This window comes from Bidens hawaiensis, unplaced genomic scaffold (genome assembly GCF_021521415.1).
Source record: "Bidens hawaiensis isolate Kalapana, Puna unplaced genomic scaffold, B.hawaiensis_p1.1 tig00006677_1, whole genome shotgun sequence".
NCBI lineage: Eukaryota > Viridiplantae > Streptophyta > Magnoliopsida > Asterales > Asteraceae > Bidens > Bidens hawaiensis.
In genome coordinates, this window is record NW_027504968.1 from 1 (window position 1) to 114,045 (window position 114,045).

Genomic DNA, 114,045 nt, shown 5'->3' on the forward strand with positions numbered 1-114,045 from the left:
ACAGACCAAGCAGGGCTCGAAATTGTGAATGCACCAATCTCGGTGTCTCAAACGAAATTATTCACCCCCTAGGTCAGATACAATTCGAACTAACTATGGGGGATGAGAAACACAAGCGAGCTGAAATTGTCAACTTCTTGGTCTTGCCCACCACTTCATGCCATAATATGATCTTGGGTAGAGGTACGATTGCCCAATTCAACGCTATAAACCGTCACCAACGCACGGCGCGTTGGGGTTCCCAACACAACAGAAGTAACATTTGTATACCGAGATCATTTGTGCGCAGTAACAAGTATACCGCGAGAAGGGAGAATGAAGCTTCCAATGGCAAACAACGCGCCAGAGGAATGGATTCTCAACCCAAAATTCCCAGAACAAACAATCACAATTGGAGCTACGATATCAGATGACACAAGGGTGAGAATGAAAAGATTGCTCACAAACGTATATATCGGTCTTCGCGTGGCAACATTCTGATATGACTGGGGTTCCGCGAGACCTGGCGCAGCATTCTCTCAAACACATTCAAGTCTGTAGAGCCAATTGCTCAAAAGAAAAGAGTCATGGGGGATGAGAAGGCAAAGGCCATGAATGAGCAAGTAGAAGATCTACTGCGCGCAAATATCATCCGCCCAATACGATACCAAACTGGGTAGCCAATCCTGTGATGGTAAAGAAGAGCAATGGGTCATGGAGAATGTGCATTGATTTCAAGGACCTCAACAAAGCGTGTCCAAAAGATTGTTACCCCCCTCCCAAACATTGACGCGAAGGTGGACTCTGTGGCGCCATTTAAGCTCAAATGTTTCCTGGATGCCTATAAGGGCTATCACCAAATTCAAATGGCACCACAAGATGAGGACAAGACTGCCTTCAGAACTGACAAGGGTGTTTTTTGTTACACAAAAATGCCCTTTGGTTTGAAGAATGCAGGAGCCACTTACCAAAGACTCATGGATGCGGTTTTCAACGAGCAAATTGGAAGAAACTTAGAAGTCTACGTGGATGATTTGGTGATTAAAAGCAGGGAGGAAAAACAAATGCTCAAAGACATCGAAGAAACCCTTTGGCGCCTAAAGGAAGTAAACATGAAGCTCAACCCGAGCAAATGCACATTCGGCGTAGAAGAAGGGAAATTTCTCGGTGTAATGGTCACCAAGGATGGTTTCAAGGTGAACTCAGAGAAGGTGAAGGCTATCCTTGACATGCCCTCACCATCCACCATGAAGGAAGTTCAAAAGTTGAATGGCAGATTGGTATCAATTAACAGGTTCCTAGCAAACCATGCAAGCAAATCTACCCCATTCGTTAACACATTGAGAAATTGCTTAAAGAAAAGCCAATTCAAGTGGACGCCTGAGGCCGAGCAAGCTTTCAATGAGATAAAAGAATGTCTGATAAATCTGCCTGCGCTCACAGCTCCACTTCCTGGGGAAACTTTAACGTTGTACCTGTCAGCAGGAGAGCGCGCCATTGGCGCAGTATTACTGGTGGATCGCAAAGGAATCCAAACACCAATTTATTATGTAAGTCGGGTGCTGACAGATCCTGAGACGCGCTACACCATCATAGAAAAGTTAGTTTTATCACTAACGCATGCGTCGCGCAAGCTTCACAGATATTTCAATGGTCATCCTATTGAAGTCCTGACTGGTTACAACATCTAGCAAGTCTTGCGGCGTCCCGCGCTCTCAGGAAGGCTGACAAAATGGGCGCTGGAATTAGGAGAGCACACGATCGCCTATAAGCCTCGTCCAGAAATCAAGGGACAAGTCTTAGCTGATTTCATCGCAGAAATCCCTGAAGGAAAAGTTGAAGAGGCTCAGCGCGAATTAGACCCTCCGCAAGCCAATAATGAAGAAAACGTTTGGAGATTATTCACTGACGGAGCTTCAAACAACGAAGGGTCCGGCGCAGGCCTCAAGCTGGTGGATCCAGAAAATCATGAGTATACTTACGCAATCAGGTTGGATTTCAAGAGCACCAACAATGAAGCTGAGTATGAAGCCCTGCTGGCTGGTTTGCGCATCGCGCACAAGTTCGGAGTCAAAAAGCTAGAGGCTCATGTAGATTCATACCTGGTATCGGCGCAAGTCAATGGCCTTTATGATGCCAAGGAGAACACCATGCCTCTGTATCTAGAGCAGGCGAAAAAACTCATCGAACAATTTGAATCTTTCAGAATCATACACATTCCGCGCAGTGAAAATAAGTCTGCCGACGCGCTGAGCAAGATGGCATCAACCAGCTTCGATCACTTTGGCAAAGATGTCAGGGTGGAAGTAATGAGCAACCCGTCGGTGGGAGCGAAGTCTGTCCTTGTAATTCATACAACACCTTCATCATGGATAACTCCAATAATGGAATTCTTGAAGGAGGGAAAGGTACCGGACGATCGCGCACAGGCGAGGAAGATAAGACACAAGTCGCAGAACTACGAACTGCTTGATGGTACGTTATATCGACGCTCTTATCTTGGACCGCTCATGAAATGCCTGGATGCTGAGGAAGCAAGCTATGTGATCAGAGAGATACACGAAGGAATCTGTGGAATACATGTTGGCCCGCGCATGGTGGTTGCCAAGGCAATGAACGCAGGTTACTATTGGCCAGGCATGTACTTGGACGCGTTAAAAGAGATCCAAAAATGCAAAGCGTGTCAGAGCTATGCGCCAAACACCATGCGGCCAAAGAACAACTTGATTCCGGTGACCTCTGCATGGCCTTTCCACAAGTGGGCAATCGATATTGTGGGTCCCTTACCACAAGCGCTGGGGCGAGTAAAGTTTTTGGTAGTGGCAGTAGACTATTTCACAAAATGGGTTGAAGCCAAGCCACTAGCAAAAATCACCGCCGAGGCAATGAAGCAATTTATTTGGAGCCACATCATATGCCGTTTTGGCCTGCCAATGGAAATTGTGAGCGACAATGGCAAACAATTCACTGACAGGAAGATATCCAGTTGGCTCAAGGAATTGCGCATCAACCAAGTCTTCACTTCAGTATACCACCCTCAAGGGAATGGCCAAGTGGAGCGCGCGAACCAAAGCTTGCTGAATGGGCTGAAGAAAAGGTTGGAGGGAGAATCCCATGCATGGGTCGAGGAGTTACCTAATGTCCTGTGGGCGCACAGGACATTAAGCAAAACCAGCAATGGCGAGTCCCCGTTCAGCCTAACCTATGGAACGGAGGCTATGATTCCAGCAGAGATTGGATGCCCATCCTATTGAGTGCTCATGATGAGTAAAAAAGACAACGAGCAAGAAAGGAGGTTGGATCTCAACTTACTTGAAGGGCGCAGAGAGGCGGCTATCATCAGTGAAGCCAAATACAAGAAAAAACTAGAAAAATATTACAATCAGCGCGTGAAAGAATGCCACTTCAAGAAGAATGATTTTGTCCTTCGGAACAATGAAGCTAGTCGCGCAATACTCTCGGGAAAGATGTCTCCCAACTGGGAGGGACCTTATCAAGTCTCGGAAGAATTGGGAAAAGGCGCATACGCTTTAAAAGATTTGAATGGAAAGAAAATCCCGAGCACATGGAACGCAGCACAGCTTAGAAAATGTTTCATGTAAAAGTTGTCAAGTTTGTAATCAAGGCCCTTTAAGCCATTATGAATAATGATGCGCGCTATTTTCTCTTAATGTGTGTTCTATTACCTTTTGCATACATGTTTCACACTTCCCTTTATTAATTTTGAGCAATATGACAACATTGTATTGACATCAAACTAAAAATAAAACGAAGTAAAACATACATGCTCGAGCTTCAAGCTCAAACGCGTTAACGAGTTTTAACTCTAAAACGTCGGGGCCTTAGCCCAATAATATGAGCCTTAGCTCAAATCACCCACAACATCCATCCTACATGCTGCGCAGCTAGACCATAAAAGTACCTAAGCACAACTAAGGCAAAGCACATGCCAAAACATAGTTGTTAAGGTCTTAGGTCGAGGTCGCACATGGGATTATAATGGATATCAGAGTAACACATACTGACACGTAAAGGCTAAAAAACTCATTCATAATTCCCTATAATAAATGCGCGATAACGTCGCGCAAAGGAGGAATAATGAAGTGCCAAGGCACGTGTCAGCATATTCAGAATATTGCAAAATAACTTGAAATGTGACAACTGTTAAGGATTAAATAAAATAATTTCCTTACAGCCTTGTCCAAGTTTCAATGTGTAAGCATACCTTATATTCAACGAGCACAAACATGCAATATAAAGAGATGAATTGGGAATGCGCAAGATGCGAATAAGGGAAAAACAAAATTTCATTCCAAGACATAGAAGTTTACAAATTTACAAAATGATGAGATAAAAACTACAAACAAAAAAAAAACATGAAGGGCTTTTCAAGTCTCTATATCAACATCAACCTCTTCATCGTCCTCATCATTACCTCCTCCCTCAGCATCTGGCGCAGCCCGCTCCTTGTCATCTCCAAACTCACCATAATCAAGCTGTTCGTCTTGAATGGAGTCGTCTTCTATCACGATAGTGTCAGGAGTAGGTCCTTTGGCCACGCCAGAGCCGCTAGCAGAGGCAGCATTGCCCGCGCCATCATTGCTGCCACCAGTCCCTTCACATTCGTCAAGTAATTTCTTTAGCGCACCAAGATCGGGCTGGTCAGCAAGCGCGGCTATCTGCAAGTCACAAGGAAAAGTATGAGTACAAAAGATTAGGAAAATAAGTCAAGGTAAACTCATTAAGGTTAAAATACCTGCTCAAGGATGGGAATTGGAGTATTCAAGTACTTCTTTCCCACCTCGGCCATGTCAGCGCAGACAACGTCGAGCTGATAAGGGTAGTCGGATGGATTCTTCTTCAGCATGCCATATTCATAGCCATCCTTAAACCCTTCAGCTCGACCCACCAAGCGCGACGCAGCATTGCAATCCATCACAAGGGTCTGAAACTCGTCTGAGTATTTCATCGCATAAGCGCAACGAGTCACACCCTTTGAAACTAGCCATTGACGATCCTGCGCGAGAGAAGAAACAGACGTCTCAAGAGCAGGAATCTGAGAGTTTAACAACTCAACAGTTTCGTTGGTTTGTTTTAGCTCTTCTCTGTCAGACGCTGCTGCCGCCAAGGCTTCATTCTTTTCTGCTCGCGCAGCATCGAGCTTTTCTCTGTCAGACGCTGCTGCCGCCAAGGCTTCATTCTTTTCTGCTCGCGCAGCATCGAGCTCTTTCTTCAGGCGCGCAACCTCACTCTCTAATAAAGATTTGTCAGTGTTAGCCTGCGCAAGAGTTTGATCACGCGCCTCTGCCTCCAACTCCAAGTCACGCGCTCGACGCGCGTACCTGGCCTCATCCGCTTCTGCCGCTTGCAGCTTCTCCCGCGAAGCTGCAGCTCATGCCGCGCTTCACAAAGGCAGCGTTGGCACTTGCTCGGTTCTCGCTAAGTTCTGCTTGGAATTTCTCAGCTCTCTCTCGAGCGTCAGAAAGATTCCAAGCAGAAATCTTAGCCTCTTGCTTGGCCTCCACAAGGGCATCACGCACTTTTACATAATCATTGCGAAGCTCTTGGGAGGCAGCAAAGAACGCAGACCCAGCAAAAAGGTGGTCGTTGAGCAAGTCCACGCGAGCGCGGCCCTCCTGAAACCTCCTTTCAGCCGGAGGAACAGAGTGAGCCCAGAAGTCTTCACACACGCCCATGGATTGAAATGAGCTATCTTTAGTAATATTCCAGCTCGGGCGGTATATGTGATCGGCTTCCTGCAAACACAAAGCAACGCAAAAGAAACGTTTTAGTTATCTAGACACTAATCTGGAAGTCCGCACAGCGGAGCAAAACAAACTTATACCTGCGGAGAGCCGGCAGAAAAGTCAGCGCCAGCCCCACGAGAAGAAGGCTGCGCCACGAAATCTCGTGGCGCTACAGGGCTTGCGCGGCCACCATCAGAGCCTTCAGAATTGACTTCCTCATCATCCTCTGTAACAGGTCTCTTCTCCTGCGACTTGGAAAAATCAAAAACAGTCTCACGAGGGCTGCACGCAGGAAGAGGTGAGGGAGGTCTTGACGCCGTTAGATCAGCACGTAAAATAGTCTCCTGCTCCTTAGTAATCCCAATGAGAGGAGATTCAGTGGTTGTTGGAGCAGGAGCAGAACTAACGGCGCCGGCGCCGGCGCCAGCAGTGCCACCAGCAGCTTGTGTGCCAGCTATAATTCCTATGAAAAACTAACAAGGAGAAATGATTCATAACTTGAACTAAAAGGAAAAATCAGAAAATCAAAGCGCAATAAATACCTTGGCGCACCGCCGTCCGCGAATTGAGCATCGCCATGAAGTCCATTTTCCCCCTTTTCGAGGGTAAAACAGGGGACTTCAAAGCAACCTTCGGCGCAGCCTCGGTACCTTGCTGCGCCTGAGGTTGAGCCACCAAAGTCGCCGGCTCTACAAACATTTGAGTGAGCAAAGCTTCATTAATAACTCTATCGGAATCACGCTCATAAAACCACAAAATATAAACAAAGTATACCTGTTGGAGAAGATGAAACAGCAGGCGCAGCGTCGCTTCCCTTGTCCGTCGCGCGAAGAGATGAGGTGGCAGCACCATACCTCGTGTGGACGGGAGGATTGCCCATACCTCGAGGCAAAGAAGACGAGGAAAACTTGGAGGTAAATCCCTTGGTTTTCTCAAGTCCCTTCGCTTGGGTAGGAGGAGGATTCTGGGCAACAAGGGCATCATTTTTCTTCTGTTTTTTACTGGCCCCTGCGCCAGTTTTGCCTTTAGCTTTGCGCTTGAGTTGTGGCGCCTCAGCTTCTTCCTCCTCCGCCTCCTCTTCCGCAAGCTCCAACTCATAATTCTCGAGCGCATCTACAATACGTGCAACAGAAATGTTAACCAAATTTGGTATTCTAAAGGCCTAAGCATAAGTACAAAGGATTACCAGGCGCATCGCTGTCAAAGCAAAATTCTAAATCGACAGGGATGAACATATCATCGAAGCGATCGGGGAAAGCAACTTCCCCAGCACTCAGCGCGACAGAGCCACCCTCCATATGCTCGTCATAGGCGGCGTGGACGTATTCCTTGCTTACTGCATAATACAAGACAAATGATATCAGCAAAACGAATTATATTCGCGCAGATATAATGCAATGAGCAAATAACTCACCCAAGCCATCAACATGGATGACAGGCTCAGTCGCGCTGTCGGTCCACCTCTTGCTCATACCAACCCCCACCAGCGCCTCCTCGCAAATATTCTTGGCGGGGGATGGTTCAGCAGTTAACTTGTTAACCCATGTGCCCGTTGGGTTCTTAAGAACATTCTCATCCGCGGGCGCAGAAGTGATCGCGCGCATGGTCATGCGGATGGGAATCACACCAGCCTTAATGTAAAAAAAATTTTCAGACCCGTCATGAAGGCTTTTGAAGGAAACAGTGCAGCACTTAACCTTCTGATTGCGCGGTGTGAATGAGAACCAAGAATCTTGGATTTTTGGCTTGTAAAAATGTTGAAAGCGCCGAGGGGTGGGCTCCTCGCGCTGAGCTTTGCACATGAACTCAAAATGAGTCATGCGCACTAGTCCACAAGGATGGACTTGGGATATGTGAATCCCATAAAACTGAAGGAGCGCACCTATAAACCTTGTCATCGGAAGACGAAGGTTACAGTGAGTGAAAAAGTGAGAGTATAAAGAGATATAGCCGGTGGGCGGATCTGCCGCCGTTTGCCCGGTCGCCGGGAGCAGACAGCTGTACTCAGGGAGAAAACCCTGAGAGGCGACGAGATTATCGAAGTCAGACTGTTTCAATTTGCAGGGAATCTAATCCCATCTCTTCACCGTTTTGTTCTTCCCCACCTCCTCTGACGAGGCCTCGGCAGCCCGTTTACCCTTGACGGTCTTCTTCAAAGTGGACATAACTAACGATTTTACACGGCGTTTGCTGGGGGAAATTGTGGTGTCTGGGTTATCAGACATACAATTGGGAATCAAACAGCGGTTACTTTAAGCGCGGAAATCTGGAAGCAAAAGATAAAGGCTCTTAATCGGAATGAAAATTGAAGGAGAAAGAGCTCTGAAAATAACAATGAAGATGAAGAAAAAACCACTCAAAAGGCTTGCTTTTATAGGCCCAGGAGAGAGAGAAAGAAACAGGTAATGATCAGAGTTACGCTCACGCGCCCCCACTCGCAGGTGCAGGCCAACATGAGCGCGACACGTGTTCCTGACACTGTATGAGGAGACATGAAAGGTCACTGTAGCACCTCGAGCACACGAAAAGTCTGACACATAACGTCTCCATCTCTGACGCATGTCAGCACCAACCAACCACGTACATGGATGATTCATTTCAACCAAAAGGATAGAATTTCGCGCAACGCACATATGAGAAATAAAAAGAAAAGACAAACCCTATTAAAAGAGCAAACTATTAAGTCTAATATCTATCTTACCTCGCTCGCGCGAGACAAGACACACATTAGACTGGGGGGCTTGAAGAGGTATGCACCCGCCTTAACATCGAGCGGGGCGGGTCAACCCACAAGATATAGACAAGAGGCTTGAAATCAGGATGTCATGAAGACACAAAGCCAAAACCTATGCGCGTGGCGCATATCACATATGCTCACGCATATCACATATGTTCACGCATCACATATGCTCACGCGTATCACATATGCTCACGCATCATATATGCTCACGCATATCACATCTGCGCGTGGCGCATATCACATATGCTCACGCATATTACATATGCTTGCGCATATCACATCTGCGCATGAAACATCTGCGCGTGAGAATAAAGAGAAGACCTCGCGCATCCCCAGGATAGGCGCATATCACACATGCACATAATCAACCACGTCCTTATCCAAATCAGGATAAATACAACCATGATTGTGCTCATCAGGCAACCTTCCAGAAGGTATCCTTTAAGGAATAAAGAATATGCTGATGTTGACAGCTGCCAATGAAGGGTGGACAACTCAGCAAAACCCATGTGCTACCACGTGATTGCACATGGGTCAGGTGAGATACCTTGGTCAGAGAATAATCAATGAAAAGCACCATGTGTCCTAAGGACACATGGCGCGAAGCAATAGGAGGAGGCCAAAAAGGCCCTAATTGGGTCTGAGCCCAATCATTGGAAACCCTAATACTATAAATACCACACCACCTCCACAAGGGGAGGTAAGCAAGAAAATATATTCTAAGTCCTTACTCACTTTCACATTCTTATCATCTTCTCCTACAATATCTTATTCTCACACCGGAGGGTTACCCCAAAGAGGACCCCTCTGTCCCTTTCTGAGGGGTAAGTTCACGGTGCTGCTCATTTTGTAGGTGGAAGAACTCATATTCCGGAAAACCATCGGTGACACAGCACACTCATACCCGAGGAAAGTTGATCGTATACTAGTAAGTCGATCCACGTTTCTTCACCAACCAAATCACTGGAAGTTGAAGACGTTGGTGGTGGCCAACAGGCCGTGGATCACTGGTGAGCCAAGAGAGAGGGTAGGTCGGTAGGATATTCGGTTTCAATTTAAAGCAAATGAAAGCAGAAATTAAAAAGAATAATCAGTTTAAAAACTGACAAATACTGTAGTAATTAAATGATTTATGATCCTACTTAATCTACAACATACGGTCATGCACAAAGCATATAAAAAGTATAAAAATATGTCACATTAACCTGTCAAGTGATAACGGAGTTTCATAATAGCAATGTTGTTGCATATGAAAAGAAAAGGCGATCAGTTTATACGAAACTTGTTAAGAAGCATTTCATCGAACATCTAGCAGAACTAAAGTTTTCCCAAATCATGACAGTTGTTGCAAATGACAACCACAGGTGATGAATTTATACCAAACTGGATAAGAAGCATTTCATCGAACACCTTGTAAGCATAACCAAAAAATAACTGTTCCTCTCATTCTACAATCCAATTACAAAGACAAAAAAATCGGCAACAATGATGGAACTTACCTTCGATGATGATGGGGTGTTCTGTACTTTAAAACACAAAAAGCAGAGCCAAATACATGCGTTTTTACCTCTGTAAAAACAATCGATCACAATCTAAATCAAACAATCGATAAAACCCTAACCTGAAATGACCATCGCCGTGGTGGTTGTTTCCATGTGTCGCAGATGTCTCCATCTCTCTCTGGAATCAATTTGTGTTTAAACTTTAAAGACATTATCGACAGAAGAAAGACATGAGAGGGTAACACGTAAGAATACACGTGTGGCTGCAAAAATACGTGGAGCTTCAAGGGTAAGTGTTTGATAAGCACAATAAACAGAACATAATGCACAGCAGCTTAATGCGGAAAAAGAAAGAAACAGTAAATTAGTGTCTTGATATATATAATAACTCGGTTAGTTACCCTTGTTTTAAGAAATTTTATTTTATAATTCTAAAAACATTTGAAATATTTGAAGAAACAATGTGGTATTAAATATTAAAGGTAGAAACATACATTTAATTTACTAACACATTAATCTTAAAACATCTAAAATATTATATGGTTGGACACAATATAAATGGTAATATAAATGATCGATTTATTCATGTAGAGTGAAAAAAGACACAAAAACTGATAAATTGTTGAAACTAAGGAATAAAGTAAGTTACAATCAAATTTGACAAAGTGAAACATAAATCAAAAATCTCGAAATATCTCTTTGTAAACAACATTAGATGTCTTATTTGTAAGTTTGCCATCTGCGTCCAATATTAAAAATTTGACTCCGTCTCTACTCTTCACTCTTGATAGTGCCACATACAACTGTCCATGGCTGAAAACAGGATGCTTTAAATACAAACCAACTTTTGATAGTGACTGTCCTTGACTTTTGTTAATCGTCATTGCAAAACATACTGAAATTGAAAATTGTCTTCTCTAGAAACTTGAAAAGAATCTTGTTATCTGTAGGTATCATATTTACTCTGTGAATATATGTGCGAGTACCAATATTACCTCCAGATATTGTTTCAGCTACTACGACATGTTTTTAAAGAGATATGACTCGCAGCCTAGTACCATTACACAAACCAATTTGATGGTCAATGTTTCGGAGTAACATAACAGGAACACCCACCTTTAAGACCAATCTATGATTTGGCAATCCGGAAATTTTAAGACCGTTTAACACGTCGGGCGAGTATAAATTTGCTTGCAACGGATCAACGAAGTCTTCTGTTGGACAGATACTATCTGAGCTAAGGTACTCCTTTTCATCTCCGGGAAAAAGTGAGATCAACCGATCATTAATGTCTTGGACATCTTCATTGGTAGGTGCAAGTATTGCTCTTTCACGAAAGAATTCAATATTTTTGATATTTTGTAGAATTGAAGGATAAACAAAATCAATTAAACTTTGAATCGGATCATACGAGTCATTGATCAAATAAAGAGAGCTGGACAATAACATTGATCCAAATAAAGCACGAAGATAATAACCAGAACCGGATGCACTCGCCTCCTTAATTGCTTCGATATATTCCATGTCTTCATCGAGTAGTCCACGTGCATAGCAAGCATCTCTAAATGTAGGATATGTCTGGCCATCTACCGTCCGAATATCATCAAAAGATTTTGGTCCTTTGACTTTGTTTAGAAGAATTCTTAAGAAATACGCCTCACCGAGAGACGGAGAAACTTGATGATTCTTCCAATTGAAAAACCCTGCTTTCGTCGTTCCCATTTTCGTTGTTCAAGTTTCCAAACAAACTTAGTAGGAAATTCAACATAAGTAAGGTTTCGTGCTTCGTCATTAATTTGGTTACACAACATCCAAGCTGAAAACATTGATGAAGAAACTGATGGTTTGTTAAGGACATCATCAATATCATCATCGGGCCCGTACGTAACCTGTTGTTGACCAGGGAGATGGAAAGGAAGCCTAATTACTGAAGGCGAGTTGTAATGTACTTCAAATGCAAATATCCTCCATGCTGCTTCACACGCAGAAAGGTATCGACAATCATAATATTCTCTAATTTCATCTCTTGCTTTATCTTGATCATCTTGATTGTCAGCGTCTACAACAGCAACTGTAGCCCTGTCAGGACCTTTGTTAATGTATTTGAATAAATACTTTATGGATGCATCCTGATTACACCACTCAACGTTAATATGTGCTTGATATCTTTTCAGAAGCGTTTTATTATATGGCACGACACTTCTATTGTCTAAGTCCACAGCAGACTTTTTAACTGTGCGTCCAGAATCTCTTCTTCTGTATATAGGATAACCATTTGAATCAATAGAATTGTGAGGTGTAAACTTTTTAGGGAACTTTTTAGAACACCTTCTATTAATCATGCATGAACAGTTCATGTTATCATAACCACAAGGACCATACATCATGAATTCACTCACAAGGGAATATAATTCATGATCTTCCTTCTTGTCTGGAATCTCGGCCGAAATAAACGGGTCAATATGATCAACGGTAGGAAGCTTGTGATCAGCATTCATGAATAAACATATATGGGCATGAGGCAACCCACGCTTTTGAAACTCTACGGTATAAACAACTACATAAAAAATGAATATTATTAATGTTCGATATAAATTGAAAGTTGCTAAAAAGAAGACTATGTTTAACAAATACTATTATATTAAGTAAATAATAAAGTAAATCACCTGCTTGAACCTTTCCCAGAACTTCGTCCTTTTTTAAGTCTTTGATGATTGCATCAAGCTTAACTTTAAATAATCTACACATGATGTCAGGCCTGTCTTCAGGATTAATGGTGGTACTATTCAGGAATCTTTTAACTTCAGGCCATTTAGGATTGCATGTTATAGTTATGAAAAATTCTGGATATCCATACCACCTATAAATAGCCATGGCATCTAGGTAGTTTTGCATCATGTACCGAGAACCTCCGGTAAAAGATGAAGGTAATATCACACGTTGACCAACGCGGGACATGTCTTGGTTTTTGGTGTTTTTTAAGTTATGAATATTCTCATATGACTCACATCTAAGAACCTTTTGTTTTTTACGTATGTAGTTGATTCTTTCGGTTTCAATCATTGTGTATATATCAACTAACTGTTGTTGAAAAAGTCTTCTTCCATTCAGAGGCAATGAGAAAATATTTGGCCTATCTTGAATTCTGTAGGCAAAAAATTCTCTCATGGTGCAGTTTGGCCGTTTACTTTTTTGTAAGCTTCTAAAATCTCTATGAGGGATGTCAACCCTGTAACAATCATCACCGTAAATATAGAAAAGTGGATATTGAAGAGGAACGTATGAAGGATGCAATTCACTTATATGCTTTAGACTTCCCGTTTTAGTTTCAACAATAATGTCTCGAGGCTCAATATTACCAATATCACCAACAATCAGCGCAGCAACTTCAGAAGAACTCGGCAAGTTGTATGTTCTTCCATCTTGTTATCTTCTTCCAATAAGACGCAACTTAAGGTTAGCATGAGGATTTTCTTGAAAACGATCTCTTGCCATCCTATAAGATTTCACCAGCTCATTATGAGAATCTAACATACGCTGTAGATCCTTTATTATCTCAAGATCTAGCAAGTTGGAACCTCTTGTAGATTGTTTTTTTGATTCACTGGTAGGAATAAGAATATTTGTTTGTCATTATTTGAAAAAATGACATGAGGTCAAATGTGTAAAAATAGTTAATTAATTGAGTTAATACATACCTAAATAAGCATTGTCTATTTGAGACTTTATTTTCCGTGTCATATATGTATAGTTGCGAAAAATTTGGTTTTGATCCATTCTCTGGCAAAAGACTTCCAATAGAATGATAATTCTGACCGCTAATCCTAAACACGAATTGAGCGTTACCTCTATTAATGGAGGAATCAACCTTTCCGCCCATTGATGTAAACGCGAACATAGAATTGTAGCGCGTCTAATGTTCTTTAAGAAAAACTTGCTTTTAGGACCAACATTGCTAAATAGATCTTTGTAAGCTGGCGGAGCATCTTTAAATTCAGGTAGCTCGACCTTACCGTAACCACAACATAGGAAATAATTTGTTTTTCCTTCTTTTTTTTTTCCTATTCCACCCTCATTTTTCCACAATTTTGCATGGCATAATTCACATATAAGATTCTGATCACCATGACCCAAGTAATCTGTTAAATTAACTGGTGGTCAAAAAATGTATGTGCATTATTAATTGGAATTGTTGTATTATAAGTACCTGTTGAGATTCCTTTGAATGGGTCTTTAACCAAAACTTCGACATCAACTTCTTCATCTGACGTCAAGTCAAGCATAGGTATAGGATTTGTAATCCGGGAGTTACTTATTAATTTACGCTTTCCTGATGATAACTTTGTTAAAGAAGTAGATGCACAATTGCTGGATGCCATGATAGGTGAAGAAATATAAACTCGACGAGTATCACATAATGAGGTAGACCTGTTGTTTTTGGAAGTAGATGCCCCTGGGGAAAAAATTAAGATTTAAAATATGGTAACATGAGCAAGTTGATAATAATTGATATTATCGTTTATGTTTAAATTATGAAAAATAACCAGTAAACGGGTATCTTACCACTATTGATATCACCTAATGAAGTTGGATTCTTTATATTTTCATGAAAAGTATGCAAACTTCTTTGATTTGTAATCATTGTATTTGGTGTCACATTTTTTTTGCCCTGTGTAATTGATCTAGAATTTATTGATGACGAAAAAGGTTTATTAGACTTTTGGGTGTTAGGAGCAATATTAGATCTCCTGCTATCCAGAAGTAGCTTTCTTGATTTCCTGGCCTCTGAAGCATTTAACTTACGAACGTCGGCTGAAGATATAGCGGTTCTTTGCATGTCCCCTACATAAAGAAAATAATTGTAGAAATGTTGTTCTACACGGACAAATTTAAATTTTCTGAATTACAAAAATGAACGTAATATAATACAAATTGAAATCTTACAATTTGAAGCATGAACGTTGACAGGCGCTTTAGAGGATGATGCACTTTCAGGGGTGTTGCTTTTAGACATTTCCTTGTATAATAGAGTGCAAATAGAAGTATAAGAAATAGATTTACAAAGTAAAAAACAACTGTTTAATGTTATCTATTGATTTTATAATATCGATAAATTAAAATGTTTTTGTAATATGACTTCGTGTTTTAAAATTACATATACAATTTTATTGAGCATTTACAGTTGAAAACTTGAAATTCATGCTAATGACGTAAAGACAAGGAAAATAGTTTGTAGATATTACAAAGTACAAAAGTTTTTTATCTAATACGAAACTAAAATAATTGTTATATATATATATATATGTATATATATATATATTAAAAATTAAACTTGTATTTGTGTTTTAAATCTATTGTAGTCAAGGATAGATTGTATATTCTTTTAAAGGTAAAACGTGTATAAATGACTTGAAAAAAATCGATGCTAAAAACTAAACACATTCCCAGTTTAGGCGGATTGAAACTTATAGCAGTGGGAGCAAGGAATTATTTACTTGAACAATATTGGATTATTGATATGTAGATCTACTTTCCTGAATTTTACCGCATCTGAAGCATTTGCATAACGAACGTTGTTTACATAAGCTGTAAGGAATAAAAAAAATAAAATAAACATATTATTAGATGATGAGTTAAGTTTAACATAAGTAACAAATAAATTTATTTACCATTAGAAATGTCAGATAAAGTAGTTCTTTGCATGTCCCCTACAAAAGAAAAGAAAAGAAAAAAAAAGATAAAAAGTTGTTGTAAGGGTTATATAATACAAAATGGAAATCTTACCATTTGAAGAATCGCCGGTGTGTGACGCTTTAGAGGAAGATGAAATTTGAGGGGTTTTCCTTTTAGCCATGTCCTTGTATATCTATAAGGTGCAAATATAATTAAAGTTAACAGTATGCAGTCAAAGACTTCATATTTAGAGGTGATGGGATTCCACCGTTTGTATTACACGATTGAGCTTAATTAGAATACAAAACCTTAAAAGTTATAAAATCGAAAAAGGATTTATTAGTACTATATTTTTAACAGTTTAGATAGTATTGGTTAATAAATGCCACTAAAAAAGGTATTTATTTAATTTTTATTATTGTTAATTAATCTTTGTTTTGTTATAGCATATGCATGCAATCATACGGAAGCATAAAATCAATAAAAAACCTTTTTTTATATAGGTAACATATGGTGTTTTAGTGACATGAGGACTTAAATATTTCATCTTCTAATTTAGGTCTAGAGTGTTATTTGTGCAAAAACACTACGTACACGAGATATGTAGGAATGCGTGTTTGTTTTATAACTTTTATTTTTAGATATCAGATATATGATCAAAGAAAAGAAATAGAATATTATTATTAACATGTATCAATTAGAAAAAATATAATAAAATTCTAATTTGTCTTGTAACATATTAAATTTGTTATGTGAAATTGCAAATATTTATAGGATTATTAGTCCGAATAGACTCACATCATTAACCACTTACAACGATGAAAAGTTATCACAACTCTAAATGCCTAACAAATAATTATATGCATATATACGACAACTGAATATAGTTGTTTTTGAAGCATAACGTAGTGTTATAATGGTCTATGGTGTGCCCTTGATTGGTGTAAAAGCCAAGAAAATAAGAGCAACCAAGATTACAACCGGAATCAAGAGGAGCAGTTGCGGTGGCAATACCAACGGTAGAACAACCAACATGAATGCCTAACTTATTTAATGTATAAAGTATTTATTATGAAATATAACATTTTACTAAATAAAAATAAAAGAGTAATGAATTAGTTACTTGAAAGACGAACTTTGGTGTAGTACTATGATAAAATATCACACCCGGTAGAGAAGAGCTTTGTGGAACACTCTGTGTAGAGAAGAGCTTTGTGGAACACTTTGTTTATTAAAGAATATAAAGCAAGGGCAAACAGTTTACATATATATGCTATTTAAAGTTGAAATTAGTTAGGTAAACTTTTCCATATAGGCTTACGTTAAGTAACAAAATTATTTGATATGACAAACATATTCTTTTATGTTAACAAAAATAGATTAAATTTAAAAGTTATAAATCAATCTATGCCCATGATTTACGTTAGTAAATTTTGTCCTTAATTAATACAATTATAAATTGGGGTAAATATATATTTATATAAGTCAAAAGTTAACATAGATAATAGATTGAGCATAAATCAGTCAATCTAAAAAAGTATATATTTAAAATAAATTTACCTAATTAAAGAATTATTGAATGGGCGTTTATTAGTCCGAATCTTTAGCTGCAGGAGTATTGAATTTTTGTCATCATAAATTTAAATTTAATGTCTATACGAAAAAAATTCTATATTATATTGTTTTTGAATGTCTATTTTTTTTTAAGTTTTTCGTGTCTCATGTTATAAAAAAAATTCTCTTTTTAAAAGTCCAGACTTAACAGAGTAATTTGATTGAGCATAAAAATAGAATTTTTGTCATCATAAATATAAATTTGATGACTTCAATGAAAAAGGAATATCCATGTAGGTAGTTTTTTGTAGAAATATAAATTTTGTTAAAGTTTTTCGTATTTTATCTTAATTTTGCATGTAGGTACTTTAAAGTCATACATATAACTACTAATGTAGAATTGTATTTTAATGAAAAAATTAATTAATAGTAATTGAAATATTTTTTGTAGTAATTATACTTTAAGAAAGTGAAATATTATTTGTCTATAATATTAATTTGAAGTTTTGCAAAACATATGTACCACATAAAAACATAGCAATAAGCAATCATAAAATTTTATCAAAAAAAGGAATCTCCATGTAATCAAACAAAAAGAAAAATCCCCAACACAATCAAAACAGAAAATATAAAGAAACATAGTCTCAGCAAACCATGCAAAAAAAGACAATAAAAAGGAAAGTTTTTTAAATTAAATAGGAACCGACTACTACTTCTCGGTTTTAGGAATCAACAGCGTCTCATTCCAATTTGCATCACGCAAATCCTTTGTGTGAATCTTCTGTTGTTTAGTTGATGACAGAGCGGATGACTCATCAACGTCGTATACATCTTCAAGATTACGCTTCAAATCAACACTGGCAGCCGTGCCCATACTTTCATTGCTATTGGAAATCGGGGTCCCATTGTCAGCGGTACATGAAATAGAATCCAATATAATAAAAAAAAGTAAGGTATTATAAGTTCAATATAGTTAGTTTGATTTAAGTAGATAGCGAAAACATAAGTAAAAATAGTAGATAACCTTCAAAGAAACATCCGTCTGTAATGGCAACTCTGAGTTACTTGGGTTCACTGAATCAGAATCTTCAGCCTTCATTTTGTATGTAAACTCACATGCTTTACGTGTACAGTTTTGACCGGTTTATTATATAAATGAAGAAATTAACAAATTACCTGATTATTATAGAAATTCTTTTCGAGCTCTGAAATAATGTTCGGATCTTTAGTCAGTTTTGTAATGGAAAAATAATCAGCATTGTTATCAAGATTATAGTTCTTGATCTCGATCCTAAAGGCGAACTTTCTTTCTAATAAAACGTTGAAGGCAGCAGGAAGAGTTAAAATAAAAATTCAGCCGACTGTGAAAAGCATCAAATGTTTTAATTTCAAATATAAAAAGTTATAGAATTTCACTATTATAGTAATGTTATTATAAAACGATTCAAAAAAGACAAAAAGTTTACTTGTTCCTGTTCGTCCAGCACGTCTTTAGCAATTCGTCCTATAAGCTTGTTAGCCTCCCGCTCAAACATTGTAAGAGTCACAGTCCATGTGCAATCCTAGACTCGTATGGGGATCTTGTATCTTAAAAATATGATTAAAATAAATTAAAAAGATAAAGCATGGTTAATATTGTAAAAAAAAGGTTAAAAGATTTGAGAACCTAATCATAGAAGATGATACAATAGTCTGAGTGCAATTGTCATTGAGACATTTGTACTGCTTCGCCATGTAAGGCCCCGTTACCGGTAGCCCTACTTTCGTGTTGGATTTACTCATAAACACAGTTCTAAATATCAGAGTTAATTAAAACATTTACGCGGAATATAAAACTTTCATAAAACTTTACATAATTCATAACTTGTCTCAAAACATCCTTTGCCTTTCAACATTAAAGCATTAAAATTAAAACATCATAAGTCTTCAGATGCCAGATTCTTGTTCAGTGCCATGTGTCTCCTCAAGCGAGCTGCCTCATCCTACTCACCTGCGTGCATACTAAAAGTCAGCTACGTTGAGTGAGTTCTAGTTAATCACATAATCATACAATACATTCTTACGCTTCATACTTAATCTCTTAACTTTCTTTCCTATACACCTAAGTGCTTTTACTTTCATTTTTACTTTCATACTGTCTTTACATTCATAATCAAACGTTCATTTTTACCTTCATGCTTTCCTTACATACAAAATCATACTTTTTAAAGAGCCTTTCGCCCTATAACCTCACAGATATTATAAGGGTCTGGTCCCTAGTTTTCGAATATTAGAAGGGTTCGATTCCCTAACATCACAGATATTATAAGGGTCTGGTCCCTATCATCACAGATATTATAAGGGTCTGGTCCCTAGTTTTCGAATATTAGAAGGGTTCGATTCCCTAACATCACAGATATTATAAGGGTCTGGTCCCTATCATCACAGATATTATAAGGGTCTGGTCCCTAGTTTTCGAATATTAGAAGGGTTCGATTCCCTAACATCACAGATATTATAAGGGTCTGGTCCCTATCATCACAGATATTATAAGGGTCTGGTCCCTAGTTTTCGAATATTAGAAGGGTTCGATTCCCTCTTCGTTACCATACAACCATACATCATACCTCGAGTATTAGTAGGGCTCGGTACCCTTTTCGTAACCATACAACCATACATCATACCTCGAGTATTATTAGGGCTCGGTACCCTTTTCGTAACCATACATTATCATTTCTTTCTTCTATTATCTCTATCATGTTCATACACATAAACATACATAACATACTTACCTTATACATAGCGTTACAACCTGACAGTACGTGCAATATCCGAAGATCGTTCACGTACTATCAAGCAATCATTCATACATTTCACATTATCCACATAAGGCATACACTTATCTCTTAGGATAAGTGTATTAACAAACATATTGAGTATGCACACAGCCCCGAAAACGTAACACATAAATGGGGCTAGAAACTCACCTGAACACGGTTACGTTCTCCGTTGATCGTAATCCCTCTCTTCAGTTGTGCACGGCTGACTGTATAACAAGTATACATATCAATTTAACTATCACTACTTATAACAACTTTCTAGTCTTAATTACTACCCACAACGAACGGGGGTCCGGGGGCAGCGGGGTCTAGGGGCGGCAGCCCCTAGCAGGGTCCATGGGGCAGAGCCCCTGGCTGGGGTCGAGCTGCCAGGTCAGCTTGGAAAAATTTTATTTCCATTAACTGTCTTAACATATTTTTCATTAGATTTTTAATTTATTTTCTAATCGAACTTGACTTTAGGCGAAGTTAACCTTAGGCGAACTTAGCTTTAGGCGAAGTTACCAGCTAGGCGAACTTAGCTTTACAGCGAAGTTGCCATCAGGCGAACTTGGCTTCAGGCGAAGTTGTCATCAGGCGAACTTGGCCTCAGGCGAAGTTACCAGTTAGGCGAACTTAACTTTACAGCGAAGTTGCCATCAGGCGAACTTAGCTTGCAGGCGAAGTTCATCAGGCGAACTTAGCTTGCAGGCGAAGTTCGTCGCTTTGAAGGCGAAGTTGCCCAGATGAAGGCGAAGTTGCCCAGACAGCCGATGTTTTAGTTTCTGATCGGCATTTCGAGCGATTTTAACACCCTTGCTATGGTTTAATATCACCCACTACGCTACCCGACCATTTTTGGTCGTTTATACACTAAAAAGCTTGGATCTTTAAACTTCAAAGATCAAGAATCATACCTTTTTGGGCTTGTTTGGATCTCGTTTACTTGCTTATCACCACTAATCGCTCTCTCTCTCTCACTCGGGTCTGCCGGATCTGCCCGGATCTGCCTTCGGTCCGGCGGCGAAGTTAGTGTGGTATGTGTGTGTTTTTGGAGTGTTAGGGAGTTTGGTGAAAAATGAAGATATTTTGGGATTTTGGGGGTATTTATATCCCTGAAATCTCATTCTCATTTAACCACTCTCAATTAATCCAAGTCCAAGACCCGCTCCTTACCCGATATTAATTAATTACGCGAAATCACTAAACATAACTTCCTTTATTCATCATTAAAATTTTAGGATATTACATGCCACTTCAAAATCGGCTGGATTCTCTCCCTTATCAATTCTGACGGTTGTGGTTTCAACTCCATTTTTACATAAATCACAACTACGATAATTCCATGATTTCTCAATGCATAGAGCTTTGATCTTACCAACAACAATAAGGGATTTAACCTATCCAGAAATAAGAGAATTTTAATAATGATGTTTCAATGAATCTAAAAACAAAAAATTTAAAAAACAATGACATACCTCTTTGATTTCGTTAATTTCACGAATGTTGATGAAATCAATATCATTAAGAAATTCGTCTTCCAGTGACGAGACCATAGAGGTAACAACGGACCGATGAGAGGATGTTTCTTCACCAATGTTAGACAGGAAGCTGGTGTGATGAAACATTATTTGTTATAATGAGTAGGTAACTTTTAATAAAAAAAATCAAGACTTATGGATGGTCTGTTTTCATGTGTTACCGTGTTTTGATAATAGCTTTTATCAAAACAGAATCAATTTTTAAATAATACTATTACAATTGTACGATCACAAATTTGGTATGGAAGAATGGGCTGTACAGATTATATTTTTAAATTATAGCATTACAATAATAGTATTACCTTTAGAAAGTAAAGGTAAATATAAATGGTAATTATTTTAAACATATATAATAACAATGTACCTTTTCTTAAATTCTAGGATTTCATCAATTGGTGAATTTATAAACAACCGCGTCGCATCATAAACATTAGAAACAGTCCTGTTATATGTAATAACGCGAATTCGTTAGTTATTTAAAGTACAATGAAATAATGACATGATTTGTTACTTACGTCCGTATATATGCAGATTTCCGAATTGAAGAATTAGGAAAACATGAGCATTTTGCTTATTTTGCATGTAGTTCAACATTTGCTGACAATATTCCTCCCACGAGGTTAATATGATGTGTCTACCTCTGTAAGATTGTTGATATGGATAACATAAATATAGTTAAGTGCAAATGAATAAAAAAAAAGTAAAATTTGAGTTGCTTACTCCAGATCTTCTAATTTGATCTCCATCTTGATTGCTTCTTTGCCACCTCTTACCGGTTTCTTCTCCACCTCATAGCATTTGTAAACATATCCAATAATATCTAGTGTGAAATAAAGTTAGAGCGTTAAGAGTTTTAATGTGTGTTAAACAATTAAGAGTAAAAAATAAATAAAATAATACGGTATCTAACCGAGTCTAGTGTACTGAGGTAGAGGGTCTTTTGAAATGGAACCAAAATTGGTGAATTCAAAACCATACTTGGAGCCTTTGAAGGTGGTGCTTTTTTTAGGTCTGTTTGCCAACGGAAAGAAGTTTTCTGGCCATTGTCCACATGCTTGATTTTTGCGTCGTTGTCGGCCAGTGTGGGCTTAAAAATGAAGTAGCACTCATTCTCTCGGAGATGTTCTTCAAACTTAGGAAAGTAAGTTTTGAACACGCTTGCCTGCATCTTTGTTCCCTGAAAATTTATGTAGTTGAGAGTGCTGAATATTATAAAAAGAAAAAAAAATTGGTAAATATTTACCTCCTCATCCATTATAATCATTTCAATCGACCAAATTTCGTTAGGGTTCTTGTTGTTTGGTTTTCTCCATAGTCTAACAACTCGAACTTTGATTGTATAGTTTGTCTTGGTAGCATCAAGTTCCCTAAGTTTGGTCAAATTTTTTGGCTCCATGTTTCTTTGTATTAGAGACATTGTTAAAAAAAGGTGTTGTGTTTCGTAAGTAATAAGATATAACAAACTATATAAATTAAAGGGAGAGAACAATTGAATTACCGTGGCAGTTAGATCGACTTCGATGGTGATGAGGGTGGATTGTTATTAAAGAATATATAGCAAATGCAAACAGAATAATTTGATATATATGGCAAACATATTATTTTTATGTTAACAAAAATAGAAGAAATATAAAAGTTAATAACCAATCTGGGGCCTTGATTTTCGTTAGTTATTATTTTCCGTAATTAAAAGTATTAGAAATGTGTTAAATACAAAGCATAGTCAAATAGAATATTTTCATATATATGCCAAACAGTTAACATATATATGTTATTTAAAGTTGAAATTAGTTAGTTAAACGTTTTCATATAGGCTTACATAAGGTATCAAAATTACTCTGTCCCATAATTTTATTTAGTTATTCCTTTTATGTTAACAAAAATACATTAAATTTAAAAGTTATAAATTAATCTATGCTTATGATTTACGTTAGTAAATTTTGACCTTAATTAAAGCAATTATAAATTGGGGTAAATATATATTTATATAAGTCAAAAGTTAACATAGATAATGGATTGAGCATAAATCAGTCAACCTAAAAAATTATATATTTAATATAAATTTACCTAATTAAAGAATTATTGAATGGGCGTATATTAGTCCGAATTTTAAGCTGCATAAGTATTCAATTTTCGTCATGATTAATAGAAATTTAATGTCTTTACGAAAAAAAAATCTGTATTATAATTTATTTGAATGTCTATTTTTTTTATAAATTTTTCGTATCTCATGTTACAAAAAAAGATTCTCTTTTTAAAAGTCTTTAACATAGTAATTTGATTGAGCATAAATCAATCAAGTTAACAAATTGTATATATAAAATAAATTTAACGAACAACGAACGTAATCGAGTTGATGACAGAGTAATATAACTTGATCTAACTTAATTATATAAATAACTAACGAACACCGAAGATGACGCTTATTAATCAATTAATGCCTAAGTACATAATGAAATCGATTTAGTGTTTATATAAATAATTAACGAATACCGAATCAAATGAGAAAGCAACAACTATAACATACCGGCGGTCCGAACATGCTGCTGCAAGACCGGAGAAGTGGAATCGATTAATGCCTAAATACATAATCAAATCGATTTAGGGTTTATATTAATAGTTAAAGAACAACGAATCAAATCAGAAAGCAAAAACTATAGCATACCGGCGGTGGCGGTGGCTGGTGTGGTGGTGGTGGCGGGTGCTGCAACACCGGAGAAGTGGAATCCGGTGAGAAAACGGGGGTGGCGATGGCGGTGGCGGGTGTGGGTGCGGCTGCAACACAGGAGAGGAGACGAACGGAGATGAAGGCATTCTACAGCCTCATTACACCAGTGATGAGGACATGAAGGATGAATTAGGGTTTGTTTGAAAGATCTGGTGGTAACAACTAGAATCGGGCCGGGTTAATGGTTTCTAAATGGATTGTGGACATAGGCTAGAATGGATGAGTGAGGGTGGGCTAAATGAATGACACGTGGCTAGAGGAAAGCTTTATTTATTTAATAGTACATATATAAACACTTTTTTTATAAACAACTCATTTTAGCGGGCAATACACTGTATCGCGACCTCTTTTTAAATATAATAACAAGTTTTGGTGATGATTTCTGTATCCTAAACGCGTGTTAGACCACCGAACAGTTTGATCGACTGGTGTATCTATATCTCTATCGACCCGTTGCATGTCCGTTTCTACCGTTTAATTTCAAATTCTATACGCTTCACATCCTTTACCAGCTAATTTTTCCTATTAAATATGGATATATAATTGAACATTAAATACAATTAACGTAACAAATTATAAAAGTTAAAGGTAAACATGAGAGAATTGTGATCGAATCTATTATTTTCATGACTTTGTGGCCTATCTTGAGCTCGCAACAAAGAAATAGTAGGGCATCAAGAAGGTAATAAAGATAATTTACTCAATTCCATTATCTCTACGTCGTTATGGTTTTGTAGTCGTAATGGTAAGTTTAACGTTGGGTTGGACTAAGTGCTAAATGAAACACAATAGTTTATCATAATGTTGGGTTGGACTAAGCTCCCGAAAATCAAAATAAACCAAACTTGACCTTAGCCGAGCACAGGCTCGATTCGCCTCGTTTGTCCCTACCTAAAAACCTTTATTTAATGTGTGTGTATACATATATATTATAATAATACTTATTATATATATAATTATGATAAAAATATTTAAAAATGAGCTCCCCGGGTTTTCGTCTCCCTGTGTGTTACGTCGGAGAGTTATGCTCTTGTGGTGGCACAATGACTGTCAAGTGACAGTCGGCGGTATGGTTTACTGGAGGAACGTCCAAGCCAAACTCTGAAGCCAGTGTGAGCCCGGTTAAAACAACATAGTCTAGCCGCCAGAGTGGGACATCAGGACTTTGCAAATTTGAAAGGTGCAGTAGCCTAAATACACCTAAGACGTTTTAAAAAAATAAAGATGATTATTCGTATAATAACATAATATATCATAAATTATTAGAATTTAGAACCATCAAGAAGTTTAAAAATCGAATATATTAAGTTGAAGGGGTTTAAAATGGTTTTTTTTTAAATAATAAAATATCCTAATGATATTATTCTCCAGGGGTTTAGGGTTTTTGCCGAACTATTTCTTGATTAGGGTTTATCAATTCAACCCCTAATCCACCATAAACACCAAATCAACTCAAACCCATTTCAATTCATGCTCTGATTCATCTAATTACTGCACCCGGATCAATACCCATTTCAATTTTCAATCCAATTTTTCAAGAATGGTTCAATGACTCTGTTTTCAGTCCCACTGAAAAGATTTTGCATAAAGCTCAAATTTTTACATCAATTATTACCATTTGCTTCATCACCCGGTCTTCGATCACTCGATGCGGCACCGGATTATATCGAATTAAGAACCGGTATGCAGAATTCAGCTTCATCTGGTGATATTAACCAGTCTTTACAGTATATGCATTTTATGAGTGATAGTATCCCTGATAAGCCAACTATATATGACTATAATGCCATGTTGAACTGTTACTTGAAGTCGAATAATGTCGGGTTAAATGTCGGGCTAAATGGGATTTTCGCGTTGCAGATGGGAATGATAAGACTTGGGTTACAACCGAATTTGCCGACTTTTAATACCCTTTTGAAGGGGTTGAATATTGTAGGGGAGGTAAAGGTTGCATTTTGGGTTGTTTTAAGTATGCGTAAGTACGGGTTCGTCCCGTCGTTTCATGTTTTGTCGACGTTGTTTAAGGGATGTTTTGGATTCGGTGGATTCGGTGGAGTTGGGAGATGCAATCGGTGTGTTGGAACTAATGTTGGAATTTGGTTACGTCCCGACTGAACCGAAAGCGATATTGTTGGTTAACCGGTTGAGTCAGCACGAGATGGTTAAAGACGCGTGGCTAGTGTTTTTTAAGCTTTTGGGAAAAGGGTGTTTTGATTACTTTCAAAGCTCGTATTTTTATAATCCGATATTGTGGGGTTTATGTAAATCGGATCGAGTTACAGAGGCGTTAGGCTTATTTTGTTTTGTGACAAAAATAGGTCTTGTACATAATGTATGTTCATACACGGCGCTCGTTCATGGTTTTAGTGCAAAAGGATTGTTTCGTGATGCTTTTCGGTGTTTAAAGATAATGGAAGCGGATTCGGGTTGTTACCCGAATGTTAGAACATACACAACAATCATTAAAAGTTTGTGTGACAATGGAAGGGTAAAAGAGTCATTAAGTTTGCTAGGAGAAATGGAAAAAAAGGGATGTGTTCCGGATATTGTTACATACAACATAATTATTCGCGCACTTTCTCCAGAAAATATGGTTGATCAGCTTTGCAATCTTTATGAAACTTTATACGAAAAGGGTATTCCACCGGATCGTTATACGGCTACTGCTTTATCGGGTTTAGTCAAGAAGGGTAGTTTGGAAACTGCACTTAATCGTATTCGGGATATTGTTTCAAGTGGTGTTAGTATCGATGCTGCGGTTTATAATGTGTACTTACATTGTTTGTGTTATGCGCGTGAACCGGATGAGTTATTAGTTTGGTTAGAAGTATGATACAAGACGGAATCGAGCCGAATAATATTACGTGTAACACGATCTTGAAATGTTTTTGTGAGGAGAAGACGTTGGATGCAGCCATGGAGTTTTTCGAGTGGGTTGATTGGCCCGAAAAGGGGCCCGATTTGGTGTCTTTCAACACGATATTATCTAAAGCGTGTAAACTCGGTGATTCTTTAACGGTTCAAAAGGTCGTCGACTTAATGGAGCATGAAGGGGTTAAGTTGAATGTTGTTGGTTTTACTTGTTTAATGCAGTATTTTGGTAATGTGGGAAATGTTAGTGATTGTTTAAAGGTTTTTGAGCATATGGTTGTTGACGGCCCGCGCCCCTCTGTAGTGACGGTTAATGTGCTTATGGTTTGTCTTTGCAAGAACGGTGAAGTTGAAGCGGGCTGTCGGTTTTTAATAATTTGAAGATGTATGGATTGTGGCCTGATTCAAGAAGTTATGATGTTCTTATGCGGGCTGCTAGGAATCAAAAGAAAGATTTTTTGGTGGTTGATTTGTCGAGGAAATTTAGTTTGGAGAGTAGAAGTTGGATAATGAATCGAGCGTAAACATGGTTGGTTTAAAGGATTATGTTTAGACGATCTCGACTGTTCATCTAAAATCTTGGATGATGGATTAACATATAATGACTGCAAAAGAAACCTGTTTGATAGTTTTCTTGAAAATCTGAAAAAGGTACGAGTTTATTCATGGGCGGGTTGGGTAACGGGTATTTTGAGCTCGGCTCGTTTCGAGCTCTTTTTCTAAAGCTCGAGCTCGGCTCATGAATTGTTTTTTAAAGCTTGGTTCGGGCTCGACTCGTTTATTAATTTATTTATTTACATTTTTTTTTATTTTTATGTATTTTGAGAAAAACCTTAAATGAGCCTCAAATCGGATCGAGCTTGTTTAATACCTTAAACAAGCCAAATATCGGCTCAAGCTCCGCTGTGAAGTGTAAACTTTAATACATGGAAGTCCAAAAGAGGTAAAACTTAATAATGCACAAGGCTTGGTAAGGCTCAACGAGCCTAAACGAGCTTCGCATACAAGACTCAAGCTCGGGCTCGATAACTAAACGAGCTTTATTTGAGGCTCGGGCTCGAAAAAGCTTGGCTCGTTTCGAGCTTTTTATCGATCCTAGCTCGAGTAGCTCGGCTCATTTGCACCCCTAGAAACGGCCTGGGTTGACTTGTTTGACTAAAGGTAGTGAAATAAGTAAGATGGGTTGGGTAGGTTACGAGTCAAACGGTTTTGGGTCAAAATGGGATTCATTTTCGTAAGGGTCTGGTGGGTTGGATCGATCCAAAACATCTTTCTTTGTAAAAGTTTTTGCATTTACTAAATAATTAGTGTGTCCAATATGATTACAAAGTTATATTTCATATTTTTTTAAAAGGGTATACACTCTGAGCTCCTTTTAACCGTTTGCTGGAAATACTAATCTTTGTGTTTCGTTTGCCAGATTGTTGACTTTCGAGGTCAGACACCAGTTTCAACACATTTTCTCACAAAATGGTATGATTCTTTGCATGAAATTTCACTTTTTTTGACAATTAAAAGCCAAGATTTAAAATAGTAATAAAAATTAGATCTGTCAAAAAAATCTTGCCTTTAAATTTTTAAAAAAGTTATGTCTAACTTCAAAACTGACAATTATTTTGTTCATAAAAAATATTACTATACATAAAAAACACTAAGTAGTTAACGCACGCAGAAAAATATCTGATATTAGTCAGTATCAGTTATCGGTGTGGGATATCGGTAATTTTAATGTCATGCAGAATTTATATATATAGCTGTTTAACAATTATAGCAACTAGCAAGTATGAACTGATTAAGACTCAAAACACTAATATTAAACACTAAAAGTTGAAAATTAAGACTTAAAACAGATATCGCGAATATCGGTGAAATATCGGTCAAATCACTGATATTATCGGCACCAATATTATCGGCACCGATATTTTATCCGATGTTTCACATGAGGACAGATAACCGCACGGATATTGACTGAATAGAGAAAAATGCTTAAAGTTAAAATTCAGTCTGAATTTGGAAGCTGGTAAGTCATGAAAAAGTGGATCCATTTATCAAAAAATCCTATATTTTTTCACATTATAAAAAACTGCAAAAAATATTTGAAGTATTAGAATTGATTATTGGGATAAATGTAAGAACTTTTTATGCAGGAAACAGTTTTATGGATATTTGAAGATAAAATGAGGCAATGTGCAACGGGTCGTTGCTTAATCTATAAAAGTCTAAATCTTTTCTGATATTTGAAGGTAAATCCCTCAACTGCTAATTTGTTAGTGTCTATGTTTTTTGCAAACCATAATTTCTTTAAAAAAGAATTGTACTTTTTAAAAAAAAAAAATCGAAATGGGCTCACACTTGCGGCCCGACCACTATCGACTATCGCATAGTTGTAATCTTTGTTGCAGTTTAAACACGAATTCAAAGTTAAATGCTTATTTTATGTTGATACAGGGCGCGCATAAAAGATAAAATCTGGGTGAAGATTTTAGAAGTTGAAGATTAAAGTAGAGGCGCTCATATTTGTAAAAAACACTACATATTATTTTGTGTCATATTTCATACACAAACTATATTGATGTAAATTTAACAATGATATATATGATGTCATACTATAAATTTTCACAAAAATTCCCGGTCCTCGTTCCACCACTGAATTTCGGTACGTGTATTTCTATATTTTGGGTGTGTTTGGCAAGAAGCTTTTAGGGGTTTCAAGCTTTTAAGAAAAAGCTCCTACCTAACAAAAAGCTTTGTTTCTTTCAATGGGCTTGAAGCTTTTTTATTAGGAGAAAAAGCTCTTTTTCTAAATGCTAATACTACTAGCATTTGAGAAAAAGCTATAAGTTTTTACAATTGAATTTACAATTTTAGTATTTGAACTTTCATCAAGTTTTGTTAATTTATATAATAGTTACATATTTTACCCTTATTTAAAACTAACTACCCCATGACTCTTTAAAAGTCCATAACTTTTTTACACGTTAATATTTTTTTAAACACATTACATCATAAAAAAGAGCATTTTATTCTCTTTAATTTGAGTATGATATTGATATACTTCTTTACCGGTTACGATTGGCAACAAGTCGAGTCAGAAGAGCTCGGGTTATGTGTAAAACCAAATTAGGGTCGGAACGAGTCGATAAAAAAGGGTTAATTTAGTTTAGTTCGTGTCGGTACGGTTTTGGGTCAAAAGGGGTCAGGCCAGAACATGTTTCAGATTAAAAACGGTGTCGGGTCGGAAAGGGTTTCAAATCAAAAGAGGTTGTTTTAAAAAACTATCTATTTGAAATTACTGTATATTTTAGTTTTGTTTCTTGATTTTCGCCACGATTACACGCTTGCTGTCTTTGCACGAAGTAGACGTCTGCATTCAGGTTATGCGTGCACTAATATCAAGTGAATCACGTACTAACACTGATTATGGGTTGATCTCAAGTTGCGCGCGCACTCCGCCGCACCGCGCTGGCACCCAATTAATTTTATTAAAAGCTCCAGCTACTGTGCCAAATACCTAAATATATCTAAAAAGCTCCAGCTACTTTGCAAACACCTAAATATATCTAAAAAGCTACAGCTACCAGCTTCTAGCTACCAGCTTTCAGCTTCCAGCTACTTTTGCCAAACATACCCTTTGTATCTGTTTGGAATGTGTAGAGGTTTTGCTAGAAACTTTTATATTTATTTCTAAGAAATAGGTTCAGCGGATTATCAAGCGAAACCCGTATCAATCAAACTGAGATGATTGAGATATGCAGCTAGTAAATTAAGCGTCAAAGTTTGGCGACGGCATTTACTTACATTATACTTTGTATCAACATTTCATTACAAAATAAAGTGTTCAAAGTTGAGTGTTTTAACATGTAACATCTTTCACTATAGACCAAAAGATTAACATAAACATTCATTGTTCTTTATAAAAAATAAAATATTTTCCTTAACATGGTTACATATGTTTGTTTCTTGCCTGTCTTTGCCATAAAATGTCCTTCCTTTCATTGTTCCAAAACGTGTTGTTCCAAACACGCAAACCGTCCCAGGGCCATCACGTGAGAGGTAAATCAGCCTCACTCAGCGGCAAGACGATTGGCGCTTAGGATCAGTTTCTCGGGTTGTTCATTGACAATTTTTCCCAAGATATTGTTAAAAGGTTTGTGCATCCATTTTTAATTGCATCTTTTGGGACTTCATTTTCTTGTTTGAAGTATCCTTGTCTGTTAAGGCATTAAAAGCGGTTAGTATGAGTAGTGCTGTAAACGTACCGAAAGTTTGGCGGAAGGTTCGTTTATGTTCATTCGTTTAATAGTGAATGTCGTCTGTTTGTGTTCATTAAGGTTCGTTTGTTTATGTTTTTCATTTAAAGGTTTTTATATGACTTTTCTAATCTTATCATAAAGATTTAAACAAAATTAATAACTGAAACACACACCCACGCATATATATATATATATGATTGGGATCATGTGAGAACCATTTTGGACAAGAAAAAACTTTGTTAAAGAAAAATAAAAATAATTATAAAACAAAAAAAACGCGAAAATAAAAAAAGTAAAAAAAAAAAAAAATTATCTTTCATCCCGGTTTCATAAAAAAAATATCGGTTTAGCAAAATTATAGATATATGTATAATACTTATTTTTTAATTTTATACATGTTATTCTTTATACACATATGTACAATTAAGATAAACGATAATGTACATATGTGTACATTATATAAATGGAGATTAAATTAAAATATACATATGTGTATAATTACGTTTTTTTAAATGAAACTGGGATTAAAAATAAAAAAAATTGGTTTTTTTACTTTTCTATTTTTACGTTTTATATTTTTTTTAAATATTTTTTAAGGGGTTTTTTGTGGCCCAAAATATATGTAATTAACATATGAATATGAATGATAAAAAAACACCAACACAAACTTGGTAGCCGGGCCAAACCTTTGACACTGACCTTTCTCGGTAGGCAAATCAAATAAAACATTGTGTGCATTTGTGTTCGTTTGTTTGTGCCCGTGAACCGTTCACGAACTATTCATTTCCTTAACGAACAAACACGAACAAGAAATTTCGTTCAGTAGGTGTTCGTGAACCGTCCGTTTGTCCGATAAAAGCTTTAGCGGGTGAACATGAACAAGACCTCATTCAGTTCGGTTCAATTCGGTTCGGTTCGGTTCGTTTACAGCCCTAAGTATAAGAGTATTTATTTTTGTGATAAACAGTTTTTGGGAATTATGTTTTCATACCCGGGGATTCTTCTGGCTGTCGTCTTCGAGTTATGTTGCCTTCTTTTATGACCACATCTTCACATGTTTTGTCGAGGAGCACGAGCAAAACCACAATGACCTATAATATGCAGAACCAGAATATCAAGTGATCACAATATTTTGCCCGTTGACCTGGTCAACTGTTTCTGAAACCGGTTCTGTTTCTTTTGTGCTTTAAAACGTTCAATTTCTTCAAGGCAACGATAAAACTATACGCCATATCTTGAGTGACCTCGCCTTCGGATAACAAACCCCTTTCACATAAATCATTTAAAATCATTTCTCCATCTGGGAAATCATTTTTATTGCAGAAAGACTCTATTATAACGCAAAACGTGTTGACCATGGGACAAATGCCGCTTTTCTTCATCTCCTTATACAGCTTCAATGCTTCAACCAAGTCACCATTTTCACAAAAACCAGTTATTAAAACATTATAAGTCACAACATCAACTCTTACATTATGGATTTGCATAATGTGTTTTAGCTTCAACGCCTCTTCAAACTCGTGTTTTTTGCATAAAGAATGAATTAAAGTAGTAAAAGTACCGGTTGTTGGAACCATCTTCGATCTAAGCATACAATCAAGAACCAAAATTGCTTCTTCAAGTTTTCCTCTTTTCGCAAGCCCACGAACCATAGCACTCTCGGCTACATCACTTGATATCACACCAAACGACTTAACATCATTTTTAAGCTTAGACGCCCCCTTAACGTCTCCCTTTTTACACATATCAGTAATCAACCGAACAACTCGTTTTTCACTAGGAATAAAACCATTTTCCAGTATCTCAATGAGAAAAAGATTAGACGGCTTGCAACCATACGTTTCTTTGATTCCTTTAAGAATAACATTAAACGTATCTTGATCGGGAAAAAAGCTTAGCACGTTCATAATATCCAAAAATTCAAAAGCCTTCGCAATCTTTCGTCTTTCACTGCATTTCAAGATAATCATATCGAACGTGTACTTATCAGGAAGCATACATTTCAAGATCATATTTTTAAACATTTTGGAAGCAAAATCGAGCATACCCGTGTTACAAATTCCATAAATTAACGCGTGACACGTCCTTTTATCGGGAACAAAACCGTTTCTCAAAATGGCACTATATACTCTAAAGCATCTTGATATATCGCCTTGTTTTGAGTACCCGTGTAAGAGAATATTATATGTCGCCAAATTAGGTGTCAAAATTCCACCTTTCATCTTAGAATATAAACTATAAACCATAGACATGTTCCCCATCCTTGAATAACCATCCATCAGTACATTGTGTAAAACCGTATCAACCGACAAGCCTGCTGACATCATCTTTTGGTGGTAAAAAGCAGCGGTCTTTGGTTGACCCGCTCGAAAAAGACCGTGAATTAAGCTCGTGTAAGTTATCATATTCAGCAAAAGAACACCTTTTTGCATCCAATTTTCAGAAAGAAGAATAGAAATGACCATTTTACCCTTCTTACACAAACTAGCAAGTAGACATGTATATGTATAACTATTGGGAATCACGTTGTTATGGACCATGTCTTTCAACAAGAAAATAGCAACTTGTAAATTACCTGATTTACAAGCTTCCGCCATTAACATATTGTACGGAACAACGTCTAACGCGTATGGAATAGATCGGATTTTGTTTAAGAATTTTCTCGCCTCGTCAAAATTCCCATCATGGAAAAGTGCTTTTAGTAAACTGCCATACGTACGAGAACTAGGGTGTTGACCAAGTTTGACCATTTCTTCGAAACAGTCGTATGCTTTTAATCCGTCTCCTACGCGTACATAACCATCAATAATGAAGTTGAAAGTTAAGGTATTAGGTGAAATACCAATTCTACCCATGTGCTTCATGAACTCCGCCGCCTCTTCCACTCTTTGACTTTTACAAAGCGAGTCAACTAACTTATTACACACGAAAAGATCCAGGTCAACTCCGCTAAAACTCATAATCTTGTAAACCTGCAAAGCTTCATTTACCATTCTATGGTTGCAATAATCATTAACCAATGTTGAATACATCACTTTGTTCGGTGTCACACCCGATCTATACATTTTACTCATCAACTCCTTTGCGGTTTTAAACTTCCCTTCTTTACAAAATCCGTTTATGAGTACCGCATACGTGATGACATCAGCATCGTGGCCATTTTCGATCAATTTATCAAGAACTTGCACGCTTTCTCTAAATCTTCCGCTTTTGATAAACCCTTTGGCCAACATTGTATACGAAATATGGTCAACACGAATCCCGTTCATTCTCATACTTTCTAAAAACCTATAAGCCAAATCCAACTCTCCAATCTTACATAATCCATTCAAAATAACACCATAACTAACTTCATTAGGTTTTAATCCATTTTCTTCCATTTCATTCAAAAGCTCCATAGCTTCTTTAAAACTATTCTCTCGACAATATCCATCGATCAATGAATTATACGTTATAACATTCGGCAAAACCCTAAATTTCAACATTTCGTTAAAAACATAAACCGCAACACTCATTTTCCCTTCTTTAACAAACCCTTTTATGAGAGTATTATAACTAACCTCATTTGGCGAAAGCATCTTTTTTCTCATTTTCTTCAACAACAAGTAACCTTTTGCAGTCTTATTATTTTGACATAAATTATCTATAAACATATTATATGTGCATACATCCGCTTCAAGACCTTTACAACACATGTGATCAATCAACTCTAAAGCCGCCTTGTATCTTCCCTTTTTGAAATACCAATTAAGCAAAGTGTTATAGGTAACCGAATTCGGGACACAACCGCTTTCTTCCATTTTCTTAACAAGATGCCGAGCTTTTGTAACATTCCCGTTAACGCAAAGAATGTTTATAAGTATATTAAAAGTAGCAACATTCGGGCATATGTTCAACGAAACCATTTCTTTAAAAAACAACCAAGATGTTGTGCGATCATGATTATGATTATCTTTTCCAATTGCAGATAAAATCATGTTGCAAGTGTAAATAGACGGTTTAAACCCTCGAATCGCCATCAAACGAAAAATCTCCAAACCATTTTGAACCAAAGATTCTTGCAAGTAAACCCGAATCAAAAGGTCAAAAACCGCGGGATTCGAGTTGCAAAGAGGGTAAGTGTCCATTAAAACCGAGAAAATGGTGTTTGGGTCCATACCCATGTCGGATAACCGGGTTAAAATCGATTTTGCAGAGGTATGCATTCTTGATTTCACTAATATATGAACGGTTATACAGGAAATGTAAGTAAAGTTTTTCAATTCTTGAAAAGGCGGTTGCTTGATTACCCAATTGAGAAACTTTAAAGCCAGCCTTCCATGAACTTGCCTCAGTGAAACCCTTTTGTAATTCATTTGATTTAAAGATTCCCATCTGCTAATTGTCATGATTGCATATATACTGTTCTCCAGTTCCAAACCTAATTTTACATAATTACAAAAACTCATAAACAATACAGATTATTATTAATTAATCAACCCAAATTTTTATTTTTTTTTAAATTAAAGGCTCTACCAGGGTTTTTGTTATTTTACCCAATTACTGAAACTTGTAAACAATTGAGATAATCAATCAACCAAAATACATTTTTTAAAAAAAAGAACCTAAGATTTTACCAGGGTTTTTGTTGTTTTAGCCAGTTACAAAAAGTGGGGTGAGCAAAAACCGAACCGGTAACCGAAATAAAACATAACCGAACAAAACCGCTGGTTATGGTTAAGTGAATATGATTAACCGGCCATTTGGTTATGGTTACGGCTATTGTGTGTATCCGTTAACCGCCTTTAACATAACCGAACTAAACCTTGTATGTTTATGTTTTTCCAAAATTTATAGTTTTATGCATACATTTCAATCCACTAACCGACTTATCCAAACCTTTGAACATTAAAATTTATGTTGCAACGATCTATAACATAACTTGGAACACCATAATGTAGCTTGAAACCGGCTTATTTTAACTTCAAAACTTCATAATTGAGCTTGGAACACCATAACCAAACCGATTTCAACCAAAACAAAGAAATAAATACATTGGACAATTAACCGAAACCGACCCATAACCAACAGTCAACTGACCTATGGTTAACCGACCATTCGGTTATGGTTAAGCCCCCATAACCTAACCTTACCGACTTTGCACACCCTTAACAAAACCCATGAACAGTTGAGATAATTAATTAAATAAAAAACAAAAAAAAATAAAGATTTTACCAGGGTTTTTGTTGTTTCACCTAACTACATAAAACCCATAAACAAATTGAGATAATATCAACCCAAAATAATAAAAATAAAATTAAAAATTTTACCAGGGTTTTTGTTATTTTACCCAATGACAAAAACCCATAAACAGTTTAACTAATCAACCAAAAATAAAAATTAAAGATTTAACCAGGGTTTTTGTTGTTTTACCAAATTACATAAAACCCATACACAATTGAGCTAATTAATCAACAAAAAGAAAAAAAAATTAAAGATTTTACCAGGGTTTTTGTTATTTCACCTAATTACAAAAACCCATGAACAACTGAGATAATTAATCAAATAAAGATTAAAGATTTACCTGGGTTTTTGTTCTCCATCAAAGATTTGCTTGGATTACCATCTTTGAGCGCCAATTTTGAATTTTTGAGGAAGCCCATGTGGGAGAAGTGCCTAAAGGTTATTAATTTCTTGAAGATTTTTGAAGGGTTTAACATTATTGGGGTTTCTTGCTGTTGAGTTCAACATGTGAGTGTGATTCTTGAGAAGAAATTGATTATTATTGTTTTTACTTGCCTTATGTTTGTGAAGATAAAAGTTTGTTTTCACATAAGGAGTTCGTGGGATTTTATGTTTGGTTTGTGCCGATAATAATCTTTATTTATTTTATCATCATCAGCGGATTCAGATTAGAAAACGTTGGCCCCTTATTAAAAAGGATTTTAGAGCTTTTAACCGAAAAGGAGATACGAGTTGATTGATCTAAATTTTCGTTCGAAACGATAAAACAATGCTTCAATTCAAGTGTTTGAGGTTACAATTAACACCAATCAAGTCGTTTCTAGATATATTATTAGAAAAATGGTTAATTATTGTGAGTTCTAAAGAAAATGTAATTTAAGGTAGGGGTCCTAACAGGTCGAGCCGCTCGCGAGCTACTTGAGCTCGGATGGATATAAAACTTGAAACGAGTCAAGCTTTTTTATACTCGAACTGAGTCTGAGCCTCAAATGAGCTCGTTTAATTATCGAGCTCAAGCTCGAGCCTTGTATGAGGGGCTCATTTAGAATCATCAAGTCTTAACAAGCCTTGTGTTATTTTGAGTTTTACGTCACTGCATAGCCGAGCTTTGGCTAAGCGTTACATGAGCTCGAGCCAAAAATATGTAAACATAATTAAAAACGTATATAAATTGGTTAATAAATAGCGAACCGAGCCTAAGCTAACTCGAACTTAAAAAAAAACTCCCGCCATGGTACCTTTGTGGGTAGGATACCATTTAAGCTTTTGTGGAGCCAATGTATCAATATTGTAGATAACCATAATAAGATGACCTGATGGTAAGGTATATATTGTAGATAACCATCAAAATGGTTCTTGGTTTAAACCTCGTTAGGTAAACATCTTGGATGGTCATCGACGTTAAAAATCCCTATATTGTAACGATTTTACGCAATTTGCGTTATACAAGTGTGTGTTATATTTATTTTGACGATTGAATAACCAACTTTATCAAACAAAAACCAAATTACATTCTCTCTTTACTTCTAAAGAAACCATATATTAACTGTCTAATTAACTTTATTAATATAACTTGTGACATTTGTGCTGATATTTACTAGTTATTACTTATTAATAACACAATTATAAAAAAATAGGTTTTGTTATTAGCTGTAATAAGTTCTATCACAAGCTCAACAACAATATTTGAAGAACAAAAAAGGCAATTACATTACACTTTAATAGATCTAAAACAATGAAAGTAAAGAGTATGCTTTCCCACTTCTAATAAGTTCTTCAACTCATAACAACAATTTAAATCATTATCACAAACAAAAATCATATAACTTAAGTTAAAATAAAAATAACAACCCATGCTTTGTGTAGTTTCCTTTTTTGTATTACACTTGCAAAATATATTAGCTTCCTTACACCTTCTCATCGGTCTCCGAAGCTTCTAGAAGCGAGTCCTTTTTCGGTTGGCTCGTTTTAGGAAGCGAGTAAGACCGACGCTCTTTACCACCCGGTTTCGATGAGGCGTTACCGTACCAAATCATACCTAGAATTGCTATAATCATCCCGAGAACCACGTGTAGGTTGAGTCCTTCTCGGCCGAAGAACACGAACCCGAGTGTGAGCACGAGTATGGTTTTCATGTGACCGAGGACTTGGAATGTGACTGCGGTGAACCGCCCGATGCAGATGAATTGGCTCAAGTTGGTTCCGATTGCAATGGTGCATGAAAGGAATAAGAACAACTGCAAATAGAAGGTCATTGGTAATGGTAATGATAGTCAAAAAAGGCTGTAAAAGTCGCTAGGCGGCCAACTGGGGAGTTGCGTGTACTTGGAGAGTACTCGGAAATGGAAAATACAAAGAAAAATAATTTTTGGATATTATATATATGTCAAATATCATAAAGTTTACTAATATTTATAACAAAATAAGTGAATATCAATATAAATAAGAAAAATATTTTTATAAATACTAAATCATTCTGAAAATTGCTAATAATTAATTTAAAAAATGATATTCTTTCGTTAATATTATAGATATACGAATTATGTTTTATTTTTTAAGCCAAAACAGACCCAAATTGACCGACTAGATGTGATTTTGGCTATTGTTGACCACCTTTGATCGATTCTTAGTAACTAGGCGGAGTTAAAGAAACTCGCCTCTACGCCATACCTTTTAGCGAGTACTCAAGGAGTACTTGGCCTTGTGGACCTACTTTTACAACATTGGTCAAAACTAAAAAGTCAAAGTCAAAAAGTCAAAGTCAAAGTCAAAGTCAAAGGCTGCTTACCAGAGATGATGTATCATACGTAAAAGCATCCACACGCTTGTTGGTCAACCAGTAGTCAACAAAAGGGCCCGTTAGTAGCAGGGATCCAGCTTGGATCGGTGCGGTATGTCCTAACAGATTGAAAGAACTTAACTGGTATTTCCTTTGAAGATGATGCACATACTGTAAATAAACTTGGAGTTAGCATACGAAACAGAACGTGCAGAAGCTATGAAATGATAAACGCGGGCCTGTAAACGAACCGAACGCTCAGTGAACAATTCGTGAAACATTCGGCCGGAAGTTCGTTTATTTAATAAACGAACGAATGAACATCAACAAAAACTGTGTTCCTTTAGTTAAACGAACGAACATATACATGTCTCGTTCGTGCAATTAAATTCGTTTATGTTTGCTCATTGTTCATTTATGTTGGTTAGTTTACGTTTGTTCAAGTTTGTCTGTTTATGTTCATTAATATATTCATTTGAACTTTTTAGGCCCATTACAATTTAGTCTAGTTTTAATAACTTTTTAGGCCCAACACATCATTCACATTTACTTTTACTTGGTTTTAGCTCAGTTATGTTCGTTCATATATATTCAGTTATGTTCGTTCGTTTACGTTTGTAAGCCGTCCGTTTATACTGTCAACGAACGAACATAAACAAAAACAGACATATTCATTTTCTTAACAAACAAGAAAGCCATGTTCATTTAATTGTTCAAGCTCGATCGTTTGTTTGGTTAAAGTTAAACGAGCAAACACAAACACGCTCCGCTCGTGTTCGTTTGGTTCATTTACGAGCCCTGAATTTTGTCTGCAGGTCCAAATGTGTTCGTGTTCAGTTATGTTCGTTCATTTATTTTTGTGAGCCGTTCGTTTATACCATTAACAAACGAACATAAACGAATACGATTTACAAGCGAACACGAACATATTCATTTTCTTAGCAAGCGATCATAAACATATTCATTTTCTTAATGAACGAATACGAACAAGAAATGCAGAAAGGTTCATTTATGTTCAGGTATGTTCGTTTACACTCCGATCGTGTTCGTTTGGTTCATTTACAGGCCTAACTTTGTCTGCAGGTCCAAACGGGTCAACTTTAATGCAGAATGCAGAACTTACATATTGTTGAAGAGCTGTACTCCATACAGCAATAACAGCAGCAACAAAACCTTTAGTATTAACACTCACATCAGTAACCGTGCAAACCGCAACACCGAGAAGAACAATCAAAATACTGAGTTTCGTGTCTCGTGAATATCGTATCTTATCAAAAACAACTTCCAACAAGCAGGATACCGGGATCATACTCAGTTTTGCTATCTGACAAAAATTGTAAAACATCAATAGACATAAGTATAAATAATTTGGATTATATTATAAATTTTAGAGTGAACTGCGAGTTTCGTCACTGTGTTTTGTCCAAATCTGCGGTTTTAGTCCAACAGTTTCAAATTTGCGATATTCGTCCCTGTGGCTTCATTTCACTTGCAATTAAACCCGAATTCACTAAACCCGTTAAGTCTGGCCGTTAAACCCATCATTGTGTCCTTCACGTGATGGCAGTTTTGTCCTTTTTTTTTCCCAAAATACACCCAAGCCCCACACGTGAGGGGGCTTGCAAATTAGCACTGGGGTTTATTTGGGGAGAAAAGGGACAAAACTGCCCCTCACGTGAAGGACACGCTGATGGGTTTAACGACCAGACTTAACAGGATTAGTGATTTCGGGTTTAATTGCAAGTGAAATGAAACCATAGGGACGAAAATCGCAAATTTGAAACCATTGGACTAAAACCGCAGACTTGGACAAACCACAAGGACGAAAACCGCAGTTTACTCTAAATTTTATAATAATATTATTACCTGGTAAAATCCCACAGAGTTCCACATCAGACTAACATTCATTCCAACAATGGAGAAGTTAGCAAACAACACAAATTTCAGAAGATCTGAAACGGGAAGATGAGACGGTTGGATATAACCGAGCCACCTAAGAACAATCGTCATCAAGGTAGTGGTAACAAAATGCAATCCCGTTAATGTCGTTGCTGCATACAAATAAAACATTAAGTATGATATCGAGGGCGATGAACAAGGTTTAAATATAGAGCTTACCAAACGTGAAACCGTATGTTTGCATTAAAGCTTTGTTCACAATGATAATCCCAACAGAAGTGATGATGTTGAACGACCATGCAGCAATGTCGATCACTGCCTTTTTATCAGCTTTACTTGAAGGAGTCATTTTCTTTAGCAATACTTTTAGCATTATTCGACTGAAGAATGTTTACTCCTTGTGAATGATGAATCGGTTTCTGCAATTCCGCATTACCCAAGGACGTTTTCTTGTTTTGTCACTTGTATCTTATGAAATTGATCAAAGATTAATAATAAGCAAAATATAGCACAACAAGCATTGACTGAAACTAAATAAAATATCAAGGAAGATGTTACAAATGTTAAATACTTAATAATACTTCAAGTGGAGTAAAATTATCAGAAAATGTTTTTTTTTAATAATAATCTCATAATTTTAGAAAGTTTTAGGGGAAACTCTAGAAAATAATAAATATAATAGCAATAACAATAATAATAATAATAGGCTTGGGTCCGAGCTCGATTAAGCTTGAGCTCGGGTTGTTTTGACTTACGAGAGCTTAAGCTAGGATCGTTTATTATTTATAAATTAATTTATATGCGTTTTTAATTATGTTATATATTTTAAGAAAACCTTAAGCGGATCCTAAGCTTGGATCGAGCTTGTAAAGTGCCTTAAGGGAGCCAAAGCTCAGCTCGAGCTCGTATAGTACCTTAAGGGAGCCAAAGCTCAGCTCGAGCTCGTATAGTACCTTAAGGGAGCCAAAGCTCGGCTCGAGCTTAGCTGTGAAGTGTGAAAGTAATACATAGAGATCCAAAAGAGATAAAACTTAAAAATGCACAAGACTCGTTAAGGCTCGACAACTAGTAGACTAACTTGGATTAATACATACGTCAACTTCTAAATCCAGTTGAAGTTTGTAGATCTAAAATTACTTCAACATCACGGGCGATTATTGTGATTTAACCTTGATTTATGAAATTTGGACCGAGAATAACGTTAATTGTTGATTAGTTTGATTTCAAGTGTTAGTTACAGTTTCCAATCTGGTTATTGGCGCATCTACGTTTTGATTAACTTCAGGTTGCTTATGTTTATTGATCTGTTTGCTATGAGGTTTAAGTAATTGAGTTGAAACAGATCGAATACTTTATAGATTTGTAGTTGAGGAGTTTAGTGCTAATGAAGTTGAAAGTGTATATTGAATGCTTTGATTTATGTTTGTTTAGTTAAGTTAGTTCGTTTATGTGTCTTTATTTATATTTGTTTATTGATGTTTGCATGTTTATGTCCGTTTAAACTTCATAAAATGCATTTGTCGTCAAATTAATATAAATTATAAATTAATAATATGTATGTATATATATATGTATATTACATTTATTTTATTTATTAATTTATATAAATATGACGACATATGTATTTAATAAAGTTTAAACGAACATAAACAAGCAAACATAAATGAACAAACATAAATAAACAAACATAACCGAACGAACGTAAACAAACAGACAAACATAAATGAAACTACTCGCTATACACTTTCAATTTCACCACAACTCAACTCCGCAACTCCAAATCTAGCGTAACCGATCCGTTTCTACTCCACTACTTAACCTCACACCAAACAAATCAATAAACACAAACATTCACTCAATCAAAATGCAGATCCACAACTAACCAGATCGGAAACCGTAACTTAACACTTGATAATCAAACAAACTAAATAAACAATTAATCGAAGTTAGATCGCAATAACCGCTGTGGTGTTAAACTAATTTCAGATCTGTAAAGTAACAAACGTGAATTTGTAACGAATTTGCAACTGATGTAACGAAGTAACGGAAAACGGTTAGCGTACCTCGATGAATTGAGTTGAATGAATTTATACATACATAATAAATAAAATGAAGGTGTGGTTATGTTTTTGTGGTGGTTTGAGAATATGAAGGAAAGACTTTGACTGAAATATAACGGAATGAATGGGAGTATCAAACAAGAGGTGAGTTGCCTTCCGGTACTTATGATTTATGAATATTATTTTTATATTGAATTTATGTTTATACTATATAATATTTTATTATTTTTAAATAAAGTTATTTTATAAGGATGTAAAATGGTCACCGGTGATACTAATGCATTCCTTTATTTATGTTTAAAGATATGTCTTTCTATATGCATCAGTGACCGTATCTAGAATTTTTCTATAATTTTTTTGTAAGTAGGTGTTAAAAATGTTCAACCTAGAATGTGTATAGTCAAACTAAATCGGGTTAAGTCAAAATTGCTCGGGTCAAAAGAAATTGCATTAAATAAGCCACGTATAGACATGTAAGCAATAAATTTATTAAAGCACAGTAAACAAAATACATATTACAACTGATAAAAACTTTTTCATAGTTGTCATAGCTCAAAGCTCTTATGTACAAATTAACAAAACTATAAAGTTAAATGGCGTAGAATTATAAAAAAAAAAAAAGAAATGATTCTCTGAATATTATCATATTTTGGTCTAATTTTTATAACGCTTCACTTAAACTCAAGATATATCATTATATTAATAAATAATGTTTGATGAAGTGGTTAGACAAATACACCGTTTAATGGTGTATATTAGAGTGTTTCATATTATATGGATAGTATGATGTTATATAAGTTTTATGATGTCAAATAAACTATTGAACTCTACAATGCACGCTAGAGCTTTTCATATCATTGGCAAAACATGGACATAAAAGTTGTATGTTTTTGTCAATGTTATATCAGTCAAAAAAAACTATATATTATGTATGAGTTGTCTCTTATACAGCTCGTATGACCATTAATCTCTATGCATCTCTCTTATACGGCCCGTATTGCCATTTTTTGCCTGTTATACCACCAATATGGGCCATACGGCACCGCATGACTATATTCTGTGTATTTTAGTTTTTTTAATTTGTTAACATTCCAAATTGATATAAAATAAAACAATATCATGGCATACGGGTACCACTTGTATGATTTACCCCTCATACAACTTGAATGACCACGTTTTTTCATGACATACGACTAGTATAACCATTTTATCTTATATGACCATTTTCTCCTTGTCAACCTATCAATACGGGCCATACAGATCCGTATGACTATATTTTGTTTATTTGAGTTTATATATAGTTAACATTCCAAATTGATACAACATAAAGGAATTTCATAATTTATTTTAAATTAGGTACACATGTATAATATCTTAAACTATTTATGATGTTATTCGGTTTTTAAATTAGTTATACATATATAATATATTAAATTATTTATGATGTTATTCGGTTTTTAAAACGGGTACAACTAGGAGGATAGGAGTATACAATTTCGTACCAAGGCATGCTAACACTTGAAAAGCATACTGCTGTTTATAGAGAACAAGCCATGTGTTACTGTCTCAAACTTACATGTAGTACAATTGATAGATGTTAGTGGTTTGAGATGTTGGTAGAGGACATCATAGGGAAATAAAGAAGAATATGGGTTGCAAGGTACATGTCATTAACTTTATGTCTTGTAAACGTGACTACCCTGAAGACGGGTAGGGCGAGTTATTTATTGAATCTTGATGTATGTTTACAATCGCAAATAGACGAGATTATTGTATAATTAATCATATAGTTTAATTCTCATACACGCTATGTTAATATTAAGTAATTTCAATACATTTCGTTGGCCACAGTGTATGTCAAGGTTGTCTAGTGTAGTTGATTTATACCTTTATAGGTTTGCATATGACATATAACATGTAACCATTGTTAGATATAGTTGAACTCAAGAATGTAACTATAACTAGATTGATTAGTTACTTAGGTTTACATACTAATAATCAGTCTTATAGTGCTTATTGTTTAACACTTGATAATTTTAAGCTTTGAGAACAATTGCTTGAATGGAACTTGGGAAGTAGGGTATCTTGATGGTCTAAGATGCGTTTTCTACAAGTATAATATCCTAGGGTTTTCTTTGGGTGTACGCTTTTAGTACAAATTCACATAAATGTTACGATACAATCGGTAATCAAGCGATGATCGATAAAGAGAAGAAGAAACTAAGAGAAGAAGAAGTAATCTCAATTCATTGATGGTTCATTCTTAATGATCTTGAAGAGGTAGGTCCCAGCAGAGCCCAGTTGGACCCGCAAGACTCACCTTGAACAGGGACGTCTGCGCGATGACCAACTGCTCCAGCAGGACCCACAATGCTCAAAGAACCTTACGCGCAGTACGCCAGCTGTACCCGCAGGGAAAGCCTCCCAATGGTGAAGTACCCCGCCTGTTCCCGCAGCTGCGGATACAAGCCATCAGGGAAGGCTACCCGCACTAACAGCAAGGCTACACGCACAAGGCATTCGTTACTTCAGTTGTCACATGAAGGAATGAGCAAGGCGGGAACACTCCCGCCTAAATGAGCCAGTCCGTATGCTTCTGGAAGGTCTTTCGTACTATACCTACTAAGGTATGGACGGAACAGACAGTTTGACCAGAGCAGCCCATGAACTAATCACAGGGTGACAGCTCACCGACAACAATACGAGGAGGAGCACCCTCTAGTACTGTTTGTCACTATTAGCCGCTGCCTACTCACCAACCCTTATGATGGGACGTGCGCAGCCTACAGTTGGTGGAACAGTATACAGCCGACCTTATTACTGTTGGCCGTAACCTATCCACCAACCAGCATGGCCTGTGCATAGTCCACTGTTGGTAGAACAGGAATACTATTCAGCCGGCTATACCTGCTTGGAAACCTACCTTCGGCTATAAATACTCCAACACCTTGGAATGGTAAGGACATCATCTGATATCTCAATCTTATCTAGCAATCTCTTAATATACACATATTCAGAGCAATATAGTTTGATTCTCACGCCGGAGGGTGGTCACAAGGAGGAACCCCCCCTTCTCAGTGACGAGCTTACGGTGTCTGTTTTGCAGGTCTCTAGAAGAACAACCTTCTCTGCTAGACCTCATCCGTGGGAAACATTACTTAACCCCCAGATTATCTATAATCTGCCTGTGGGTTCACCTAGTGTTTCTTCAGATCTGATTGTTTAAGTACAATCAGGTTAACCCAATGCCACACAATAGACCCTTAACTATTCAACTATTACAATCCCAATCCCTCTACTATTTAGTATGTAACAATGAAGTTGTCCAATATACTAATCCTTTTTGCCTTGTGCGTAACATATGGTGAGTTTCTGATTGTAAGTGTAAGACGTGAGAAATACTTTGTGAAACATAACTTTCACGATATGTTAGTTATCCTCTGCTTATATGCAGTGGTGAAGCAAACTTCATAAGTGATGATAAATATTGTTACATGAGGTTGACTTCTTCTACAAGGCAAGCGTCGTTGGTAGCTTCCCGACCTAGTGACATGCACAATAGGTTGGTTTAGATAACCAAATTTGTAATTTAAGTAAGAAAACTTTAATATCAATATATAAGGCCATATGTGTAATGCTTGGATGTATGCAAAGTAAATGTGGTTTTAAGAAGAGTATTATGAAAGAAACTTAGGATTAAAAGAAATGGTACAAAATTATGAATAACTTTAGACATTGGAAAAGTTAGGTTTTGATTATTTGACTTTGACTTTGACTTTGACTTTTGAGATTGTGAGGTGAATGTGTTGATAATAAAGTACACGTTTGAGTATTTTTCAAACATAAATCTAACTCAAAAAGTGGATCTTGGGAATTTTATAATGCAATATTAAATTGTTAGGCCAAAATGCAATCAATAACATATTTACATGTATATACACTATTTCTTTATGATGTATGTACTAATGTACATGTATTTTTTATACAAAAATTACAATGAATGATTATTTTCTTACATATGTAAGCCACATACTATTTTCATAGGTAAATATTTTGTAAAGTCAATCGACGTTTAAAAAAAAAGTTATCAACAGTTACTAAATTAAACGTGTATGAAGATCCAGTCTAAAATCGGATATAAAATTACACAAAGAATCAAAGATTGGGATTTCTAAATTTTAGGGGTTTATACTTAACACATATAATTATATAAATTAACATAGGTTTACTCCACATGTAATATGGGTTTGTTTCCTCACTAAACTCTTCATACAATGATACAAAATAGCATATATTTTTTTGTCTTATTTTCTAAATCTTATATTTGTCTTATTTGTTTTGAGAGCTTGTTTTTATTAAATATATTATAGTGTTGTGTTATATAATAGAAGTCCACAATAGTTGTATAAGAATATAATGACTCTACGGAGTGTACAAGAATTTTGTGTGGTTTCATCTAGACAATGTTTGTGAGACTTTATAGTCATGTACAATGCATAATACATATATATGTCTTAATTTATTATAATTATTAAGAAGTTAATATTTTAAATTTGTTTAGGTTTGTATTCATATGATATAAAATTAGAATATTGGTTCTATTTCAACTATGTCTTATTGTCAATAACAATTTCAACTTCATTATTGGCGGGTCACGGTCCCAACTAAAGGTGCATTGTTAATAACAGTCTATTACTAACAGATGACTAATTCCGTTAGTTGTAGGTCACTGAAAACTTTTTTTTTTTTGGCTGGAAACTCAATCTGAGCACCACCACCACCAACTAACTTACCACCAACCAACCACCACCCTTGAGCACCACCAACCTATTCTGGCGGTGGTTCTAGAGTTTCAGTGACCTCGATAACTGGGGCTTTTACTAACAAATATTCATAAAGATCATATCTAAGGTTACAAATATGTTTGGGTCAAAAAGGCTGAGTTTTCTCGAAAAACGATGAGTGTTCCGACAAAAGATGTTTTTTCGACGACCTGCAGCTAACGGAGTTAGTCCTTTGTTAGTCGTGGACCGTTATAAACAATGCACCTTTAGTTGAGACTAACACCAGCAAAGAGTGAAGTTGAGACTGTTATTTACCAATAAGACATAATTATAATTATTTAAAACCAATATTCTTATAATCCTGCATAATTCACTCATACTTTTTTCTTTAAATATGATGTATAACAGGGTTATGCAATCATACACGTTGGTTTACTTTTAACAATTATCTATCTAACTATTATATTAAAAAAAACATGCTTTTCGTATGGCTTTTAATTAAGCTATCCACATAAGATCCCACCTCAGCAATTTCCAAAATTATAATTTACACCTAATAATCTATTTAATTTTAATCTACTTATTTATATTATTAAAACAAAATCATTCTTCCATAATGTATGTTATTATAAATCCATAAGATAAAAATATGTTATATTAAACATATTTTTAGACATATAAATATATTTTAATATGCTTTTGAAACGACAATGTATGTTATTATAAATCCATAAGATAAAAATATGTTATATTAAACATATTTTTAGACATATAAATATATTTTAATATGCTTTTGAAACGACAATGTATGTTATTATAAATCCATAAGATAAAAATATGTTATATTAAACATATTTTTAGACATATAAATATATTTTAATATGCTTTTGAGACGACAATGTATGTTATTACGTATATTATTAAATCTAACTTTTTTGTTGTATTTTTTTAACCATTCGTGTATTACATGGACTATATCCTAGTTAACCATTCAAGCATTACATACGACTGTATTATATGCTCGTATGCTTAAAATAATTTTGTAATAAACATATAGTGTGATAGGTTGATTAAAACAATTTGAAGAATATAATTTAATTCCTTTATGTGACTGATACGTCAACAAGGGGGATGCTTGCCTCTAATTACACTTTTGACTATCGTCCATTTTATTTAATTATTTACTGATTTTCTATAAAAAATACATAAATTGCTACAACACATAAACTTATCTCGAAACGGGATCTAAACGACGAAACAATATTTCAATTCAGGCATTTGAATTTCTGATTAACAAAAATCAGGCTATTTGAATTACCATTTCGAGAAAAGTTTTACATCAGTTGACTTGTTTCAAAAGTCCTAAAACATCGGATTGAAATTCCGAAAAATATTTAACAACGCAAAGTGTTTTTTATAACAGAAGTTCATTGAAACAAAAATATTTGAAAGGGTTGGATCATTGGTAGTGATTTTTAAAGATGAAATTATTATCAGCCAATATACAAAAGATGAGATTATTTATTTACAATTTGCCTTGTTTAGAAGTGTAGGCTTCCAAATAAGTAAAAGTTATATCATACATCATAATACACAATAAAGTTGAATGAGAAATGAGCTAAGTATAACGACAGACAAGTTAAATGAAGGTTGACTTGACGCAATAATTGTGAGCGTCATCTGGAGTGGAAAGAAAAGAGAACAGTCGTATGCCAAGGGCCGTGAGGTCCAAATGTGTATACAACATACACTTTATTCTAAAATGTATTTGCTACGTGTTTGAGAGGATTTCTTGTATAATATACACAAAATCATTGCCCATTTAACTTTTGTGTTTATTTATCTTTATGAACGATTTTCATCCTAGTGTGACTAACCTCGTATATATGCATGATATGTGTGCTACTTTGCTGAAGTCCGAGCTTGAATTTACAACTCGAAAAACCTTCAAAATGTAAACTTAAGTTCGACTCTCGAAGACTAACTTCGGGTTAAGCTTCGCTCAAATTCCCATATACACATAAATCTTTATTTGATAACTAAAATTTATTTTCTCAAATTGTTAAAAAATTCTATATTTTATATAAAAAACCTGATAAGAGCTTGGATTCGTTTGAATCCTCAATTCCTCAGTAATATAAATTTATTTAGAGGTGCACAAAATACCAGGTTCCGAATCTGACCCGCAGGTACGACCTGGTATTAGGTTTCACCTAAACCTGTATCCGGAGACGAACCCTGCCCGGGCCCGTCAAAACCGATTCCATCTTTACCCGGTCAAAATCCGCCCGACCCTGCCCGAAACCCGAAAAAAATCCCAGGAAACCTGGTCAAAAACCCTCAAATACCTGACTATATCCGGAACCGGTTCCTACCCGCCCCGGTCTTGACTTTTATTGACCATCCACGGAATCGGTTCCTAAAAATACCCGTGTTATGCACCTCTACATGTATTGACGTTTGTGAATGAAAACTAGCAAAAATTATTTGGGCCTTAAACAGTTCGAAAAAATAGGCTTGGCCCAGTTTGTTTTAATATGCATTAACAGGCTTTTAACCCAATACTAGACACACATTTGGGCCCAAATAAAACAAAGTAAAGTTTAAGGCAGAGGGGCACCTAAAACCCGAACCTGACCCGAAGAAAACCCAGAACCGGTTTTTATACCCGACCCTACCCGTAGGGTACGGATAGGGTATGTATTTCAATATCAAAACCCGTACTGGACTCGATTTGTACCCGGTAATACCCGAAAACAAGAACCAGTTCCATACCCAAACTGGGTTTTTCCAATACCCAAAAACGGGTTTTTCAGATACCCGGTCTATATCCGAAATTACCCGATAAATACATAAAATAACCGAAAATGCCCCTAAAAAGTGTAACCCCTTAAAAAATCCAATTTATATCCGAAAAAAACCCAAAAATATGATTTTTTTTGTTCAATACCTGGAAATAGGATATTCAAATACCTGGTTTTAGAATACCCGGTTCTATACCTGACCCGAACTCGATACATAGAGTATGGTTTTAGAGACAATACCCGGACCTGAACCCGACCCGGGTGTTGTCAATACTTGATTTCCAATACCATATCATACCCAAACTCGATTCCATACCCAAACCAGGTATTTGAAAAACCCCAATTGTGCACCTCTAGTTTAAGGTTTAAGGAATAATTAGAATTTAGAAACATATGAGCATAGATCACGAGGTTGAATATTATAGTCAATAACACAACACGAAACCGAACTAGATAAGTAACAAGAAGTGATAATTAGGTATGAGTGAACACAAAAACCAAATAATTGAGTTGATTTGACAAATTAATGGTTGGTTATGAATTATTATTTTTACATAATTGATTTTTTATTGGTTGGGCATCAAAGCCAATATTTATATATGGTTTAATATAAGGTATGTCATCTTAAATTTTTTGTTTTTAATTCTTTAAAAATCATATTAGTTGTCACTTATATTCTTATACAAAGTACGAAAACCGAATCAAATAGTTACAGAATTAAGTGAAACGATCAATTATAAAAATTTGAAAACGAAACATCCGTTGTAGGTTCAATATTAGCCCATAATAACCCAGACTGACCATCCCGCCCTTATTTATATGCTATGATTATAACAAAACATTAGGGATATGGCCATAAATGAACCAGATGTTCAATGAACAACTCTACATGAAGTTAATTTATTTAAAGAACAAACTAACATGAACACAACTTTTTGTTCATTTATTTAAACGAACGTACAAGAACACATGTCTCGTTGGTTCATTGAGGTTCTTGAACGCTCGTTCATTTAAATTCGTTTATGTTTATTAGTTTACGTTTGTTCATACATGCTCTAAGCTCTTTTCATGTTCATTCGATATGTTTTACGTTTGAATAGGTGAACTCCGAACTTAACCCTTATACTTATTCGCAGTGTTGTAGAAATCGCTTAGTTGGGCGGTGAGGTGGGACTAGCGATTAATCGGATCGAACTTTAATGTGTAAGTTTTCAGTTTAAAATATACATGCACACATTTTTATATTTAATTTTCAATTTTATATATACAAAAACAAATTTGGCCAGAAATTGACTAGAATCTCGTTGAAAATCATTGATTACAGTCGGAATCTCACCGAAACCATCGGTTTTGTCCAGAGCCTCGTATGAAAAGTCCGCATACGCATACGTCCGATTAATCATAATTATGGCTGGATTTGACCAGCGACCAATTAATTGACCGTCTATCCCCAAATTAATCTGTGAAGTGGGGACTTACGATTAATCGATTAATCAAGAATTGATTGACGCATAGTCAAGATTTTTAAAACACTGCTTATTCGTGTCGACCCGACCCGACCCGACCCGACCCGACCCGACCCGACGTAAAAGTATACAATGGAAAAGAGAACATAACGCCTAAAAATATCTTTCCCACCACCGATTCCTTATAAATTAGAAACAACCGTCACCGGCTACTTCTCGCCGGAATAATAATAATTCGCCGGAAACATAATAATAATGGCGAAGAAGAGGAAATCGGTGGCGACAAGCCTAGACGAAGTCGATCGGACGATGTATTCGAGTTTCTGTAACGCTGCCAATTCGCTATCGCAGCTTTACTCGCAGGCGATGAGTCAACAGAAGCTTTCATTTCTATCCGGTGAACGCAATGGATTGGTATATTATATTATAATATTAATTGATTCATTGATTGATTGTTATTATTATTATTATTATTATTATTATTATATGTTCGAAAACCCTAGGTTTTGTTACAGATTGATTGAGTTAGGTTTTCTAGGGCAGTTACTAGGCTCGAGCTTGGCTCGTTTTGGTTCACGAGAGCTAGAGCTTGGCTCGTTAATCGTTTTAAAAAGCTCGAGCCTGGTTTAGGCTCGGCTCAGCTCGTTTACTATTTATTGATTAGTTTATGTACATTTTTAATTAAAATAAGAGAAAAACCTTAACGAGGCTAAGCACGGCTGGAGCTCGTGTGAGTTACTTAAATGAGCAGAAGCTCAACACATTTTAATCAATTTGCTTTTCTAGGGAAGTTACTAGGCTCAAGCTCGGCTCGTTTTGACTCACTAGGCTTGTGAATTGTTTTTTCTAGCTTGAGGTTGGCTCGTTTCGAGCTCTTTCTTTTTTTTAAGGCTCGTGAATTGTCTTTTGGAGTTAGAGGTCGAGTTGTTTAATGTTTAGTGATTAGTTTATATACGTTGGTACTTGGTACTAACAATGTTTATATAGTTTTAGAAAAACTCTAACGAGTACCTTAAACGAGCCAAAGGTTGTTTTTTTTGACTCACGAGAGATAGAGCTCTGCTTGTTTTGACTCACTAGGATTGTGAATCGTTTTTTCTAGCTTGAGGTTCGCTTGTTTCGAGCTTCTTTTGTAAGGCTCATGAATTGTTTTTTAAGCTAGAACTCGACTTGTTTACTGTTTAGTAATTAATGTATATTTTCTGGTTGAGGTTGGCTCATTTCAAGTTTTTTTGAGGCTCGTGAATTGATTTTTAGAGCTAGAGCTCGGGTTGTTTTCTGTTTAGTAATTTGTTTATATACATTGGTAACAATTTTTATATAATTTGGGAAAACCTTAACGAGTACCTTAAACGAGCCAAAGTTCGGCTTTTCTCACAATCGATGAATAAACAGAAGCTCTCATTTATGTCTGGTGAATGTCATGGATTGGTATATTAATTGATTGATTGATTGTTGATTATTATTATTATTTGATTATTATATGTTTGAAAATCCTAGGTTTTCTTCATTTTTGATTGAATTAGGTTTTATGTTACTGATTGGCTGTTTTGGTGTGGTGATTGTGAATTCGTTAGGATTTTAATAAATAATAGGCTTGAGCTCGGTTCGTTTTGACTCACGAGAGCTAGAGCTCTGTTTCTAAGGCTCGTGAGTAGTTTTTTTAAAGCTTGAGCTTAGGCTCGGCTCGCTTACTATTTTTAGTTAGTTTATGTACATTTTTTAATTATGTTTTTATAATGTGAGAAAAACCTTAACTAGCCTAAGCTAGGCTGGAGATCGTGTGCAGTACCTTAAACGAGCCAAAGCTTGGCTCATCTTGACTTGCTAGAGCTAGAGCTTGAGCTCGACTCTTTTGGAGTTCTTTTTCTAAGGTTCGTGAATCGTTTTTTTAAGCTGGAGCTCAGCTACTATTTATTAATTAATTTATGCACGTTTTAATTGTTTTTAAATAATTTGAGAAAAAGCTTAGCGAGCCTAAGCTCTGCTGGAGCTCATGTGCAATAACTTAAACGGGCCAAAGCTTAGTTCGATCTTGACTTTGCAATGTGAAATTAATACATAGAAGCTCGAAAGAGTTAAAAGTAGGGGTGCAAAAAAGCCGAACTGAGCACTAGGTTGAATAGGCTTGGCTCGGCTCGTTTTACTTATGAAAGCTCGGACTCAAGCGCGACCTGTGGTCATTATATCAAGCTCAGGCTCGGCTCGTTTATCATTTATTGGTTAGTTTATATACGCTTTTAATTTTTTTATATAATTTGAGAAACACCTTAAACTAGCCTTAGCTCGGCTCGAGCTCAACTTTGCAGTGTGAAATTAATACATTGAAGACCAAAAGTTTTAAAATTTAAAAACACAACAGGCTCGACAAGCCTAAACAATCTTCTTATACAAGGCTCGAGCTCCGTCTCGATAACTAAACGAGCTTTATTTGAGGCTTGGGCTCGGACCGGGCTCAAAAAAGGCTCGAGCTTTATCTGTTTTTAAAAGCCCTTTGGCACATGCCTAGCACTTCAGCCGAGGAAAGGCGTAGGGAAAGCGCCTTGCTGCCATCCAGGCAATCTGGCGACCTTCGGGAAAGATCCCAGCCAGATTATGGTCTGATTCCGGTGAAAATGCAAACAGATTCTGAAAATCCCGGCAAAATTGGTCAAACTCCAGGCAAACTGGTGTGTAGCATCCAAAAATGGCCTAGACCGGCCTAAACTAGCCCTAAGCAAGCCTACAACTGTCTGAAACCCCAAAAATTGATACGCTTATGCTATGCATCTTGCTTATATCGGTCCCTTGCTTTTTAAGCGCCTTGCTCCTAGGCCCAAGGTTCACTTTTTAGGGCCTTGAGCAGCTTGGCTCGTTTGCACCTCTATTTGTATTTGCTAAATAGGGCACATAGGTGCTGGGAAAAAAAGGTTTGATGTGAATAGCATAGCCTGTTGCTAGATGCGAGTTTTCTTTTCTTGATTATACATCTCTTTGTAAATGTTGAAAGGGCAAAGTTATAAACTGGTTGAACATAAATTGAATACATTTTTCTCGATCTTTGGCTTTGTTTGTTTGATGGTGAGATGACTTGTCTATCTGCAGATTTTTGCATAGTTAAAAGAAGTAATTTATTGATGTTACATGTGGAAAACTTTGCTTTATAACAGTTACAATATTAATTTTTTTGCTCTTTAATTTTGTGGTGTTGTGACTTATGTTAATAGCAATTCTTTTGCTCTTTACCTGCTAGTAATGCTCAATTTTGCTTCATTCTCAATGCACCCGAGCGAGTTTACTGAATTAAGAACTCTAGAAATTGATACTAATCTTATTGATCTTCTTTTTGCCTGCTTAATGATGCTGTTAATCATCTGTACATAGGGAATTCATTAATAATAATAATAATAATAATAATAATAATAATAATAATAATAATAATAATTTGCAGGAAAAGCTATATCAATGGATTTCTAAGCAAGATGCTGAAGGTTTGAGAGTGACCTCAGAAGACATACTTGCCTATATTGAGGTACCATTTAGTCTATTTTACACATGCAACATGCGAATATCAATCACATCTTCGTTTCATTTTTAACTTTCTAATGCGTATGCAGATTGAATACATAACTGTGCACTTGTGCAGGCTGAGCTAGATTTATCTGTGGAGGATCCACCAATGGCTCCAAGAACTTCACAACCAAACCAGCAAGTGACCAACCCGTTTATAACTTCCGGGTCATCTAGTGGTCCCTACAATGATCAACAATCCAAAAACTACATTTTCTCAAATGCATTATCGAGCCCAGTTCGCCGAAGCCTTCAAAACTATCATATCTCTCAAGAAGCATACGGTGTCAAGAATAATGATCATCAAGATTCTTCAATGGACATGCATGCAGATAGCACAGGTCATGATTCTACTCATTAACAATCCTTTGTGTATTTGTAACTAACGAGAGTGCGCTTGAAAGTCAAAAAATGTTTTTTTTCGAAGTTAAATTAGCGGTGAAGGTTGTAATTGCATATGGTGAAAAAAAAGCGAGTGTTTTCGAGGGGATGGAAAGGTGTGTGGATCTTTTCATGCTATCTATAAAATATTTTTACTTGTATGCAACTTTTGAGATTTTGGGTTTGATAATGTTTTATCTTTTATGAATCTATCTTTGTCGATATTTTGTTTGTGAAGTTGAAGAGATAGAAACTACACATGAATATGTAGGGGTGTGCAAAGGTCGGTTTTGGGTTTGCTTCGGTTTTGGGTTTTGCATTTGGGCCTTAAAACTTTTGATTTTAAATTTTTTGTTAACCACTTGTTAATGAATTTGGATCAGAAACGTTGGCCCAAAATAATGAATTTGAGCCGTATAGGCGTATAGCGATCAACACATAGTCAAAAGAAGTTTTGTTTCGTTTGGTTCCAATATTTGGTGCAGTTTTGTCGTTCTGATTTGGAACAAGGTATAGCTGAAACCGAACCATGATTTTGGTCCAGCATTTCAGTTAATTTGGTTTGGCATTACTCTCGAATCGAGATTTTGAGTTGATAGCCTGATAATTAAACACACACAATCACATACACGATAACATCGAATTGAGTATTGCACATGGTGAAAAAAAAAGCAAGTGCTTTGAACCGAATTTAGATTTTATGAAACCGAACTGAGAGCCAAATTTGTAATTCATTGCGGTTTGGCTTTTGGTTTAACCGGTTTCAAACCGAATAATGTACACCTATACTCTTTGTATGGATCGGGTTGACCAGGAATGTAGTTTCCCTATGCAAATAATTTTATTGAGTGTATTCATATTATCTATCTATAATATATATAAACCAAAACCCTAAAATCTTATGTGTCGCGATGTGGTCGCTTCCCCCTTTTATGGAAGCAACCATATTGTTTAATTTTTAAATGGAGGGATCTCATTGACTTAACCCAAATTCATGGGTATGGGTCTTACCAAAACCAGATAGCTCTTAAACGGGTTATAACATCTCATTAAATTAAAAATTATTCTTACCAATTATTTGATATGAAAATCCTATAAAATAAAGATATACTAAAATTTAATATCCAATTTAAAAAGAAAAATATATTATTCATAATTAATAAACAATTTTATAGTAAAAAACATAAGCGGGTCATGGGTCACCAAATCCAGATAACTTTTAAGCGGGTTATAACATATCATTTATTTATGAAGCCCTTTCATCATCAAACCTTAAGTATATTATTAACTTTCTTACAATAAAGAAAATTAAAAAAATAAATATTAAAAAACGAAAAATATAAAACAACCATTCTTCCAAACCATCAAATTGCTTTATTTGTAAATGAAGGTTTCTCACGCATTTGACTCGAATTTACAGGTAAAGGTCTCACCAAACCCAGATAGCTCTTAAATGGGTTATAACATCTCATTATATTAAAAATTAAGATATGAAAATCCTATAAAATAGGGATATACTAAAAATTAATATCCTATTTTATTTAAAAAAAGATATTATTTTAATTAAGAAACAATTTTATAATAAATAAAATAAACGGGTAATGGGTATCACCAAACCCAGATAGCTTTTAAACCGGATTATAACACATCATTTATTTGTGAAACCATTTTATCATCAAACCTCAAGTATATTAATTATTAACTTTCTTACAATAAATAAAATTAAAATCCAAATATACATATATAAATATTAAAAACGAATAATGTAAAATAACCCCCCGTAATACGGGGGATAAAATCTAGTATTATATATTATAGGCTTTTATTAATCTCAATTATCATTTTTTGGTCGCTGCTGGTACCAACTAACGAATTGGCTGATAACGATCCTATCTTTTATCATATTTGCTCCCAACGGTCCGCAACTAATAGTATTCTAACGACGTTAGTTGTAAGTCGCCAGAAAAATGTTTTTGGTCGTAAAACTCACTTTTTTTCTAGAAAACTCATCATTTTAGTCCCAAACATCTTTGTAACCTTGATCGGACATTTAAGAACCTTTTTCTAGTAAAAAAATTTATTTATTGAGGTCGCGGGAACTTCAGAACCATCGTCGGGATCGGTTGGTGGTGCTCAAGTGGTGGCGGTTAGTTGGTGGTAAGTCAATTGGTGGTGGCGGCGGTGTTTAAGTTGAGTTTTCCGGCCAAAAGTGTTTTCCCGACGACCTACAAGTAACGTCGTTAAGATTCAGTCAGTCGCGGACCGTTGGAAACAAATATGTTAAAAGATGGGACCATGAGCAGTCAATTCGTTAGTTAGGACCAACATAGACCAAAAGATGATAGTTTGGGTTAATAAAAACCAATATACCCATATTATATCATAGATGGCTAAACTTAACGGACCAATATATGTTTTTATGAGTTGAAAACAAATATATAATTTTAGATAATAATTTGTAACTTTGTACATGATATAAACGTTTGCACTTTGGTGTACTTGCTATAAGCATTCCAAGTAATGATTGTTTTAATGCTTCTTTACAAATTTAAAAACATTAAATTTGAGATAAAGCTCTTTATGAACTATAAAAAAACAAAGCCACCTTCTTGTAAGTTGACAAAGCCATTATAACCTCCATCACACCACCAACATTCTATTATATAAAAACCCATGTCAAAGTCCACTTTAGCTATTTCTTAAAAGATAAATGTATAAAAAGCACCAAAGGATTATAAAAGAGTTTTGTGTTACTTTTAGTTTTGGACCATCCAAATAATACTTTCCAACCAGGTTTTACCATATATACTTTTTGTTAGTGCATCTCTATCCTATCTCCTTACTACTACTACTACTTCATGCGTCGGGTGTACTTGCGTATCTTGTTTTTTCACCTAAACATATATGGCTTACGACTTTAAGTAACATAATATTTTTTTCCAACTCATTAAAATCAGATGTTTTATTAAAAAGATTATAATCGTAACGTTATATTGTTACCACCTTAAGTTTATTCATTACATAAACAATTTAAATATAAAACATTAATAAAATACATAAACAATTGTATTTTTGCCTCAAATATGATACGTAACAAGGTTGTGTAATATACTGTGCACGTTCAATTTCTATCTCTTAGTACATCTAATCATCTCTGTGTACAAGGGGTGTGAATGAACCAAAAAATTCAAAAACAAAAACCGACGGTTTGGTATTATATTTATATTAAAAAAAATAAACTTAAGATTCGGTTTTGGTTTGCATGCTACAAAAACCGGAAAAACAAACCGAACCAAATTTATTGATTTCCATTTATTATTATTATTATTTTTATATTAAGTATTTTATAAGAGTTTAATAAACATATAACTCAAATATTTTAGCCCAAATATATAATAAGTAGTTAGCTAATAATTAACAAAATAGTTTAGACAAAAATTCATTATTTCGAGCCAAACATTTTTTTTCCAGCCAAAATGTTCAATCTTAAATGGTAAAACCGAAACCCAACAGCTCTCAAAAATTCAAAAACTAAAGTTGTGTTTTTTGTTTAGTTTTACCAAAAACCAATTTAAACTAAACTGTTGGTGCGTATAACTGTATAAACGTATCATATGATTCCCGCATTTCTTTATTAAAAAATCATTACTAAATAAACCCATCTAAACATTCTCTTATGAGTTGTAACATAAATCAATCAATCAATTTAGTTTTATTCCAGAAAGAATCATTACATGATTGATATAAAGAAGGCCAAATCTTTGATTTGATTCCATCTTAAAATAAAAAAAATAGCAGTAATTAATTAATTAATTTAGTATTTATATCCTAAATAAAACTTCACATTCTAATAATCTCTCTCACACCGCAGTCTTTCTTCTTTCAAATCATATTCCGGCCACCGGAAACCACCGCGGTACCACCAACTCCGGCGAGTTCAGCCAGACACGTCAGCAGCTGAATCCGTTCGCAGATCCGTTAATTGAAGCATTCGAGTTTTTAGGTATTCTAACGAATTAGGTTTTGGATTGTGATTTATTGAACATGATTTGATTCCGTACAATATTTGCTCGTTAATTGTTATTGATTATGTTATGATGAAATATCTAGGGTTTTGAGATTGATTGATGCTTAATTGCTTATATAGTTAGTTATATATTCTCTGTTATTTAATAAATAAACGAACACAAAGGCCATAGACGTTCGATAATGTGTTCGTTTACGTCGGTTGATGAGAGTTTTTTAATCTTATTATAAAGATTTTAAGCAAATTTATTTAACTATAAAATAAAACTTATATGAGTTAAATTAACATATGAATATGAATGTTAAATAAATTAAAACATCAACTTTCTATTTTTGTGTACATCTGTGTTCGTGTATAGGGGTGCAAACAAGCCAAGTTGCTTGCGAGCTACTTGAGATTGGCTCGTTAAAAAGCTCGATCGAGCCTGAGCTCGAGCCTAAAAGTAAGCTTGTTTAATAAACGAGCCAGAGCTCGAGCGGGCTCGCGAGAGCCTAAACGAGTCTGCCATTTATATAGTTTTTTAAATATATATTTAATAATTGTTAATTAATATATTAAGATATATAATGTATGAAAATATAAATAAAAAAAACTAAATGGCATGTATTTTTTTAATACGTAAAATTATAATAGAAAAAAATATATAAAAATAATTATAATTATATAAAAAAATAATTGATGAATAGTAAACGAGCCGAGCTCGAGCTTGAAAATCTACTAAAGAGCTGAGCTCGAGCTTTGAAAATAGAGCTCGAAACGAGCCGAGCTCGAGCTTGGTCTCGGCTCGGCTCGTTTGCACCCCTATAATTGTGAACCTTCATTTCCTTAATGAACGAACACGAACAAGAAATTTTGTTCGGGTTAGCTGTTCGCGAATTGTTTGGTGTCTGATAAAAGCTTAACAGACGAACATGAACATGGCCTTGTTTATAGCTCTACTAGCATAGACGATCACTAAAGCATTCCTAACATCTCAATCTGGTTTGTATCTTAAATTTTTAAATTTCTGAAAATTTATAACAGAAAATGCCGGTCAATTCTGATATGTAACTGCAATTTTTAATTTTTTATTTAATCACATGCTTCATGGATCCAATTGAATGATTGATTCCATTGCCATGCTTATTGCTATCTGATCTAGGGAGTGCATGAAATCAAAAAGACCGTAAATTCCAAACTGAAAAAACCGAACCGATGGTTCGGTTTATGGTTTTGTAAAAACCGAACTATGGTTCATTTTTGGTTTTGCATCTAATAAAAACCGAAAAAACCGAACCGCACCGAATTCATAGATTTTCGTTTTTTTATTGTTTTATATTAAGTAATTTATAAGAATTTAATAAATATGTAACGTAGATAATTTGGCATAGATTTTCGTTTTTTTATTGTTTTATATTAAGTAATTTATAAGAATTTAATAAATATGTAACGTAGATAATTTGGCCCAAAAAAAATTTTTCGGCCCAAAATGGCAAAACCCAAAAACCCGAAGCTGAACCACCAAACTGAAAAATAGAAACCGAACGATTTTCAAAAGTTCAAAAACCAAAGTTTCGGTTTTTGGGTTTAGCCCCAAACCAAACCGTGCACACCCCTACTTATCCTCTTATTTGTGTTTAACTGTTCTTAATTTCTTATTTAGAATTTGGATAATCCTACAGTATAAGCAGAATGTTTGGATGTGTGTTTCGAAACTAACAATCAATTCTGATAATAGTGAGTGTTTAGCAACTTTCTTGAAGATTTATGGTGTGCTCAAATGAAAAGAACTGATGTTATTAGCAGTGGAAGGAGGAAGGTTCTTCTCTTCCTCGGCTACGGGCTACAGTAACGGGCTAAGCCTGCTTCTTTTGGGCCAGAAAAAAGAGGAAAAACCCATGAGAGTTAACCCGTGGAGCCAATACCATTTGGTGAACCCAGAACCCGCACCTGACCTCCAACTGGCTGCCAATAAGACCCGTTGCGCCTGCGGGTCCTCTTCTTTCACCTGCTTTGGTTGTGCAGCCACAGGACACGAGAGCCCGTCTGTGGGACCCACGCAACACCAGCAGGACGTTGTTAAAAGTTCTCGTTTAGAAAAAGTTGAAGAAAATACTCGGGCCTCAAATTGTGACGGTGATAGTAATGGCATAAGCGTAGTTTCTCTTAAAAGTAGCTTGAAGAAACGGGCCTCGACTGTTTTGGGCCCGGTTGCAGTTAATACTTGTGATGAGGTCAAACCCGAGCCCGTTGACCAAACTGTTAGAAGGAGTGTGCATTGGACAGATGTTACGGGAGGAGAGCTTTGTGAGATTCGGGATTTTGAGCCGAGGTATGATTTTATTATATTATATTATATTATATAAAATGAAATATTACATGTTTATATAAACACTGTTTTCTAATTCATATTTAAACCTGTATTTGCAGTGAACACAGTGATTCGGACAATGAGTTTGAAAACAGTACTGCGAAAACATGTTCGTGCACGATAATGTAGTTTGACGTAGTTTTGGGTGTGTTTTGGTTCTTTTTAAAAGGTATTGAAAGTAGTTTTTTTTTGGTATCATGTGATCATCTTGACACGCGTAATGCAACAGATCTTTTAGATGTGTTGTAAACGACACTGATCTTTGTCGTTTACAACGAATTTAATCGGTTGGTTGTATCGAGTCAACATTTAGCATGGTACTAACGGCCACGGGTGATAACATTTGTTCATATTCCAAATTTTTTTTCTAGATTATGTTATTCTTAATTTGTTTTGTCGTAATTAACACGGTTTTATTCTTCTTTTATTAACTTTTTTGTGATCTTTGTCAGTTTTAGAAATTTGAGACATATTTCTTATTACCAAACTAACCGGTTCTGAAAATCTAGAGTAAACTGTGGTTTTTGTTCCGTGGTTTGTCATAATCTGCGGTTTTAGTCCAAAAGTTTTAAATCTACGATTTTCGTCTTGTGGTCTCATTTCACTTGCAATTAAAACCGACCTCACTAACCCTGTTAAGTTTGACCGATAAACACATCAGCGTGCCCCTCACATGAGGGGCACTCCCTCACGCTGATGGGTTTAACGACTAGACTTAGCGGGGTTGGTGGGGCCGGTTTTAATTGCAAGTGAAATGAAACCAAAGGGACGAAAATCGCAGATTTAAAACTGTTGGACTAAAACCGCAGATTCGGACAAACCACAGGGACGAAAACCGTAGTTTGCTCGAAAATCTAAGACGAAAACATATTCATGCACAACTTTGGGATTACTTTTGAAAATTTTCGTGGATTTTGGATTGGTATGTGATTTATAATATGCTCGATTACTGGACCCGATTACTCGATAACATCCTCTGTGTTGTTCGGAGTTAATGGGCCAACTCTACATGCTACATACGAACCTCCATATGATCATAATAAGCCCACATAGTTGAGACCATTTAATATCCAAATGGCCCAAAGGTAAAAGGTGGATCAAAATTGTGATGGGACTCTAAACTAAGGCTGTTCACGAGCCGAACTGAGCGAAGGCTTCCTTGTTGCTTGGCTCGTTTACAACCGAACTGAATGGCTAGAATTCGAAACGAGCGAAAAACGAAATGAGCCAAAATCGAACCGAGCATTTTTCGATCTAACATCGAGCGATTTCGAGCATTTTTTTATTTCTTTTTCACTTTAAAAATTTCAATAAGAAACAAATTTGAAGGCTATAAATAATACATTTTGTAAACAAATTAGTAGTTTTTAGACAAACGTATAATATGTTGTAAATTTTTAGGAGAAAGAAGTTTGAAGTGAGATATAATGAATATGTAAACGAACTTTTAGCATTCTGAAAACTTGAATCAAACTAATAAAACTATAAAATTAACGGAATAGGAAAACTTATATTTATGTGTGTTGTCTATATATTTATATATTTGTTCATATATAATTATATATAAAATAAATTAAAAATATTCGAGCCGAACAGAGCGTAGCAGACCTTTGCTCGTTGCTTGGCTCGTTTACAAACCGAACCGAGCAGAGCGGCTCGTTTACAATCGAGCGAAAAAACAAGCGAGCATTTTATGAGCAAATTCCGAGCGAGCGTCGAGCAGTTTGGACGACCCTACTACAAATAGAAGCTAAAAGTAACGTTTGTAAAAGTTTTAAAAAGAACTTAATTACATAAAAATATAACTTAATTTCTTTTCTTATTATTTTGTGTAAAAATTAAATAAAAAGATAGGTTTTTCAAGTTCTTACCATTCTCTTTATTAATTTTCCCACTACTTACAATCACTTCGCTCAAATCATTTGCCATCTCACCATTCACTCGCCAAATGCATGCTAAATGCATTGCATTGGTGATGGTAGTGATGGCAATGGGTTGGATTTGGGTCGGGTTTAGGTATTCCCAAACCCATACCCAGTTATAAAATTCCATCCCAAACTCGTCGGGTTTTAATCGGGTAATTACCCGTCAGGTTTCGGGTTTTTTCCCATCGGGTTTTCTATCGGGTTTTGACAAAATACCCGTCTGGTATACCCGATTCAAAACCCGTTGGGTTCTACCGGGGTTTTGACAAAATATAACTAATCGATTACAAAGATGGTTACCATATAGGTAAAACATCTCAAATAATTGACATAAACAAGCTTCGACAAATAATATATTTGGAATATAGTATATATGTAATAACAGTAATATAATAAGCTATATCGGGTACATCAGGTATATAATCGGGTAAATGGGTCTATGTTATTGGGTAATCGGGTATATTAGAAATCTCAAACCCGTCCCAAACCCGCGAAAATTTCAAAACTAATCCCAAACCCGCCCTAAACCCTAACGGGTCGGGCAATACCCGTACCATTTATGTCGGGTTTCGGGTTTTCTCATCAGGTTCGGGTTTCATTGCCATCCCTAGGTGATGGTCGCAAAAAGACAGAAACCACTCAAACTTAAAAGAGGCTTGTATATTAATTTTAGATAAGCTTTGTAAATAATAAATTATAATTTTTGACATTATAAAATCACAACATAACATCATGAAATACAAAAATAAATTTCAGTCTCATTATAAACTTTTTTTTCTCTAATTATAAAACCAACTCTCATGTTTCAATATTATTTTGAAAATCTTCATACCTGATTGCTATTAACTTGGCTACTATTACGTGACATGCTTCTAGTTTATATTAGTCTGGCTATTTACGACCAAAACTTTCTCATTTGCACCAAACGATTGATGTCACCTATTAGCCTTTTTTTTTCTTATTTTCTATTTAGCATATCCTCTTGTTTTTCTTTTATAACTTTTTGTACATATTTACATAACATTTCATATCAAAACTTATAAAATAAAATGAAAATAACATATGCCAAATATGTACAAACACTAGTATTTTAGTTTTTAAGTTTCTACTTCTTTTTGCATAATGCCAATTTGTCTATAATAACTCACATCGAAATAATCACTCAAAAATGTCAAATTTTAATACGACTTTACTTAACAAACCATTATCGTTGCGACAAATTTAAGACAAAAATGATATTATTTTATAACAACCAACGATTTTAGACGAAAAATAGAAGACATGTCATGTCAGACTGTTTTTCTTTTGCCACGTGGAATAATATTATTTTGGATGTATTGTCCCAAAAGGTAATCTTATATCCGGCATTAGCCGGCAACTTTGTCAACTTCTAGTTTAATGAATTAGTTGAAATCAAATTATAAGAAAATGACCAAAATGCCTTTACGGTTTTAGTGGTTAAAGTAAACAAAGTGATTAATTTACCAGCTTTTTCCAAAAAATGTCCACCTCAAATCCAGTCGACCCGCCTATTTAATAATTATCACTCGATTGGATTTTCAAATAAGATTCTGTCACGCGTCAAAAAAACCCTGTCGGAAAAAAAATCATCATAAGAAAGAGAATCTCATCAGGACGTTTGAAAAACCCGTCGGTTCAATGTTTTTTCTTTCAAGAAATTCTTGCGTCTCGATGGGATATTGACATGTGGTGTGAGTGAGTAAGACGGTGGGGTAGAGACCAACAATTAATCAGGATTAATAGAGATTAAACAAATTGAAATTTATATGTAACTTTTTAAATGTACATATGTATTACCGAATTTTATATATAAAATTATGAATTTTGACCAAATAATTAACGATTTATCAGCGATTAGTCGGTGGGTACCGACTATTCGACTAGTGATTAATCCGTGATTAATTGGTCCTTGAGTGTCATTTTTACAATTATGGGCGTAACCTGGTTCGTTGAAAATCTAGTCTGATGATGATTATTAAGTAGACGGGTTGACTGAATTTGAGGTAGGCATTTTGAAAAGAGTAAACTACGGTTTTTGTCTTTATGGTTTGTCTTAATCTGCGGTCTTAGTCCAATAGTTTCAAATTTGCGATTTTCGTCCCTGTGATTTACTTTCACTTGCAATTAAACTCGAATTCACTAATCCTGTTAAGTCTGGCCGTTAAACCCATCAGCGTATCCTTCACGTGAGGGGTGGTTTTGTCATTTTCCTCCCCAAATAAACTTCAGTCCTAATTCGCAAGCCCCCTCACGTGAGGGGCTAGGGTGTATTTTGGGGAAACAAGCACAAAACTGCCCCTCACGTGAATTACACGATGATGGGTTTAACGACCAGACTTAACGGGATTAGTGAATTCGGGTTTGATTGCCAGTGAAATGAAACCACAGTGACGAAAATGGCAAATTTGAAACTGTTGGACTAAAACCGCAAATTTAGACAAAATGTTTATTTTGATTTTTGAATACTCAAATGGACATCATTGGTATTTTCGGTTACAAAAGCCTGCATTTGTTTCATCAACTAAATATTTATTGGTAGTAGTTTTGTTTTCTATAACTCAATTTTCTTGTCAATGTCACCTTCAATCCACCAACAAACAGCCTGTCACACATCACTTACATAGTATCCTCAGACATGGGATGTGCTCCAACAAAGCCATTAATGGACACATCATCCCATCATGGCATTCACAAACTCAAGATGGAAAATGGGTATGTGAGAGGATCAAGAAAGTCGAATTCCGGTGGCCGGAATTTTGGAAATTCCGGCGAAAGTGGCGGCGGCGGTGGCGGCAGTAAGGCGGTGAGCGGTGGTCGTGGTAGTAGTAGTGGTGGGGGCCGTGGTGGTAGTGATGGGGGTGGTGTGATGAGGAGGAGTGGGTCCGGGAGATCGGATGATCTCGAGGAGTTGGTGGATGGGTGGCCGAAGTGGTTGACGGATAATGTACCGAAAGACGCGCTTCATGGGTTGGTCCCCAAGAGCGCGGAAGCTTATGATAAGCTTGATAAGGTCATCACCTAATCGGTCTTATGTTTGCAGTGGCAGACCTACTTTTTTTTATATGGATTATAATTTTTGGCATTCGTGTGTATTAAGAGAGAGATTTTACTAGGTCGGGTCATCGAGCTTTTTGAAATTTTTTCGGTTTCAACTCTTTTTTTTTTTTAATTTATTTGTGTAGACCGTAAAACTTTGTTTTGAAAGAAAGTATTCTTTACACATGTAAACCAATAACTGACGGTTGAAATAACCGAACTTAAATTTCGAGCCCAACCCTAAAACTTACTGTTTGGTTTTATGTTTTTCCAAAAACCGAATTATGTTTTTCCAAAACCCGAATTATTGGTTCCGTTTGATTTGCATGTAAAAAAGCCATAAAATTTGAACCAAACTTTATAGTCCAAAAACATAGGCCCATATTCATTATCTTTGGTACACCGCCTCTCAGGTCCCTCGACTGATTCTACCATAGAGGCCAACGATAGACAATAACTCCCCCCCGAACACAGCTTAGAATTTTTGGAACAATAATTGGTATCTTTATTACATTAGCTAAAACTTATTTGTTTTGTTCATTCCTATCGCAACAAGATGGACGTACGTAAGTCAACATAGCTCCATGTATATGTTCTTTTGAGCTAGAACCAATCAAAAGAATGAAGTTAAATCTAGGGTAGGGCGACGAACATGGCGAAAGAGGGCTGTCTATCCAAAGCCCTTCTCTTCTTCACTCAAAGGGGCAATGCACCAGCCAGCGAGTGTGGTGGCGAACACGCTTTTGGCCCAAAAGTTTCAAGCCCGAATCGCAAAACCAGAAACACTGAGGGCAAGCGGTTTGAAAAACCATATTTTCGGTTTTTAGTTTAGTTTGAGCCCAAGACTAATCAAAACCGACCCACGCACACTTCTACAAAATGCTTTTCCAACTTACGATAATTGTTTGAAGCGGTTTTTTCTGTTACAGATCGGGTCCGGTACCTACAGCAACGTGTACAAGGCCCGAGACCGAAAAACCAAGAAAATCGTAGCACTTAAAAAAGTTCGTTTCGACACTTCTGAGCCTGAAAGTGTCAAGTTCATGGCCCGAGAAATCATGATGTTGCGAAAGCTAGATCATCCCAACATAGTAAAGCTTTTAGGCTTAGCAACGTCTCGAATGCAGTATAGTTTGTACCTCGTATTCGACTACATGCAAACCGACTTAGCGAGGATCATTTCTCGACCGGACGAAAGGCTCACCGAGCCTCAGGTTCGATCTTTTTTTTTTTATCAAAACCGATTTTTTTGGACATATATTCATATTCCTAGCGGTCATATTATGTAACGTGTCGTGTTCAGGTTAAATTTTACATGCAACAATTGCTTTCGGGGCTTCAACATTGTCACGAAAGAGGGATTTTGCATCGAGATATTAAGGGGTCGAATTTACTTATCGACAGAGACGGGAATTTAAAGATAGCTGATTTCGGGCTTGCCAATTTATATGACCCGAAAAAGCCGGTTCAGCTTACAAACCGTGTTGTTACACTTTGGTATCGGTCACCCGAGCTGTTGTTGGGTACCACGGTCTATGGTCCGGGTATCGACCTTTGGAGCGCAGGTTGTCTCTTAGCGGAAATGTTTGCGGGAAGACCCATTTTGCCCGGGAGGACCGAGGTTTACATGATGCAAATCTTTATCATACGTATAGTTTTTTTATCATAGCAGAATCATCAGATTCTACTATGCGTTAGAATTGACCTTAATATTAATATTAATATTAATATTAATATTAATATTAATATAATATTAAGGTCAATTCTACTTTTATTTAGTTGGAAATGACATTTTTGGCCCCTTTGTTAACGGGTCGATTTTAACATGTTTTTTTATCGAATGGGCTAACTCGTGATAAGTTTTTTTGTAATCATATAACATGAGATTATTTGGATCTAGGTTGAGCAACTTCACAAGATTTTCAAGCTATGTGGCTCGCCATCGTCGGATTATTGGAAAAAACTAAAGTTATCGACGACGTTTAGACCACCACATTCGTACAAACCGAATCTTCACGAAGCGTTTAGAGACTATCCACGATCGGCATTGGGACTTTTAATGATTCTTCTGGCTCTAGACCCTGCTTATCGCGGTTCAGCTGGTTCTGCTCTACAACACGAGGTGAGTACTAAACCGAACTCTTTAATATTGACGTCAAAGTTAATATGTTTGAAAGTATAACCGATCGATGTGATGACTGTAGTTTTTTCACACAAACCCGTGGGCGTGTGATCTTAGCGATTTGCCCGTGATTCAAGTAGACGACAATGACTTGGCTCAAACAAACGAGCCAAGGAAGTAAGTTACTCGAAACTTATACATGTTCGATTCACGAACTAACAAATTATCTTTATCTTTTCTTATACCATATTTCGTTCTAGGCATAGAAAGTCGAGGACACGAAAGTCTAGAACACTACGAGAGCAACAAACGAACGACCAAACGACCGAAAACCCAAATCCAGATTCGGGTTTTTTAAAAGAGGTATAATTTAGTGCTTCCACCATCTCGGGTTGTTCAAGAACGACAAACATGCATAATAACGCGCCCATTTATGATGTTTTGCAGGAAGCTGAAAAGAGACTCGAAGTTGTTAGAGAAACCAAAGACCACCTAATAACCAATATAAGCCCGTCTTCATCGGGAGTCGAGCCAAGCCCGACCGATGAAATTGTGGCCCCACAGCCATCACCTACCGGGAACCTATATCAACGGTACCAACGACAAATGAGTGAATCGCACCCAAATGGAAAAATGAACATCAAAAACAGACCTCCGCTACCCGGAACAAAGAGAATAACATCAAGCAAGTATGATAATATGATTGATGATCATACCAATCATACCATCATGACTCATGTTCCAAGATCCTCGTCAACACGAGAGTATCGGAACACGGGTCAGGTAAAATACGATCTGCTTAGCTAGCAGATCGAATTACAAAACCAAGATAATTGTATTTGTTTCATTTTTCACTTTTTCATCAACTTAATATTATTTTTTTTATTTGTCATTTATGTTTTTTTAACTCATAATATAAACTATTTTTGTTGATCCAAATCTTTTATCCATAAACATGTACACAAGTCTTGAATTACATAAAGAATGAAGCAAGTACCATAATATGATTAATATCACACACCATTACACAAATGCATCAATCAACCGAAACCGGAACAAAATGACGGTTTTGCCCCCGCCCGAACATTTACAACATCCACACGCCCGAAATCCAACTAACTAAAACCAGCCCGTAACCGACAGGTTAAACAAACAAACAAACAAACAAATAACCGTCATCATTGATCGTACCCTCGGCTGCGTATATCTGATTCAATTCCTTCGAAGTTATGCCGCTGGGAAATCTTTAATAAATCTCCGCCAATATCCAGGTCATCTTCAACCTTCACGCGACGGTCCTCCGGGCCCTCATCATTGGTGGCGGATTCCCGAGCAGGGGCAGGCGTTGGCGGTTGCACTTCTTGAACAAGATCCCGGAACTTGTTCCTTGACGGTTTGATCTTTGTGCAGAAAACTTCTAGAAAGTTGTTTATACAGCCTCGGTTATAAACGTTGTATCGGTTGTCTGATCTGTACCGGAAGTTTTCGTAGGTTGTCTGTAACAAACAAATATTTTAATAATCTGTTAACCGTTAATGCGTGCACGGGTAAACGTTGAACAACAAATATTTTAATAATCGGTGAGTGTCTGACACGACAAAAAAGCTGTTCGGGTCGAACCCACGAACCCATTCCGCGAAACGGGTTGTGTTCGTTACCCAACGGGTTGACCTGTTTATCCCATTTATTTTTTAAAATATGTTTTAATAAATAAATCTTAAAAAGAAATTTACTTAAGATTTTATCATTAAAATGCAATTGCTTTTAATTCACTTATTTTTTGTTGTAAAAATGTAAATTTTAAAGTATTAATATGCGAAAAGATAAAATAAAATATTCAGGTCAAACGGGCCGTGTTATTGTCAACCTGCAAACCTTCGTATCGTGTTCGACTTCATAGGTCTGTCAAATTTCCTGCCAACCCGTTAACACGCGACCCGTTTAGTGCCCCTAGTTAAACTAAGTAACTACACAATCTATATGCAAAATCAGTAAATAAGGGTTGACTTTACTAACCTGATTAGACCCGATAAGGTAAAGATGAAAACCCGTGAGGCCACCGACAAACCAAAGCGAAATAAAACAGTAAGTCATTAATACAACCGATGCAGGGGATTCTTTCATTGCTTTCCAAACTGTACCAATCTCTTTATCATCCATCAAAACCTTTATATAATAAGCCGACATCGAAAACACATATATGCATAGAAGCATTGATGAAGACACAAACAGAAAAAAGAAAGGATAGTTCCGCTGGATCACAAAACAATCACGGATAAATTAATACATATAAATAAAAGATAACGTTAAAAGTAAAATATGTGTGAACCCTCGGGTGGGCAAAAGTAAAATTGCACTAATTTTAACGTTATTTTACTAATCTCGTGAAAATAACGTTAAAAGTGGCAGAAGGTTAATCAGGCATCATGTGGTGGCGTTGATAGCCGAAAGACAATGGTACATGCACCAATCAGCCGGTGTCCCGATGATTGAGTGCTATGTGCCTTATGTCCAAGGCTTGATGCAAAACTACTATCGAGCCGGGGGTCTCATCGGAAGCAGCCTCTCTATCCCTATGGGGTAGGGGTAAGGCTGTCTACATCTTACCCTCCTCAGACCCTACCATAGCTTGGCTATTGGTGGGATATACTGAGTACGATGATGATGATGATGATGAAATAAAAGATAAGTATTCATAAATTAATAAGCAGGGGTGTAAACGAGCCAAGCTCGAGATCGGCTAGCTAACGCTCGAATCGAGCCGAGCTTAAACAAACTCTAGCCTGAGCTTGAGCCTAAAAACAAAGCTTGTTAAATAAATGAGCCCGAGATGGCTTGCAATTTTAAACAAGCCTATTATTTATATTTTTTTATTTAGCATTAAATATATTTATATAATAGTTATTATAGATATAAGTATGATAAAAATTAATAAATAATATTTATATGTCATACATAAAAAACTAATAATAAATAATTAACGAGGCAAGACCGGGCCAAGCTTAAGCTTGAAAAACTACTCACGAGCCAAGCTCAAGCTATTTATATATATATATATATATATAGGGTAAGGTTAAAATGAAAACCCACTTGAGTTGTGAAAACCCGCGAAAACCCTATGTAACATCGTTTATTTTTTTTTGTTACATGTAATATATGTTGTAACATTTAATACAAAACATCGAAAACAAATGTTTTGCTATTTTTTAACATTTGTTTACTAATTTTTATATATGTTTTTAGGATAGAGAAAAAGTTATATTTATATTTACATTTTTTATTCACTTTAATTGTGGACCACAAGATTTAAACATTAATTAAAAACATGTGGTTGGGAATGGGTTTCTAGAGTTTTCACAACTCAAGTGGGTTTTCATTTTATACTTAGCCTATATATATATATATATATATATATATATATATATAAAGAGAGAGAGAGAGAGAGAGAGAGAGAGAAGTTAAATGAGCAAAGCTTGGCCTGTAAACGAATGGGGCGTTCAGTGAACCGTTCGGTGAGAAGTTCATATATTTAAAAAAATGAACATGAAAACACACACACACACACAAAAAAAAAAAAAAAACTGTTCACTTACTTAAAAAATTAACACAAACACATGACTCATTCTTTCATTTATGTCCATTCCTTAATGTTCATTTATGTTCGTTTGTTTAAGTTTGTTCGTTCACGTCAGTTAAATGAATGAACATGAACACATGACTACCTCGTTCATTTAAACTCATTTATGTTTGTTCGTTAACGTTTGGTTCATTAACAAGCCTAAGCCGAGCTCAGGTATAGTCGTGCTCGAACTCAGCTTGTATACATCCCTGTTGACAAGTTAAGAGAATCGAAACCATACCAGCCCGATGCATTGACCAACCCAAGGACAGTGATGATCGAACCGTTCAACACAATTATTACAAACCGAACAGTGAGAGCAACGAGGAGGGCGATAAAGCATGCACGTGTCACAATATTTGACTCTAACCGAAATCCCGTTAACCATAACTTCTTTGGTTCTCGGGAATGTTACAGACGGTGTTTGTCTTCCCCCGGTTTCATACATGAAATCTTCTTCCGGTGGGTGTAAGTTGCGGGGCACTATCCCGGGATCACGGGCCGAAGTAAGAAGCAGCAGCACCAATACCTACCAAAAATCAGTCAAACAGGTCAAAATTCAGCCATAAAACTTATTAATATAAACAAATAATTTATAAGGCTTACATAGATTGTATAGATGATTGCTGCAACAATGATGGCGTATCCTGCGTTATATGACGGGAATTCATGGCGAAGATGTCGTCCAACAAATATACAAAAAATAATAACGGGAATAACAATTAGTGAAAATGTGGCAAGCAGAGATTTGGCGTCTGGACCGAATATTAATCTTCCTCCAAGAAAAAATTTCTGAAACAAAAAAGTAGAAAATAGTTATACAATAATCAAGTAAGTGCTAAAGAATATTATGCAACATAATCATATACATCATGAAAGATTCAGAAAAGGAGTTAAAACTAGCTGGGCAGATTTGGGCTGGCCCGTAAAGTCGTAAACACATCTTTTGTATCGGATTCTTTTAAATAACAAGTAACCGAGCAAACAATTATTTCAGAATAATAAGCTTAAACTTTGAATAAAAGTGATTCAAGAGTTTGCAAGCGTTATTAACGGTCTTTGGACGACTTTCAAGCCGTTTGACCTACTTGGCTTTATTCAAACCATTTGAGATCAAACACAACCCAAATCAGCCCGCTTCTTGGTGTTTACTCAACAAAATTAAAAAGCTAACTTAAAAAAAAGAGTAAACTGCGGTTTTCGTCCCTATGGTTTGTCCAAATCTGCGGTTTTAGTCCAATAGTTTCAAATTTGCGATTTTCGTCCCTGTGGTTTCATTTCACTTGCAATTAAACCCGATCCCACTAACCCTGTTAAGTATGACCGTTAAACCCATCTGCGCGCTCACGTGAGGGGCATTTTTGTCCTTTTTTTTCCAAATACACCCCAGCCTCTCATGTGAGGGGGCTTGCGAACTAGAATTGGGGTTTATTTGGGGAGAAAAAGATCAAAACTGCCCCTCACGTGAACGGACAGACTTAACGGGGTTAGTGTGATCGGGTTTAATTGCAAGTGAAATGAAACCACGGGGATGAAAAACGCAAATTTGAAACTATTGGACTAAAACCGCAAATTTAGACAAACCAAAGGGATGAAAACTGCAGTTTACTCTTAAAAAAACAAGTAATGTTATTCTACTCGAGTACTCAACCAACGGTGTTCTTCCTTACTTGCAAAACTCTAATATCAAAGTATCATAAATTAATAGTCCAAAAGCCAACAAGGGTTTGCTCTCCATGTACTTATTGCAACAAATAATATTTCACAGGTGTACATGTTCAAGAAAACATGTTTAAGAAACAGTAATAAGATACTCCACGTGTGTTCAAGCTATGTTGTCAAAAGCCCTTCGGGCATGCGCATGAGCCTAGGCCTCGGCAAGGCGAGGCGCAAGGAAATTGCCTTGCTGCCATCCAAGCAATCCCGCCACCTTCGGGCAAGATTCCAGCCAGATTTTGGTCAGATTTACAGTAAGATACCGGACCAATGCTGAAAATTCTGGCAAAAATCTACAAATTCCAGACAAGTTGGTCTAAAACATCCAAAAATATCACGAAACCAAACAAGCCTAAAAGATGGCTAAAACTCCCAAAAATCACACGTTTATGCTATGCGCCTTGCTTATCTCGGGCCCTTGCTTTTTAAGCGCCTTGCACCTAGGCACAAGGCTCACCCTTTGCACCTTGTGCCTTTGACAACTATGAGTTCAAGCATAGTTATTAAAAGCCCTCGCTTCTTGCGCCTAGGCCCATTTTTCAGGTGAGGCTCAATAAATGCGCTTCTAGTTTCTAGGCGAGCGCTTCGGCATTGTCTATGCCAAGAACATGAGAACATAAAAACCAAGCAAAAGAAATGCAAGGGTTGCTATTGAAACTTAGATCTAGGAGAAGTCGAAGGCATTATATTGATACATTTTGTTATTAAAATTTTGGAATCACATTTGAATCTTGACTATTTTAGAACTTTTGGTACTAATTAGATGATATTAACTGTTATATAATAGCTTTTGTTTATATTATTTGAAGAATAGTATTATTTTTCATATACATAATATATTTTAAATGTTTTAATTAAGTGCGCTTATTGTTCCTCAGGCCCTTGCTTTTTGTGCGCCTTGTGCCTAGGCCCTAGGCGAGGCCTATGTGCCTTGAGTGCGCCTAACGCATTTGATAATTATGAGTTCAAGTAGAAACCTTAACCCTTAACCAAATTATCAACAATCGCATCCACGGTCAATCCAAAGATTTCAACTTTTAACTAAAGCATGCACTGCAAAACTCAATAAGAGCATTAAACAAGCCCGCTCGTGAACAAAATAACTTCCAATTGCCAGCCACTAAAAGCCTTCTAAATCTTAATTCCTTTGTTCTACATGTGATGTCCTGCACTTGCTCTATAATAAGGCAACAAATACCATCTCATTTCTACATGTTCAAGACGTTTAAGAAACAATAATCGCATTCTTGGCCAATCCAAAGATTTCAACTTTCAACAGTTCAACTAGTGTATGCACTACAACACAGAATAGTAACATTAAACGAGCCCGGCAATAAACAAATCATTTTCTAAACCCTAATTCCCTTGTATGTAGCATAAGCCCTGGGTGCTTAACTGCTTATATCTTTTGTAAGCCAAGATTACAAATTGATTAATTAAATTGCAAGTTTCAGTCTTACATAGTATACATAAAACCTATTTCAACTTGAAATCATTATCACTAATCCTAGCACAAACAAACTGAAGATTGACATTCAGGGAATATACAGATTACAAACAAAACAACACCACTGAATCATTCAAAGAAAGAAGTATAGAACCATATCGGTAATAATCAGAACATTGAACTACGAAGCTGACCTAGATTACTAAAAATTGAAACTTGATTCGATTTCAAATCATCATCAGTCATCACTAACCACTAACCCTAACATCTAAAAATTGAAACTTGATATACTCCAAACAATAAAAAATATACATTCAATCACAAACAAAACAAAACAAAACTATATAGAATAATAATAATAATAACAACAACTACTTGTTCATGTTTGTTCATTTATTAAACGAACAAACATAAACGAATTCCCCGTCTAACGTTCATGAACGGTTCATCACTAACCACTAACCCTAACATCTAAAAATTGAAACTTGATACACTCCAAACAATAAAAACTATATCTGGAATAATAATAACAACAACAACAACTTGTTCATGTTTGTTCATTTATTAAACGAACAAACATAAACGAATTCCCCGTCTAACAGTTCACGAACGGTTCATTTACCGCTCAGCATAATACAAAGTTAAAAACCCTAAGTGCTTATATCTTTAGTAGTCCTAATTCGCGACATTCGGTAACAAAAGTTTCAATCTTGCATAGTATACATAAACCCTAATTCAATTTCAACTAATCATCACTAACCACTATCCACTAGCCCTAACATCAAAAAATCAAAACTTGGTATATTCCACACGATATACAATATGCATACAATCACAAACAAAAATATATCTTGGAGAATAATAATCAGAACTATGAAGCAGTGACCTAAAAATAAACTAAAACAAAAAATTGGTTAAAAAAAAAACTTACATTTCTTCCTTTCCAAACTTCATAAACCCTTTTGGCCATCTGAAATTAATAATAATAATAATAATATTCAGACTTATCACACCGCATAATTTAATATTTCCCTTTAATATTAACTCTTAAAACACATAACAGGAAATGGGTTTTGGCTATTGGGTTAAGATCTGCAAGAAACAGGTGATCGCCGGCGTAACGACGGCGGCGACGGCGGCGGTGGTGGTGGAGGTTTTGAGTGTACAGAATATTGAGAAGAGGGGTGGATGCTTTATTAAAATATAATAACTTCCTCCACTTTATTCATTTCATTAATAGTGTTCAAAGGACAAGAAGTAGTTTTTACCTAACACCTTGTCCGGACCTTTTATCTTTTTAGAAACAAATGTGGACCCGAGACCCTACCTTATAAACAATAAAAAGGTCGGGTATAAATAAGGGTTTCAAGGGTCCAACCCTTTACCCTTTAGAGTAGTAATCGCAGCTCATTTTCTGCATTTACTAGTTGCATATATCATATATGACTTTAATATATAAATTCTAGAACAATTATACTTTCATTTAATAACACATTAACTCTAACTTCGAAAGTTTATCAACCATTTGAACCGATGCAAATAATATTCACAAATTACATGTAGAGAATAATTAAGTGATTTTCATATATATATATATACATGTGTGTGTGTTTCCAATAAGTAGTATGCCATTTTATTTTTATTTTTCTTAGTAGTTGGGAAATTATGATGAATCATATATAAAATACAAACATTTCCAACATTTCAGATTAATCACGAATCTGATGTATATCTATTTAGAAACTAGTAAACGGTAAAGGGTTTGAAAAAGGGTCGGACCCTTGAAACCCTTTTACCCTTTAAGGTGAAATTAAAATACCCTTTACCCGACCCATATTATATATTCGGATCTAATTAAGGGTTTTACGAGTCAAGTAAAAGGGTTTCAAGGTCTGACCCTTATCTTGCTCACCCCTACATTTCATTAATGATATTAATATTAATATTATATTATATATACATAATATAGTTTATTATAATAAAGATGCTTAAAAATGTCAATAATATTTTTATTCAGTCGATAAAACTCAGAAGCTTTATTTACGATACGCGCATGTAATGTATATATGTGTGGGTTTTTGGATGGGTAAAAGTGAAATTATGTTCATTTTGACATTATTTTACTGATTTCGTGAAAATAGCGTTGAAAGTGGCGGAAGGTTAATCAGGTATCATATGATGACGTTGATAGTTGAAAGAAAATGGTCCATGCACCAATCGACGGGGTACCGATGGTTGAGTGTTATGTGCCTTATGTTCAAGGTTTGATGCAATACCAATATCGAGTCGGGGGGACTCACCGGAAGCAGTCTCTCTATTCCTATGGGGTAGAGCCGTAGAGGTAAGACTGTCTACATTTTACCCTTCTCAGATCTTACCATAGCTTTGCTGTTAGTTTGATTTACTGAGTATGATGATGATGGTGGTGGTGGTGGTGGTGGTCAATAAAACTCAGGCATTGGTAAAACTGACCGTTACGATGGCGAGTCGACGCAAATTTAGTCAGTGTTGGTTACATTTATTGCTGTATCGGAACTAATACAAGAAAATATAAAACTTGCGATAGACCAGTGGGGTGATGTCGGTCGAAAAAATTCGGACATTTGTAAAATTTGAGCGTGTCAAGCCCAGTCATTGAGACGGTGAATCAACACGAATTCGGTCTGTTTGTGTTACATTCGTTACGGTACTCTAAATAAAAAAGACAAATGGTGCGGTCCAATAAGGTGTTGTCACTTGGCGTAATAGGAGCTTACGACACCAAAATCTTTATTTAATCAAACTATGTTGCTTGTGAACATGTTATAGGTTACGTATTACAAACATTCTTTTAAAGCAATATGTCTGTGCTATGTTTCAAATAATATACAATGTACAAGATGAAACGGATCAAATGGGTGCCATTTTAAGGCAGATTGTTATACTTAGAGAGCAGTTAAAAGTCTATTATAGCAAGGGAGGATTCGTCTAAAAAAATGGGGTAATTGGGTAAACACCATGAATGTCAGACCAAACATTACGGTCTCTTGAGAGGCGCCACCAAACGGGCACATAAGCAAGCGAGGCGCCAACAACCTTTACAACTCCATGATGATCAGTCGCTACCCTTCCGTCTCGCCAAAGCATTGGCACCAGCCATTCCCTCATTTCCAAAATATCCAACGGTTGATTGGTTGAGTCAAATGATTAATAACTAACCCATATACATAACAATTTGTTAACCAACCTATATCCATAACACTTGTTATCTATATTGGTTAGTTAATGCAATAATACCCGCTGTCTTTTCATTAACTAACCATAAACCGCAACAAGTGATCTTTCGTGTTGCCATGATTCTGTCATATAATTTATGGATGGACATTTATTGGTGAACTGTGATATGGTGCATGTGTTCAAATGGTCAAATATATATTAAAAATACAAAAGCTCAAATCACTTAATATTTTTTACATATTTATACTCTCTCAACTATTTACTCTTCTAAATAAAAAGAAAATCACTCTATATACTTTCACACAATGGAGCAACCAAACCTCGTTTCTGAACCAGAATTAGGGGAACGTCACATACATGGAGCTACAAAGAAGAAGTAAAGTTGGCAAAGGCTGGGGTCTATATTTTCGAAGACTTGGATCTTGTAAACCAAATAATGTTGGGTTTATGGCAAAGCGTTTTCAACTACTTGTGCAAGAAAGAAGCTTAGGAGACCATAACTTAGACTAAGCCCATTCAAAATGGCAAAATATGATGACATAAATTAACGCTCCTGATAACCATGCTAGAAATGAAAACAAAAGTTAAAAGTCGATGAAATTGGGAATAGTGTTTTTATATATTTAGTAAATAGAATATAATATATTTCTTAAAATTCAAAAGAATACATTTTATTAAGTATAGTTTTTAATGACCTAATATTTGTCTTATGGTGGCAATTGGTGTATTGGCTAGTTTTTAATGCGAATGACACCTCATCTGGATCACGTATATGCCTTTTTTTTTCAAAGAAGAAGTTATTCTTTTTATTATATAATAATAATAATACTTTAAACAGAAATAATAAATTAATAAATAAAAGACCCATAAGTAAAAACACACGACATATAGACATTATTAATCATTTTTAGGATAGATTAGATTATTAAAAGCGTGTAATAATGTAACTTTTAACTTTACATACCATACCATATTAGCTTAATCCTACATCCACAACGATGTTTAGTTAATCTTAACTTTACATAACATGTTAGTTTAATCATACATCCCCGACGATATGTTTAGTTAAATAGAATGTAATTAGGAGCGTACTTCATGTAATTATAGTATAATTTATACTTATACTAGCTTTTATCCCTTGTATTACGGGTGTTGTTTTATATTTTTCGTTTCAAATATTTATATATTTTTTTAGATTTTAATTTTATTTATGGTAAGAAACTTAATAATATACTTAAGGTTTGATGATGAAAATGCTTCACAAATAAATGAGATGTCATGACCCGTTTAAAAGCTATCTGGGTTTGGTGAGACCCATGACCCGTTTATTTTTTTACTATAAAATTGTTTCTTAGTAATAAATAATATCCTTTTTTATCAATCGGATATTAACTTTTAGTATATCCCTATTTATAGAATTTTCATATCAAATATTTTGTAAGATTAATTTTTAATTTAATGAGATGTTATAACCCGTTTAAGGGCTATCTGGATTTGGTGAGACTCATACCCGTGAATTCGAGATAAATGCATGAGAAGCCTCTATTTACAAATAAAACAATATGGTGGCGTGAGGGCATGAGGGGCTGAGATATAATACTTGAAGATTTTGTTTATTTATATTTAAGATAAGATAATGTTTTCCAAAAATATTGAATACATTAATATCTTTTATTAAATTGACATATAGAGCATGTTTGGGATTGAGTTTGAAAAATGCTTATTAGCTTATTGGCTTTTTCAAAAAGCAATTTAAAAAAACCAGGATTTGGGGCTTTTGGAAAACTGATTTTGAACCCTTTTAAAAAGCTAAAATAGAAAAGTTTTTGTGATTGTCAAACACATTTTAATTTATTGGTTTTTTCAAAACACCAATAAACCAATAAACATTTTTTAAACTCAATCCCAAACATGCTCATAATACTTGAATATTACATGACCGTTAATTTATATATATATATATATATATATATATATCTAATTTAGTAAAACTAATTACTAGTCTATTATTAACATGCATATCTTACTATACTATTAAAACAACATATCTTTTCCATATGTCATTTAACTAGGTTATCCACATAGGATGCCATTTTACAATTTCTATAAATTAATTATCCACTTAATAAATAATTTAATTTTAAACATTAACTCATAAGTTGGAGAATGTTTCAAAATAAATGGTTATAGTCACCATTTATTGAGTAACAAAGGCAATTAATTATCTTCATTGTTATTTTCTAAAATTTCGAGACTTTGCTATTTTATTTTTTTTTTGGATTTTGGGAAATTATTTATGAACATTTGGACTGGATGCATGGATGTTTGATTGAAATGGTGGTTTAAGTCACGAAGTTTGAATTTTATTGTTGCTTTATTAAACGGTTTAATCAAAATTATAATTGTTATATATCATTGTTATATTCATATTTTTAGCATTCTTTATATTGTGTACTTATATGTTTTATAATTTCAATAAAAATAGTTGTTATAGCACACAACTTATGTTACAACATTTACATGTTTATGATTCATAGCTTATAACATATGGTTTCAGTACATCATGAAGTTTTAATTAATGTGTCTTTTTTTATTTCATAGTATAAGTTAGAAATATGTTTTAAATTGTTATTTATCTCTGTTTTTCTTTGTATGTTGAATTTTTTTAATTAAAACAACAATGTGATACTTATATTAATAATGTTAGATTATCTGTCGTTTACAATTCATTAAAATGTATAACACATACATATATATATATATCTATATCTATATCTATATATTACATTATAATAGAGATATGCAACCTTCGCCTTCCCTTTTCTCTCTCCTTCAGACACCTGAATATTTATGACTGCTTTCACCAGTCCGGCGACTTACAACTTCTCATCTGCAGTTACACATCTTATTCCTTTAGCTGGTCAATGATTAAGTCGTTTTCCAAAAGGTATGGTAGATGGATTTTGTTTTGTGTTTGTAGTTCTTAATTTAGTTTCATAGTGATTGTTCAATGCTTAATGCATCCAGTTATATAATGCTATGGTTCATGCACGTTATGCGTACACGAATTAAAACATTGTTTGTGGTTACATTTTTCTTTGTTTCGATGCATCTTTGTTATGTTTACCTTGTTTGGTTTAGAAGAATCTTTGTTTCACCTCCTATCCATGAGACGCCGTTATTTATGAGGATTCACCGCCAACGACTCCAATACTTCCGTTTCAGGCGGCTATCGACTTCACTCCAGCCTCCATTCGTTGCAACCATTACGACCACCCTTGTTTATTATTTGCTGATTTGCTCAGTTAAATTCAATCTTTAATTGAATGTTTTTTATCGATAAACGGTTTCAACTGAGCTCCCTTAAAATTATCTTTACATCATTTGTTCACAATTGTCGAAATCATCTGTGCCCCCACCGGCTCCGTATTCCCATCAAAAAAGAGAAATTAATCGGTGAGAGATAATTATACGTCGGCAGCGCAATGCTCGTGAATTTGTAAGATTTCACCAAATGGCATTTGTGGTTGTTACTGATAAGTTGTTTTGGAGGAAAACGAAAAAGAATTTTTTGATATTAATTATGGCAGTATATTACAAGTTCGAAAGTGCAAAAGATTATGACTTGATTCCGATAGATGGACATTTTATAACCGTTGCCTCTTTGAAAGAAAAAATATATGAATCAAAGCAGTTGGGCAGGGGCACTGATTATGATCTTGTCATCACCAACGCCCAGACGAATGAAGGTGTGTTTGTTTTAAGTTCTGGGCTTTGTTGATTTTATGTTCTTGAATTCATTCAACAGTTTTTTGGGAAATTTACAGTGAATTTTAAGTTATGTGGGCATCTAAAGGGTTTAATAACAATAATTAATTAAGTTGACATGATGTTTTTTTAATAAAGTTTGTTAATAATGTGCATTTTTAGTAGCCTACAGGTTTAAGATTATGTGTTGGTTAATTTACATTTACTTTTAACTGCATTGATGAATATATTGGTTAAGGGGTGGTCAACTTTTGCTAAATGATAATATGTAGTTTTAAACTTTTAATATTTAGTTTGGATTGGATTTAGTGGATTCACATTAATCCATGTAAAGGTGTTAATTTTGGTAGTAGTTAAGTTACAGTGTACATATATGAGCTGTCATGGGTGAAATTTAGTATGATAGTGTAGTGTGAAATGGATCTATAATCTATTTATGGTGTGAAGAGGTAGGTCCCAGCAGAGCCCAGTTGGTCCCGCAAGACTCACCTTGAACAGGGACGTCTGCGCAAAGGCCATCTGCTCCCGCAGGACCCACCATGCTCAGAGAACCTTACGCGCAGTACGCAAGCTGTACACGCAGGGAAAGCCTCCCAATGGTGAAGTACCCCGCCTGTTCCCGCAGTTGCGGATACAAGCCATCAGGGAAGGCTACCCGCAGACAGCAGAGCTACACGCACAAGACAACAGATACTTCAGTAGTCACATGAAGGAATGAGCAAGGCGGGAACAATCCCGCCAAAATGAGCCAGTCCGTATGATTCTGAAAGATCTTCTGTACTATACCTACCAAGGTATGGATAGGACAGACAATCTGACCAGAACAGCCCATGAGCCAATCACAGGGTGACAGCTCACCGACAACAGTACGAGGAGGAGCACCCTCTAGTACTGTTTGTCACTATTAGCCGCTGCCTACTCACCAACCCTTACTGTGGGGCATGTGCAGCCTACAGTTGGTGGAATAGTGTTACTGTTGGCCGTAACCTATTCACCAACCAGCATGGCCTGCGAACAATCCACAGTAGGTGGGACGTGCATAATCTACAGTTGGTGGAATAGTGCAGCCGACTTTGTTACTGTTGGCCGTAACCTACCCACCAACCAGTATGGCCTGTGCATAGTCAACTGTTGGTAGAACAGGAATACTATTCAGCCGGCTGTACCTTCTAGGAAACCTACCTTCGGCTATAAATACTCCAACATCTTGGAATGGTAAGATCATCTGCTATCCTGTTATCTAGCAATCTCTTAATATACACTTATATTCAGAGCAATCTAGTCTGATTCTCACGCCGGAGGGTGGTCACAAGGAGGAACCCCCCCTTCCCAGTGACGAGCTTACGGTGTTTGTTTTGCAGGTCCCCTGAAGAACAACTGTCTCTGTTGGACCTCATTCTCGTGGGAAACATTACTTAACCCCCAGATTATCTATAATCTGCACCGGGTCACTTAGTGTTTCTTCATGGTGTTTCACAAAAGTGCTATTTTTTTTTTGGCAATTTCAGAATATCTTGATGAAGACATGTTGATACCAAAAAATGCCTCTGTTTTAATCCGTCGAATTCCTGTACAGCCTCGAAAGCCTATAGTTGCAGCACCAATTACTGAACCTGCCGAGTGTAGTTTCATAACCTTTAAATTTAAATTAATTAGTTAATATTTTGGTTACTGGATTGGATTTGGATATATCTTATTTGCTGGTGGCTTAGGCTTGACTGCTTGGCTTCAACCACTTCTTTTGGTCACGCGAACCAAACCATGGTTTATCAACCCTGCACATGGTTAATGGTCATGCTATGTGACTCAAGTTTAAGAACATTGGTTGAATTATTGTTTTTTATTTGAACTGCAGGACAAAAACGGTTAATGAGATGGAGAGTGCACAGTAGGCAAAAAGTAACTTTTCAGGGGCTGGTTTTTCTGTTACTAACTATGTAAGTTTCGATTAGCAGTAATATTTTAGGAACTTGATCACTTATTCAGATTTAAGACTATGCATTTAGCACATAAGGATGATAACCCATCATTTTTTTGGATTTTGTAGCTTGATGGTTCAGAATATGATGAATTTGGAAACGATTTGTATGAAATTCCGGAAGTTGTTCCGGTTATGTCTAACAATCAAGCTACATACAGTTTTTGTCTACTTTGAGTTTCTATTTTTCCCTATTTTAGTGTTATTGTAACTGCCTAATTTACGTGCTGTTGCATTTAAGGTATTTGGATGTGATTGCAGTTATTAATTGTAGAGTTGTTAAGTCGTTTGCATGTTAAAATTTTGATTGTGATTTGTGTTTTATTGGATCATCCGGTGGGTTTTTGGAAGCAGTCGATCGGTACTGAATAGTTTAACTGGTGAGGCGTAGGCGACGATTTGTGTATGGAGCTAGAGATGGATTTGGTAACAAGTTGCAAGGTAGTGTTTTGATTTTGTGTAGTTATGATTTTGATGTATTTGATGCTTTAATGTGTATTTGCTTTGGTATTATAGCAATAGGATGTATGCTCAATTACTTCATCTTTGTGTTTATCAATGGCGTTCAGATTAATTGTGACATGTTTAGTGCTTATTTGAACTTAATATGATTGGTATTAGATAGCAATAGTTCTTTTTTTTGTTCTAATGCCCAAACATATATCCAATGCCACGTTAATGACACATCACACCCCACTTCACTCTCTTTCATAATACCAAGGAAATGGTCACTAATTTACCACATTCTTTTTCAAATAAAATAATACTTTTATACATTTAAAATTTTAAAAACGTACATAATATTACATATAAAGTATTAAATAAAAAAACATAATCTTTAATAATATTAAAAATATTATAATACATTAAAAATATTAAATAAAAAACATTATATAAATAAAAAACATAAGACTAAAAACACAACCTTATTAATATATTATTTAAACCCATCTCCTCCGTGTTCCCCAAACTCACCCGCCACCCCAATTGTTCGTCACCACCGATACTCCACCACCACACTATAGTCTCACAAATGTTGAAAAAATAGTATATTTTTTTGAAAACTGTTGAAGTGGAGCGGGGTCTTGAGCTGCGAATTTTTTCACAGAAATCTTGCCGCTGGGTGGCCCCAACAAAGCCAGGGCGGTGATTGCCGCCGGCACCACCCGCCATGTCGTCAATTCAGCGGTAATCCGGCATCCACACCCATCAGCCTTAGTAATCTTATATTTTTTTTAACTATAAAACAATAATATTCTGTATAAAGTTTTAGACTTTTTAGTTTTTTTAATCTTATGATGTGAAATTAAAAAACAAAAAATCAAATACAATGCTATAAATTTTTTGTTGTTTTTGAAATATGTAATTATGCATATGTATTAAATTCATGAACCATCTAATCATTTTAAAGTTTTTAATATAAACTATTGATTTTGAAAAACATAAGAACTAAAAAGTTGGTTTAAGTCTTCAAAACAATGTTGAAAGCATATTGTTTACGTGGTATGAAAAAAACAAATTAGATGATGGCATTTTAGACTTTAATTTGGATATGTACCTCTATTTTTAATTAGTTCTCATTTGTATTTGTTCACGTTCGTTCATCTTTAATTGTGTTTGTTTACGTTTCTAGACCGTTTATTTAAACGACAAACATGACTAAGAACAATACTTTAGACATTCACTATATGCAGTAAAAAATGCTGGCACCATAGCATACCGAAACACTAACAATCAAATTCCCAACATAGACTTGTTTAGTTGAATTGTCATAGTCAAGTGTGTCAACTTTCTATAGCATATGGTGAGCAATATGTGGCACTTCAGCTTAATTGGGTATCAGGATACACAGCCAAATTGAACCTAACATTAGGCAACACCCGATCCAACTCACCTATTAAAACATCATAGAGTTGCTCAAAGTTAAATTGTTAGATCAAAGTCTAATCAAAATTCGTTCGTTTCTTACTTAACTATATTAATCATTTGTTTATTAACACGGCCCACGAGTCTAATCAAGCCCAATCAAATGCCCATCGGGCGCGCGGGCACTTCTACTAGTGTGTGTGTGTATATATATATTAAGTTTTATATATTTCCACCCGTGTATAACACGGGATCTAATCTAGTATGATAATAATCTCTGTCTAGTGTTAAAAACATGAGGCCATGAGGGGTTGAGAAACATAATTTTTAATTAACCTTAAATTTTACTTTAATTAATGTTAAGTTAGTATTTTAAAAAAGTTATACACATAATAAATATTGCTTAAGAAAGACTAGATCAGAGCCGCCATAAAGCAAACAAAAAAGCCCTTGTTCTAACACCTACCAATTTAAAGTAAAAATTAAGGTTGAGTTAGAAATAAATAATATAAAAAACCTCAATTTTAAAATTATCATTTCTTTTATAGAAAAGGTTGAACCGCTTATGTGCTAGATGTAATAGCGCATTTGTAATGTCTTCATGTTCCGAGCCAGATCAAAAAAATATTTAGCACACCACCTCCTCCGGAATCCTTTTCTGGGCAGGTGGGTGGAGTAAATAACGAATGTTGGGCGAGAGAGTGTTTGTTTGTTTGTTTTATAACATAGACCAATCTTAAGCCTTCATCTCATATTCTTATATAAATTAACACTAGGTTAAATACTCGTGTATTTACACGGGTTGAGCAAACTACATTAACAAAAGAACAAAACAATTTGAAATACTTATACTAATTTGGTATTAGATGAATGAATATGAAAATGTATTACAACGTTGAATAAAATAAAAAAATCATAAAAATAAAATAAACTTTCATAAAATAAAAAAAAAAGAAAAAGAAAATTAAATGGTAAATTTTCATTAATCTCTAAAAATTTCTTTATATACAACATTTTTAGTTATCCTCTTCATCGAATATTAGAAAATTGACTCTATCTCCAGTTTTAATCTAGAAAGTGTGACATAAATTCCTAAAATACACCAGTACAAAAATTTATTTAATCAAACTTTTCTAACTAATAACACACGATTATTACTAAAAACATTAATTATTTAGTACTAATATTAATTTGATATAGGGATTTATATTTTTTTTAAGAAGAATAGTGTTTAAAGAAAATTGATACAAGTCATACAAATACTTAACCAAAAAATACACAAATTTAAAATAAAAACATTATATTATAAAGCAATATAAATTGAAAAGGCTTAAAACAAAGATAAGCAACACACCGGATTCTAAGAGTTTAAAACAATGTTAATTCACAAAAATTGAAAAGAGACTTTAAAACATAAAAAACATTATCTTAAATATAAATAACTGCTTCACTTTTTCAAAGCAACAAAGCATCCCAAATAACATGAAACCATTATAAGTTGGGGATAGTAGCGACCGTCATATATTTTGGCTTCACTTTTTCAAAGCAACACAACATCCCAAACAAACATTAAACCATTATAGGTTTTGGATAGTAACAACTGTCAGATATTTTGGTCGCATTCACGTGTATTTTTCCTGAAAGGTATTTATCTAGATTTGATGCACATGAGCATGTAGCATCGCATGATCGATAATGAAAATTACCGTTGTTGGATGGTTGTTCAAAACTTATAACATTTAAACATTTGTTTTTTATGTGAAATAAACTAAGTTTAATAAAAAAAACATAAGATAGTAAGATTGCATAAAAATTAGTTTCTAAACTTTTGAGCATGTTATTATTAATTTTTTTTATGGAATACAATAGAAGTTATAATTCTAGTAAAAAAAGACTATTATTTTGTATAAGTCATTAAATCGTAAAAAATAAAGGAATATATTAAAATTTTAAAACAAATATTGTAAAAGGACCTCATTAAGAAACAATTATTTTAGTTAAAATTAAATATTATAAAGAAAATCATGTTAGTAAACTCATAAGCGAAGGTGTTAAAATAATGAAAATAATATTAATTTTTAATTTAATAATACTTATTAATAAAGATAGTTTAAGAAAACAATAATAATTTTTAATTTCAATTTGAGAACTTGTAAACAAAAGAAGACAAATTTTTAAAAAATGGAAAATACTTAAGGTGGTTAAGATGGTTAAATATTAATTAAAATGGTTAAATAATGTTTTGCCAGATGTCACAAAGATGGGCCAAATAGGTGCCACTTGGCACAACAACATTTTTGTTTATTATAATTGTAGATTACATAAAAATTAGTTTCTAAGCTTTTGAGCATGTTATTATTAATTTTTTATGAAATACAATAGAAGTTATAATTATAGTAAAAAAATACTATTATCTTGTATAAGTCATTAAATCGTAAAAAACAAAGGAATGTTATATTAAAATTTTAAAACAAATATTGTAAAAGGACCTCATGAAGAAACAATTTTTTTAGTTAAAATTAAATATTATGGAGAAAATCATGTTATTAAACTCATAAGCAAAGGTGTTAAAATCATGAAAATAATATTAATTTTTAATTTAATAATACTTATTAACAAAGATATTTTAGGAAAACAATAATAATTTTTAATTTCAATTTGAGAACTTGTAAACAAAAAGAAGACAAATTTTAAAAAAATGGAAAATACTTAAGGTGGTTAAGGTGGTTAGATGATATTAATTAAGGTGGTTAAATAATGTTTTATCAAGTGTCACAAAGATGGGCCAAATAGGTGTCATTTGACACAACAACATTTTTATTTATTATAATAGTAGATTTCTAATCATCATTTTTACATGTTTAACTTCATGAAACTTTTGCTATTTAAGGTTAAGGCTAACAATGAAACTTTTGAACTAAAGATAGACTTTTGTAAATACTTCAGGGACGAAATTTGTAACTCCCAAATTTAATAATTTGAATAGGGCAATCGGCACATCAACTTTGGCCAATGTTTTCTTAAAAGTTATAAAAGTAGAACTTAATTTAATAGTTAAAAAAGAATCTAATCCCTTTTTAATTGGATTGCTTTATTAAAATATGATAATTCTTTTGGGGGTCAACGCTTTAACTTTAATTATTTGTCACAGTCATTTTACATATACTAGCTTGTCGCCCGACGCGTTGGCGCGATGGGTAGTTCTGTGTTGGTTACACACTTACACCTGGGTGTCGTTTCTGTAGGTTGACGCGAATTGGGTTGGTATCGGCGACGCTCTTTACAGTATCAAAACAAAACCAAAAAAATAATTCCTTAAACTAACGTATTAAAACAAATTAAAAAAACAAAGCACCACATCATCTTACTTTTTCATTTGTTAATTACGTATGAAATCTATAAATAAAAAACATCTATTTCTATTTAAATTAAAAAAAATGACTTGAAGAAGGTTCAAACTCGGGACTTGCAAGCTGCAACAACAAAACAATACCACAACAGCAGCTTCCTTTTTTGTTACTTTTATTACTTTCAAATGAACAAATATTAAAACAAAAACAAAAAAAGCAAAAATAAAAAATTTATTACTTTCAAATGAACAAATATTAAAACAAAAACAAAAAAAGCAAAAAAAAAAAAAAAAGGTTGCCTCCAAAAGGCTTGAACTCGCGACCTACATGTTGGTAGTAAACAACAAAACCACCCACCACCCCACCAGCTTCAGCTTTTGTTACTACGCTTAGTTTAAAATCAATAAATTATAAGATAGATTTGGAAAATAATAAAAAAAAAAGAAAGTTAGTGTGGCAGCCACTTATTGGATCACAACCCCTTTACTGTAGCTAAGAGTTTCCATTTATATAAAGTATAATATTATATAAGTTAACATCTATTTAATACATAATAAACTTTACAATTTATAAACATCATATGATAAATATTAATGTAGTAATTGAAAGATGTGTAAGAGTTAGAAATAGAATCAGATAATGGTTACATTACTGAAGAAACACTAATCGGCCCCGGGAAGATTACGGATAATCTGGGGGTTAAATAGATGTTTCCCACGAGGGGTTAGATCCGGCAAAGATGGTTCTTCTGATAACCTGCAAAACAGACACCGTGAGCTCGTCACTGAGAAGGGGGGGGGGTTCCTCCTTGTGACCACCCTCCGGCGTGAGAATCAGACTAGATTGCTCTTGAATATAAGTATATATTAAGAGATTGCTAGAGCAGATATCAGGTATAAGATATAAGATACAAGATTAGATTAGATGATCATACCATTTGGGGTATTTATAGCCGAAGGTAGGTTTCCAAGAAGGTATAGCCGGCTGAATAGTATTCCTGTTCTACCAACTGTGGCCTACGCACGTGCCATGCTGGTAGTTGGTGGGTAGGCAGCGGCTGACAGTGACCAGGCCTGCTGTGTACTATTCCTTTTCCACCAACTGCCGGCTATGCACGTGGTATGACAGGAGTTGGTGAGTAGGCATCGGCTAATAGTGACATACAGTACAAGAGCATGCTGCTCGCCATACTGTTGTCAATGAGCTGTCGTATCTCTGGTCAGATCTTTTGCCCATACCTCGTCAGGTACAGTACAAAAGATCCTCCAGTATCGTACGGACTGGCTTATTTGGGCGGGAGTATTCCCCCTCCCGCCTTTGTGCGGGATTGTTCCCGGCTTTGCTCATTCCTTCAGGTGACTACTGAATTATTGAGAGCTAAGTGCCTTGTGCGTGTAGCCTTGCTGCGCGGGTGGCCTTCCCTGATGGCTTGTATCCGCAGCTGCGGGAACAGGCGGAGTACTTCACCACTGGGAGGCATTTCCTGCGGGAACAGCTTGCGTACTGCGCGTAAGGACGTCACGTCTCTGAGCATGGTGGGTCCTGCGGATCCAGTTGGTTTCTGCGCAGACGTCTCTCTTCAAGGTGAGTCCTGCGGGTCCAACTGGGCTCTGCTGGGACCTACCTCTTCAAGTCCCCCCAGTCCAATGTTCTTCTCATGAATGTTTAATAAAGTGAGTGAACTTTTGGACTTAAGCAAAGGGTTTTGAAAAGGGTTTAGTTTTAAGGTTTTCCATGGGGATTCTTCCCGCGGAAGTCCTTATGTCACTTGCAGAAATTCCCGACTTTCCTGCTTGATCTTTGGGTATGATGCGGGTAGGTCTGTAACCTCCTCGCAAGTCAGGAACGTTGAGTCCCACTTGTGTGGATTCTCCATGAGGTTTTGGTAGTTTTGAACATAGTGATCAATTATGTTAAAACCACCAATTCCATCTTGAAGCTTCAAACAATGTAGTTCTCGACGTTCCCGCTATGCGGGGATGTTATTACCGTTTCCGCAAGCATTGCCCAGAAGATCCTTCTTGGTTTCAATTCCCTGCGGAGCGCTAGGTATGTGAAGGGTTTTGCCTTGACACTGTACCCGCACTCGTCTTACGGTTACTTTACTTCCAAGGTATTCCTGGCGTCAATTCCCTGCGGGTGCTAAGTATGTGAAGGGTTTTGCCTTGACACTGTACCCGCACCCGTCTTATAGTTACTTGGTCGCCGAGGTATTCTTGGCTTCAATTCCCTGCAGGTGCTAAGTATGTGAAGGGTTTTGCCTTGACACTGTACTCGCACCTGTCTTACAGTTACTTGGTTGCCAAGGTAAGGGGTATTTTCCCGCTTACTTTTGAATCTTTTTGAATTTTTGAAATTCGAAGAGTTGGTGAAAGGATAAGAACAGTCCGAACTGTTGAAACGTCGTCCGACGGTTTCTTCTGACTGTGTCAGGACGTGCAGGAAGTTATGGTGACGTGACAGTACATGGTCATTCCAGACGCTTTTTCAGGCGCGTGGGCGCGATTTTTCGGGCGCGTGGCCGCGAAATTAATGGCACGCGTCCTTTCAACAGCTGTTGCCAGCTTGCTTTTTGCCACGTGTCATAGTTTCATTGTACCTGCGATTTCTCTCTCTTCCGCATTAAATTCATCGCATTGATTGCGATTAGTATATAAAGGGGGAGAGGGTCCTTTGTAATCCACACTTTCACTTTTCTCTTCATCTTCAAAACGATTTCCGGCGAATACTCACCTTTTCACTCGAGCATTCTCTTGAAATCGTTCTCTTCTTTCATACCTGCAAGATGTCTTCTGCTCACGATCTTGAGGCTACAGCCCAGGAGGCTGGGGTGTACGCCGAGAACCCGTCATCCACGTCCGACAAGGATGACAAGAGTACTGCTGGCGAGTGCCAGTGTGCTATGCCTGTCGATCTATATCAGTACATCGTCAGGAAGTTCATGCTCGAGTCTTTCGAGCCTGAGTTTCCTGAACCTCATCAGACGGTGTATGATGCCCCCAGAGGCAAGATCGGGGTATATGCCGCATTCTTTGTCTATGGGAATCTTAGGTTCCCCTTGACGAAGTTTGTGTACCGTGTTTTGGAGAGGCACGGTGTACACCTGACCGAGGTACACCCGATGTCGATCGCAAAGATTCGCCACTTCGAGTGGGTGTGCCGGATTCTGGGCGTTGAGCCCTTCGTCGACCGCCTGATGACCTTCTACTCTTGGAGGTGCATCCAGGGGTGGTATACTCTGATAACCCGGATCAAGGGTTTGAAGATTTGCGCAACCGAACACAGTCTTCGTTCATGGAAGCGGGAGTTCTTTTACATCTCCGCTCGCGCCATCCCCCTTGCCATGAAGTTTAAGAATGGGCAAGCACTCCCCAGCCTTCACGCCTCCAACTACCAGGAGGCGGAATGGTTCTCAAAGATTTCCCGAGTCCAATCTCCGGCTTACCGCTTTGCGGAGTCCGGGATGGTGATGCTCGGGATGAGCCGGGTGTGGAAGGATGCGGAGGCGCAAAAGATCCCGATCGTCCTTGAATACGGTTTGAACTCTGTCCCTTACGGTATGCTCTGTCTTCTTTGTTTATATAGGTTTGTCTTCTAACTGTTTTTCTTTTATTTCAGAGGGGAACGACTTGCAGTCACTCCTGCATCCGCGGGAGGCTGATAGTCCCGCTTGGATGGGTACTCGTGCTCTAGATGAGAACGAGTTGCCCATCCTTGAACAGACGGCGGATCGGTTCGTGGAGGTCTACCCGCCAGGCCACGAGATCCTGAGCGCCAGGCGGCCAGGTAAGGCGTTATTCAACCCTCGACCCCTCAATGCTGAAACCTCTGCTGGAATTCCTCTAATCTTGTGTTCTGATGAGGAATCCGCAGATGGTCCTCCGTTGGTGTGGAAGAAGAAGGCTGCCGGCGGGAAGGGGAAGGCGAAGGTGGCCTCCATTGCCGATCCGGTGCCTCGGTCTGATTCAGAGACCGAGAGCGAGGAGGTGGCGGGGAACCCTGGTGGTGATAGGACCACTGCTCCGGAGGCTGCGACGACTGTCACCTCCGGAGAGCCCAGGATGACGACGGTGAGCGGCGTAAAGAGGCCGGCTCCATCGGGTTCGTCCCCGCCTGTCCGCACTTTTAGGCTCAAGAAAACCCGTAAGTACAAACTTCCTTTATTTTTGACTTCATAGCTTTCCATTATTAATGCTTATCTTCCTTGTGCAGGCGTGGATGCTACCGCATTCCAGGGTGGAGCGGGGAGGAGTACCTCCGGACCCATGACGGTAGGCTTGGTCAGCCTACCTGAGGCGACGAACCAGGCGGCTGCGCCTGCTTCAGTTGCTCACCCAGTTGAGCCAACTGTTCCAACTGTGATGACATCACCGCCGGCTGTCAGTGCCATATTTACTGAATCTTTCACTGAGCCGGCGGTTACTTTTTCTGCGGACTCCGCAGCGACGACCACGGTTGTGAGTTCACCTACGGTGAGTTCACCTCCGTTGGTTTCTACTACCGCGGCGGCCTTCACAATGCCTCCGTCATCGGCAACGACGGCCGATCCTTCAGGTATGCTTGGGGCTTCTTGCCAACCTCTGCCTCCTTCCCATCTGCCTGACCTCTTGGACGGATTTCCCTTGGGTTCAGGTGATGGGTTTGGCGGCTATCGGCCTGTTGTCGACCCTACAGGTGCGTAGGGTTCTTTTGGCCTTTTTTTTATATCATTTTTTCCTAACTGCTTTTTGTTTTTTGCAGTGTCAGATTCCAATGAAGTGTATGTTCCACGCTGGAACATCCGCCGAGGAACAACCCTTCGCACGCCTGTGGAGTGCGTGGAGTGGGCTCGTCACGCAGCTCCCAGTGGTGCGTTGGGGGAAGCAATGGCTAGCTACCAGGAGGGTAGGCTAACCAATGAGCTGCGGATTCTCCTGGCCCGGATGCAGCCGCGCGTCGAGCTGCTTTGTCGTGAAAACGACAAGTTAAAAGCAGCTCGCATCCAAGAAGTAGCTCAGGCGCGGGCTGTCCGGGAGGAGAACAAGAGGCTTACCGCAGTGGCTGCGGAAAAGGAGAAGGCCTTCAAGGCCCTCGAGGTTGAAGTTCAGGCCCGTCTCGAGGCCCGTTCCAAGGCTGCCCAAGCTATTAACGAACAGCTTCGGCTGGCTAAGGAAACTGCACGGAACGCAACTGAGAGGGCCACCAAGGCTGAAGCTGTTGCTGAGCCTCTACGCCTCGAGAATGAGGAACTTAAAGCCAAACTAGAGGCGCTCCAACAGGCTCATGATGCCTTGACGATGGAAGACGCCAAGAAGCTCCAAGAGATCTTGGACCAGAGGAGGGTGCTTGATCATACTGAGCGGAAGCTAAAGGGCGTTGAAGAGGCTGCGGCTAAAGAAGTGTTGCTTGCCAACCTCAACAAAAGTGAAGCCGAACGCGCCCGTAACGAAGCTCAAGCTGCCCTCCAGGAGGCTCTGGTTGCCAAGGAATGGCTTCTTCGAGAAGCGTTGTCTCAGGTAAGCTTAGCTTCATAATGTCTTCACGCTTTTCTTTGTAAATAGAAAAGGTTTTGATACTTGTATATTTTTTTTGTAGGTTGTGCATCGAGTCTTCACGGACACATCATACGACGATGCCATGAGCGCAGCCCTCAACGCTTCTCATGAGGATGGGGAAAAGGCCGGCTTCCTGCTTGGTCTAGGGTTCGTTGAGAAAGGCATCCCGCCTTCCAACTTCCCTTTGTATGATGTGGATACTGAAGCTGTTTATGACCAAGCAGTGAATCAGTATGCCGCCTTCCCGCATCCGGTGGTGGAGAAGGTGAACGAAGTTGCTGCTGCTGATGATGGGCTAGCTATCCTTAAAGCTTTCCTTGAACCGCCACGCTCTACTGATGGTGCTGGTCCAAGTGGAAGTGGTCCTGAAGCTTGATCCTGAAGATCCCTTCCCACTGTTAGGATAGGTTTAGCTTGTATAGATTTATATTCTTGTAGGCGGGTAGTTACCCGGCCATTCTTGTAATGAATATTATGAAATATAAATCTTTGTGCGGGTAAGACCGCTACTTTCACTGGATGACTTGCTTTATAAACGTTATATGACTTGCTCATGCATACTTTAGCTTAAATTAGCAATTTTTCAAGTGTTTAGAATAAGTTAACCTTTGAACGTGGTAGATAATAGGTTGAAGTTTTGCTTCCTCTTTCGTGATTGTGCGGGTAGGACCGTCACTTGCACTTAGTAGGATGGCTAAACTTTACCTATATCTGACCTGCGTGGAGGTTTTCCTCATCTTTTTAGAAATTTTCTAAGTGTTTAGAATAAGTTAACCTTTGAACGTGGTAGATAATAGGTTGAAGTTTTGCTTCCTCTTTCGTGATTGTGCGGGTAGGACCGTCACTTGCACTTAGTAGGATGGCTAAACTTTACCTACATCTAACCTGCGTGGAGGTTTTCCTCATCCTTCTGTTAGAAATTTTCTAAAGTATTTTGAATAAGTTAACCGTTCGACGCGCGGTTGTCAATAGGTTCGGTTTCCTCTCATGATTTGTGCGGTTAGGACCGACACTTTCATTTAGTTGGATGGCCAAAGTTTACCTATGACTGACCTGCGTGAAGGTTTGCCGTTTTTTGGGTTTATGCGGGTTTTGCCGCCTTCCCCACGCAACGACTTTCCACGTAATTATGCGGTGAAAACCGGCATATCAGTGAGTAAATTAACCGTTCGACGCGCGGTTGTTAATAGGTTAGTGTTCAGTTTCCTCTATCATGATTCGTGCGGATAGACCGGCACTTTCATTTAGTGGGATGACTGAACTTTACCTTTAACTGACCTGCGTGAAGGTTTGCCGTTTTTTGGGTTTATGCGGGTTTTGCCGCCTTCCCCACGCAACGACTTTCCTCGTAATTATGCGGTGAAAACCGGCATCAGTGTTGAATAAATTAACCGTTCGACGCGCGGTTGTTAATAGGTTAGTGTTCAGTTTCCTCTATCATGATTCGTGCGGATAGACCGGCACTTTCATTTAGTGGGATGACTGAACTGTACCTTTAACTGACCTGCGTGAAGGTTTGCCGTTTTTTGGGTTTATGCGGGTTTTGCCGCCTTCCCCACGCAACGAATTTCACACTTATGCATGCGGTGAAGACCGGCATATCCGTGTGGAAAGTTCATAAGTATAAATGTAAAATCATCAGCGTCGATGTTCTAAGGAGAATCATTTCCATTAGAAGTGGCTCTGGGCCTTTACTTTACAAATTTGGAATTGATCTACATGCAAACTGTGTAATTGAGCTCCCTTCCATGTTGTTGGGATGGGAGTGCCATCGAGCCGATATGCACCTGGTTCGGGATCTCGTTGTTTACGCAGTATGTAGTCTCCAATATTGAAGCTGCAATTTTATTCGTGTTTTCCCCAACTGGGGTTCTACACGCATCAGGCTGCTCAGCGTTCATTGCGCCACGAGGTGCGCCAGCGTCCCATCTCTGACAAATGCTTCGACCATGTCCTTTACGTCTGTGCATTCTTCAGTGTTGTGGCCTTTTGTCCTGTGAAAGTCACAGTATTTGCTCCGATCAGCATTGTGACGATGTCGGATTATTGGAGCCTTTGGCCATGGGAGCTCCTCAGTGGCGAATATCTCGGTGACGCTTTTGGTGAGTGGCGTCCATCTGGAGTTCTGGTTCGACTGTACGTTATCCCTTCCGCCTAACCGATGTTTCAAGCCGGATGAGGTGTCAAAGTTTACCCTTGACTGCCAAATGCCTAGCTTCCGCTTTTTGTTTAGTCGGGCGGTAAGGACGTTGTCTTCTCTTGTTTTCTGGGTGTAGAGGTTTGTGCTCTGGGGGAGATCTCTACCCAGTTGCTTCTCCGTTTCCGCAAAGCGTTTAGCTGCTGTCATGATGACATCCCATGTGGATGGCATGCCATCTTTAACCATATAATAATACTTTAGTTGACTAAGACACGTATATATTAGGTTAAATATATGATAGTTGATTAGTTGTAATGATCTAATGCACTAAAACCACAAAAGCAGTATGTTAAAATAACTTTAAAATAGAGTAATAAAATCAATTATTATTTTCTTAACAATATACGCATTAATGTAATTAAAACATATATGGTCTTTTAATATATACAAAATCACCACATTATTCTAGAACTAGAACTATAAAACATATGGACATGTGGCCCACATAGACTTCAAAGGTGACCAAGATGTCATGCATGGGAAAACCTACATGGTACCACATATTACTCAACACTTTAGGGGACAAAAAAAGCAAATCTTACAAACATGAAAGGGTTTATAGAAACACCTCACCACCTATAAATATCCATCACTTTTGTACATAGGTTGTACATCAAACACAAATAAAAGCTAGTAACCTAACCAGCAATGGCTTGTAAAGTTACAAAAATGCCCTTTCACACAGTTGCAATGAGTGTGAGTGTGTTAATAGTGATGATAATGCATTTGCAAGGTTTAGAGGCACAACAACAGCCAATAGTGGAGGGACTTTCTTGGAATTTTTATCAAAGCAGTTGTCCAAATTTGGAATCAATAATTAGAACACAAATGGAGAGGGTGATCATTGAGGATGTGACTCTTGCTGCTGCTTTGTTAAGAGTTCATTTCCATGATTGTTTTGTTCAGGTATAAATATATAACACCAATCAACCATATATTCATTTTTAACATTGTTTAACCGGACTGGTCATTGAACCGACCGTCTTTTTGGTTCACTGATCAGACTGGTCGAACTGAACTCAAGAACGGTTGATATATATTTATACATAAAGTTTAATATACTTAAGTATCTTATGTTGAAAAATAATCACATTCACTTTGAAGAAATAATAGACTAGTGAAAAAAGGTGACTAAATTACAATATCAATATTTGTAAAGTTCTCTCATTTACATGAGAGATGTTGGGTTTTAATCACAAATGTTACATAAAAAGACATTCAAAAGATTTCACATACACACAAACATAGGTTATATATGTACAAAAGGAGCTTAACGTGTGAAGCGTACAAATTACCAAGTTAGTGATTTGTGCATCTTATGGATATAGAGGAGTCATTTCGGTTGTAAGCTACTCGAGACCGATTAGCTATAAGCTCGAAACAAATTAAGCTTAAACGAATGAAAAACCACGCAAGTTTGATATTTATAAAGGTCTTCTTTTTAAAAGTATATGTATAATATGCATTATGTATATCTTGCTTTGTAACTAAAGTCTACTATTTATTTCTATATGTTTGACGATAGTTTTATTGTTATAGGGTTGTGATGGTTCGGTTTTGTTGGATGGTTCGGCAAGTGGGCCGGTTGATAGTGAGCAAACTGCACCGCCAAACCTAAGTTTAAGGGGGTTCAATGTTATTGAGGATATTCGTAGTAGGGTTCACAATGAATACGGTGCTGGTAGTGTCTCTTGTGCTGATATCACTGCATTGGTTGCACGCGACACTGTTGTCTTGGTAAAATTTTCGCATACATCTTTCCATAATGCTTTTATGATCGGACAAGTCATGTACGGGTTCACTGGTCTGACGTTTACATATCGGGTGGCGTTATAAATAACTTGAAACTTAATATATATATATATATATATACACACACACTAATCCTCTTGTATGTTGTGTGAATTTAAAATGTTAACAAAATATGAAACATGAAATAATCAACATGATACACTGTTTATACTAAACAAAATATGAAGTCTGAAATAGTAAATGAATCGATGATAAACGGGATTCTATAATTTTTTTTAGTATTTTGTGAAATTTGGTATATTTCCTCGGTTCAACCTATTCAAATGGACTCAACCGAATCAGTTATATAGTTAGTTCGTGTTCAATTAATCTAGTTACATGTGATTTATTTATATAATCGTGTTTTATACGTGTTTTGGACTGGCGGTCCAGAATATATCGTTCCTCTAGGTCGAAGAGATGGACTCACATTCGCCACAGTAAATGCAACACTCGACAATCTTCCATCACCATTTGTCCCTACGGACACGCTACTAACCAACCTTGCCGCTAGAAACTTTGACGCCACCGATGTCGTGGCCCTTTCAGGGGCCCACACCCTCAGTGTCGCTGATTGCTCATCGTTCGCACGACGACTTTACCCCACACAAGACACAACTATGGATGAAACATTTGCTAACACCCTTAGAGGTGTATGTCCATCCCTAAATACAACAAATATCACTACATCCTTGGACATTAGGTCTCCAAACTTGTTTGATAATAGGTACTTTGTCTCTCTAATAAACAATCAAGGACTCCTAACGTCCGACCAAGATTTGTTCACTGACGAAAGGACCTGAGACATTGTCACGAGCTTTGCGGCTAATCAAACATTGTTTTTTGAGAGGTTTGTGAATGTTATGGTGAGGATGGGGCAAATGCAAGTGTTGACTGGCACACAGGGTGAAATCCGCAATACTTGCTCTAGTTGAAACTCGGACGACTTGGTTATATCAAATGTTGTCTTGGGCCGCGACATGGACAACATTTGAAGCTTCTAAGGTTGTTAAGATACTATTGTTTCATGTGTGGGGTTTTATGTTTGATCTTTCATGTTTCATGTATCATGTTTTGTAATGTATTCATGTTTTGTAATGTATGTGCACTTTGCTTTGTGTAATTTATCAAACAATTGTTAAAGCATTATATTTTAATTGCCTGGTGAAAATTTACTTTACATATTCATAAGCATATTATACTTAGCTGAAGAGGTAGGTCCCAGCAGAGCCTAGTTAGACCCGCAAGACTCACCTCAAAGAGGGACGTCTGCGCAGTTGAACCCGAAAGACTCACCTTCAACAGGGACGTCTGCGCAAAGGCTAAACTCGCAAAACTCACCTTGAAGAGAGACGTCTGCGCAGAAACCAACTGGATCCGCAGGACCCACCATGCTCAGAGACGTGACGTCCTTACGCGCAGTACGCTAGCTGTTCCCGCAGGAAAAGCCTCCCAATGGACGACGTACTCCGCCTGTTCCCGCAGCAACGGATACTAGCCATCAGGGAAGGCTACCCGCGCAGCAAGGCTACACGCACAAGGCACTTAACTCTTAAATAATTCAGTAATGTCACCTGAAGAAGGAGTGAGCAAGCCGGGAAAACTCCCGCCCAAATGAGCCAGTCCGTACGCTACTGGAGGATCTTTTGTACTGTACCTGACGAGGTATGGACAAAAGATCTGACCAAAGCTGCGACAGCTCACTGACAACATTACAACGAGCAGCATGCTCTATTACTTAATGTCACTATCAGCCGCTGCCTACTCACCAACCTGTCGTAGCACGTGCATAGCCTGCAGTTGGTGGAAAAGGAATAGTACACAGCCGGCCTGGTCACTATCAGCCGCTGCCTACCCACCAACCACCAGCATGGCATGTGCGTAGCCCACAGTTGGCAGAACAGGAATACTATTCAACCGGCTGTACCTTCTTGGAAACCTACCTTCGGCTATAAATACTCCAACACCTTGGAATGGTATTATCATCTTATCTTATCTTCTCTAGCAATCTCTTAATATACACTTATATTCAAGAGCAATCTAGTCTGATTCTCACGCCGGAGGGTGGTCACAAGGAGGTACCCCCCCCTTCTCAGTGACGAGCTCACGGTGTCTGTTTTGCATGTCATCAGAAGAAGCATCTTTGCCGGACCTAACCCCTCGTGGGAAACATCTATTTAACCCCCAGATTATCCGTAATTTGCCCGGGGTCACTTAGTGTTTCTTCATTGGCGCCATCCGTGCATAAAAGCTAGAACTAATTCTCAGTTTTTTTCAAAACTTCTGGAAAGATGGTTACCGTTACTCCGGTCCCAAGGCCAGGGAGTAACCAAGAAACCCCGGTAACCACAACCCCAGCTACTGGGGGGAACACCGGCGAGTACACACATTTTACGAACACTACCCCGGTTACCCAAGCCGGGGCAAGTGCAGTAAATTTTACGAACACTATCCCGGCTACCCAAGCCGGGGCAAGTGCAGTAAACAATCATCCCCTGGGGCTCATTGATACCCAGGTGGAAAGACAACAGACGAGGCCCCCCCGCCAAACACTTGATCAAGTTAAAGCGTGGGCGGAAAAAACGTCAAAGGGAATTCCAAGCTGAGTTGGATGAACGCTTACGTTCACTCCAACAGGCTGACGAATTCGGAAGCACTCGACAGCAGCTCAACACGAGCAGTGAGTGCGATTACTCGGACGATGATCGGGAGGAATCCGACACCGACGCAAACCCTCGCCACAGGGCAAAAGGGAAGCGTAAGGAAACGGACTTCCAACCGAGAAGGCATTTCGGAGAAACCTTCAAACCAAGGAATGCGGCGGGAAACCCGCGTGACTTCTCCAAAACCTTCAGACCAACTGCTGCAAATGCGGGAAAATGTCCAAATTTGCAAGGGACATTGCGGAAGCAATCGCCCCGAAAAGTGCCAAACAAATGTCCAATATAGGCACATATGATGGTATATCTGACCCAGACGATCATTTGAACAGATTCATAGCGGGGGCAACCGTCAGCAATTGGACGGAACCCACGTGGTGTTACATGTTCCAAATGACACTTGTTGGGGCAGCCAGAGCATGGTTTGACCGTCTACCGGTCCACCACATCTACGATTTGGGCAGACTTTCAACAGAAGTTCAGCCAACACTTCAGTCAACAAAGAAAGTACACTGAAGAGCAATGGACGATCCTCAACTGCATCCGAGAGGAAGATGAATCTTTGCTAGACTTTTTTATTCGCTTCAACTCAAAGAAGCTGAGTCTGGGCGCTATTAGCGAAGATCTTGTTCGCGCTGCTTTCATTCAGGGCGCGAAATATCCAGAGCTCATCCGCACCTTAACGGGTAAAGACGGCATGCCATCCACATGGGATGCCATCATGACAGCAGCTAAACGCTTTGCGGAAATGGAAAAGCAAATGGGTAGAGATCTTCCCCAAAGCACAAACCTCTACACCCAGAAAACAAGAGAAAACAACGTCCTTACCGCCCGACTAAACAAAAAGAGGAAGCTAGGTATTTGGCAGTCAAGGGTAAACTTTGACACCTCATCCGGCTCGCATCCTCGGTTAGGCGGAAAGGACAACATGCAGTCGTCGAACCGGAACTCCAGATGGACGCCACTCACCAAAAGCGTCACCGAGATATTCGCCACTGAGAGGCTCCCATGGCCAGAGGCTCCAATTATCCGACAACGTCCAAACGCTGATCAAAGCAAATTCTGTGACTTCCAAAGGACAAAAGGCCACAACACCGAGGAATGCGTAGACTTGAAGGACATCGTCGAAGCATTTGTCAGAGATGGGACGCTCAGACACCTCGTGGCGTAATGAACGCTGAGCAGGCTAATGCGTGTTGAACCCCAGTTGGGAAAAACACGAAACTGCAGCTTCAATGTTGGAGACTACATACTGCGTAAACAACGAGATTCCGAACCAAGTGCATGTCGGCTCGAAAGGCTCGATGACACTCCCATCCCAAGAACATGGAAGGGAGCTCAATTACACAGGTTGCATGTAGATCAATTCCAAACTTGTAAAAGAAAAGGCCCAGATCCACTTCTAATGGAAATGATTCTCCTTATCACATTGACACTGATAATCTTACATTTATACTTATGAACTTTCCACACTGATATGCCGGTCTTCACCGCATACATAAGTGGGGAAGTAAGTCGTTGCGTGTGGAAGGCGGCAAAACCCGCATAAACACAAAAAACAGCCAACCTTCACGCAGGTCAGTTATAGGTAAAGTTGGGTCATCCCACTAAATGAAGTGCCGGTCCTACCCGCACAAATCATGATAGAGGAAACCGAACTAACCTATTGACAACCGCGCGTCGAACGGTTAACTTATTCAAAACACTGATATGCCGGTCTTCACCGCATACATAAGTGGGGAAGTAAGTCGTTGCGTGTGGAAGGCGGCAAAACCCGCATAAACACAAAAAACGGCCAACCTTCACGCAGGTCAGTTATAGGTAAAGTTGGGTCATCCCAGTAAATGAAAGTGCCGGTCCTACTCGCACAAATCATGATAGAGGAAACCGAACTAACCTATTGACAACCGCGCGTCGAACGGTTAACTTATTCAAAACACTGATATGCCGGTCTTCACCGCATACATAAGTGGGGAAGTAAGTCGTTGCGTGTGGAAGGCGGCAAAACCCGCATAAACACAAAAAACGGCCAACCTTCACGCAGGTCAGTTATAGGTAAAGTTGGGTCATCCCACTAAATGAAAGTGCCGGTCCTACCCGCACAAATCATGATAGAGGAAACCGAACTAACCTACTGACAACCGCGCGTCGAACGGTTAACTTATTCAAAACACTGATATGCCGGTCTTCACCGCATACATAAGTGGGGAAGTAAGTCGTTGCGTGTGGAAGGCAGCAAAACCCGCATAAACACAAAAAACGGCCAACCTTCACACAGGTCAGTTATAGGTAAAGTTGGGTCATCCCACTAAATGAAAGTGCCGGTCCTACTCGCACAAATCATGATAGAGGAAACCGAACTAACCTATTGACAACCGCGCGTCGAACGGTTAATTTATTCAAAACACTGATATGCCGGTTTTCACCGCATACATAAGTGTGAAGAAATCGTTGCGTGTGGACGGCGGCAAAACCCGCGTAAGCACAAAAAACAGATAAGGACAACCTTCACGTAGGTTAGTTATAGGTAAAGTTGGGTCATCCCACTAAAAGAAAGTGCCGGTCCTAACCGCACAAATCATGATAGAGGAAACCGAACTAACCTATTGACAACCGCGCGTCGAACGGTTAACTTATTCAACACACTGATATGCCGGTATTCACCGCATAAATAAGTGTGAAAAGTCGTTGCGTGTGGACGGCGGCAAAACTCGCATAAACACAAAAAACGGCAAACCTTCACGCAGGTCAGTTATAGGTGAAGATCGGTCATCCCACTAAATGAAAGTGACGGTCCTACCCGCACAATCATGATAGAGGAAACTGAACACTAACCTATTGACAACCGCGCGTCGAACGGTTAACTTGTTCAAAACACTTGGAAATTTGCTAAGTTAAAGTATGCACGAGCGAATCATATATGGTTTATGCGGCAAAACAAGTGCCAAATTAAGCTATAATATGCATGAGCAAGTCATATAACGTCTATAAAGCAAGTTAACCAGTGAAAGTGGCGGTCCTACCCGCACAAAGATTTATATATTCCATAAACATTCAAGTATTACAAGAATGGCCGGGTATCTACCCGCCTACAAGAGTGTAAATCTATACAAAAACATAAACCTATCCTAACAGTGGGAAGGGATCTAAAGGTTCAAGCTTCAGGACCACTCCCTCCAAACCCACTTGTACCCGCACCATCAGTTGGCTGTGGCGGTTCAAGGAAGGTCTTGAGAATGGTTTGCCCATCATCAGCAGCAGCAAATTCGTTCACCTTCTCCACCACCGGATGCGGGAAGGCAGCATACTGGTTCACTGCTTGGTCATACGCAGCTTCAGTATCTACATCATATAGAGGGAAGTTGGAAGGCGGGATGCCCTTCTCAACAAACCTCAGACCAAGCAAGTGTTGGGTTTTATACAAGATAATCAAAGTTCAAGTTAACCATATTTAACTAGAAAACGCAACGGAAGCTAGGATTTTAAAACTTGTTATGAACATACCATTATGTTAAAATCAAAACCCAATGAACAAGGATCAAAATTACAAGAACAAAATGCTCACAAAATGTAAATTGTACCTTCTTCTACCTTTAGAAGAACAAGTGATTTGTTGAAGGAGATGGTGGATGAACGACAAGCCTTCAAAGAAGAAAACCTCAAGAGTGTGATACCCCAAGCTATTTGTGACAACACCAAGTGATTGCTAGGATTTATGAACACTATATGAGCTCCCAAAGACTCCCAAAATCTGCCCACCTTGAGCCGTGGGTTTTAGAGAGAAAGAGAGAGAATATGAACTTGATTTAACACTTGAAAATTCAAATGAAAGATGTTCATGCATGTCTTGGATGTGGAGATTCATAAAGAGGCATCACATGGACCAAAAGAAAGCCTTGAATTTGATTGGACCAAAACCTTCCACCCACATGGGGTGGACGGCTCCCCTTTATTTTATTTTTTTTTTTTATTATTTTGTTTTAACCATTTAAAACCATCTCCATTCATTTTATAAAACTTAATTTTATAAAATGTACATGCATTTACATAATTATTTAACCAATTAAATAATTAATTTATATAAATAAATTATCCAGATAATTTATTTAAATCCTCAAGTGTGTTTGTTTAGAAAACCAATTTCCTAAACACGTAGTGTTCGGTATTCTTTTAAATGATCAAATCACTAAAGGAATACATTTGGTGTTGTCTAGCTTGTTATTGGGTATGACCCGACTTGGATCAAACACAGTTAGCCACATTAGTATAAGTATGTGTCTCGGGCATACGTAATTCCAACAATCTCCCACTTGCACGAGATACATAGAAAATTAATGCAAGTGGTGAATACCGCCTAACAACAGTTCACCACCCCTAATGTGTTTGACGAAGTGCCATTCAATAACATCATCCCTTCAAGTTCCTTACTTGATATGATTTAGGTGAATCTATCATTATATCCCTTTGTTACTAGATGTCATGTTGAATCTAAGAGACATAGGTGATCATTCTCTTTACAATTCAACTTTATCAGGCCTTAGACATCTAAACTCTCAACACATAAGAGGAACAAATTCCATCTTGACTGTATACGCCTCCCACTATCACTTTTATACTCCACCTGAGCTCATCCTTATGTACCATCTTTTACGAATAGCGAAGGGGAGAGTCAAAGTGTAATACTTGGTGAAAATCAAGACCCAATATACATCTCAGGTCTAAGGATAATATGAAATTCTCCTTTACTCAAGATTACTAATGATCAAGTCAATCGACTCCATGTAGTAATATTGAGAGCGGGTCAGTCCAATATTTGTATCCCACAAATATCTATGAACTTTGGCAGCAAACCTATGCTCCATATTCATTCCTTATGAATATCCACCAATCCTAGTTCATAATAGTCTTGCTTCATATTTGTTCCCACAAATGTGATCGACTACGGACTTTTGGAATAAGATAACTTATTCATGGATTAAACATGCAAAATTAGAATTTAACTCAAGATTCCATAATCATATAAAAGAGTTAAATTACAAAAGTCTTTTAAACTTTAATACAAAATAGATCAAATCCAATTACTAGAATATCGAAGTCCTAAGCCACTCGCATGACGCTCATGTTTCGGTCTTTCTAGGAGCTTCGTGAATGGATCCGCAAGATTTTGATCAGTTCCAACTTTGCGAATACATATCTTTCCTTTTTCAACTTCATCCCTTATGTAGTTGAATCTCCGCTCTATGTGCCTTGTCTTTTGGTGCGAACGAGGTTCCTTGATTTGTGCAATCGCACCCTCGTTGTCACAAAAGATTTCTAGGGGGTCTTGAATGGAAGAGACCACCCCTAGATCAGTAATGAATTTCTTCAACCATGCAGCTTCCTGAGCTGCCAATGAAGCGGCGATGTATTCTGATTCTGTAGTGGACAATGCTACCACTTCCTGTTTTGAGCTCTTCCAAGAGACAGCTCCTCCATTAAGAGTGAACACATACCCAGACTGTGATCGAGAATCATCTCGATCAGTTTGGAAGCTCGCATCCGTGTAACCTTTTATAGCGAGTTCCTCCTCACCAGATCCATATATCAGAAACATATCCTTAGTTCTCCTAAGGTATTTCAATATGCTCTTAACAGCCATCCAATGACTGTTTCCTGGATTCTGTTGGTATCTGCTTGTCATGCTCAAAGCGCATGACACATCCGGTCTAGTACATATCATCGCATACATGATGGATCCTATAGCAGAAGCATATGGGATTTGTTTCATCGTCTCTTGCTCACCCTTTGAGCTTGGACATTGAGCTGAACTCAATATGGTCCCTCTTTGAATAGGTACAAAACCTTTCTTGGAGTTTTCCATCTTGAACCTTTTCAAGATCTTATCAATGTATGTACTTTGGTTCAAACCTATCAAGCGCCTTGACCTATCCCTATAGATCTTTATTCCCAAAATATAGGCAGCTTCACCAAGATCCTTGATGGAAAATCTACTTCCAAGCCAAGCCTTAACGCTTTCCATGGTTGGAATGTCATTTCCAAATAGTAGGATGTCATCGACATACAATACTAAGAAGGTAATTATACTCCCACTAGCTTTCTTATACACACAAGCCTCATCAGCGTTTTTGATGAACCCAAAATTTTTGATTTCTTCATCAAAACGATGATTCCAAGTTCTAGATGCTTGTTTCAATCCATAGATTGATTTCTTTAACTTGCATACTTTATTAGGATGTTTCGGATCGACAAAACCTTCAGGCTGAACCATATAGACATCTTCCTCAAGATATCCATTTAGGAAAGCGGTCTTGACATCCATTTGCCAAATTTCATAATCATAATGTGCAGCTATGGCAAATAATATCCTAATAGACTTTAGCATTGCCACAGGCGAAAAAGTTTCATCATAATCAACCCCTTGAGTTTGAGTGAAACCTTTAGCTACAAGTCTTGCTTTATAAGTATCCAAGTTTCCATGCATATCAGTTTTTCTTTTGAAAACCCACTTACTTCCAACAGCTTTGGAGTTGAGTGGTGGTTCAACCAATTCCCAAACTTGGTTGTCATACATGGATTGCATCTCAACGTTCATGGCTTCAAGCCATTTGTCACAATCATTCTTGGACATTGCATCACGGTATGTGGTTGGTTCATCCGAATCTACCACGTAGCAACCTTCTACAAAAAATCCATATCTTTCAGGTGGATTGCTAACTCTACCAGATTTGCGAACGTTTTGTGTGTTTTGATCAACCACTTGATCACTTTCAACAACCTCTTGTTGAGTGCTAGTATCAACCAATTGTGTATCATCTTGTGATTCTTGATCCTCATCAAATTTCACTGTTCTACTATTAGTTCCTTCCTCAAGGAACTTAGTTTCCAAGAACTTACCCTTTCGAGCAATAATAACATTTTGCTCACTAGGGTCGTAAAAGTAATATCCTATATCATCTTTAGGATAACCTATAAAAATACATTTAGTGGATCGGACTTCTAATTTGTTTGGGGTGTATTGCTTTACATAAGCTTCACAACCCCAAACTCTTAAGAATGATAGCGATGGAGCCTTTCCATGCCATATCTCAAAAGGTGTCTTCTCCACTTTCTTGGTTGGAGCCATATTCAATATGCGAACAGCGGAAAGTAAAGCATAGCCCCAAAATGATAGAGGTAAAGTGCTTCTAGCCATCATCGATCGAACCATATCTAATAGGGTACGATTTCTCCTTTCAGACACACCATTATGTTGTGGTGTTCCAGGTGGAGTAAGTTGTGAAATAATTCCACAACTCTTAAGATGATCTTGAAAAATACCACTTAGGTATTCACCTCCTCTATCACTACGAAGTACTTTGATTGTGGTCTTGAGTTGTCTTTCTACTTCAGTTTTGAAGTCTTTGAACATTTCAAAAGCTTCATCTTTGTGTTTCATTAAGTACACATAACCATATCGACTATAATCGTCAATAAAGGTAATGAAGTATCTTTCACCATTCCTAGTCATTGGTCTAAAAGGACCACATACATCCGAATGTATGATACCCAATAATTCTTTTGACCTTTCAAAAGTTTTATTAAAGGGTTGCTTTGTCATTTTGCCTTGTAAACAAGATTCACATACATCAAATGAATCATACTCATTTGTTTCTAGAATACCACTCTTGCGAAGAGTTTGCATGCGATTCTTGCTTATATGTCCAAGGCGACAATGCCAAAGATAGGAATCACCCAAGTCCTTCTTGAGTTTCTTGGTGCTGACATTGTACATTGAACTACTATGTGACATACCACTTTGATCTATTTCATATATACCATTCATGGGTATAGCTTTAAAATAAAATATGCCATTCATCAAAACATGAATATCATAGTCAATAAACTTAAGATCAAAGCCACATTGTTTTAAAAGGGACACGGAAATAATGTTTCTCCTTAACTTAGGAGCATACAAAACATTCTTCAAAATTACTTCCAAACCACTTGGAAGCTTTAACAAGTAGTCTCCTTGGGCTTGGACTTCAACTCTTGCTCCATTGCCCATAAAGAGACTAATGTCCCCTTTGTTGAGTTGTTTACTTCTTTTGAACCCCTGCAACAAATTGCAAATGTGAGTTCCACATCCGGTATCAAGTACCCATGTATTTGAAGAAATAACATTTAGTTCAATATGTATAGTAAAGATAATACCTGAGGTATGCCCCGCATCCCTCTTATCTTTTAACGCATTGAGATAGGTCGGACAATTCCTTTTCCAATGACCTATCTCTCCACACTCAAAGCATGGATCTTGCGCCGCAACCTTTTGCTTCTTTTCCTTCGGTTTGATGGGCGTGATGGCTTTCCTCTTTCCCTTTCCTTGGACGTGGCCCTTGCCCTTAGCAACACTTGCTTTGGGTTTGGAGTTATGTCCCCTTTTTCCTTCATTGATTGTTAGAACGGGTAAAACCTTTTTACCCATTCCCGCTTCGGCCGTTCTTAGCATTGCGTGAAGCTCACCAATGCTTTTGTCCCACCCATTCATGTTATAGTTCATGACAAAAGTTTCAAACCTTTTGGTCAAAGAGTTGAGGATCAAATCCGTAGCCAACTCATTAGAGACGGGACAATTTAACCTACGAAGCTTTTCAATGTAGCTTTTCATCTTTAGGACATAAGATGAGACGCTTTGGGTTTCCTCCATACGACATGCATGAAACGCTCGAACCGTTTCGAAACGTTCCGCTCTAGCTTGTTGAAGGAACATTTCCTTCAATTGAGTTATCATGTCGTATGCCCCATGATGCTCGAAATCCTTTTGGATTTCGGGAATCATAGTCCCCAACATGAGGCAAGAGGCTTGCACCGAATCTTTGGTGTACTTGACCCAATTGTTATACGCCTCCTCATCTTCCACGTTAGGCTCATCGGGAATGGGATCGTCTAAGACATATGATATCTCTTCTTGCTTGAGAACTATTCTCAAGTTGCGATACCAATCCATAAAGTTATTATGGTTTAGACGATCCTTTTCAAGGATGGTTCTTAAGGATAGGTTACGGGTGTTATGGGTAGAGGTGTTTGCATTGTTAGCGGCCATCTACAAAATTTAACAAAGTTCTATTTAGTATTATAATCAATTTAATTATTAATACCCTTTTATTCCAGATTTTAAAATAATAATTAAATTCTAGAATCCAACGATAAATCAAATTTCGGTTAGGTGACCTTTATCCCGTTATTTGATTTAACAAGGTAGTCAATCTTGACAATTGCAACCCTTTGCAACTTCTAGAGGTATGGGACCATTCGAAATCCTTATTTCGTGTTGGCATGTTAATCCCATCAACACCATTAGATCCCATGCTTAGGTGACCTTTATCACATGGTTTCCAATTCAAGTCGTCCTACTTGTATAGACATGTAAGATTAACATACAAGTGGTTAGGTGACCTTTATCCCACAAATATGTTAATATTACCCTAAGTATATTAGTTTGCTCAAAATGGTTAGGTGACCTTTATCCCATTTAAAGTTCCCTAATACGTTAAGTGTTATACAAAAGGATGGTGTTAGACTTGTTTCTTTGGTAATTATGAAAAAGGGATTTTGAATTTTCAAATATTCTAGTTGAAAAACAATATGCCATATCCTAACATGCATTTAGAAATATGGCGATTTTGAAAACCAATTTTCAAGGTTCAAGTTATAATAAAACCAATTTTATTATATGTGAGTAATCGCTTAGTTTTAATAAACCCATTTAATTAAACTAATTGACGCGATATTACCAAATATATATTAGAACCCGTTTCATGCTTGTTGTCGTTCCTATGTGACGGTTTGGATATCCTAATATCTATCAACCACACATTACATAAAGTAAAACAAACAATCAAGCATACATATGCAAAATATAGTCATAACCGAGAACCGCTAAGTTTGACCATACTTGTTAGCCGAAACAAGTATAGGTCATAAGTCACACCTAAGGGACAAAACATGACACAAGGATGGAATGTTGACTCCCACTTGACCTTGCATCCAAATGCTTCAAGTATCCTTTCCAAGTTGTTGTGTTCTTGTTGGGCTTGTTAATGGGCTCCAAACTTCCAAAAGTCTTCTTGGGCCCAAGAGTGAAATTTATGGGCCTAATGGGCTTGAATCCCATGATGGGCCGGTGAGGCCCAACAAGCCCAAAATTTCGGTCCAAGGCCCAAATCCACCAATTCTTGCATCTTCAATTTTTACAAAATGTATCCTAATACATATTTTTCTAAAAAAAGGAAAATGCAACTAATCTATTTATTACATACCAACTTATGAATAAATAAATTACACAAGCCTAAGATTATGAATTATTACAACCATATTGAATAATAAACATAATCAACATACACAAACAACAATCAACACATCCAAGGTCTAGGTTTCGGTTATGACACATCCAAACATACCAAATGTTCTAAGCATGCAACCTAAGCAACCAATGCCCAAAATCACCAAATAAAATCGGCCCCCCCCCCCCAAGAGGCTACGGCCCAAAATTTTTATTATTTTTTTTTATTTTCAACATCCAAATGTTAATAATGGTTTCCTAAGATCTTTCCATGCATGTCAAGATCTTACAAATCCATGAGGGGTAAAATCCACCAAAATTTCGGACCCCTTTTTCACCCATGAAAAACCCGAAATCTATGAACATGTAAGAAGCATAAGTCCTTGTAACCGGCTCTTGATGCCATTGTTGGGTTTTATACAAGATAATCAAAGTTCAAGTTAACCATATTTAACTAGAAAACGCAACGGAAGCTAGGATTTTAAAACTTGTTATGAACATACCATTATGTTAAAATCAAAACCCAATGAACAAGGATCAAAATTACAAGAACAAAATGCTCACAAAATGTAAATTGTACCTTCTTCTACCTTTAGAAGAACAAGTGATTTGTTGAAGGAGATGGTGGATGAACGACAAGCCTTCAAAGAAGAAGACCTCAAGAGTGTGATACCCCAAGCTATTTGTGACAACACCAAGTGATTGCTAGGATTTATGAACACTATATGAGCTCCCAAAGACTCCCAAAATCTGCCCACCTTGAGCCGTGG

At 36.8% G+C, this 114,045-nt stretch overlaps 7 protein-coding genes and 2 pseudogenes across 7 annotated transcripts; 5 read left to right on the forward strand and 4 right to left on the reverse strand.

The window, feature by feature from the left end:
• Nucleotides 1–10,997: 10,997 nt before the first annotated feature.
• Nucleotides 10,998–22,930, reverse strand: LOC143609619 (uncharacterized). Its single transcript, XM_077084326.1, has 16 exons — nucleotides 22,778–22,930; nucleotides 22,513–22,711; nucleotides 22,255–22,354; nucleotides 21,899–21,976; nucleotides 21,472–21,604; nucleotides 21,247–21,393; nucleotides 15,753–15,834; nucleotides 15,638–15,676; nucleotides 15,514–15,554; nucleotides 14,913–14,985; nucleotides 14,532–14,810; nucleotides 14,176–14,421; nucleotides 13,837–14,107; nucleotides 12,635–13,197; nucleotides 11,773–12,525; nucleotides 10,998–11,671 (listed from the first exon to the last, which is right to left on the reverse strand). Exons 1-16 carry the CDS (start codon nucleotides 22,928–22,930, stop codon nucleotides 10,998–11,000), a joined length of 3,831 nt encoding a protein of 1,276 aa, XP_076940441.1.
• A 2,880-nt stretch (nucleotides 22,931–25,810) lies between these two features.
• Nucleotides 25,811–27,744, forward strand: LOC143609612 (uncharacterized; annotated as a pseudogene).
• A 4,782-nt stretch (nucleotides 27,745–32,526) lies between these two features.
• On the reverse strand, nucleotides 32,527–37,085 carry LOC143609618 (uncharacterized). The gene is made up of 2 exons (XM_077084325.1): nucleotides 36,950–37,085; nucleotides 32,527–35,806 (listed from the first exon to the last, which is right to left on the reverse strand). The coding sequence occupies exons 1-2, from the start codon at nucleotides 37,083–37,085 to the stop codon at nucleotides 32,535–32,537; spliced, it is 3,408 nt and encodes a 1,135-aa protein (XP_076940440.1). The 3' UTR covers nucleotides 32,527–32,534.
• Nucleotides 37,086–38,359: 1,274 nt separating this feature from the next.
• Nucleotides 38,360–41,649, reverse strand: LOC143609611 (UDP-rhamnose/UDP-galactose transporter 6-like). Its single transcript, XM_077084321.1, has 5 exons — nucleotides 41,507–41,649; nucleotides 41,255–41,439; nucleotides 40,512–40,712; nucleotides 39,398–39,559; nucleotides 38,360–38,846 (listed from the first exon to the last, which is right to left on the reverse strand). Exons 1-5 carry the CDS (start codon nucleotides 41,634–41,636, stop codon nucleotides 38,517–38,519), a joined length of 1,008 nt encoding a protein of 335 aa, XP_076940436.1. The 5' UTR covers nucleotides 41,637–41,649; the 3' UTR covers nucleotides 38,360–38,516.
• A 10,984-nt stretch (nucleotides 41,650–52,633) lies between these two features.
• Nucleotides 52,634–56,323, forward strand: LOC143609613 (uncharacterized). Its single transcript, XM_077084322.1, has 3 exons — nucleotides 52,634–52,815; nucleotides 55,832–55,912; nucleotides 56,027–56,323. The coding sequence occupies exons 1-3, from the start codon at nucleotides 52,657–52,659 to the stop codon at nucleotides 56,309–56,311; spliced, it is 525 nt and encodes a 174-aa protein (XP_076940437.1). The 5' UTR covers nucleotides 52,634–52,656; the 3' UTR covers nucleotides 56,312–56,323.
• A 5,779-nt stretch (nucleotides 56,324–62,102) lies between these two features.
• Nucleotides 62,103–62,896, forward strand: LOC143609616 (uncharacterized). Its single transcript, XM_077084324.1, has 2 exons — nucleotides 62,103–62,669; nucleotides 62,768–62,896. The coding sequence occupies exons 1-2, from the start codon at nucleotides 62,131–62,133 to the stop codon at nucleotides 62,835–62,837; spliced, it is 609 nt and encodes a 202-aa protein (XP_076940439.1). The 5' UTR covers nucleotides 62,103–62,130; the 3' UTR covers nucleotides 62,838–62,896.
• Nucleotides 62,897–67,289: 4,393 nt separating this feature from the next.
• On the forward strand, nucleotides 67,290–70,632 carry LOC143609615 (putative serine/threonine-protein kinase At1g54610). Its single transcript, XM_077084323.1, has 7 exons — nucleotides 67,290–67,664; nucleotides 68,620–68,904; nucleotides 68,994–69,311; nucleotides 69,591–69,812; nucleotides 69,895–69,989; nucleotides 70,073–70,175; nucleotides 70,260–70,632. Exons 1-7 carry the CDS (start codon nucleotides 67,290–67,292, stop codon nucleotides 70,617–70,619), a joined length of 1,758 nt encoding a protein of 585 aa, XP_076940438.1. The 3' UTR covers nucleotides 70,620–70,632.
• A 128-nt stretch (nucleotides 70,633–70,760) lies between these two features.
• Nucleotides 70,761–77,739, reverse strand: LOC143609620 (protein S-acyltransferase 8-like). The gene is made up of 5 exons (XM_077084327.1): nucleotides 77,526–77,739; nucleotides 74,038–74,223; nucleotides 73,673–73,960; nucleotides 71,829–72,065; nucleotides 70,761–71,308 (listed from the first exon to the last, which is right to left on the reverse strand). Exons 1-5 carry the CDS (start codon nucleotides 77,562–77,564, stop codon nucleotides 70,991–70,993), a joined length of 1,068 nt encoding a protein of 355 aa, XP_076940442.1. The 5' UTR covers nucleotides 77,565–77,739; the 3' UTR covers nucleotides 70,761–70,990.
• Nucleotides 77,740–99,154: 21,415 nt separating this feature from the next.
• LOC143609614 (peroxidase 12-like) lies at nucleotides 99,155–101,292 on the forward strand (annotated as a pseudogene).
• The last annotated feature ends 12,753 nt before the right edge of the window (nucleotides 101,293–114,045 follow it).

Excerpts from the sequence above, each read along its gene's own strand:
- LOC143609620 (XM_077084327.1), bottom strand. The coding sequence starts at position 77,564 with ATGGCCAAAAGGGTTTATGAAGTTTGGAAAGGAAGAAAT. Across the intron at positions 73,961-74,037 it reads CAATCATCTATACAATCTAT|GTATTGGTGCTGCTGCTTCT; the intron begins GTAAGCCTTATA and ends GATTTTTGGTAG. Across the intron at positions 72,066-73,672 it reads TTGGTCAATGCATCGGGCTG|CGGAACTATCCTTTCTTTTT; the intron begins GTATGGTTTCGA and ends TTTGTGATCCAG.
- LOC143609613 (XM_077084322.1), top strand. The coding sequence starts at position 52,657 with ATGGCGAAGAAGAGGAAATCGGTGGCGACAAGCCTAGACGAAGTCGAT. Across the intron at positions 52,816-55,831 it reads CCGGTGAACGCAATGGATTG|GAAAAGCTATATCAATGGAT; the intron begins GTATATTATATT and ends AATAATTTGCAG. Across the intron at positions 55,913-56,026 it reads ACATACTTGCCTATATTGAG|GCTGAGCTAGATTTATCTGT; the intron begins GTACCATTTAGT and ends GCACTTGTGCAG.
- LOC143609616 (XM_077084324.1), top strand. The coding sequence starts at position 62,131 with ATGTTATTAGCAGTGGAAGGAGGAAGGTTCTTCTCTTCCTCGGCTACG. Across the intron at positions 62,670-62,767 it reads ATTCGGGATTTTGAGCCGAG|TGAACACAGTGATTCGGACA; the intron begins GTATGATTTTAT and ends CTGTATTTGCAG.
- LOC143609611 (XM_077084321.1), bottom strand. The coding sequence starts at position 41,636 with ATGACTCCTTCAAGTAAAGCTGATAAAAAGGCAGTGATCGACATTGCT. Across the intron at positions 40,713-41,254 it reads ACTCTGTGGGATTTTACCAG|ATAGCAAAACTGAGTATGAT; the intron begins GTAATAATATTA and ends AATTTTTGTCAG. Across the intron at positions 38,847-39,397 it reads CGTATGATACATCATCTCTG|TTGTTCTTATTCCTTTCATG; the intron begins GTAAGCAGCCTT and ends TTCTATTTGCAG.
- LOC143609619 (XM_077084326.1), bottom strand. The coding sequence starts at position 22,930 with ATGGAGCCAAAAAATTTGACCAAACTTAGGGAACTTGATGCTACCAAG. Across the intron at positions 22,712-22,777 it reads TGATTATAATGGATGAGGAG|GGAACAAAGATGCAGGCAAG; the intron begins GTAAATATTTAC and ends ATAAATTTTCAG. Across the intron at positions 13,198-13,836 it reads TTACATCAATGGGCGGAAAG|GGTTGACATCCCTCATAGAG; the intron begins GTTGATTCCTCC and ends TGATTGTTACAG.
- LOC143609618 (XM_077084325.1), bottom strand. The coding sequence starts at position 37,085 with ATGTTAAACCCTTCAAAAATCTTCAAGAAATTAATAACCTTTAGGCAC. Across the intron at positions 35,807-36,949 it reads GATGGAGAACAAAAACCCAG|GTTTGGAACTGGAGAACAGT; the intron begins GTAAATCTTTAA and ends ATGTAAAATTAG.
- LOC143609615 (XM_077084323.1), top strand. The coding sequence starts at position 67,290 with ATGGGATGTGCTCCAACAAAGCCATTAATGGACACATCATCCCATCAT. Across the intron at positions 69,312-69,590 it reads TTTTGCCCGGGAGGACCGAG|GTTGAGCAACTTCACAAGAT; the intron begins GTTTACATGATG and ends ATTTGGATCTAG. Across the intron at positions 70,176-70,259 it reads ATTCGGGTTTTTTAAAAGAG|GAAGCTGAAAAGAGACTCGA; the intron begins GTATAATTTAGT and ends GATGTTTTGCAG.